The following is a 144,179-nucleotide window of genomic DNA, read 5'->3' as shown; positions in this document are numbered from 1 at the left end:
AAGGGCCTTAATTAGAGTCAGGTGTTCACATTACCTTAATGCCCTCACCTGACTCTTTGCAGGTTAGTTGGAGTCAGGTGTTCTCATTAGCCTGGAGCAGCCCCTGCTGTGGTCAGTCAGGGAACAGAAAACTGCTAATCCAGTGGACAGTATATCTGCCTTCGACTACTTTGTTGTACCCAACTGGCCTGGGTCTATCACATAACATGAAACAATGTAACATTCATAACACAAACACATATCTTTATTAACCCAAACCTACAGACAGATACTTATTGCTCCTGTTTTACACTATAGTTGATATGCTCACTCTCCGTCACTGTTCCCTCTAAGCTGTGCACGTGGACACACAGATCCTAAACCCTGCGCACAAGGCGAAACACCACACACACACACACACACACACACACACACAAATTTGCATAGAAGAATTTTTTTGGTCACACAGCCTGTCAAAAATTAGAGGGAACATTACTCTCTGTAAAGTCTTCTCTCACTTTGCTCTGTCTAAGGCTCCTTCTGTTCTGTCCCTGGTACTGCAGCTGCTGTGACTGCTGCATCTTCTTTCCGGCTGTCTTCTCTGCTGTTCTTCGCTCTTTTCGGTTTCTTTTTTCTGATAGAATCTTCTCCCAGCTCCCTATCTTGACTGACTTTTGCCTGCTGACTGCCTCTCTTTTATTCATTTTTACCAGCCACTAGACTCTTCCAGACTAGCTTGTTTTCCAATCCTGACATTAGCAAGCATGCTCTATCCTCCAGTCACCTTTAAACCCTCTCGGATTGGTCCATACCAATAATAGAACAATTACAACTGCTAAATTTCAAAAAGAAAAGGAGTACTTGTGGCACCTTAGAGACTAACCAATTTATTTGAGCATGAGCTTTCGTGAGCTACAGCTCACTTCATCAGATGCATTCCAACCCCTCAGACAGAGACAAACACCTACAAGATCTCTGTCAAGCTTTCTTACAACTACAATACCCACCTGCAGAAGTAAAGAAACAGATTGATAGAGCCAGAAGAGTTCCCAGAAGTTACCTACTACAGGACAGGCCTAACAAAGAAAATAACAGAACGCCACTAGCCGTCACCTTCAGCCCCCAACTAAAACCCCTCCAACGCATTATTAAGGATCTACAACCTATCCTAAAGGATGACCCAACACTCTCACAAATCTTGGGAGACAGGCCAGTCCTTGCCTACAGGCAGCCCTGCAACCTGAAGCAAATACTCACCAACAACCACATACCACACAACAGAACCACTAACCCAGGAACTTATCCTTGCAACAAAGCCCGTTGCCAATTGTGCCCACATATCTATTCAGGGGACACCATCACAGGGCCTAATAACATCAGCCACACTATCAGAGGCTCGTATACCTGCACATCCACCAATGTGATATATGCCATCATGTGCCAGCAATGCCCCTCTGCCATTTACATTGGTCAAACTGGACAGTCTCTACGTAAAAGAATAAATGGACACAAATCAGATGTCAAGAATTATAACATTCATAAACCAGTCGGAGAACACTTCAATCTCTCTGGTCACGCAATCACAGACATGAAGGTCGCTATCTTAAAACAAAAAAACTTCAAATCCAGACTCCAGCGAGAAACTGCTGAATTGGAATTCATTTGCAAATTGGATACTATTAATTTAGGCTTAAATAGAGACTGGGAGTGGCTAAGTCATTATGCAAGGTAGCCTATTTCCTCTTGTTTTTTCCTACCCCCCCCCAGATGTTCTAGTTTACCTTGGATTTAAACTTGGAGAGTGGTCAGTTTGGATGAGCTATTACCAGCAGGAGAGTGAGTTTGTGTGTGTATGGGGGTGGGGGGGATGTGAGAAAACCTGGATTTGTGCTGGAAATGGCCCACCTTAATTATGCACATTGTAGGGAGAATGGTCACTTTGGATGAGCTATTACCAGCAGGATAGTGAGTTTGTGTGTGTGGTTTTTGGGAGGGGGGTGAGGGGGTGAGAGAACCTGGATTTGTGCAGGAAATTGCCCAACTTTAGTATCATGCACACTGTGTAAAGAGTTGTCACTTCGGATGGGCTATCACCAGCAGGAGAGTGAATTTGTGTGGGGGGGGTGGAGGGTGAGAAAACCTGGATTTGTGCTGGAAATGGCCCACCTGATGATCACTTTAGATAAGCTATTACCAGCTGGACAATGGGGTGGGAGGAGGTATTTTTTCATATTCTCTGTGTATATATAAAGTCTGCTGCAGTTTCCATGGTATGCATCCGATGAAGTGAGCTGTAGCTCACGAAAGCTTATGCTCAAATAAATTGGTTAGTCTCTAAGGTGCCACAAGTACTCCTTTTCTTTTTGCGAATTCAGACTAACATGGCTGTTACTCTGAAAACTGCTAAATTTGGTTGTCAATCAAAGCTGTTACGTCTTCGTATTATGGTCTGTTTACTATTATGGTCTGGTGACCTTCACCTATTTTTGGACTGAGCATGCCTGAGTGGCCCCTCCCTGCTGTGTTGGAGTGACCTTTACCTGACCTGAGTCCACACTTGTCTGCCTGCCAACAGAGCTATAGGCTAACCTGAAACTGCTAACTCATTCTCCTTGACTGCGTGCCAATGTTTTACACATACCACATTACCAAAACTATTAAACTGTAAATAATTACCTCATCCCTTTTAATATGTATCTAATTGTTAATTTATGCATCTTAATGTTAAGGTCTGCTGTTTCTGCCCTATTTCTTACCAATTTAGTTCATTTTATTTTAGTTCTTCCCTTATTTTCAATTAATGGTGGCAAAGCAAAGTTTTCAGTGCTGTGCTTAGGAAACAGAATAGAGCAGCTCAGAATTTCTGGATTGCAAGGAAAATATTTGGGAACACTGAACCAGTTCTGGAGAAAACCTTTTTCTGCAATATTATTATTATTGTTATGATTTTATTTATTAAACTTTTTCCATCTTTTTCTTATAACCAAATTCTTGGTGCCAATGTATAAAAGAAGTACAAAAACACGATGCATCAGAAAAGGGAAATGAGTAAGATATTTACCCAATGCTTGGATTCCTGTGTATTGCTGCAATATTCCCTCCAGATCCCCTGATGGGATTTTTTTTTTGACCATTCCTAGGAATCTGCCCTAATAGACTCAGATTTTCTCAGGGTTTCATGTCTATTGTCCATTGTATTGTGTGTGATCCTTCTAATCCAATTTATTAAGTAGGCCTGTTGTGTATATTTAGTTAGTCCTAATGCCTCGGAGTTGCTGCAGTTAATCTTGTATCCAGACAAGTGCCCATACCCTTCGATGAATTCTAATAATGTGGGTATTGAACATTGTGGGTCAAAAGGTAGGACCAGCACATCATCTACATACAACATCATTTTTTGTTCTGTCTGACCAATCTTAATACCTGTCTCCCGCTGCCCCAGATTGCATGTGGCAGAAGTTTCAGCACTATGTTGAAGAGTAGCGGAGACAGTGGGCAGGCCCACCTCTTTATTCTCTATAATGGTTAACATGCAGACATTTAGTTTGCCATTTGCCATTACAAATCTATCGTGTGTGTGTGAGTGTGAGGGGGTCTGTTTCTTGCTCAGTGACTGGGAGAGTTAATAATTTGTGAATCAGTTTTGTAACTCCTCTAACTCTAGAGTTGTCAGAACTTAGAAATATCTGCTTCCACCCAGTACTGCTCTAGGGTTTGCACCTCTTGGTCAGTTAAATGGGTCTTGTCAAGGTTCCTCCCCCACTCTGAACTCTAGGGTACAGATGTGGGGACCTGCACGAAAACCTCCTAAGCTTACTTTTACCAGTTTAGGTTAAAACTTCCCCAAGGTACAAATTAATTTTATCCTTTGTCCTTGGAATATCCACTGCCACCACCAAACTCTAACTGGGTTTACTGGGAAACATAGTTTGGACACGTCTTTCCCCCCAAAATCCTCCCAATTCTTGCACCCCACTTCCTGGGAAAGGTTTGGTAAAAATCCTCACCAATTTGCATAGGTGACCACAGACCCAAACCCTTGGATCTTAGAACAATGAAAAAACATTCAGTTTTCTTACAAGAAGACTTTTAATAGAAATAGAAGTAAAGGAATCACCCCTGTAAAATCAGGATGGTAGATACCTTACAGGGTAATTAGATTCAAAACATAGAGAATCCCTCTAGCATTAAGCAAAATCCCTCTAGGCAAAAACTTAAGTTACAAAAAAGACACACAGACAGAAATAGTCATTCTATTCAGCACAGTTCTTTTCTCAGCCATTTAAAGAAATCATAATCTAACACATACCTAGCTAGATTACTTACTAAAAGTTCTAAGACACCATTCCTGTTTTTTCCCTGGCAAAAGCAGCATACCGACAGACACAGACCCTTTTTTTCTCTCCCTCCTCCCAGCCTTTGAAAGTATCTTGTCTCCTCATTGGTCATTTTGGTCAGGTGCCAGTGAGGTTACCTTTAGCTTCTTAACCCTTTACAGGTGAGAGGATTTTTCCTCTGGCCAGGAGGGATTTTAAAGGGGTTTACCCTTCCCTTTATATTTATGACAGGTCTCCTGTAGCATTGTTATGCCAGCTCTTTGTTTTAAAAGTAATGAATATATTTTTTCCTTTTAATGGGTTATTTAGCACATTAATGTGTCAGGAGACACAATTAATATTATTGGGCACATCGACTGTAATTGATAACTGATATTATGTGGGGATGTGGGCCCGTGCCATGTGTTGTCATGTATGTAGCTTGCAGAGGAGGGTTGTGCTATGCTTGGGTGTTGTGTGATCCTTAGGAGGCTTCCCCTCTGCTGTTGTTCAGCTGTGCTCTGAAGGTTCCAGCTGTCTGTAAAAGAAGGCATGATGTTGCCCCATTCCTACAGATCCTGAGATATAAGGTGGGGGAGGATGGATGGTGGAAGATGTATAGGGGAAAATGGGATAGTTGGAGGGGGAAGAAGGGGGAAAGTAAAGGAGAGAGGGAGGGGCAAAACAGGGTAAAGGCAGGTCAGGAAGAAAGGAGTGTGCAGTCAGTGAGGGTGTCCCTGCAATCCTTGCATTTTGTGGGTTATTTCCCGGAAGAAGCTGATGTCCTTTGCTGCTGTGCTTATTCCTTGAGCTTGTGGTTTTTAAACATTCAGGAGACCTCTAGTAACTCATCCCCAGTACCTATTGATTTCTTCAGTTCATTCCGGTCCAATGCATTGGTGAGACCGTTGGCTGACATGGATAAGAGAATGTTTGTGACCTTGATTCCTGTGATACAAGTGCAACACTGCTTTGCAGAGATCTGCTTGCACTGTAGTTCTTGTATCATATCATAGAATCATAGAACATCAGGGTTGGAAGAGACCTCAGGTCATCTCATCCAAGCCCCTGCGCAGGACCAATCCCCAACTAAATCATCCCAGCCAGGGCTTTGTCAAGCCTGACTTTAAAAATACCTAAGGAAGGTGATTCCACCACTTCCCTAGGTAACACATTCTAGTGTTTCACCACCCTCCCAGTGAAAAAGTTTTTCCTAATATCCAACCTAAACCTCCCCCACTCCAACTTGAGACCATTACTCCTTGTTCTGTCATCTGCTACCGCTGAGAAGAGTCTAGATCCATCCTCTTTGGAACCCCCTTTCAGGTAGTTGAAAGCAGCTATCAAATCCCACCTCATTCTTTTCTTCCGCACATTAAACAATCCCAATTCCCTCAGCCTCTCCTCATAAGTCATGTGTTCCAGTGCTCTAATAATTTTTGTTGCCCTCCGCTGGACTCCTTCCAATTTTTTCACATTCTTCTTGTAGTGGGGGCCCAAAACTGGACACTGTACTCCGGATGAGGCCTCACCAATGTCGAATAGAGGGGAATGATCATAGAATCATAGAATCATAGAATATCAGGGTTGGAAGGGACCCCAGAAGGTCATCTAGTCCAACCCCCTGCTCGAAGCCGGACCAATTCCCAGTTAAATCATCCCAGCCAGGGCTTTGTCAAGCCCGACCTTAAAAACCTCTAAGGAAGGAGATTCTACCACCTCCCTAGGTAACGCATTCCAGTGTTTCACCACCCTCTTAGTGAAAAAGTTTTTCCTAATATCCAATCTAAACCTCCCCCACTGCAACTTGAGACCATTACTCCTCGTTCTGTCATCTGCTACCATTGAGAACAGTCTAGAGCCATCCTCTTTGGAACCCCCTTTTAGGTAGTTGAAAGCAGCTATCAAATCCCCCCTCATTCTTCTCTTCTGCAGGCTAAACAATCCCAGCTCCCTCAGCCTCTCCTCATAACTCATGTGTTCCAGACCCCTAATCATTTTTGTTGCCCTAACGTCCCTCGATCTGCTGGCAGTGCCCCTACTTATACACCCCAAAATGCCATTGGCCTTCTTGGCAACAAGGGCACACTGTTGACTCATATCCAGCTTCTCATCCACTGTAACCCCTAAGTCCTTTTCTGCAGAACTGCTGCCTAGCCATTCGGTCCCTAGTCAGTAGCGGGGCATGGGATTCTTCCATCCCAAGTGCAGGACTCTTCACTTGTCCTTGTTGAACCTCATCAGATTTCTTTTGGCCCAATCCTCTAATTTGTCTAGGTCCCTCAGTATCCTATCCCTACCCTCCAGCATATCTACCACTCCTCCCAATTTAGTGTCATCCGCAAACTTGCTGAGGTGCAATCCACACCATCCTCCAGATCATTAATGAAGATATTGAACAAAACCGGCCTCAGGACCGACCCTTGGGGCACTCCACTTGATACCGGCTGCCAACTAGACATGGAGCCATTGATCGCTACCCGTTGAGCCCGACAATCTAGCCAGCTTTCTATCCACCATATTGTCCATTCATCCAGCCCATACTTCTTTAACTTACTGACAAGAATACTGTGGGAGACTGTGGCAAAAGCTTTGCTAAAGTCAAGGAACAACACGTCCACTGCTTTCCCCTCAAGCACAGAGCCAGTTATCTCATCATAGAAGGCAATTAGATTAGTCAGCATGACTTGCCTTTGGTGAATCCATGCTGCCTGTTGCTGATCACTTTCCTCTCCTCTAAGTGCTTCAGAATTGATTCCTTGAGGACCTGCTCCATGATTTTTCCAGGGACTGAGGTGAAGCTGGCTGGCCTGTAGTTCCCTGGATCCTCCTTCTTCCCTTTTTTAAAGATAGGCAATAGATTAGCCTTTTTCCAGTTGTCCAGGAAACTTTTTCCAGTAGTCCAGGAAATGGCCACGAGTTTTCAAAGATAATGGCCAGTGCTCTGCAATCACATCCGCCAACTCCTTTAGCACTCTCGGATGCAGCCCATCTGGCCCCATGGACTTGTGCCTGCCCAGCTTTTCTAAATAGTCCCGAACCACTTCTTTCTTCACAGAGGGCTGGTCACCTCCTCCCCATGCTGTGCTGCCCAGTGCAGTAGTCTGGGAGCTGACCTCGTTCGTGAAGACAGAGGCAAAAAAAGTATTGAGTACATTTGCTTTTTCCACATCCTCTGTCACTAGGTTACCTCCCTCATTCAGTAAGGGGCCCACACTTTCCTTGACTTTCTTCTTGATGCTAACACACCTGAAGAAACCCTTCTTGTTACTCTTAATATCTCTTGCTAACTGCATCTCCAGGTGTGATTTGACCTTCCTGATTTCACTCCTGCATGCCCAAGCAACATTTTTATACTCTTCCCTGGTCATTTGTCCACTCTTCCACTTCTTGTAAGCTTCTTGGTCGCCTGCCATATTTACTATTCTTTCTTCACATCGGGATGGTTTGTCCCTGTAACCTCAATTAGGATTCTTTAAAATACAGCCAGGTCTCCTGGACTCCTTTCCCCCTCATGTTATTCTCCCAGGGGATCCTGCTCATCAGTTCCCTGAGGTTGTCAAAATCTGCTTTTCTGAAGTCCAGGGTCCGTATTCTGCTGCTCTCCTTTCTTCCCTGTGTCAGGATCCTGAACTCGACCATCTCATGGTCACTGCCTCCCAGGTTCCCATCCACTTTTGCTTCCCCTACTAATTCTTCCCAGTTTGTGAGCAGCAGGTCAAGAAGAGCTCTTCCCCTAGTTGGTTCCTCCAGCACTTGCACAAGGAAATTGTCCCCTACACTTTCCAAACTCTTTCTGGATTGTCTGTGCACCGCTGTCTCCCAGCAGGTATCAGGGTGATTGATGTCTCCCATGAGAACCAGGGCCTGCGATCTAGTAACTTCCATTAGTTGTCTCCACTGTATATGTGCTCCCTTTGAGAAGTCTCTGGAGTGGTGGATTCTTTCCTTGATTGGTGTTGATGAAGCATGAATGCTGTCTAGTTACTCCATTGTTGAACCTGAAAGGCCAGTTGTAGGTGTTCCCAACCTCACAACATATTTCAGTAACATATATAGCAATACCTCAAATACAGTGATAGTACATACAATCCAACAGGGTATTAATGTTCATCAGATCAAGACTTTTAAAATGAAACCTCACAAGGCATCCTTTGTACAAAGCACATCATAATTATATGAGAGTGGTGAATATGGGAGTACCAAGGTGCTACTCTGAGTTACAGAGTGTCACAGTATTGAATGATGTTTTTGGCCTGGCCAGTGCCTGGATTGAGTAAAACATGCTCTTCATTCAATGATCTCCCTGGCCAGGTCCTGAAATAACATTATTCAGGCAGGTGGGTGCTCCTTTCTCACTTACTGAGCTCTCCAGCCTGCCTGAGTAGCTTCTCCTTAACCATATATTTAAGGCGTTTGATAATAAATGCTCCGGATCCATTCCCCTGTGTAGGTTTAGGGGCCAGAGTCATGTGTGCTCTCTCTATGTCCAGGTCAGCATAAGAAGGAATTTCAGGGCCTCCTTCAAGGATTGAATAAACTCCATGGATCAAAGCTTTCCTACACTATTGGGAATACCCACAACTCGAATGTTATTTCTGCTTGACCTGCTTTCAAGGTCTGATAGGGTCTGAATTTCCCTGCTGACCTCTCTATTTCACCAGCCTAATCCTTCAGGCTGGATAGTCATGCCTCTGACTCAGTAATTTGCATAGCACATCCAGTTAACACGTTGTACATGGTGCATACAGAAGTTTGCAAAGTGACTATGTTGTTTTAATGTATGCCACAGAACCAGCCATGCTTCTGATTGGCTCCACAAACTGATCCTGGTCTCAACTTGTCTCTGCCGGTGCTGTCATCTTAGATTTGGGGAAAGGGCCCACAACAAATCATAGTTCATCTAAATCCGTGCTTAGGGGGACCTCCAAAACAACTGTACAGGTATTGTTAAGCTCAGACCAACTGGCTAAGCAGCAGTTCTGCAGAAAGGGACCTGGGGATTACAGTGGATGAGAAGCTGGATATGAGTCAGCAGTGTGCCCTTGTTGCCAAGAAGGCCAATGGCATATTGGGCTGTATTAGAAGGAGCATTGCCAGCAGATCGAGGGAAGTGATTATTCCCCTCTATTCAGCACTGGTGAGGCCACACTTGGAGAGTTACATCCAGTTTCGGTCCCTCCGCTACAGAAAGGATGTGGACAAATTGGAGAGAGTCCAGCAGAGGACAATGAAAATGATTAGGGGGCTGGGGCACATGACTTATGGGCAGAGGCTGAGAGAACTGGACTTGTTTAGTCTGCAGAAGAGAAGAGTGAGGTGGGGATTTGATAGCAGCCTTCAACTGTCTGAAGGGGTGGTTCCAAAAAGGACGGAGCTCTGCTGTTCTCAGTGGTGGCAGTTTCCTTTTGGAAATGCTATACAATTCATAATGTAAGCATGAATGGTAAAGGACAGAGTTCAATGGAGTGAGACCTTGGACTTACTTTCTTTTTTCTTCGTTTTCTATTTCTATTTCTTTTTTCTTTTTTCTTTCTTTTTTCTTCTGTTGCATTATTCCATTCACAAAACAAGCTTTTCTTTAAACACCTGGGCTGATTTTTTAAAAAGGCAAATTCATTGTGTTGCTGAGACCCTGTCTTACAAATTTCAGTATGTAAGTGTATAAAACAACAAAATATCATGCATTCTATGCACATTCATTAGAAAGCAGAATGCATTGTAGGAGTGGTTCACACCTAGGGAAATACAGAGTGATTTCAAGAGATGAGAGAATTATAGGAAGAAGGCATTCAGAAATGAATTTCATATCCATAGCTATGGGACAGAGCTCTGTGGAAACAGCACATTGAGACTGCTTGTTTATTTTATTGCTACAGCTTTTGGACATACTGTCCGTTTTCCCTTCAATGTATACTGTTAGTTCCATGGAAACTGAGTCTCAGATAAGGGAGAGTTGGCTTTCTGTGGAGGTGGTGTCAGATTTTTAGGGGAATGCATTTCTTTCTTTCTTTCTTTTTTCCTTGCCGTGTAAAAATACAAAATGAATAATGTCGATGTCCCCTCAGAGGAATAGCAGAGGAATTACTGTGCATAGATGGCCATACCTCTGAGTGGATACTGTGTGTGTATGCATGCAACAGAAGTGTTTAGAAAGAAAAAGCTAGGTACTGGTTGTTGATAGATGTTTGGCTGTGTGGGTTTCCTCTGTATGCTGTCCCAGCTCTGCACAGACAGCTGGCACAGCAGACCTTGAGCGAACCGCCCAATGACCACGAGATCCATTAAGGTGTGAAGGCACTTAGGTTTATTGTCAATGAAGCATGGCCCTCTAGCTCCCCGGATCAATGTCTACAGTTATACTAGCACATGTATGCCCATGACAATGGGCGCAGTTCAGTGAATGGCAGGACTTTCCATTCCCCCTTCAGCTAGCCAAAGACATTCCCTTTGAGATACCTCTTTAAACAGTGATACAAACAAGCTATGTACTTCCCCTCTGATATATCTGAGTGCCACCTTCTGACTTAGAATCATAGAATCATAGAATATCAGGGTTGGAAGGGACCTCAGGAGGTCCCCTAGTCCAACCCCCTGCTCAAAGCAGGACCGATCCCCAATTAAATCATCCCAGCCAGGGCTTTGTCAAACTGACCTTAAAAACTTCTAAGGAAGGAGATTCCACCACCTCCTTAGGTAACGTATTCCAGTGTTTCACCACCATCTTAGTGAAAAAGTTTTTCCTGATATCCAACCTAAATCTCCCCCACTGCAACTTGAGACCATTACTCCTTGTCCTGTCTTCCGCTACCACTGAGAATAGTCTAGATCCATCCTCTTTGGAACCCCCTTTCAGGTAGTTGAAAGCAGCTATCAAATCCCCCCTCATTATTCTCTTCTGTAGACTAAGCAATCCCAGTTCCCTCAGCCTCTCCTCATAAGCACTTACCTGGGTGCTGCCCATTGCCTTGTACCTGTTGGCTCGATCAAAACATCTCTATCCATCATGCTGTTATCCTGACCTTATCTTTAGGATGGGTCAGCATGTTTCTGTTATCTTTGATGAATGTGTTTGATTTTGAGGTGTTCTGGTACCACCCTTCTGGAATGTGTTTACGTGAGTGCCTACTTTGGAATGTCAGCCCTGTTCTTGCTAGGTTCTGTGAGCCGGGACTGACTCTTGCTCACAACTTAAATTTGCTTTATATCAGCAAAGCTTTTACCACTACTTTGGCCCAGGCCTCAGGGTATATCTACACTACGAAATTAGGTCAAATTTACAGAAGTCGTTTTTTTAGAAATCAATTTTATATATTTGAGTGTGTGTGTCCCCACAGAAAATGCTCTAAGTGCATTAAGTGAATTAACTCGGCGGAGCACTTCCACAGTACCGAGGTTAGTGTCAACTTCTGGAGTGTTGCACTGTGGGTAGCTATTCCACAGTTCCCGCAGTCTCCGCTGCCCATTGGAATTCTGGGTTGAGATCCCAATGCCTGATGGGGCTAAAACATTGTCGCGGATGGTTCTGGGTACATATCGTCAGGCCCCCGTTCCCTCCCTCCCTCCATGAAAGCAAGGGCAGACAATCATTTCACGCCTTTTTTCCTGAGTTACCTGTGCAGACGCCATACCACGGCAAGCATGGAGCCCGCTCAGGTAACCGCCAGCATATGTCTCCTGGGTGCTGGCAGACGCGGTATTGCATTGCTATACAGTAGCAGCAACCCCTTGCCTTGTGGCAGCAGATGGTACAATACGACTGGTAGCTGTCATCGTCATGTCCAAGGTGCTCCTGGCCATATCGGCCAGGAGCGCCTGGGCAGACAGGGGCGCAGGGACTAAATTTGGAGTGACTTGACCAGGTCATTCTCTTTAGTCCTGCAGTCAGTCCTATTGAACCATCTTATGGTGAGCAAGCAGGCGATACGGGTTGCTAGCAGTCCTATTGCATCATCTTCTGCCGGGCAGCCATGAGATGTGGATGGCATGCAGTCCTTCTGCACCGTCTGCTGCCAGCCAAAGATGTAAAAGATAGATGGAGTGTATCAAAACAAGAAATAGACCAGATTTGTTTTGTACTCATTTGCTTCCCTCATCCCCCGTCTAGGGGACTCATTCCTCTAGGTCACACTGCAGTCACTCACAGGGAAGGTGCAGCGAGGTAAATCTAGCCATGTATCAATCAGAGGCCAGACTAACCTCCTTGTTCCAATAAGAACAATAACTTAGGTGCACCATTTCTTATTGGAACCCTCCGTGAAGTCCTGCCTGAAATACTCCTTGATGTAAAGCCACCCCCTTTGTTGATTTTAGCTCCCTGAAGCCAACCCTGTAAGCCGTGTCGTCAGTCGCCCCTCCCTCCGTCAGAGCAACAGCAGACAATCGTTCCGCGCCTTTTTTCTGAGCGAACGCCATACCAAGGCAAGCATAGAGCCCGCTCAGATCACTTTGGAAATTAGGAGCACATTAAACACCACACGCATTATCCAGCAGTATATGCAGCACCAGAACCTGGCAGAGCGATACCGGGCGAGTAGGCGACATCAGCGCGGTCGCGTGAGTGATCAGGGCATGGACACAGATTTCTCTGAAAGCATGGGCCCTGCCAATGCATGCATCATGGTGCGAATGGGGCAGGTTCATGCTGTGGAACGCCGATTCTGGGCTCGGGAAACAAGCACAGACTGGTGGGACCGCATAGTGTTGCAGGTCTGGGACGATTCCCAGTGGCTGCGAAACTTTCGCATGCATAAGGGCACTTTCATGGAACTTTGTGACTTGCTTTCCCCTGCCCTGAAGCACATGAATACCAAGATGAGAGCAGCCCTCACAGTTGAGAAGCAAGTGGCGATAGCCCTGTGGAAGCTTGCAATGCCAGACAGCTACCGGTCAGTTGGGAATCAATTTGGAGTGGGCAAATCTACTGTGGGGGGCTGCTGTGATGCAAGTAGCCCATGCAATCAAAGATCTGCTGATATCAAGGGTAGTGACCTTGGGAAATGTGCAGGTCATAGTAGATGGCTTTGCTGCAATGGGATCCCTAACTGTGGTGGGGCATAGACGGAAACCATATCCCTATCTTGGCACCGGAGCACCAAGCCGGCGAGTACATAAACCGCAAGGGGTACTTTTCAGTAGTGCTGCAAGCTCTGGTGGATCACAAGGGACGTTTCACCAACATCAACCTGGGATGGCCGGGAAAGGTAGATGACGCTCGCATCTTCAGGAACTCTGGTCTGTTTCAAAAGCTGCAGGAAGGGACTTTATTCCCTGACCAGAAAATAACTGTTGGGGATGTTGAAATGCCTGTAGTTATAGTTATCCTTGGGGACCCAGCCTACCCCTTAATGCCATGGCTCATGAAGCCGTACAGTGGCAGCCTGGACAGTAGTCAAGAGCTGTTCAACTACAGGCTGAGAATGTGCATTTGGACGTTTAAAGGCACGCTGGCGCAGTTTACTGACTCGCTTAGACCTCAGTGAAACCAATATTCCCACTGTTATTACTGCTTGCTGTGTGCTCCACAATATCTGTGAGAGTAAGGGGGAGACATTTATGGTGGGGTGGGAGGTTGAGGCAAATTGCCTGGCTGCTGGTTTTGCGCAGCCAGACACCAGGGTGGTTAGAAGAGCACAGGAGGGCGCGGTACGCATCAGAGAAGCTTTGAAAACCAGTTTCATGACTGGCCAGGCTACGGTGTGAAAGTTCTGTTTGTTTATCCTTGATGAAACCCCCCGCCCCTTAGTTCACTCTACTTCCCTGTAAGCTAACCACCCTCCCCTCCTCCCTTCGATCACCGCTTGCAGAGGCAATGAAGTCATTGTTGCTTCACATTCATGCATTCTTTATTCATTCATCACACAAATAGGGGGATGAGTACCAAGGTAGCCCAGGAGGAGTGGTGGAGGAGGGAAGGAAAATGTCACACAGCATTTTAAGCACAGCACTTTAAAAGTTTACAACTTTAAAATTTATTGAATGCCAGCCTTCTGTTTTTTGGGCACTCATAGAATCATAGAATCATAGAATATCAGGGTTGGAAGGGACCCCAGAAGGTCATCTAGTCCAACCCCCTGCTCAAAGCAGGACCAATTCCCAGTTAAATCATCCCAGCCAGGGCTTTGTCAAGCCTGACCTTAAAAACCTCTAAGGAAGGAGATTCTACCACCTCCCTAGGTAACTCATTCCAGTGTTTCACCACCCTCTTAGTGAAAAAGTTTTTCCTAATATCCAATCTAAACCTCCCCCACTGCAACTTGAGACCATTACTCCTCGTTCTGTCATCTGCTACCATTGAGAACAGTCTAGAGCCATCCTCTTTGGAACCCCCTTTCAGGTAGTTAAAAGCAGCTATCAAATCCCCCCTCATTCTTCTCTTCTGCAGGCTAAACAATCCCAGCTCCCTCAGCCTCTCCTCATAAGTCATGTGTTCCAGTCCCCTAATCATTTTTGTTGCCCTTCGCTGGACTCTCTCCAATTTATCCACATCCTTCTTGAAGTGTGGGGCCCAAAACTGGACACAGTACTCCAGATGAGGCCTCACCAATGTCGAATAGAGGGGAACGATCACGTCCCTCGATCTGCTCGCTATGCCCCTACTTATACAGCCCAAAATGCCATTGGCCTTCTTGGCAACAAGGGCACACTGCTGACTCATATCCAGCTTCTCGTCCACTGTCACCCCTAGGTCCTTTTCCGCAGTCCTCTGTGGTGGAGTGGCTCGTTGGCCGGTGGCCCCCCTACCGCGTTCTTGGGCATCTGGGTGTGGAGGCTATGGAACTTGGGGAGGAGGGCGGTTGGTTACACAGGGGCTGTAGTGGCAGTCTGTGCTCCAGTTGCCTTTGCTGCAGCTCAACCATACACTGGAGCATACTGGTTTGATCCTGCAGCAGCCTCAGCATTGAATCCTGCCTCCTCTCATCACGCTGCCGCCACATTTGAGCTTCAGCCCTGTCTTCAGCCCGCCACTTATTCTCTTCAGCCCGCCACCTCTCCTCCCGGTCATTTTGTGCTTTTCTGCACTCTGACATTATTTGCCTCCACGCATTCGTCTGTGCTCTGTCAGTGTGGGAGGACAGCATGAGCTCAGAGAACATTTCATCACGAGTGCGGTTTTTTTCCTTTCTAATCTTCACTAGCCTCTGCGAAGGAGAAGATCCTGTGATCATTGAAACACATGCAGCTGGTGGAGAAAAAAAAGGGACAGCGGTATTTAAAAAGACACATTTTATAAAACAGTGGCTACACTCTTTCAGGGTAAACCTTGCTGTTAACATTACATACATAGCACATGTGCTTTCGTTACAAGGTCGCATTTTTCTCCCCCCACCACATGGCTACCCCCTCAACCCTGCCCCCTCCCCGTGGCTAACAGCGGGGAACATTTCTGTTCAGCTGCAGGCAAACAGCCCAGGAGGAACGGGATCCTCTAAGTGTCCCCTGAAGAAAAGCACCCTATTTCAACCAGGTGACCATGAATGATATCTCACTCTCCTGAGGATAACACAGAGAGATAAAGAATGGATGTTGTTTGAACGCCAGCAAACATACACTGCAATGCTTTGTTGTACAATGATTCCCGAGTACGTGTTACTGGCCTGGAGTGGTAAAGTGTCCTACCATGAAGGACGCAATAAGGCTGCCCTCCCCAGAAACCTTTTGCAAAGGCTTTGGGAGTATATCCAGGAGAGCTGTGAATGCCAGGGCAAATTAATCCTTTCACATGCTTGCTTTTAAACCATGTATAGTATTTTAAAAGGTACACTCACCGGAGGTCCCTTCTCCGCCTGCCGGGTCCAGGAGGCAGCCTTGGATGGGTTCAGGGGGTACTGGCTCCAGGTCCAGGGTGAGAAACAGTTCCTGGCTGTCGGGAAAACCGGTTTCTCCGCTTGCTTGCTGTGAGCTATCTACAACCTCATCATTATCATCATCATCTTCTTCATCCCCAAAACCTGCTTCCATGTTGCCTTCATCTCCATTGAAGGAGTTAAACAACACGGCTGGGGTAGTGGTGGCTGAACCCCCTAAAATGGAATGCAGCTCATCATAGAAGCGGCATGTTTGGGGCTCTGACCCGGAGCGGCCGTTCGCCCCTCTGGTTTTCTGGTAGGCTTGCCTCAGCTCCTTAAGTTTCATGCGGCACTGCTTCAGGTCCCTGTTATGGCCTCTGTCCTTCATGCCCTGGGAAATTTTGACAAAGGTTTTGGCATTTCGAAAAATGGAACGGAGTTCTGATAGCACAGATTCCTCTCCCCATACAGCGATCAGATCCCGTACCTCCTGTTCAGTCCATGCTGGAGCTCTTTTGCGATTCTGGGACTCCATCATGGTCACCTCTGCTGATGAGCTCTGCATGGTCACCTGCAGCTTGCCACGCTGTCCAAACAGGAAATGAGATTCAAAAGGTCGCAGTTCTTTTCCTGTCTACCTGGCCAGTGCATCTGAGTTGAGAGTGCTGTCCAGAGCGGTCACAATGGAGCACTCTGGGATAGCTCCCGGAGGCCAATACCGTCGAATTGTGTCCACAGTACCCCAAATTTGACCCGGCAAGGCCAATTTAAGCGGTAATCCACTTGTCGGGGTGGAGTAAGGAAATCGATTTTAAGAGCCCTTTAAGTCGAAATAAAGGGCTTCATCGTGTGGATGGGTGCAGGTTTACATCGATTTAATGCTGCTAAATTCGACCTAAAGTCCTAGTGTAGACCAGGGCTTAGGTCTCATTCCAGGCCTCTGATACAAGGGCTTATGTCTCAGGCTCTCTTCCTACTACACTAGTGGTTTCTTCCAGTCTCCTGCTACACCAACTTAGGCAACATCTTCCACTGCCTGACTCTATACAAGGATATTTAAAAACAATCCAACCACACACAACTGAAATAAAAAGTAAGATTTGGGGTTTTTTTGTTGTTTTTTTCCTCACTGAATGCATCCAATGAAGTGAGCTGTAGCTCACGAAAGCTTATGCTCAAATAAATTTGTTAGTCTCTAAGGTGCCACAAGTACTCCTTTTCTTTCTGTAAATGAATGACTCTTCAGTTAGGGATCCTGCTTCATCCCCTGGGATTACTTCATCCCCTGGGAAAAGGAATCTCCGTTTGCACATTTTCATTGGTGCAACATATCACCAGAGGTATCAAGGGAACTTTCAAAATGCTGTGAAATAAATTGACTGTAATTTCTTCTTTTTTCAATTTTCCTAGGCCAGATGCCAAAGGATACGTTCTGCTTGCATCATCTGCTGCTTTTTCTAATTTGAGATGGAGAAGCTGATCTCCAAAAATTTAAAATATCCAGTTCTGCAGCCTTGGCTCTGTTCCATACGAGAAGTATGTGAACAGGGTACAACAGTCTCTGGCAACAACTACAAAGAAAGGTAAGCAAAGAAATGTAGAAAATGTATGGAACTGAATGGGAAAACACTGGCAGGATTCTCTTGCTCCTGTCCAAGAAAACAAGACATATCACACCCACTTGGCATATTGTAAAATACATTTTAACCAATTTATTTTCAGCCACTAAAGTTGCTAATCTCTTTGGCTGAAATTCATCCTTATGTAGAGGACCAGTATAAGGCATATGAGACACAGGTATCTCCTTTGAATTCTCATGGACTTGTGATGGCTCTCTACACAGGGGTGAACTTCACCCAAAGGGATTAGCTTCTCTCTTCACTGTGCTAAGTGAGGATGATCTGCTGCAATGACCTGATGATTGAATTTTAGTTTATTTTGCTGTTTCCATGAGGCTTCTCATGAAGATATCTGTGGTTGTATTCAAGAGGAACACTCTGTGTGCATGTAACACCCCAGGTAAATTTATGCAGAAGAATTGAAAGATCCCTTCTACTTTGTTGCCACTTAACACTGGCATGTTAAGTAACGGATGATTCCTTTCTTCTTGCCATGTGCCGTACTTATCCTCTAAAGGCTTCTCTGGTCCAACTGAGAATGGCCATTTGAAATTCACTTTGTATTAAATGCTACAGGAAAATCAACTGCAATTCTAGTTTTTGTTAAAACAGAATGTACGACAAATGGAGATGCTATCCTCCAAACTTTTGTATGTTTCTGAATGCCTTTTGATGAATTATGATTTATGAATTTCAACAATGAATGTGGTTGCTCTTGAAATTTAGGAAGCTAAAAGTAATTCTTTGTGCTTGGCTGTCCTTTTAATCAGAGCATTTCATTGTTGGCAGAGTAGGTTTTTAGCCAGATTAGCTAAGTATACATTTTTGGGGGGCGTATGAGTAGCAAAGGAGCATCTAAACATCAATGAGGGGAAGGGTTGGGCACTGAACTTGGAGTCACCTGACCTGGGTTCTATTCTCACTCTGCCACTTACCTGCTGGGATACTTGGTCAAGCCATTTGCCTCAGTTTCCACATCTGTAAAGGCAGACACTGATACTCGGCTTGCGTTGAAAAGGGCTTGGAGAGCTCCCTACAGCCATGCAAAGAACAGCTAGGTACTCTCATTTTCAGTAAGGAGTGCCCGAATTCTGTCCTTGTCCCTTACGTATCCCAAAAATTCAAAGTCTAGGACCAATTCAGATGGATTGTTTTTAGACTTATCCTGGTTGTTCTCTGAGAATACAAATGCATTACATTAAATTCAATCTTTACTCTCAGAAGGGTGGATACAAATCGATTAAAAAAAATTAAAAACATATTTTTTAAATTTAATTTAGATTTTTATTTACATATTTTTTTAAAAAATAAACATGTTTACAATGAAATATGAATATAATACAAATATGTTAAGGCCTAAATTTACAATTTCTTAAACATATAAATAACAAATAAATATGCTGAATCCACGATCCTCTATTAAAAAAAATGGAATTAAAGGCTGCTTTTCTATATAAAGAAAGAATCGGTGAGAACCATCTACCTTTTGAGATCAAGCTTTATAAATATGGAGGCATAGATCATATACTGTACTAAGAGCTTGATCCCATGGGGAATCTTAGGACTGTGCTACTGGGAGCAAAATCTGGAAAAGTCATCACAGGCATTAGGAGCCGGCCTCTGACTGCAGGAGACATCATCATGTATCTCATCAGCATCATCCACTGAGCCCAACAGGATGGTCTCAGACCTATTTTATAGCTTCCGCCTACTTGAGCTCTGATTGGCTAAATTCTCAAATTATATGACTTCACCCACCTTGGAAATTTACTTGCCAGCTCATAGAAAAACACTGATCTGCCCAGTAGCTACCAGCCCTTGCTTCTGGGTGATTCAGAGCATTTCAAGAAAATGGACTTGCTCTGTTCCCTTGCACAAACAGAAATCCATTTGTTCCTCAACTGCCTCCCTCTCTGTGGAGTCTTGGATTGTTGTTAGTCCTTTTGTTTTTCTGGTGGTGGGAGAAGGGATGGGGTTGGGGGAGGAATTTATGTTACAAGGGAGATGGCTCCTTTCTGGCTGCATATTCTGCTCCAACACTGGTGTAAAAGCAGGATGCTGTGGGAAGAAGAGACAACATTTGATAGAGTGCAGCCTCTAGAGTTGATTTCAACACCTGGGCGCTGGAAAAGAAAAACTGCCATGGCTGCAGGTCACAGAAAAAAACCCTGCTTGGGAATATTTTCAAGAAATTTCTGTACCTCTGAGAGGGAAAGAAATATGCCGAATGTAAACAGTGCAAGAAAGAGATGCAAAGGCTTGTTATAAGAATGACAAGGTGCAAAAAAACAACAACAAAACATTGATGGGAAATGTGTTAATCAGAGTCTTGCTGGGTAGAGATATGTACACAATGACCCAGTAATATGTTGTTCTTGCAAAGAGAATGTTGGGAATCATTAAGAAAGGGACAGATAATTAGACAGAAAATATCATATTGCCTCTATATAAATCCATGGTACGCCCACATCTTGAATCTGCGTGTAGATGTGGTTGCCCCATCTCAAAAAAGATATATTAGAACTGGAGAATAATAGAATCATGGAAGATTAGGGTTGGAAGGGACCTCAGGAGGTCATCTAGTCCAACCCCCTGCTCAAAGCAGGACCAAACCCAACTAAATCATCGCAGTCAGGGCTTTGTCAAGCCAGGCCTTAAAAACCAAGGGGAGCCAACTAGGGGGGGCGTTTTTCTTGACCTGCTGATCACAAACCGGGTAGAATTAGTGGGGGAAGCAAAAGTGGATGGGAATCTGGGAGGCAGTGACCATGAGTTGGTTGAGTTCAGGATCCTGACGCAGGGAAGAAAGGTAAGCAGCAGGATACGGACCCTGGACTTCAGGAAAGCAGACTTCGACTCCCTCAGGGAACGGATGGCCAGGATCCCCTGGGGGACTAACTTGAAGGGGAAAGGAGTCCAGGAGAGCTGGCTGTATTTCAAGGAATCCCTGTTGAGGTTACAGGGACAAACCATCCCAATGAGTCGAAAGAATAGTAAATATGGCAGGCGACCAGCTTGGCTTAATGGTGAAATCCTAGCGGATTTTAAACATAAAAAAGAAGCTTACAAGAAGTGGAAGGTTGGACATATGACCAGGGAAGAGTATAAAAATATTGCTCGGGCATGTAGGAATGATATCAGGAGGGCCAAATCGCACCTGGAGCTGCAGCTAGCCAGAGATGTCAAGAGTAACAAGAAGGGTTTCTTCAGGTATGTTGGCAACAAGAAGAAAGCCAAGGAATGTGTGGCCCCTTACTGAATGAGGGAGGCAACCTAGTGACAGAGGATGTGGAAAAAGCTAATGTACTCAATGCTTTTTTTGCCTCTGTTTTCACTAACAAGGTCAGCTCCCAGACTGCTGCGCTGGTCATCACAAAATGGGGAAGAGATGGCCAGCCCTCTGTGGAGATAGAGGTGGTTAGGGACTATTTAGAAAAGCTGGACGTGCACAAGTCCATGGGGCCGGACGAGTTGCATCCGAGAGTGCTGAAGGAATTGGCGGCTGTGATTGCAGAGCCATTGGCCATTATCTTTGAAAACTCGTTGCGAACCGGGGAAGTCCCGGATGACTGGAAAAAGGCTAATGTAGTGCCAATCTTTAAAAAAGGGAAGAAGGAGGATCCTGGGAACTGCAGGCCAGTCAGCCTCACTTCAGTCCCTGGAAAAATCATGGAGCAGGTCCTCAGAGAATCAATCCTGAAGCACTTGCATGAGAGGAAAGTGATCAGGAACAGCCAGCATGGATTCACCAAGGGAAGGTCATGCCTGACTAATCTAATCACCTTTTATGATGAGATTACTGGTTCTGTGGATGAAGGGAAAGCAGTGGATGTATTGTTTCTTGACTTTAGCAAAGCTTTTGACACGGTCTCCCACAGTATTCTTGTCAGCAAGTTAAGGAAGTATGGGCTGGATGAATGCACTACAAGGTGGGTAGAAAGCTGGCTAGATTGTCGGGCTCAACGGGTAGTGATCAATGGCTCCATGTCTAGTTGGCAGCCGGTATCAAGTGGAGTACCCCAAGGGTCGGTCCTGGGGCCAGTTTTGTTCAATATCTTCATAAATGATCTGGAGGATGGTGTGGATTGCACTCTCAGCAAATTTGCGGATGATACTAAACTGGGAGGAGTGGTAGATATGCTGGAGGGGAGGGATAGGATACAGAAGGACCTAGACAAATTGGAGGATTGGGCCAAAAGAAATCTGATGAGGTTCAATAAGGATAAGTGCAGGGTCCTGCACTTAGGACGGAAGAACCCAATGCACAGCTACAGACTAGGGACCGAATGGCTAGGCAGCAGTTCTGCGGAAAAGGACCTAGGGATGACAGTGGACGAGAAGCTGGATATGAGTCAGCAGTGTGCCCTTGTTGCCAAGAAGGCCAATGGCATTTTGGGATGTATAAGTAGGGGCATAGCGAGCAGATCGAGGGACGTGATCGTTCCCCTCTATTCAACATTGGTGAGGCCTCATCTGGAGTACTGTGTCCAGTTTTGGGCCCCACACTTCAAGAAGGATGTGGATAAATTGGAGAGAGTCCAGCGAAGGGCAACAAAAATGATTAGGGGACTGGAACACATGAGTTATGAGGAGAGGCTGAGGGAGCTGGGATTGTTTAGCCTGCAGAGGAGAAGAATGAGGGGGGATTTGATAGCTGCTTTCAACTACCTGAAAGGGGGTTCCAAAGAGGATGGCTCTAGACTGTTCTCAATGGTAGCAGATGACAGAACGAGGAGTAATGGTCTCAAGTTGCAGTGGGGGAGGTTTAGATTGGATATTAGGAAAAACTTTTTCACTAAGAGGGTGGTGAAACACTGGAATGCGTTACCTAGGGAGGTGGTAGAATCTCCTTCCTTAGAGGTTTTTAAGGTCAGGCTTGACAAAGCCCTGGCTGGGATGATTTAACTGGGAATTGGTCCTGCTTTGAGCAGGGGGTTGGACTAGATGACCTTCTGGGGTCCCTTCCAACCCTGATATTCTATGATTCTATTATTCTAACCGCTACGGATGGAGATTCCACCACATTCCTAGGTAACACATTCCAGTGCTTCACCAGCCACCTAGTGAAATAATTTTTCCTAATATCCAACCTAGACCTCCCACACTGCAACTTCAGACAATTGCTTCTTGTTCTGTCATCTGCCACCACTGAGAACAGTCTAGATCCATCCCTTTTGGACACCCCTTCCGGGAGTTGAAGACTGCTATCAAATCTCCCCCCGCTCTCCTCTTCTGTAGACTAAATAAGCCCAATATCCTCAGCCTCTCCTCATAAGTCATGTGCCTCAGCCCCCTAATAATTTTTGTAGCTCTCCACTGGACTCTCTCCAATTTGTCCACATCCTTTCTGTAATAGAGGGTCCAAAACTGGACACAATACTCTGAATCTGGCCTTACCAGTTCTAAATAGAGGGGAATAACCACGTCTCTTGATTTGCTGGCAATGCTCCTACTAATTCAGCCCAATATTTTGTTAGCCTTCTTGGCTACAAGGGCCTACTGTTGACTCATATCCAGCTTCTCGTCCACTGTAATCCCCAGCTCCCTTTCTGGAGAACTGCTGCTTAGCCAGTCGGTCCCCAGCCTGTAGCAGTGTATAGGATTCTTCCATCCTAAGGGCAGGACTCTTCACTTGATCTTGCTGAACCTCATCAGATTTCTTTTGGCCTAATCCTCCAAGTTGTCTAGTTCACTACGGACCCTATCCCTACCCTCCAGCATATCTACTTCTCCTCCCACTTAGTGTCACCCATGAACTTGCTGAGGGTGCAATCCATCCCATCATCCAGATCATTAATGAAGATGTTGAATAAAACCAGCCCCATGACAGACCCCTGGGGCACTCCGCTTGATACTGGCTGCCAACTAGACATCGAGCCACTACCTGTTGAGCCCAACGTTCTAGCTAGCATTCTATCCACCTTATAGTCCATTCATCCAATCCATACTTTTTTAACTTGCTTGCAAGAATACTGTGGGAGACCATATCAGAAGCTTTACTAAAGTCAAGATATATCACATCCACCACTTTCCCCATATCCACAGAGCCAGTTATCGCATCATAGAAGGCAATCACGTTGGTCAGGCATGACTTGCCCTTGTTTAATTCTTGTTGACTGTTCCTGGTCACCTTCCTTTCCTCCAAGTGCTTCAAAGTGGATTCCTTTCTTCCCTTTTCTAAATATGGGCACTATATTTCCCTTTTTCCAATCGCCTGGGACCTCCCCCAATCTCCACGAAGTTTCAAAGAGAATGGCCAATGGCTCTGCAATCACATCAGCCAACTCCCACAGCACTCTTGGATGCATTAGATCTGGACCCATGGACTTGTGCATGTCCAGCTTTTCTAAATAGTCCTTAACCTGTTCTTTCATCACTGAGGGCTGTTCACCTCCTCCCTATACTGTGCTGCCCAGTGCAGCAGTCTGGGAACTGACCTTGTCTGCGAAGACAGAGGCAGAAAAAAAGCATGGAGTACTTCAACTTTTTCCACATCATAAGAACATCAGAATGGCCGTACTGGGTCAGACTAAAGGTCCATCAAGCCCAATATCCTGTCCTCTGACAGTGGCCAATGGCAGGTGTCCCAAAGGCAATGAACAGAAAGGTTATCATCAAGTGATCCATGCCCTGTCACCCAATCCCAGCTTCTGGCAAACAGAGGCTAGGGACACCATTCCTGCCCATCCTGGCTAATGGCCATTGATGGACCAATCTTCCATGAAACTCTCTAGCTCCCTTTTGAACCCCGTTATAGTACTGACCTTCACAACACCCTCAGGCAAGGAGTGCCACAGGCTGACAGTGCGTTGCGTGAAAAAATACTTTATTGTGTTTGTTTTAAACCTGCTACCTATTCATTTCATTTGGTGGCCCCTTGTTTTTGTATTATGAGAAGGAGTAATAACACATCGTTATTTACTTTCTCTATACCACTCATGATTTTATAGACCTCTATCATATCCCCCCTTAGTCGCCTCTTTTCCAAGCTGAAAAGTCCCAGTCTTATTAATCTCTCCTCGTATGGAAGTCGTTCTAAACCCTTAACATTTTTTGTTGCCCTTTTCCAATTCTAATATATCTTTTTTTTGAGATGGGACAACCACATCTGCATGCAGTATTCAAGGTGCGGGCGTACCATGGATTTATATAGAGGCAATATGATATTTTCTGTCTTATTATCTATCCCTTTCTTGATGATTCCCAACATTCTGTTCACTTTTTTGACTGCCGCTGCACATTGTGTGGATGATTTAAGAGAACTATCCACAATGACTCCAAGATCTCTTTCTTGAGTGGTAACAGCTAATTTATACCCCACCATTGTATATGTATCATCTGTCACTAGGTTGCCTCCCCCATTCAGTAAGGGTCCCACACTTTACTTTACCTTCTTCTTGTTGCTAACATACCTGTAGAAACCCTTCTTGTTACCCTTCACATCCCTTGCTAGCTGCAACTTTAATTGTGCTTTGACCTTCCTGATTACACCCCTGCATGCTCGAGCAATATATTTATACTCCTCCCTAGTCATCTGTCCCAGTTTCCATTTCTTGTAAGTGGTTCACTTCTTGTAAAAGGTTCAGTAAAGGGCAACAAAAATGATTTGGGGTACGGAACAGCTTCCATATGAGGAGAGATTAATAAGACTGGGACTTTTGAACTTGGAAAAAAGATGACTGAGGGGGGATATGATAGAGATCTATAAAATCATTAATGGTGTGGAGAAAGTATATAAGAAAGTTCTATTTGCTTCTCATAACACAAGAACTAGGGGGTCACCAAATGAAATTAGTAGTCAGCAGGTTTAAAACAAACAAAAGGAAGTATTTTTTCACAGGACACACATTCAATCTGTGGAACTCCTTGCCAGAGGATGTTGTGAATGCCAAGTGTATAACAGTGTTCAAAAAAGAAGTAGATAAATTCATGGAGGATAGATCCACCAACGACTATTAGCCAGGATGGGCAGGGATGGTGTCATTAGCCTTTCTTTGCCAGAAGCTGGGAAAGGGTGATGGGGGATGGGTCATTTGATGATTACCTGTTCTGTTCATTCCTTCTGGGGCACTTGGCATTGGCCACTGTTGGAAGACAGGATACTGGGCTAGATGAATCTTTGGTCTGACCCAGCATGGCCATTCTTATGTTCTTATGTTATGTTCTTATGTGACAACATAAGATGGCATTTTCTGTCTTGCAGAAACAGTGGATACATCAGGAAATGCCCATATAGCAACATACTTACAAGAAGTAGCAGTAAAAACGGTAACAAACTGTGAACAGAAATGCAAGTGTCAATTGCATAACTATGTCACAGGCAATGCTGCAGTGTTGCATAGATGAGAAAAAATCTGGAAGAAGATAATGAAGGGAACCTGAAACTTAAAACATACGGGTGGAGTGCTCACTTGATGCATCTTTTAGCCAAAACTTAAGTACAACTCCAGGTTCTGTAACAAGTGTTTGCTTCTGCTTCACTGAAGAGAGCAAGATGATCCAAACTAATTCTCCCCAAGATGTTTGATGGAAGTCAGTGGCTGGCTGTTTTGAGCAGTATAGTAAGAACTGGCCTAGTCCAATAACAATTTCTGAAGAAAATGATGACGTAATAGATGGAAGCATCACAGCCAAAGTCATCAACATTGGACTGAAGAGAAATGTTGATGATATGCTGAATATACTGAAACCTATGTCTGTAGCCTTGGCCTAACTGCAGGAAGATTGCTGCCCTCTGGCTCATGCTATTGAAATTCCCAACAACACTGTTTGATAGCAGGCAGTGAACAAGCGGATGGATCAAACACTTACTCCACCCCATTTTCTTGCCAATATTCTGAACCCAAAATACCAGGGCAGAAGCCTTGTTGCTGAAGAAGAAAATGCTGCCATGACATGGGCATCTAATACTTACCCGTTGCTCATGCCAACCATAATACATTTCAGGGCTGGAGGTGAACAATTCAAGCAGTATATGTTTGCTGTTAACGTTTGAAAGCAAGTCACACCACTGAACCAACCGGTGGAAGTCATTGGCTAAGAACCTGGAAAGAGAGTTTGTTGATGTGTTAAATCCTCTTTTGACAGCAGTAGCCTCTTGTAGCCTCTATTGGTTTTGATATTGAATAATATTGATACCACCTTTTAAATTGTAGTATTAGATAAAAGTCTGATCTCCAATGGCTACTCCAATATTTAAAACATTAGGGCTAACACCTCCATGTGGGCTAGCATCACTGCTGGAGGTTAGAGGAGCATGCGAGAAACAATGATCACATTTAATTAGATTTACCTTTACTAAAAGTCTTATCACATAGAAAACCCCAATTAAAATAATGTCACATAAATTGTGATGGTTAGAAAAACCAAAGTGTCCAGCCCCAGTATTTCCAATTCTTTCATACTCACATCTCCATGTGGAATCCTGAACCAGGATGGAGGTGGCCAATTCCTGTGGAGTGTCAGGAAGCAATCACCTCCAGGAAACAAGTGATCTGGTATTGATACTGATAGGTAAGCTGGAGAGATGTGGGCTTGGTAGAACTACCATTTAGGGAACACATAAGTGATTAAACAACTGCAAACACAGAGTAGTCAATAATAGAATGATGTCAGATTGGAAGGAGGTCTCAAGGGGGGGTCCACAAGGATCAGTTTTGGGTCTGGTGTTTTTAACATCTTTATCAATGACCTGGATGTAGGAATAGAGAGCATACTGACCAAATTTTCAGATGACACAAACATGGGAGGAGGGAGTTTGCAAACACTTCTTAGAATAGAGTTAAAATTCAGGAGGATCTTGATAAATTGGAGAACTGGGCTATAGACAACAAATGAAATTCAACAAAGATATACGTAACGTGCTACACTTAGGGAAGAAAAACCAAATACACAAATACAGGATAGGGGATAACTGGCTTGGCAGCAGCACTGCTGAGAAGGATTTGGTTGTTGTGGTGGATCACAACCTCAATGGGGAGCATGGATCAGTGTTTGTCTTGCTTCCCGTCAGTACCTAACCCGGGCCAGGGAAGCTAATGATCCAACCAGTGGACCAAATTCAGTGGTGAATCCTGGTCATGTGCCACCTGAAGCACATTGCGCGTACTCTAAGAAGACAACCTCAACATGAGTCAAAAATGCAATGCTGTTGCAAAAACATCCACATTCAATTTTGGGTTGCATTAACAGAGGCATAGCATGCAAGTCACGGGAGGTAATCGTATCAGTCTACTCAGTGCTGGTTAGGCCTCAGCTGGAGTAGTGTATCCAATTTTGGTCACCAATGTATAGAAAGGATGTAGAGAACCTGGAAAGTATCCAGAGGGGAGCAGCAAAGATGAGCAAAGGGATGGAATGTAGCATACGCCATGTGTGCGAAGGCAGAAGGAACTGGGTTTGTTTAGTTTGGAAAGAAGGAGATGAAGCAGGGACATGATAGCTGTCTTCAAATACTTGAAAGGCTGCCATAAAAAATGGAGAAAAGTTGTTCTCCCTTGCCACAGAGGCAGGAGAAGAGGCAATGCGTTCAAACTACAGTATAGCAGATTTAGATTAAATCTCTTAACAGATAAACTTCTTACTGGTAAGAACAGTAGGACAATGAAACAGACAGCCTAGGGAGGTCGTGGAAGCTCCTTCACTGGAGGTTTTCAAAAGGAGGCAGGATAGCTACCTGTCTTGGATGGTTTAGACACTACCAATCCCCTTGGCAGGGGTTAGACGAGATGACCCTTGTGGTCCCATCTAACACTATGGTTCTATGATTTTATTCTATGATCTCCATCCATGTGTGAGGCCCTATTTATACTAAGTTATTCATATGCCCACCAAAGGTCATTAATACACAGGAGGCTTGAACCCCTGTCAAGGTTCCTTCCCCATACTGAACGCTAGGGTACAGATGTGGGGAGCTGCATGAAAACCTCCTAAGCTTACTTTTACCAGCTTAGGTTAAAACTTCCCCAAGCTACAAACTATTTTACCCTTGGACTTCCACTGCCACCACCAAACTTTATCTGGGTTCCTGAAAAAGTGTAGTTTGGAAACGTCTTTCCCCCCCAAATCCTCCCAACTCTTGCACCCCACTTCCTGGGGAAGGTTTGGTAAAAATCCTCACCAATTTGCATAGGTGACCACAGACCCAAACCCTTGGATCTTAGAACAATGAAAAAGCATTCAGTTTCCTTACAAGAAGGCTTTTAACAGTAGTAAAAAGAAAAGAATCGCCTCTGTAAAATCAGGATGGTGAATACCTTACAGTGTAATTAGATTCAAAACATAGAGAATCCCTCTAGGCAAAACCTTAAGTTACAAAAAAGACACACAGACAGGAATATTCATTCTATTCAGCACAGCTATTTTCTCAGCCATTTAAAGAAATCATAATCTAACACATACCTAGCTAGATTACTTACTAAATTCTAAGACTCCATTCCTGTTCTGTCTCCGGCAAAATCATCACACAGACCCTTTGTTTTTCTCCCTCCTCCCAGCTTTTGAAAGTATCTTGTCTCCTCATTGGTCATTTTCACTGACTGACCAGTTGCTTTCCCTCTCAGAGAGTTTTTTGCTGAGAAACACTACAGGGTGGAATTCTTGATCTGGTCCTTTCTGCATTAAAACTGCTCCCACACCACGCTCGGACGCATCTGTGGTTACTAGGAATGGTTTGTCAAAGTCTGGGGCCCTTAGTACAGGGTCAGATATGAGTGTCGCTTTAAGCTGGTTAAAGGCCTTCTGACACTCTTCGGTCCACTGAACGGCATTTGGCTGTTTCTTTTTAGTTAGGTCTGTCAGTGGGGTGGCGATTTGGCTGTATTGCGGTACAAATCGTCTGTAATAACCGGCCAAACCTAAGAAGGATTGAACCTGTTTCTTTGACTTCGGGACAGGCCACTTTTGGATAGCATCCACTTTGGCCTATAGGGGGCTGATAGTTCCTTGACCCACCTGGTGTCCAAGGTAAGTCACTCTGTTTAGGCCTATTTGACACTTCTTAGCCTTAACAGTTAGTCCTGCCTCCCTTCTGTGCTCAAGGACTTTTTTTAGATGTTCCAGGTGTTCTGCCCAGGAATCCGAAAATATGGCCACATCGTCAAGGTAGGCGACTGCATATTCTCCTAATCCCGCTAGGAGACCATCTACAAGTCTTTGGAAGGTGGCAGGTGCATTTTGCAGCCCAAAAGTGAAGACATTAAATTCAGACAGCCCGAGATGTGTGGTGAAGGCTGACCTTTCCTTGGCGGATTCATCTAGCGGTACCTGCCAGTACCCCTTGGTTAAGTCCAAGGTAGAGATGAACTGGGCCCATCCCAGTTTCTCTAATAGTTCATCTGTGTGTGGCATTGGATAGTTGTCTGGGAGAGTTACAGCATTTAGCTTATGGTAGTCTACGCAAAAACGTATCTCCCCATCTGGTTTGGGAACTAGAACCACTGGAGATGCCCATGTACTTCCAGAGGGGCGGATTACACCCATCTGTAACGTATCCTGGATCTCCCGGTCTATAGCAGTTTTAGCTCGAGGAGACACCCGGTAAGGTTGGACTTTAATTGGGTGAGCATTACCTGTATCAATGGAGTGGTATGCCCGTTCAGTCAGTCCTGGGGTGGCTGAGAACATCGGTGCATAGCTAGTGCACAGCTCCTTGATCTGTTGTCGATGCATACGCCCAAGGGTCATGGAGAGGTTCACCTCTTCCACACCACCAGCACTTTTCCCTTCGTAGTAGACACCTTCAGGCCAATCAGCGTCATCTCCTCCCTGGGCTGTAAACTGACAAACCTTTAATTCTCTGGAATAAATGGGCTTTAGAGAAGTAATATGGTACACCTTAGGCTTTCGGTTGGAGGTGGGGAATGCTATGAGATAATTAAGAGCTCCCAGACGCTCCTGGACTGTGAATGGCCCTTCCCACGACGCTTCCATTTTATGGGCCTGGAGCGCCTTTAAGACCATGACCTGGTCCCCTACTTTGAAGGAACATTCTCTGGCATGTTTATCATACCAGGCTTTTTGCTCCTTTTGAGCATCCTGTAAGTTTTCTTTATCAAGGGCTAAAGAAGTTCGGAGGGTGCTTTGTAGGTTGGTTACAAAGTCCAGAATGTTAGTTCCTGGAGAAGGTGTAAATCCCTCCCATTGCTGCTTCACCAACTGTAATGGCCCCTTAACCTCACGGCCATATACAAGTTCAAATGGGGGAAACCCTAAACTGGGATGTGGTACAGCTCTGTAGGCAATAACCATAATAACTGTATGACCCCCCAAACGGTCTTTGGTCCTGTTCATCCCAGCATGGCCACTAGGATGATCATGGACTAAGCTCAAGAGTTTGGCCCGTTATTTAGTTGGAACTACCAACTGTCTCTGAGGATGCCAGTCTTCCTGGTGTCCACCAGAAAGAGTTTCCTTGTATAAAAGTCCTTTTTCTACAACAAATCTGGATCGATTAGAAGAGCTGAGAGGCATTGGGTTGCTCTGTGCCGCTGTCCAAGCTCTCTGGAGGCTTTCATCTGCTTCCTGTTCAGTCTGGAACTGTTCCCTTGATGCTGGAGACATTAGTTCCTCATTGGATTGTGGACCTATGCTTGGTCCCTCTGGAAGCGATGTAGGGGATGGGGCTGTTTCCGTTGACTGTGAACCGCTCTCTGCTGGGACACTATGTTGGGGTTCTGGCTCCGGCTGAGCCTCTTGTGTAGGGTTATGGGCTGCTGCCGGTTCAGGTTTGGTGGGGCCCTCTGGTGTTGAGGTTGCAAGTACTGGATTCACTGCTGGCAATGGGTCTGGGGCTGGTTGTTCCGCTGGTTCCGATTCTGGGACTGGTTCCGTCTGGGTCTCTGGGACTGGATCCACTACTGCTGTTGCAGACATTGGCCTGGGTTCCAGGTCCATGACCTCTGACCGGGTCCTGATAGAAGTTTCTGGAACAGAACTAGGCGTCACGGCTTGTTTAGCCTGGCTGCGGGTAACCATTCCCACCCTCTTGGCCCGCTTCACATGTTTGGCCAAGTCTTTCCCCAATAGCATGGGGATGGGATAATCATCATAGACTGCAAAAGTCCACGTTCCTGACCAGCCCTTGTACTGGACAGGCAACTTGGCTGTAGGCAAATTGAAAGAGTTGGACTTGAAGGGTTGAATCATCACTTGGATCTCTGGGTTGATTAAATTGGGGTCCACTAAGGAAGCATGGATAGCTGACACGTGCTCTGGTGTCCCTCCACGTGGTGACCTTCTTCCCATCCACACTCACGGTTTCCCTCCGCTCCAAGGGTATCTGGGAGGTATCTGGGCCTGCAGATCTCTGGTGTGATTCCGGTGCAATGGACTGTAATCTGTTGGGGTTCTTGGGGCAGTTGGCCTTTACATGCCCCAGCTCGTTACATTTAAAACATCGTCCAGCTGACGGGTCACTGGGGCGAGGCGGGTTGCTGGAGAATGGGGTGGTGGGACGATAAGGTGTCTGGAGGATTCTTTGGGAGGCAGGTGGGGCCTTGGGCGGCCCCTGGTAATAGGGTGTGGTCTGGGGTTGTCCCTTCTGGTCTCCGCTCCAACTGCGACCAGTTTTCTTCTTCTCTGCCACCTCCACCTGTTGCGGTTCAGTATAAGACAGGACACGGCTTTAGGCGAGCAAGCAGGCTGGTTTGCTGACGGGATTGCCCCTGTCAGCTTTTCCACCTCTCTTTTATTTCTCTTCCCCCTGCACATTACATACTCTGACCGCAAAAGGCATCAACAAAGGAAATAATATGACTTCGATTAATATTCTTATTTACCAGCCTCAGTCTACTACAATCTTTGTTCTCAGGCCTTGAGCCCAGTCCAAGGAAGCTTCCCACGGTTCATGTCCTCTGAGCGACTTCCCATGGTCCATGGCTTGGACGGAGCAATGTGTGCACCGCTCCTACAGAACAGTCAGGGTGTGCCCTGAATGTTTCTTGGTGCATGAGCTCTACATGAACCCTTCATCCCCCCTTTTTTTGTTTATTTGTGCTCAGTCATCTCATGGTAGCCATCAGTTTGCTTTTGCAAGCGATTTAACTCCCGGACAGACAAGGACATAACTCGCGGAGCCTGCCAAGGCAGGTCTCTACAAAGCCGTAACAAAGAGGGAATACATTGTACACAGCAGCAGCAAAAAATAAGCCCAGCAATCACAAATACAGCATAACCAAAAAGTTGTCACAGCCACCCTAAAGAGGGCAGCCAACCTGTAAGCCAATTCCAAAAGCCCTCAAACCGCAGATCTTGGCGTATGCGTGCTGTAAGATTGGCCAATTCGGCCAGTCTACTTTCTATGGAATGACTATTATCAGTTAAATTAAAACAACACATATGCTGAAACATGGAACAGCCTAAATGATGTTTCAAGAGCAGAAAATGAATGGCTGCTCTGTTATCCAAAATTGCATCCCTTAATTTGTGTTGCTCTGTATTAAGTAGGGCAATTGCCTGGGATGTTGTATTAATTGCCTTTGCCGCAAAACACGCCAGGGCATTTAAAGTTCTTGCTGTATAAGTGGCAAGCCCGGGGACCCCAACAATAGAGGCCGCTAAGGCAGTATACTCAGAGTGGCTGAGAAGATTGACATCTGCGACACAATCTTCTGAAAGGGGTGTAGCCCTTTTACTGTGCTTTTGACCGGCAAAAGGCAAAATGAGTATCATTTTACTGAGGCAGCAAAGGGTGCCATCGCTTAAATTTGCGGGAATATAACTAAAGGTTCGTGAGCCGCAGGTAAAAAACCACCCGGATGGTAGGATATGGCCATAATTGTACGAAACCTTCACGGTGTGGGAACAATTTAAAAAGGGTTGAGAAATTTGCCGACAGCCTAAGGGCACCTTTGTACTAGTGCAGTTGACTACACGAGCACAGGTGACATTGTTGGCCCCAGCCAAATACGGTGTGTGGAGGGATATGGCCGTGTGAGGCAAAGTATAGTTGGTCGGTCCCCAATTAGCCATGCCAGAGTACTGGGAAGAGAGATTCGCGTAAGCAGCGAGCATCGTCTCATTCCCTATTTCCTCAGGGTGATGACATACTGGAATAAGGCATGTACCTAACAGTTCTCTGGCTGCTACAGAATCAGATAAACAAAAGTGGGTAAACATTTGCTATTGAAGCCAATCTTTCCCATAGGTTATATGTCATTTGGGCCTGTAACGGAGAAAGCACTCCCGAGCCAACCCCTACAGGAAATAGCAGGCACAAAAGGCATACAATCAATACAGAATTAGCAGTAATTTGGGCAAGAATTGCCACAAACAGAGTCTCAGGAGTCTCTGGCTGTTGGTTTGCTGCCAGTCTTCGTTGAGCTGCGGCGACCAATGCTTTTACTGCTCCCCATGTCACGGGCTGCCTTGGGACGCTACACCTCCTCCGTTTCCGTCCCGCCATTGTCGACCCGGGAGGCATCGCGCTCTCCTTCAGGGTCAGCTGAAACTCCGGTATGGGGTTCGATAGCCCCTGGTGCCACGCCATGCTGTTTCAGTGCCGGTCGCACACACCGGGCCGGAACCCACAACAGTCCTGCAGAGGGAGACACAGCAGCATATCCCTGACCCCAAGTGATTAGAGGTGCTGGGCCCAGCCATTGCGGATCAGGCAGCTGACAGTAATAGACACGCGGTCTTTCCAGTACGTGGTCAGGTAAATTTCACATTTCGGTTTTGTGAAAATGCCAATCCGTGGGGGTCTGCTGATCTGCATTCAGCGTTAAATTATTTAAAGTGAACAAAAGGATATGCAATTGCTGCTGAATGTCTCCTAAGGTTCGGAGACGCAGCTCCCCTTGTTTTAATTGTTTGTCGAGCAAGGTTTTTAGCGTGCAATTTGCACGTTCAACAATGGCTTGGCCTGTGGAATTATAAGGGATCCCGTGTGTGAGACGGACGTCCCATTGGGCACAAAAGGTGGAGAGGGCTGTGGAGCAATAGGCTGGGGCATTATCTGTTTTTATCTGGCTGGGGCGAACCATAACAGCAAAACAGGCTAGCAAATGGTGAATAACTTTGGGAGTGGCTTCCCCACGCTGTGGGCTCTCCCAGAGGAATCCTGAATAGGTATCAATGGAAACATGTAAAAACGAATAGGGGCGGAATTGTGGCACGTGAGTGACATCCATTTGCCACAGCTGATTCGCCGTGGTGCCTCTGGGGTTAACAGCATAAGAAAAGGTAGGGGCAGCAGCAGCACATTGGGGGCAGGAACGAACAATAGAACGTGCGTGATCAGCAGGAATGTGAAACTGTCAGGCCGAAACAGAGGCAGACTGATGAAAAAAGGAATGGCTTTCAATGGGGTCAGAAAAAAGGGAATTTACCTGACCACGTAATGCGCGATCGGCACGCGCATTGCCTTCAGTGAGTAGCCCAGGCAGAGGGGTATGACTGTGAATATGAGCAACAAAATAAGGGAAATTACGAGTGGTGATGAGATATTGTAAGGACAAAAACAGGTGAAAAAGGTCTGCATCGACCTGAGGGGTAATGAGGGCAAGGGGTAAATGATCAATTACCTGATAAACATAATGTGTGTCCACAATCAAATTAAAGGGACAATCAGCGAAAAGTTGAAAGGCCAAAATAACAACAGCCAGTTCTGAGCGCTGCGAGGAACGCTGAGGCAGCGTAAAATGAGAATGCCAACGAGGGGGGTCACCAAATTGATAGGTGACAACACCTCGACGTGGAGAGCCATCAGTAAAAAGAGTGACGGCTGAAATAATAGGTCGAGAGCGGCAAAGACGATGCACAATTAGGGGCACCTGTTGGGTAATCACCAATCGGGGATCTTTTGGGGGATTATAAGAGATCTCTCCCACATAATCACAAAGAGCAACCTGCCAGGCCAAGGAGGTGTGGTACAAGGAATCAAATTCACTATGTGATAAGGGGAACACAATGGCAACTAGATCAGTGCCCGTGAGTTGCACTGCACGGTGGCGGGCTTTACGAACAAGGTCAGACAGGGTGTCAAGGTTCCTCCCCCACTCTGAACTCTAGGGTACAGATGTGGGGACCTGCATGAAAAACCTCCTAAGCTTATCCTTACCAGCTTAGGTTAAAACTTCCCCAAGGTACAAAATATTACCCCCGTTATCCTTGGAATGGCCGCTACCACCACCAAACTAATACTGGTTACTGGGGAAGAGCTGTTTGGACGCGTCCTTCCCCCCAAAATACTTCCCAAAACCTTGCACCCCACTTCCTGGACAAGGTTTGGTAAAAAGCCTCACCAATTTGCCTAGGTGACTACAGACCCAGACCCTTGGATCTGAGAACAATGAAAAAGCATTCAGTGTTTTACAAGAAGACTTTTAATAAAAAATAGAAGTAAATAGAAATAAAGAAATCCCCCCTGTAAAATCAGGATGGTATATATCTTACAGGGTAATTAGATTCAAAAACATAGAGAACCCCTCTAGGCAAAACCTTAAGTTACAAAAAAGATACACAGACAGAAATAGTTATTCTATTCAGCACAATTCTTTTCTCAGCCATTTAAAGAAATCATAATCTAACACATACCTAGCTAGATTACTTACTAAAAGTTCTAAGACTCCATTCCTGTTCTGTCCCCGGCCAAGACGACTACAGACAGCCACACAAACCCTTTGTTTCTCTCCCTCCTCCCAGCTTTTGAAAGTATCTTGTCTCCTCATTGGTCATTTTGGTCAGGTGCCAGCGAGGTTACCTTTAGCTTCTTAACCCTTTACAGGTGAGAGGAGCTTTCCCCTGGCCAGGAGGGATTTCAAAGGGGTTTACCCTTCCCTTTATATTTATGACACGCCCCCCAAATCTCAGCTAGGGTGAAACACTGGCTGGGATTTCTTCCTGGAGCTCTAGGAAAACAGAGTTAATAAGACACATGCATCTCTAAATATACTACCAAGTACATAAAGACTAACAATATTTTCCACATCTCAAGGACGATTTTAACTAGTTGATTCTGGGAAACTTTCACGGGAGAGTGCATCAGCCACTTTGTTAGAAGCTCCTGAGATGTGTTGGATGTCGAAATCAAAATCTTGGAGAGCTAAACTCCACCGAAGAAGTTTTCTGTTAGTTTCTTTGACGGTGTGAAGCCACTTTAGTGCAGCATGGTCGGTTTGCAGGTGGAAACGCCGTCCCCAAACATATGGGCGTAGCTTTTCCAGAGCGTAGACAATGGCATAACATTCTTTTTCAGTGACTGACCAGTTGCTTTCCCTCTCAGACAGTTTTTTGCTGAGAAACACTACAGGGTGGAATTCTTGATCAGGTCCTTTCTGCATTAAAACTGCTCCCACACCACGCTCGGATGCATCTGTGGTTACTAGGAACGGTTTGTCAAAGTCTGGGGCCCTTAGTACAGGGTCAGACATGAGTGTCGCTTTAAGCTTGTTAAAGGCCTTCTGACACTTTCCGGTCCACTGAACAGCATTTGGCTGTTTCTTTTTGGTTAGGTCTGTCAGTGGGGCAGCGATTTGGCTGTAGTGCGGTACAAATCGTCTGTAATAACCGGCCAAGCCTAAGAAGGATTGAACCTGTTTCTTTGACTTTGGGACAGGCCACTTTTGGATAGCATCCACTTTGGCCTGTAGGGGGCTGATAGTTCCTTGACCCACCTGGTGTCCAAGGTAAGTCACTCTGTTTAGGCCTATTTGACACTTCTTAGCCTTAACAGTTAGTCCTGCCTCCCTTATGCGCTCAAGGACTTTTTGTAGATGTTCCAGGTGGTCTGCCCAGGAATCCGAAAATATGGCCACATCGTCAAGGTAGGCGACTGCATATTCTCCTAATCCCGCTAGGAGACCATCTACAAGTCTTTGGAAAGTGGCGGGTGCATTTCGCAGCCCGAAAGGGAGTACATTAAATTCATACAGCCCGAGATGTGTGATGAAGGCTGACCTTTCCTTGGCAGATTCATCTAGCGGTACCTGCCAGTACCCCTTGGTTAAGTCCAAGGTAGAGATGAACTGGGCCCTTCCCAGTTTCTCTAATAGTTCATCTGTGCGTGGCATGGGATAGTTGTCTGGGCGAGTTACAGCATTTAGCTTACGGTAGTCCACGCAAAAACGTATTTCCCCATCTGGTTTGGGAACTAGAACCACTGGAGATGCCCATGCACTTTCAGAGGGGCGGATTACCCCCATCTGTAACATATCCTGGATCTCCCGTTCTATAGCAGTTTTAGCTTGAGGAGACACCCGGTAAGGTTGGACCCTAATTGGGTGAGCATTACCTGTGTCAATGGAGTGGTATGCCCGTTCAGTCAGTCCTGGGGTGGCTGAGAACATTGGCGCGTAGCTAGTGCACAGCTCCTGGATCTGCTGTCGCTGCATACGCCCAAGGGTCATGGAGAGGTTCACCTCTTCCACACCACCAGCACATTTCCCTTCGTAGTAGACACCTTCAGGCCACTCAGCGTCGTCTCCTCCCTGGGCTGTAAACTGACAAACCTTTAATTCTCTGGAATAAAAGGGCTTTAGAGAATTAATATGATACACCTTAGGCTTTCGGTTGGAGGTGGGGAATGCTATGAGATAATTAACAGCTCCCAGGCGCTCCTGGACCACGAATGGCCCTTCCCACGATGCTTCCATTTTATGGGCCTGGAGCGCCTTTAAGACCATGACCTGGTCTCCTACTTTGAAGGAACGCTCTCTGGCATGTTTATCATACCAGGCTTTTTGCTCTTTTTGAGCATCCTGTAAGTTTTCTCTAGCAAGGGCTAAAGAGGTTCGGAGGGTGTTTTGTAGGTTGGTTACAAAGTCCAGAATGTTAGTTCCTGGAGAAGGTGTAAATCCCTCCCATTGCTGCTTCACCAACTGCAATGGCCTCTTAACCTCACGGCCATATACAAGTTCAAATGGGGAAAACCCTAAACTGGGATGTGGTACAGCTCTGTAGGCAAAGAGCAACTGCTGCAATACTAGGTCCCAATCATTGGAGTGCTCATTTACGAATTTACGTATCATGGCCCCCAAAGTTCCATTAAACTTCTCCACCATGCCATTTGTTTGATGATGGTAAGGAGTGGCAACCAAGTGATTTACCCCATGAGCTTCCCAAAGGTTTTTCATAGTTCCTGCCAGGAAATTAGTCCCTGCATCTGTGAGGATGTCGGAGGGCCAACCTACCCTGGCAAAAATGTCTGCTAGTGCCTGGCACACACTTTTAGCCCTGGTGTTGCTTAGAGCTACTGCTTCCGGCCATCGGGTGGCAAAATCCATGAAAGTCAGTATGTACTGCTTTCCTCTGGGTGTCTTTTTCGGAAAAGGACCCAGAATATCCACAGCTACTCGCTGAAATGGAACTTTAATGATGGGGAGTGGCTGGAGAGGAGCTTTGACCTGGTCTTGGGGTTTTCCCACTCTTTGGCACACCTCACAAGACTGGACATAGGTAGAAACATCCTTGCCCATTCCCTCCCAGTGGAATGACCCCCCCAAACGGTCTTTGGTCCTGTTCACCCCAGCATGGCCACTAGGGTGATCATGGGCTAAGCTCAAGAGCTTGGCCCGGTATTTAGTTGGAACTACCAACTGTCTCTGAGGATGCCAGTCTTCCTGGTGTCCCCCAGAAAGAGTTTCCTTGTATAAAAGTCCTCTTTCTACAACAAACCTGGATCGATTAGAAGAGCTGAGAGGCGGTGGGTTGCTCCGTGCCGCCGTCCAAGCTCTCTGGAGGCTTTCATCTGCTTCCTGTTCGGTCTGGAACTGTTCCCTTGATGCTGGAGACATCAGTTCCTCATGGGATTGTGGACCTAGGCTTGGTCCCTCTGGAAGCGATATAGGGGATGGAGCTGTTTCTGTTGACTGTGAACCGCTCTCCGCTGGTGCACTATGTTGGGATTCAGGCTCCGGCTGAGCCTCTTGTGTAGGGTTATCGGCTGCTGCCAGTTCAGGTTCGGTGGGGCCCTCTGGTGTTGAGGTTGCAAGTACTGGATTCAGTGCTGACACGGGGTCTGGTGTTGGTTGTTCGGCTGGTTCCGGTTCTGGGACTGGTTCCGTCTGGGTCTCTGGGACTGGATCCACTACTGCTGTTGCAGACATTGGCCTGGGGTCCAGGTCCATCACCTCTGACTGGGTCCTGATAGAAGTTTCCGGAACAGAGCTAGGCCTCACGGCTTGTTTAGCCTGGTTGCGGGTGACCATTCCCACCCTCTTGGCCTGCTTCACATGATTGGCCAAGTCTTCCCCCAACAGCATGGGGATGGGATAATCATCATAGACTGCAAAAGTCCACATTCCTGACCAGCCCTTGTACTGGACAGGCAACTTGGCTGTAGGCAAATTGAAAGAGTTGGACTTGAAGGGTTGAATCGTCACTTGGATCTCTGGGTTGATTAAATTGGGGTCCACTAAGGAAGCATGGATAGCTGACACTTGTGCTCCGGTGTCCCTCCACGCGGTGACCTTCTTCCCACCCACACTCACAGTTTCCCTCCGCTCCAAGGGTATCTGGGAGGTATCTGGGCCTGTGGACCTCTGGTGTGATTCCGGTGCAATGAACTGTAATCTGTTGGGGTTCTTGGGGCAGTTGGCCTTTACATGCCCCAGCTCGTTACACTTAAAACATCGTCCAGCTGACGGGTCACTGGGGCGAGGAGGGTTGCTGGAGAACGGGGTGGTGGGACGATAAGGGGTCTGGAAGGTTCTTTGGGAGGTAGGTGGGGCTTTGGGCGGCCCCCGGTAATAGGGTGTGGTCTGGGGTGGTCCCTTCTGGTCTCCGCTCCAACTGCGACCAGTTTTCTTCTTCTCTGCCACCTCCACCCATCTGGCTCCAATCTCTCCTGCCTCAATTACAGTTTTGGGTTTCCCATCTAGGATGTATCTTTCTATTTCCTCAGGAACACCCTCTAAGAATTGTTCCATTTGCATTAGGAAGGGCAAATTTACTGGAGATTCAACACTTGCTCCTGATATCCAGGCATCCCAATGTTTTACAATGTGGTAGGCATGTCGGGTAAATGACATGTCTGGTTTCCACCTTAGGGCTCTGAACCTCCGACGAGACTGCTCGGGTGTTATCCCCATTCTGACTCTCGCCTTGGATTTAAACAGTTCATACTTGTTCATGTGTTCTTTAGGCATTTCAGCTGCCACCTCAGCTAAGGGTCCACTGAGCTGCGGCCTCAGCTCTACCATGTATTGGTCAGTAGAGATGTTGTACCCAAGGCAGGCCCTTTCGAAGTTTTCTAAGAAGGCCTCAGTATCATCACCTGCCTTGTAGGTGGGGAACCTTCTGGGATGGGAAGTGGTACCTGGAGAAGGATTGCTAGGGTTTGTTGGTATATTCTGCTGGGCCTTTATCCTCTCCATCTCCTCCACATGCTTCCTCTCTTTTTCCTTCTCCTCCTCCTTCAGCCGCATGAGTTCTATCTGTCTTTCATGTTCCCTTTGTTTTTCCTCAGCCTGAAATTTGGCTAATTCCAGCTGTAGTCGAGCTGAGGATTTGGCCATTCTAACCTCTCTGTTTTTAACTAACTTTACACCCGAGGTTTAGAAATAAACAAACAAAACTTGGCTGTAAAATTTTGCTGTGCTGGAATAGAATACCTATTCTCTGATAGTGATTGTCAGCCTACAGAAAAAGACAATTCCCTTGTCTCTGCTCTGGGCCCAAATTAAAGCAAAAAACCTCCAACTACTTGGAAAACTGCTTACCCAGCCCAAAGAAAAAAAAAAATTCTTTTCAAACCTGTGCTCCTTGTAAAACAAAAAAAAATCAAAATCCTAAAAAAACCCTGCCACTTTTGTCTCCAGGCAAATGGGTAGAGCACACACCCCCTATTTACTTTTAGGAAGAAAAGAAAAAAAAACCTCTGGGTTGGAAGACTGTGAATTTCCCTGCAGGAGTTAAGTACCCAGGCAAAGAAAACCTGCAATTCACAAGATAATCCCCTTTTGTCTCTGCTTGGCCACAAAGCAGAGAGAAACCAAGCTGCTTTCAGTTTCAAAGCTGCTTCTGGACTTCCTAAAAATTCCTTTTTAAAATCTGTATTTCTAGTTCAAAAAATCTCAACTGGATCTCAAAATGATTTCAGGTTAATCCCACCACTGTGCCACCATGTCAAGGTTCCTCCCCCACTCTGAACTCTAGGGTACAGATGTGGGGACCTGCATGAAAAACCTCCTAAGCTTATCCTTACCAGCTTAGGTTAAAACTTCCCCAAGGTACAAAATATTACCCCCGTTATCCTTGGAATGGCCGCTACCACCACCAAACTAATACTGGTTACTGGGGAAGAGCTGTTTGGACGCGTCCTTCCCCCCAAAATACTTCCCAAAACCTTGCACCCCACTTCCTGGACAAGGTTTGGTAAAAAGCCTCACCAATTTGCCTAGGTGACTACAGACCCAGACCCTTGGATCTGAGAACAATGAAAAAGCATTCAGTGTTTTACAAGAAGACTTTTAATAAAAAATAGAAGTAAATAGAAATAAAGAAATCCCCCCTGTAAAATCAGGATGGTATATATCTTACAGGGTAATTAGATTCAAAAACATAGAGAACCCCTCTAGGCAAAACCTTAAGTTACAAAAAAGATACACAGACAGAAATAGTTATTCTATTCAGCACAATTCTTTTCTCAGCCATTTAAAGAAATCATAATCTAACACATACCTAGCTAGATTACTTACTAAAAGTTCTAAGACTCCATTCCTGTTCTGTCCCCGGCCAAGACGACTACAGACAGCCACACAAACCCTTTGTTTCTCTCCCTCCTCCCAGCTTTTGAAAGTATCTTGTCTCCTCATTGGTCATTTTGGTCAGGTGCCAGCGAGGTTACCTTTAGCTTCTTAACCCTTTACAGGTGAGAGGAGCTTTCCCCTGGCCAGGAGGGATTTCAAAGGGGTTTACCCTTCCCTTTATATTTATGACACAGGGCATCTAAATAAGGATAAATGTTCCGAGGAGGAGTGGAAGACAAATACATCCTCTCTATGATAGAGACGGCTGTGTCTGTACGAGGTACAAACAGAGCCGCCGTGGGCGTATGAGGGGTGGCAAGGAGAACCAACCGCAGGGGACGGACCTCCGTGAGTCTGTCCACAAACTGTTGACTCAACACTGCATTGATCTGTCGAATGCAGGCAATGTGCTCCTCAGTGATGGCAATAACTGCACCCGGTGCTCAAGCTCCACGTAGGAGCTCGAACAACGGCTGTAGCATTGATGTGGGGAGACGGAAGTAGGGTCGAATCCAATTTAAATGACCCAAAATCTGTTGTAATTTAACAAGGGTCAGAGGTTGGGGAAGGACTAGTTCTGGGCGAACAGGGGCAGCATAGGTTTGTAAAACCTTATGTCCGAGGTATTGGTAGGGATAAGAGTGTTGGATTTTTTCTGGTGCCACTAACAGGCCATTTTGGCCAAGAATCTGGGACAAATATTCAAGCTGTTGTGCCATGACCTGGGGACCACTAAGCAAAATGTCATCCATATAATGGTAGACTTTTAGTGTGGGGTATCAGGCACGAAAAGAGGTGAGGGCCCGATCCACAAAAAGTTGACACAAGGTTAGACTATTTTGCATTCCCTGGGGCAAGACCTTCCACTGATGCCTGTGAGAGGGTCGCTGATTATTATATTCTGGCACCGTAAACTCGAATTTTTCGCAATCTTGTGGGCAGAGGGGGATGGTGAAGAAACAATCTTTTAAATCTAACACACAAAGCTGATCGGTTTGAGGAATTAAATTCGGGTTTGGCAACCCAAACTGCAAGGGGCCCATGGGTTGGATGCATTTATTTATTTCCCTTAAATCATGTAACAGCCGCCATGCACCCGATTTTTTCTTAATAACGAACACCGGGGTGTTCCAGGGACTAGTGGAACGTTCCAAGCGCTGTGCATGCAAATGTTGTTGCACAAGTGAATGAAGCGCTTTCAGCTTCTCTAGAGGGAGGGGCCACTGGTCAATCCATACGGGCTCTACGGATTGCCATACCAATGGTAATGCGGAGGGCAAGGTGGGTGAGGGAGGGCTTTGGGCCATTATATATTAATATCGAGGGTGGTGTCCAGCTTTGTAAGTAAGTCACGGCCCCAAATATTGAGGTGGACAGGGAGCACAAAAGGACAGATCATAGCAAGGGCACGGCCTCCTGGTTTAGAGACCGTGACCCAAGACAAACTTTGGCGCCCGGGTTTGCTACCCCCGATCCCCCACAACTCTTTAGAGGAACTGTTGGCCAACTGACCGGCCACTCTGGATCACAAATCACCGTAACGTCAGCTCCAGTGTCCACCAGTCCTGTAAAAGGAACATTATTTAAGAGAAGTGTTAACTGAGGTTTCGAGGGGTGGACTGACATTGTTAGAGCAACAAGTGGAGAGGACATGTTGTGAGATGGCGACTGAGCCAGCGTCGATCCAAAGCCGCCTCCGCCCTGGGCTCAATCCTCTGCGGCTGGCACCTGATAGGGGACTAAAATCAATTGTGCAATTGACCGTCCACGCGGGAGCGACTGCAGAAGATGGGTCCACACCTGGACCTTAATAACGCCGGTGTAATCAGCGTCAATGACCCCTGGGATGACAAAAAAACCCTGTTTCCCAGCGTGTGAGCGAGAATAGGAGCAACAAAGGAAATAATATGACTTTGATTAATATTCTTATTTACCAGCCTCTATCTACTACAATCCTTATTCTCAGGCCTTGAGCCCAGTCCAAGGAAGCTTCCCACGGTTCATGTCCTCTGAGCGACTTCCCATGGTCCATGTCCTTGGACGGAACAGTTTGTGCACCGCTCCTACACAACAGTCAGGGTGTGCCCTGAATGTTTCCAGGTGCATGAACTCTACATGAACCCTTCATCCACCCATCTGGCTTCAATCTCTCCTGCCTCGATTACAGTTTTGGGCTTCCCATCTAGGATATATCTTTCTATTTCCTTAGGAACACCCTCTAAGGATTGTTCCATTTGTATTAGGAAGGGCAAATTTACTGGAGATTCAACACTTGCTCCTGATATCCAGGCATCCCAATGTTTCACAATGTGGTAGGCATGTTGGGTAAATGACATGTCTGGTTTCCACCTTAGGGCTCTGAACCTCTGACGAGAATGCTCGGGTGTTATTCCCATTCTGACTCTCGCCTTGGATTTAAAGAGTTCATACTTGTTCACGTGTTCTTTAGGCATTTCAGCCGCCACCTCAGCTAAGGGTCCACTGAGCTGCGACCTCAGCTCTACCATGTATTGGTCGGTAGAGATGCTGTACCCAAGGTAGGCCCTTTCAAAGTTTTCTAAGAAGGCCTCAGTATCATCGCCTGCCTTGTAGGTGGGGAACTTTCTGGGATGGGAAGTGGTACCTGGAGAAGGATTGCTAGGGTTTGTTGGTATATTCTGCTGAGCCTTTATCTTCTCCATCTCCTCCACATGCTTCTTCTCTTTTTCCTTCTCCTCCAGTTCTTTGGCCCTTGCCTCCATTTCTTTGTCCCTTGCTTCCATAGCTCTCCTGTGAGCAGCCGCTTGGTGTTGTTCTGCCTCTGTCACTGCCTCCCTTTCTTTGTCCCTTGCCTTCATTTCTCTGTCCCTTGCCTCCATCTCTTTGTCCCTTGCCTCCATCTCTTTGTCCCTTGCCTCCATCTCTTTGTCCCTTGCCTCCATCTCCCTCCTGTGGGCAGCCTCCTGTACCTCCCTTCTCCATCCGCATGAGTTCTGTCTGTCTTTCATGTTCCTTTTGTTTTTCAGCAGCCTCAAATCTGGCTAATTCCAGCCTTTGTTGAGCCGTGGAGTCTGTCATCCTAACCTCTCTGTTTTTAACTAACTTTACACCAAAGGTTTAGAAATAAAATAAACAAAACTTGGCTTGTCAAATTTTGCTGTGCTGGAATAGAATCATAGAATCATAGAATATCAGGGTTGGAAGGGACCCCAGAAGGTCATCTAGTCCAACCCCTGCTCAAAGCAGGACCAATTCCCAGTTAAATCATCCCAGCCAGGGCTTTGTCAAGCCTGACCTTAAAAACCTCTAAGGAAGGAGATTCTACCACCTCCCTAGGTAACGCATTCCAGTGTTTCACCACCCTCTTAGTGAAAAAGTTTTTCCTAATATCCAATCTAAACCTCCCCCACTGCAACTTGAGACCATTACTCCTCGTTCTGTCATCTGCTACCATTGAGAACAGTCTAGAGCCATCCTCTTTGGAACCCCCTTTCAGGTAGTTGAAAGCAGCTATCAAATCCCCCCTCATTCTTCTCTTCTGCAGGCTAAACAATCCCAGCTCCCTCAGCCTCTCCTCATAACTCATGTGTTCCAGTCCCCTAATAATTTTTGTTGCCCTTCGCTGGACTCTCTCCAATTTATCCACATCCTTCTTGAAGTGTGGGGCCCAAAACTGGACACAGTACTCCAGATGAGGCCTCACCAATGTCGAATAGAGGGGAACGATCACGTCCCTCGATCTGCTCGCTATGCCCCTACTTATACATCCCAAAATGCCATTGGCCTTCTTGGCAACAAGGGCACACTGCTGACGCATATCCAGCTTCTCGTCCACTGTCACCCCTAGGTCCTTTTCCACAGAACTGCTGCCTAGCCATTCGGTCCCTAGTCTGTAGCTGTGCATTGGGTTCTTCCGTCCTAAGTGCAGGACCCTGCACTTATCCTTATTGAACCTCATCAGATTCCTTTTGGCCCAATCTTCCAATTGGTCTAGGTCCTTCTGTATCCTATCCCTCCCCTCCAGCGTATCTACCACTCCTCCCAGTTTAGTATCATCCGCAAATTTGCTGAGAGTGCAATCCACACCATCCTCCAGATCATTTATGAAGATATTGAACAAAACCGGCCCCAGGACCGACCCTTGGGGCACTCCACTTGATACCGGCTGCCAACTAGACATGGAGCCATTGATCACTACCCGTTGAGCCCGACAATCTAGCCAGCTTTCTACCCACCTTATAGTGCATTCATCCAGCCCATACTTCCTTAACTTGCTGACAAGTGTACTATGGGAGACCGTGTCAAAAGCTTTGCTAAAGTCAAGAAACAATACATCCACTGCTTTCCCTTCATCCACAGAACCAGTAATCTCATCATGAAAGGCGATTAGATTAGTCAGGCATGACCTTCCCTTGGTGAATCCATGCTGGCTGTTCCTGATCACTTTCCTCTCATGCAAGTGCTTCAGGATTGATTCTTTGAGGACCTGCTCCATGATTTTTCCAGGGACTGAGGTGAGGCTGACTGGCCTGTAGTTCCCAGGATCCTCCTTCTTCCCTTTTTTAAAGATTGGCACTACATTAGCCTTTTTCCAGTCATCCGGGACTTCCCCGGTTTGCCACGAGTTTTCAAAGATAATGGCCAATGGCTCTGCAATCACAGCCGCCAATTCCTTCAGCACTCTCGGATGCAACTCGTCCGGCCCCATGGACTTGTGCACGTCCAGCTTTTCTAAATAGTCCCTAACCGCCTCTATCTCCACAGAGGGCTGGCCATCTCTTCCGCATTTTGTGATGCCCAGCGCAGCAGTCTGGGAGCTGACCTTGTTAGTGAAAACAGAGGCAAAAAAAGCATTGAGTACATTAGCTTTTTCCACATCCTCTGTCACTAGGATACCTAGGAATAGGATACCTATTTTCTGATAGTGATATCAGCCTACAGAAAAAGACTGTTCCCTTTGTCTCTGCTCTGGACCCAAATCAAAGCAAAAAACCTCCACTACTTGGAAACCTCCTTTCCAGCAGCCCAAAGGAAAAAAAAAGTCATTTTCAAATCTGTGGTCTTTGTAAAAAAAAAATCAAAATCCTAAAAAAAAAAACAACTCCTACCACTTTTGTCTCCAGGCAAATGGGTAGAACACCCCCCCCCATTTACTTTTAGGGGGGAAAAAAACCTCAGGTTTGTGAAGACTGTGAATTTCCCTGCAGGAGGTTAACTACTCTGCCTCCAGGCAAAGAAAACCTGGAATTCACAAAGGTAATTCCCTTTTGTCTCTGCTCTGACCCCAAAGCAGAGAAAAAACTAGCTGCTTTCAGTTGGACCTCCTTTCCAGCAGCCCCAAAGGAAAAAAAAATTCCTTTTTAACATCTGTATTTCTGGTTCAAAACATCTCAAATTGATCTCAAAAGGATTTCAGGTTAATCCCACCACCCTGCCACCACGTCAAGGTTCCTTCCCCACTCTGAACTCTAGGGTACAGATGTGGGGAGCTGCATGAAAACCTCCTAAGCTTACTTTTACCAGCTTAGGTTAAAACTTCCCCAAGATACAAACTATTTTACCCTTGGACTTCCACTGCCACCACCAAACTTTATCTGGGTTCCTGAAAAAATGAAGTTTGGACACGTCTTTCCCCCCAAAATCCTCCCAACCCTTGCACCCCACTTCCTGGGGAAGGTTTGGTAAAAATCCTCACCAATTTGCATAGGTGACCACAGACCCAAACCCTTGGATCTTAGAACAATGAAAAAACATTCAGTTTCCTTACAAGAAGACTTTTAAAGAAGTAAAAACATTTACTTCACCTTTCTACCACAGTAATATGCAGTTACCTTAAGGAAGTCTCTAACATTTCACCCCAGCTACCCATGAACATCTCATGGTGTCTACTGATCGCTGATATTATCCATTATTACCCAAACTCAGCAATTATTTTTTTAAATCATCAGCATACAAACATAGATACAAGCTCAGCAAATTTATTATTAACTTACTTATCTTTATATTACGGCCAATTCAACCTAAATTCTAAAGCCTAATTTGGCCTAAACCTGTAGGTTTCATGCATTTAAACCCTAAAGGTTTTACCCATTACCTATCAGGTATTAATCTCTTATATCTAGCTCTTTTATAATAGATTATTTTATTAGTTACAAGCTATACTCTTCTGCAGGCACAGAACATTTTCTTTATTTTGACTAATGAATTTAAAGTAGAGAAATCATTTGGGAGTTGAAAAAGCAGGAAAACGTGGCTTTCTCTTCAGTGTATGAATAAAAACAAGGAGGGAGGGGTTGAGATCTACTTGTTTTAAAAGTTTGAAGGACAGCATAAGTAATTTTGGAGACTGTTGTCTCACTTTCAAGAGATTTAGGTGAGTAGGAACTTAAGCTCCAGTCACTTTCACTCAGGCATATTTGAAAATTTTCAGAGGCCGACCTGAAATAATCAGTTTAATTAACTGACTACAGTTAATTCCTGTGTTCCTTTAAATAAATCACTTAGTTATAACTGTGAAACATGTTTTGATGAGAGAAGTTCATGTGTCCAAAACATTTAAGGATGTTTTGTTTAATAAAAATAAATTGTATATGCTGTGTTTGTGTGTTTAGTTAAATTCCAGTCACCATCCAGCTTGACACAAACCGTAAGCAGAAAATTAATTATCTAGTAAATAAGCAATATCTCATTCACCATTTTCTAACATACTAAAATGTACCATGGATGATGATCTGAAAATATTAAGCTATATAATTGCTTAAATAAATGTATACATTTATACTGTACTGTGTTTGGTAGCAAATAGATGTACCAATTAACATGTTTATTGGTTATACCAATGAACGAGAATTCACCTTTCTTTAGAAAATAATTTAAGTACAAATTCAAAGGTGATTAAAATCGAGGCTTTCCACTTGGTGATTTAAATTGCTTTTATTGGAAATCAGTCCACCCTGAAGAGAATGATATGATCAAGGTCCTACCTGCAGGAAGAGCTTTTGCTTCCATAATAGTGAAGCATATGCTTAATAAATTTATTCATGACATGTTCACAGGTGCCATTCCAGCTCATTCATTAAATACAAAGCTATTTTGCTAGTGTAATAAATTCCCAGAAATATGCGCATCCTATAAAAATTTCAGCTGTTCTGTCAAACACACTAAACTACAGTGGCCAAATGAGCAAAGCCAATTTTGATTAAAAAATCCTAGAATTTATACCAGTCTGTTAAGTGTTTGCTTAGTCGGTTGCCCATATACTTGTCTTTCCTCCTCTCATATTTTATTTCAGTTGATGGGGAAGTAGCATACATCAGGGGAACTAGCTGATTTTCTGCAGACCCCACACAAGATTATTTGAGAGGATTTCGTGTGCTGGGTGGAATTTCAGTAGTGTGCAGGCACTGATGTTCTGGATGGCATTCTCAGAGGTAGCTGATGACACAATAAGGAGTAATGGTCTCAAGTTGCAGTGGGGAAGGTTTAGGTTGGATATTAGGAAAAACTTTTTCACTAGGAGGGTGGTGAAACACTGGAATGTGTTACCGAGGGAGGTGGTGGACTCTCCTTCCTTAGAGGTTTTTAAGGCCAGGCTTGACAAAGCCCTGACTGGGATGATTTAGTAGGGGATTGGTCCTGCTTTGAGCAGGGGGTTGGACTAGATGACCTCCTGAGGTCCCTTCCAACCCTGATATTCTATGATTCTATGTACTTTTCATTCAGCTGGATTTTCATGGATAACTGGTAAAAAACAAAACAAAACAAAGAGTCTGGTGGCACCTTACAGACTAACAGATTTATTTGAGCATAAGCTTTCATGTGTAAAAACCCCACTACTTCAGATGAATGGAGTGAAGAAGTGGGGTTTTTTCCCATGAAAGCTTATGCTCAAATAAATCTGTTAGTCTTTAAGGTGCCACCGGACTCCTTCTTGTTTTTGTGGATACAGACTAACATGGCTACCCCCTGATACTTATGGATAACTGGTGGCATCTGATGTGCTTCACACAAAGTAGTAGTGTACTACGCTCTTCTGTAATCTCATGAGACACAGCGAGAGGGAATCAAGGCATTGCAACTACTGAGCATAGCATGGAGCAAAACTTCGCGTAGTAACTGCTATGTCAGCCTGGGTTTACCCTGTCATGTTTTCCCTGTAACGTTCAGGTATTCCATACAGTTGCAAAGTGTCAGCTGCTGGCAGTGTCAGTATAAAAGGCATGTGTCACAGTTGTGAACAAGTGTTCTACAGCATTTTATTGTAATCTTTATCAACCTGACACTAGCAGACATACTGAAATGGTTATAGCAATGACAACTTTCTAATTAGGTGGGCACAGTGACTTATGACTGAGTGGAATATCAGCCAAATCCATAGGGCTGAATATGAATGGCCATTGTAGGTGATAACACATACCGATGTGTGGGTGCAAATTCCTTATGATCTTAAAGGACCTATTCCCGTTCCTATTGAAGTCAATGGCAAAAGTCCCATTGACTTCACTGGGGAGATTAGGCTCCATGTACATTTGGCAGTTCCAGGAATGTCTAAATAGGCCCCCATTTTTAAGCAGATTACTTGTACCTAAAGGAATGTGCCAGTGTTTGTCCATTACTTGGATGGATTACAAAGCAAACCTGGAAACCTCTCTCTGCAGTTGTGTAAGTAGTGTAGTCTGTTTAATCGATCGCATTGGTGTTCTGGCTTTGAAGAGGCAGATCAATGGCATAATCTGTCTGACTTTTATCTTAGGAGATCCAGGTGGATCCCACTTTTCTTTAGTGGTGAGGATGGCTGAATGCAAAACCACTTCCAAAGTCTTCAACAAATGGACAGACACATAAATGCAGCATATTTTAACATGGGAATACCTGTCTTCCTGCAGGAACGCATTATAAAAAAGGAAACATCCTGTACGTTTTAACCTTAGACACTCTGTAGTCACTGCACATACTCCACTGAATAGTGTGAGACTTACATTGACATGTACACCTTTATTTACTATTAAAAATACTTTGCATTCACACGTCTTTAGGAGGTGTCTGTGCATAATTGGCAGGAAATGTAAAAAAACTGAAGAAACTCAGAGACATCTGCCTAACCACTTTACTGAACATTTGAGCATTTCTGAGGCAATGATATTCCTATCACCTGTGGCAGAACAGATGGGACCACAGTGTGCAGCATATCTTACTGATATGAAGGCGATAAAACATATTCTACAAAAATGTAGAAAAACAGGCATTTTAAACCTACAAAAGGAAATTCCTTGAATGAGCCTCCGAAGAATCAAAATATTCCATATTTATTTCATCCCCATAGGCTATTTCAGAGAAAAAGACGATGTGCGTGTAGCATAGGCAGATCCCCAGCTGAGCAAGCATTTTATATTGCAAGATTTTCAAGCACATTATTGTATTTGTCGTCTAAAGGTTTTTGTGTGCGTCATAGTGTTGAGCAGTTAGCAGACTTAAACAGAGAAATGAATTGTTCCTCTTGAGAGAGAAATGAGTGGAAAGCAAACACATGACTATTGAATCCACAAGTGGGGGCGCTACCCCACACAGATGGTAGAAGGTTTAATGTGGGCCTGAGAGGTTGTACCTGGAGCGTTGGCCAAACCTAATTAATGGTGAAAGCCAGCTGTAGAGGGGCTAGGTGGAGCTATAACAGAGGAAGGTTGGTAGTAGGGAGTGAAGAGACCTGCAGGGAAAAAGAAGGCTCTTGTAAGGGGAGGAAGAAGGCCAGAGGTAGCAGCAGCAGCAAGGAATCTGGTGGAGTGACCCTGGACTGCCTGTCCTAGGGTCCCTGCACTGGAACCCAGTGTAGAGGGCAGGCCAGTGCTCCTCTACCAGCCCCTGGGAAGGTGACATGAAGCCCCTGTGAAAGAGATATGACTGCCTGAAGCCCTGAGAAAAGGTGTATGAACCTCTGGGGCCACAATCAAGGCCAGCAGGCTGGATGGAGGGATCAGATTTTGTCTGGACATTCTTATTCTGGAAGGGGTGGGACTAAACATGACGTGGCTGGAGGGCTGATTCATGAGAAGAGGCAGGCCAGGATGGGCAGCCATCAGCAGGAAGGTAGAGGAGAAGAGCCTGCTACTGCTATGCCAGGCCCGGCTAGGAGGGGCCCTCCAGTTGTGAGTTGACTCTCCCACAATTCATAGCAGAGATGCGTTAGGAAAAGAATTGGAATAATTCTGAACAGAAGGCAGGAAAGATGCAATTGTTGATGCTAACTCGGCTACATTCACAGGGAATTGTGCCTCAGTAATCCGTCTGTTCTCTGCTGATATTGTCGCTGAATAGACAAGTGGTGATAAAGCAAACATTACAAAACAGCCTCCACTCACTGCATTAGAATTAGGCCACTGGAGGTAAATGGTACATAGGAATTGCCCACCCTAAATTAGATCAATGTTCAGTCCATCATCTAGCAGTGGCCAGTCCTCACGAGAGAGGCAAGAAAAGCTGGGGTGGAGGGGGAAAGAAAAGAGAAATACATCGGGCCAGTTATATAAAATGGATGGAAAAGATTCCTTCCCAGCCCTGAGCGAGCAAGACAGGATCAGGTTTGCCTGCACATAGAAGAATGCTTTGGCTTGCAGAGTGCAGATGCTAATTGGCAGGAAGTTATCTACCCCTATTAGGGGGTTGGACTAGATGACCTTCTGGGGTCCCTTCCAACCCTGATATTCTATTTGGAGAAGAGTCTGACCCAGCAGTACGCCAATCTCATTTGAGCTTCTCCCTGGAGTGTAATGGAAGTCTGAGTCTGGATCCAGACTCAGTGCTCAGGCTCTCCTGTGCCCAGGAAGTCTGTAGGCTGACTGTCTCTGATGCAAAGCACTAACATATGTTTTCTCTGTTGGAATTTCTGCAGTTGTCTCTTTGTTGTCCCATTACAGGGAAGGGCACTGGAGCTGTACAAAACTAACCAATTAAAAGTTCACAAAAATCACGTGAGGCTTTTCCTCTATTTCCTGTCATGTGATTTTATTTCACCCTCATAACTGTAACTGTTCATAAATGTTCCCTGTGAAACAAAGGGGTGGCCTGCCCCTTTAAGAGCCAGAGTCCTGGGGCCAGCAAGCCGTGAAAAATCATCAGACCCAGCTGGAAAGGGAGTAAGTAATTATAAAAGCCAGCAAATGGCTTAGGTGAGGGGATCAGAGAAGAGGCAAACAGAGGGAGTTCGCCCAGAGGGTTTTTGTTGTTTGTTTTGTTTTTGCCTTTTAGGCATCAGAGAAAATGAAGGCTTTCTGTACAGAAGTCAGCTTTTGGTACTGCAGGCACAGCATGCTGAAGAACCTGAGAGGGCAGTGAAGAACAGGGAAGAAAATTGGCAGCATGTGACCTCCAGAAGAAAAAAGAGGAGAACACATGAACCCACAATGCTGACAGCGGTAAGAAACTGTTTTCACGCTGTCTGTACAGACCATAGAATAATAGAATATCAGAGTTGTAAGGGACATCAGGAGGTCATATAGTCCAACCCCCTGCTCAAAGCAGGACCAATCCCCAACTAAATCATCCCAGTCAGGGCTTTGTCAAGCCTGACCTTAAAAACTTCTAAGGAAGGAGATTCGACCACCTCCCTAGATAACGCATTCCAGTGTTTCACCACCCTCTTAGTGAAAAAGTTTTCCCTCATATGCAACCTAAACCTCCCCCATTGCAACTTGAGACCATTACTCCTCGTTCTGTCATCTGCTACCACTGAGAACAGTCTAGATCCATCCTCTTTGGAACCCGCTTTCAGGTAGTTGAAAGCTGCTATCAAGTCCCCCCTCATTCTTCTGTTCCGCACACTAAACAATCCCAGTTCAATCAGCATCTCCTCATAAGTCATGTGTTCCAGTCCCCTAATCATTTTTGTTGCCCTCCGCTGGACTCTTTCCAATTTTTCTACATCCTTCTTGTAGTGTGGGGTCCAAACTGGACACAGTACTCCAGATGAGGCCTCACCAATGTCGAATAGAGGGGAACGATCACATCCCTCGATCTGCTGGCAATGCCCCTACTTATACAGCCCAAAATGCCATTGGCCTTCTTGACAGCAACGGTACACTGCTGACTCATATCCAGCTTCTCATCCACTGTAACCCCTAGGTCCTTTTTTGCAGAACTGCTGCCGAGCCATTCGGTCCCTAGTCTATAGCGGTGCATGGGATTCTTCCGTCCTAAGTGCAGGACTCTGCACTTGTCCTTATTGAACCTCATGAGTTTTATTTTGGCCCAGTCCTCCAATTTGTCTATTTCCCTCTGTATCCTATGCCTACCCTCCAACGTATCTACCTCTCCTCCCAGTTTAGTGTCATCTGCAAACTTGATGTGGATGCAATCCACACCATCCTCCAGATCATTAATGAAGATATTGAACAAAACCGGCCCGAGGACCGACCCTTGGGGCACTCCACTTGATACCGGCTGCCAACTAGACATGGACCCATTGATCCGTTGAGCCCGACAACCTAGCCAGCTTTCTGTCCACTTTATAGTCCATTCATCCAGCTCACAATTCTTTAACTTGCTGGCAAGAATACTGTGGGGGACTGTGTCAAAAGCTTTGCTAAAGTCAAGGAACAACATGTCCACTGCTTTCCCCTCATCCACAGAGCCAGTTATCTCACCATAGAAGGCAATTAGATTAGTCAGGCATGTCTAGCCCTTGGTGAATCCATGCTCACTGTTCCTGATCACTTCAGCACTCTCAGAAGGAGAGAATACTGGCTATAGAATCTCTATGGATAGAAATTCAGTTCTTAGAATCATAGATCTTGAATAATTATCTTGAATAATATGATTTATGAGGAGAGGCTGAGGGAGCTGGGATTGTTTAGCCTGCAGAAGAGAAGAATGAGGGGGGATTTGATAGCTGCTTTCAACTACCTGAAAGGGGGTTCCAAAGAGGATGGCTCTAGACTGTTCTCAATGGTAGCAGATGACAGAACGAGGAGTAATGGTCTCAAGTTGCAGTGGGGGAGGTTTAGATTGGATATTAGGAAAAATGATTTCACAAGGAGGGTGGTGAAACACTGGAATGTGTTACCTAGGGAGGTGGTAGAATCTCCTTCCTTAGAAGTTTTTAAGGTCAGGCTTGACAAAGCCCTGGCTGGGATGATTTAATTGGGGATTGGTCCTGCTTTGAGCAGGGGGTTGGACTAGATGACCTCCTAAGGTCCCTTCAAACCCTGATATTCTATGATTCTATGAAACTGGAATCATGTTTGCTGGAAGTTCACCCAATAAACATCAAATTGTTTGCACCTTTGGACTTTGGATATTAGGAAAAACTTTTTCACTAAGAGGGTGGTGAAACACTGGAATGCGTTACCTAGGGAGGTGGTAGAATCTCCTTCCTTAGAGGTTTTTAAGGTCAGGCTTGACAAAGCCCTGGCTGGGATGATTTAACTGGGAATTGGTCCTGCTTCGAGCAGGGGGTTGGACTAGATGACCTTCTGGGGTCCCTTCCAACCCTGATATTCTATGATTCTATGATTCTCTGGTCCTTCTCGCATGAACAGAGAGCAACAATACCCAAAGTCCAAAGGTGCAAACAATTTGATGTTTATTGGGTGAACTTCCAGCAAGCATGATATCCAATATCCAATCTAAACCTCCCCCACTGCAACTTGAGACCGTTACTCCTCGTCAAAAGCTTTGCTAAAGTCAAGAAACAATACATCCACTGCTTTCCCTTCATCCACAGAACCAGTAATCTCATCATAAAAGGCGATTAGATTAGTCAGGCATGACCTTCCCTTGGTGAATCCATGCTGGCTGTTCCTGATCACTTTCCTCTCATGCAAGTGCTTCAGGATTGATTCTTTGAGGACCTGCTCCATGATTTTTCCAACTCTTAGGTGAGGCTGACTGGCCTGTAGTTCCCAGGATCCTCCTTCTTCCCTTTTTTAAAGATTGGCACTACATTAGCCTTTTTCCAGTCATCCGGGACTTCCCCGGTTCGCCACGAGTTTTCAAAGATAATGGCTAATGGCTCTGCAATCACAGCCGCCAATTCCTTCAGCACTCTCGGATGCAACTCGTCCGGCCCCAGGGACTTGTGCACGTCCAGCTTTTCTAAATAGTCCCTAACCACCTCTATCTCCACAGAGGGCTGGCCATCTCTTCCCCATTTTGTGATGCCCAGCGCAGCAGTCTGGGAGCTGACCTTGTTAGTGAAAACAGAGGCAAAAAAAGCATTGAGTACATCCTCTGTCACTAGGTTGCCTCCCTCATTCAGTAAGGGGCCCACACATTCCTTGGCTTTCTTCTTGTTGCCAACATACCTGAAGAAACCCTTCTTGTTACTCTAGACATCTCTGGCTAGCTGCAGCTCCAGGTGCGATTTGGCCCTCCTGATATCATTCCTACATGCCCGAGCAATATTTTTATACTCTTCCCTGGTCATATGTCCAACCTTCCACTTCTTGTAAGCTTCTTTTTTATGTTTAAGATCCGCTAGGATTTCACCATTAAGCCAAAATGGTTGCCTGCCATATTTACTATTCTTTCGACTCATCGGGATGGTTTGTCCCTGTAACCTCAACAGGGATTCCTTGAAATACAGCCAGCAGAAGTAAGTGGGTGAAGGAATAAGCTCCCTAACACGGCCCCTTTCGGGTTGGGTGTGAGCCTGCTTTTCTTTCTTACAATGGGGTGGCACCTGCCTCTCATGAGCACCTCCCTGGCCAATAGTTGTTAGGTGGATCTTCAGTGACAGCACTCCAGCCAAGTCACACACACTGTCCACCCTCTCCAGGGTATCCAGTTTCTAGTTCTTTCTCCCCAGAGGCACTGCCTTCTTTAACAGCCCAACAGGTGCCCACCATGGTACCCTCAGCTGGTGTCCTTTTAGCAGCCCCCTTCTGGACTCAGTCTTCAACCAGCCCAGCGGGACCCAGCATGGTGCGATCACCTGGTCTGTCTAGGTTCTGGGCTCAGCCTGCCCGCACTGACCTGTCTATGGTCCTGCTGCTCTTCCAGCCAGCTAGGCACCCGGTCTTCTGCAGCCTTCCCTGGGCTCAGTGTTGCCTGCCATCAGCTGCCCACAGTGCTGCTGCTTTTCCAGCAAGCCAAGCACCCAGTCTTTAGCAGCCTTCCCTGGGCTCAGTCCTGCCTGCTGTGAGCTGCTCTTCCAGTCAGCCACCTGGCCTCCTTTTTCAAGCTCCAGGGCGCAACTGACTGCTCTGCCTCTGCTGCTTTCTTTTATGTGGCCCTTCTGGACCCTGATTGGCTGCTCCAGCATCCCCTCTAGGCTTCCTGGAAGACTTCTCCTCTGCTCTTTTCTGGGGCAGGACCACAAGGCCTCCAGCAGGGGGCCTCCAGAGCCAGTTCACCCAGTCACATAGGTCTACAACCAAGACAAAATAAGTGGGGTGAAGTTTTAGATTATAGGAAAGAGCTGCTGCTGGATGTGTTTGAAGCATCGCTTTCAAGATCTGTAGAAGTAAACTGGAAAAGCACTGGGAAAAAATGTAGGGAACTACTGGGCATTAGCATGGAGTATACGCCCTACAGTGTGTGTATTTCCTCTATACTTATATTAGAGATCTAGAATAGACTAGAATGTGCAATACAATTGTAGGTGCCCATGATGTTACTGTACTGTAAGAAATTAAAGAACCTCTAACTGTGGTATGTCATCTGTGGTATGTCACTGGCAGATTGCTAATGTAACATTTTTTTAAAAAAAGGCTTACCGGCCTGTAAGCGCCAAGATCACCTCTGGAGCTTAATTTCAATACCAGGCAAAGTGGCTGAAACTAGATGAACACAATATGTTGGAGCAGAGTCAACATGGCTTTTGTAAAGGGAAATCATGCCTATTAGAATTCTTTGAGGTGGGGTCAACAAGAATATGGACAAGGGTAATCCAGTGGATATAGTGTACATGGACTTTCAGAAAGCCTTTGAGATGGTCCCTCACCAAAGGCTCTTAAGGAAAGTAAGTAGGCAAGGGATAAGTGGGAAAGTCCTGTCATGGATCAGTAACTGGTTACAAGACAGGAAACAAAGGGTAGGAATAAATGGTGTTTTCTCACAGTGGAGAGAGGTAAATAGTGGGGTCCCCTAAGGATCTGTACTGGAACCAGCACATTTCAACATATTCAGAAATTATCTGGAAAAAGGGGTAAACAGTGAGGTGGCAAAGTCTTCAAATGATACAAAATTACTCAAGACAGTTAAGCAGACTGTGAAGAGTTACAAAGGTATCTCACAAAACTGAGTGACTGGGCAACAAAATGGCAGATGAAATTTAATGTTGATAAATGCAAAGTAACACACTTTGGAAAACATAATCCCAACTATACATACAAAATGATGGAGTCTAAATTAGCTGTTACCACTCAAGAAAGAGATCGAAGTGTCAGTGTGGATAGTTCTCTGATAACGTCCACCCAATGTGCAGCGACAGTCAAAAAAGCTAACAGAATGTTGGGAATCATTAGGAAAGGGATAGATAATAAGACCGAATATATCATAATGACACCACGTAAATCCATGATATGCCCACACCTTGAATACTGCGTGCAGTTCTGGTTGTCCCATCTCAAACAAGATGTATAGAATTGGAAAAAGAACCGAGAATGGCAACAAAAATGATGAGGGGGTAGCTTCCGTATGAGGAGAGATTAAAAAGACTGAGACTGTCCTGCTTAGAAAAGAGATGATGAGGGGAGGCAGTGCGGGGGATGTGACAGAGGTCTATAGAAGCATGACTGGTGCGGAGAAAGTAAATAAAGATGTGTTATTTACTCCTTCTCATAACACAAGAACTAGGGGTCACCAAATGAAATTAATAGGCAGATGGTTTAAAACAAAGAAAGGGAAGTACTTCTTCACACAATGCACAGTCAACCAGGGGATGTTGTGAAGTTCAGTTGTATAATTGGGTTCAAAAAGGATTAGCTAAATTCCTGGAGGATAGGTCCATCAATGAGTATTAACAAAGATGGTCAGGGATTCAACCCCATGCTCTGGGTCTCCCTAACCCATTGACTCCCAGAAGCCACTGACTGGATGACAGGGGATGGTTCACTTGATAAATTGCCCTGTTCTAACTAATTTATTTGAGCAAATTGGTTAGTCTCTAAGGTGCCACAAGTACTCCTTTTCTTTTTGCGAATACAGACTAACACGGCTGTTACTCTGAAACCTGCCCTGTTCTGGTCATTTCCTGTGAAGCATCTGACACTGGCCAATGTTGGAAGACAGGATACTGGGCTAGATGGACTATTCCTATATTCTTATTGCTCTAAAGGTATTGTCTCACCTTCTTGCAAATTTTTGAAAAGAAATAATTGAGATCACACTCAGGCAAATGCATTAAAAGCTAGATGTCTTGACGCTACCCAAACTCACTTAAGATTTTTAATTTATAGCCAGAGAGAGACTAATTAGCTGAGAAGTTGTAAAATTTAATTTCCTGCCTAATTTTTAAATGTACTTGAAGCAGATTTTACTAATGTCTTATGAGTTTATGGCCCTTTGGCTTAATATTTCACTAAGATCATACCAACAAATCTATTGCTGTTAAGAAAGATTTAATGATGATCTATTATGGAAATAGTGAACACTTGTTTAAAAAAGAATATTCAGCCTGATTTTTTAATCCTAATACCCTATTCTGTTCAACTCCTATTGCATTTAATAATGCTACTGTGCGATGCTGTACCCTAGGACATGTTCAGTTCCTATGTAGCTCACCATGCCGTGATAGCAGCCTGACCTTGATGCCTGGGAAGCAACTAGAGCAATGTAAAAACTTTCAATTTGCAAATATCTAGGGGACGGAGGGGTGATCACTAGCAGCCACCCTGGATTTACCAAGAAGAAATCATGCCAAACCAGCTTGATTTATTTCTTTGATGGTGTAATTGATTTGCTGGATAGGGGAAATGCAGTGGACATACTATACCTGGACTTCAGCAAGGCTTTGGACACAGTCTCACATGACATTTTGATAGGTAAGCTGGGGAGAAATGCGGGCTTGGCGGAACAATCATTAGTTAGATATATAATTGGTTAGTCTAAATGATTTATGCTGCCCCTGGAGTATATCACTTTCAGGAGAGAGATTAATTCATTTTTTTACAAATTGCTGTTTGTCTAAATCCCTCTATTGGTTGTGCATTTCCTTTGCTATCATCCTGTCTCTCTAGCTAAGGGCTTAGAAGCATAATTATCCCATAATACACTAGATGGCAGACACAGCTATAGAGACAGGCATTCTAATTAGATGTACTGTAGGATGGGTGCTCTATCCCTTTTTAGCTAAATTTAATTATTCCTCTAATTTAAAACCAGTAATGTGCACCCCTGACACTGACTATGTAAGCACAGTCATGAATGAAGGGATTAAGAGATTGTGGAGATATGGTATTAGGTGCTGACTTGTGTCGTGCCATCTCATTGGTCAGATGTATTCCATGAGAACAAGGAGGAACAGTCAGATCAGGACAGTGCACCTGTCCACATATGAATACAAGAGTGGCAATACAAATATTAAGGCGTGTTACTGTAAGGCCTAGGGCCCTAGTCACAGGCCAGGCTTCAGAGTGGTAAGTGCTGTACAAACACCCCAAACAAAAAGATGGGGCCTATGCCCCAAAGGGCTCACAGTCCAAGTTGTGTGTTAGCACTCGTGAGTACATAGCCAATATACTCGGGTGTGGGAAGGAATGCTGTACCGTAGCTTTTAAATTCATCTCTTGAAGCCTTAACAGTCCATGAAACTAAGCTCCGCAGGAGCTCCATTACTTGACACAAGGTGCATGAATATCAGCTCTTTGCTGATCCCCCAGGATGGAGGAGAGGATTGAGACTTGCTGCAATTAAGTTACTTAGGGTATGTCTACAGTGCACAAAAAAAAACCCCAACAAACCTGCAGCAGCAAGTTGCAGAGCCAGGGTTAGAATCATAGAATATCAGGAAGGGAAGGGACCTCAGGAGGGACCTCAAGAGATCATCTAGTCCAACCCCCTGCTCAAAGCAGGACCGATCCCCAACTAAATCATCCCAGCCAGGGCTTTGTCAAGCCTGGCCTTAAAAACCTCTAAGGAAGAAGATTCCACCACCTCCCTAGGGAACCCATTCCAGTGCTTCACCACCCTCCTAGTGAAAAAGTTTTCCCTAATATCCAACCTAAATCTCCCCCACTGCAACTTGAGACGATGACTCCTTGTTCTGTCATCTGCTACCATTGGGAACAGTCTAGATCCATCCTCTTTGGAACCCCCTTTCAGGTAGTTGAAAGCAGCTATCAAATCCCCCCTCACTCTTCTCTTCTGAAGACTAAACATCCCCACTTCCCTCAGCCTCTCCTCATAAGTCATGTGTTCCAGTCCCCTAATCATTTTTGTTGCCCTCTGCTGGACTCTTTCCAATTTTTCCACATCCTTCTTGTAGTGTGGGGCCCAAAACTGGACACCGTACTCCAGATGAGGCCTCACCAATGTCGAATAGAGGGGAACGATCACGTCCCTCGATCTGCTGGCAATGCCCCTATACACCCCAAAATGCCATTGGCCTTCTTGGCAACAACGGCACACTGTTGACTCATATCCAGCTTCTCGTCCACTGTAACCCCTAGGTCTTTTTCCGCAGAACTGCTGCCGAGCCATTCGGTCCCTAGTCTGTAGCGCATGGAATGGAAGGTGCATGGAATTCTTCCGTCCTAAGTGCAGGACTCTGCAGTTGTCCTTGTTGAACCTCATCAGATTTCTTTTGGCCCAATCCTCCAATTTGTCTAGGTCCCTCTGTATCCTATCCCTGCCCTCCAGCGTATCTACCACTCCTCCCAGTTTAGTATCATCCGCAAATTTGCTGAGTGCAATCCACACCATCCTCCAGATCATTTATGAAGATATTGAACAAAACCAGCCCCAGGACCGAGCCCTGGGGCACTCCACTTTATTCCGGCTGCCAACTAGACATGGAGCCATTGATCACTACCCGTTGAGCCCGACAATCTAGCCAACTTTCTACCCATCTTATAGTGCATTCATCCAGCCCATACTTCTTTAACTTGCTGACAAGAATACTGTCGGAGACCGTGTCAAAACTTTGCTAAAGTCAAGAAACAATACATCCACTGCTTTCCCTTCATCCACAGAACCAGTAATCTCATCATAGAAGGTGATTAGATTAGTCAGGCATGACCTTCCCTTGGTGAATCCATGCTGACTGTTCCTGATCACTTTCCTCACACGTAAGTGCTTCAGAATTGATTCTTTGAGGACCTGCTCCATGATTTTTCCAGGGACTGAGGTGAGGCTGACTGGCCTGTAGTTCCCAGGATCCTCCTTCTTCCCTTTTTTAAAGACTGGCACTACATTAGCCTTTTTCCAGTCATCTGGGACTTCCCCCGTTCGCCACGAGTTTTCAAAGATAATGGCCAATGGCTCTGCAATCACAACGCCAATTCCTTTAGTACTCTCGGATGCAACTTGTCCGGCCCCATGGACTTGTGCACGTCCAGCTTTTTTAAATAGTCCCTAACCACCTCTTTCTCCACAGAGGGCTGGCCATCTATTCCCCATGTTGTGATGCCCAGCGCAGCAGTCTGGGAGCTGACCTTGTTCGTGAAGACAGAGGCGAAAAAAGCATTGAGTACATTAGCTTTTTCGACATCCTCTGTCACTAGGTTGCCTCCCTCATTCAGTAAGGGGCCACACATTCCTTGGCTTTCTTCTTGTTGCCAACATACCTGAAGAAACCCTTCTTGTTACTCTTGACATCTCTCACTAGCTGCAGCTCCAGGTGCAATTTGGCCCTCCTGATATCATTCCTACATGCCCGAGCAATATTTTCATCCTCTTCCCTGGTCATATGTCCATCCTTCCACTTCTTGTAAGCTTCTTCTTTATGTTTAAGATCCGCTAGGATTTCACCGTTAAGCCAAGCTCGTCGTCTGCCATATTTACTATTCTTTCGACACATCGGGATGGTTTGTCCCTGTAACCTCAACAGAGATTCCTTGAAATACAGCCAGCTCTCCTGGACTCCTTTCCCCTTCAAGTTAGTCCCCCAGGGGATCCTGGCCATCCGTTCCCTGAGGGAGTCGAAATCTGCTTTCCTGAAGTCCAGGGTCCGTGTCCTGCTGCTTACCTTTCTTCCCTGTGTCAGGATCCTGAACTCAACCAACTCCTGGTCACTGCCTCCCAGATTCCCATCCACTTTTGCTTCCCCCACTAATTCTACCCGGTTTGTGAGCAGCAGGTCAAGAAAAGCTCCCCCCCTAGTTGGCTCCTCTAGCACTTGCACCAGGAAATTGTCCCCTACGCTTTCCAAAAACTTCCTGGATTGTCTATGTACCGCTGTATTGCTCTCCCAGCAGATATCAGGAAAATTAAAGTCACCCATGAGAACCAGGGCGTGTGATCTAGTAGCTTCTGCGACCTGCCGGAAGAAAGCCTTATCCACCTCATCCCCTTGGTCCGGTGGTCTATAGCAGACTCCCACCACTACATCACTCTTGTTGCTCACACTTCTAAACTGAATCCAGAGACACTCAGGTTTTTCTGCAGTTTCGTACCGGAGCTCTGAGCAGTCATACTGCTCCCTTACATACAGTGCTACTCCCCCACCTTTTCTGCCCTGCCTGTCTTTCCTGAACAGTTTATAACCATCCATGACAGTACTCCAGTCATGTGAGTTATCCCACCAAGTCTCTGTTATTCCAATCACGTCATAATTCCTTGACATCACCAGGACCTCCGGTTCTTCCTGCTTGTTTCCAAGGCTTTGTGCATTCGTATATAAGCACTTGAGATAACCTGTTGATCGCCCCTAATTCTCAGTATGAGGCAGGAGCCCTCCCCTCACAGACATTCCTGCCTGTGCTTCCTTCCGGTATCCCACTTTCCCACTTACCTTCCTTAGTATCCTCCTTCCCAGCTCTGACACCACAGAGCCTTACACCTGTGTCCCTGTTCCCATTCCTGCCCTTAGCCAAACATTATTCCAATTTCCTTACCCCCATTCCCTGTTTCCATCTCCCTCACCCACATGCCCATGCCCACCCCCACCCTCCTACTTCCTGATTGACTGCAGACTATATAGTAAAACTTGAGTTCTGCTTTGCTATACCTTAACCAATCATGTTCCTGAAATTTAACTAACCAATCCTAACATATTGTAACATGATTATGTAACCAATTATATCCCACCGCCTTAATTAGTTTACACCCAACAAAATTAATTATACAGCAGACAGGAACAATCACAGAACCAGACAGAGATTATACAGACAAAGAATAGCAAAGTGGGAACTATAATGACAAGACAATACAGAAGTGAGGATTTCACATCCCAGCTATTGATAAGTGAGTTCTTGCCAGACAGGATGCTATCAAACTAAGTTTCCTTTTACATTTTCTAGGCACTTCCCTTTCTCTGGAGGTGATAGGAATACAATCCTGTCCTGATGGAGCCTAACATCCCAATAGCACCTTCTTTCAATGTGACTAGTTTGGAATGTGAGGATGTGACCGGTCGCTTCCTAGCTTACGGCTGCTTCTGCTGCTTAGCCAAAGGCCTTAGCCTAAGAACAGGGCCTCAGACTGTCACAGTAACAGAAGGCCCTTACACCAGCAGACAGTGATTTTGATTCTTTCTTTTATACCTCTAGAACTAGCCAAGTGATAAGAATACACCTAAATTCTTAAAGTACAGGCCTTTGCAGACAGTCCTGAATATCTATATCCTAACAGGCCGTCCGCAAGAGGTGGGTGCTGCTGTGTTCAAAACTGGGGGATTGCAGGCATGTATCCGCCAGATAGGGGGTGCTTGCGAGAGGCAGGTGCTGACAGCGATACAACCCAATTGTGTCACCCTAAAAATTTATTTGTTAGTCTCTAAGGTGCCACAAGTCCTCCTTTTCTTTTTGCAGATACAGACTAACATGGCTGCTACTCTGAAACCTAAAAATTCAGTTTCCTTCCTTGGATTCCAATCAATCCATCATGGAGTATCACTGCAATAAGTTAGTACTTCTACAGATGTCATTATATGTCCAGAAACACTTTTCCCTGAATTAATTTCCTAAGTGCAAGAGCTGCCTTCTGAGCTGGCCTCACAGACGGGGTTGCCCCGTGTTTCAGTTTGGATGAGCAGCCAATGTCAGGATGCTTATTTTAACCTTATCTGTGGCCATGCTGTGGACCAGATGACTGGCATAAGCCGGCATAACTCCATTGACCTCAGTGGATTAACACCGGCTGAGCATCTGGGCCGGAAATCTCTTTAGAAACAGGCTGTCTTGTCAGAGTTCTGCTGCTTCAGCTTCTTGCTGAGAAACACAATGAGAACTGCTTCTCCCAAGGCCTGACTCCTATTTCCTGAATGCCAGATTCACACCTCTGTAAGGCCAAGGACTGAAATGGGGTGACTCTGGCATTACGCCCTGGTAAATCAGATTGCCATCAGGTCCCTGCCACTCTGGAATTTCTCTGTGTAGTTTTGGCAAAGTCTTGGAAATGCAGAAACTCATGGAAAAATAACGAGGAAAGGAGATTCAGACTCGTAACCTCAAGTTTTGTTTGAGGTTTGCTTCGAGCAAAGGTTTGGGGAATAACTATTTTATCTGAGCCAATTCATCCACCCCAAGCTTAACATTCCAGGGTGGGGCCCAGATCCTCAGTGATGCATGCTGCCAGAGTTCCTCCCGCTCCAGGGGCGCTGTGGCAATTGACCCATGTGGAAGATGTGTCCCAGGGTGATTATTTTTATTTAAAGTTTTGTATTTTAATTGTTCCATTATGCAACAAATTGCTTCCTGAGTGAGGATTTGACAGCGTGCCTTCTTAGGAGATGCTGTTTCTTTCCACTCGAGGATTGCTCACAGCAGAGAGCAATTGGCAGTGCTCAGTAAATGGTGGTATAACACACTGAGAGTATCATCATTAGGCATGAAGTGAAATATAGATGAAAAAAGAGTTCTCATTAAATAACATAATACCTCTCCAGATATCTTGAAAGACCCATTAAAATCCATTTTCTTACCTTTGGTGTTTGTTCCACCTCCATAGACATAATCGGCTCATGAAAATTACTATTCTGAGCCTTTTTTCATAATCTATTTTCATTAAACATTAATGTAATTGCAAAGGAAATGAACCAAAACAAATCTTTCACAGAAAAGTACTTGCCTTTAAAGCTTTGAGCTTGCATTTCAATGGGTTTTAAAGTCAGATGAAAATCTGTTAGCTTTTTCATGTAGTTAACAGAGCTGAGGGGTACACATTATACCTCTACCAACCATTTACAAAATAGCCACTAAAATGAGGGGAGAAATAATTCATTCTTGTTCTGGAATGGGATGCTGATGAAAAGGCTAAAAGCTTGAATTACTCAAGGATTTTTCAAAAAGTTAAGTTTTGTTGGGACACGGGAGCCATTTCAAAGTAAAGGTGATTTAAAATTTGGTGAGTGCCCAAAACACTCACCGAACATGAATGGAAACAGTAGTGAGACTGGCAAGTAACTGAGTTGACTTTAGTTCTATTATTTTTCATTCTTGCAGTTGAAGGTTCACTCTGTAGCCTGGAACAGATTTAGAGATATAGAATTTCTAAGCCATGGGCTAATCTCATGGGAGGTGCTTCCTAATTTTGCATAATTCAGAGGGTCCAAGAACACTCAGACAAACATCAGCATTTTGAGAGCTTATCTCAATCAAACTCCAGCACACTACTCAGCATACTGCCAGCATGACAGCAAGGGCTGGCTAAGCAGTGAGGAAAGCATAAATCAGATAAATTATTTGAACAAAAAAGGGAAATTTGTTAAATAATGAATTTGACAAAATATCCAGTGGTAATTGCTTGGAAATGGGGGCACAAAAATAAAATTAGTCTTGATACAGTTCTGGCCTTCTAAAAGTACTATTTGGGCTACAAGATGAATTCCATTGAATAACACTGATTTCCTCTAAAGGCACGCCACTGTAGGAGAGAGGAACTATTAAAGGCTCTTGAGCTGCTGTCTCTTGGGGAATTTCCTCCTCCTGTTAGAAATAAATAGGGATTCTTGGGGATGAGTCATGGACCTTCACTAAAAGAGAGGAAACAAAAGGCTGTCTTGCTGGAGGGGACTGAGCTTGGCACAGAGTTTGAAAAGCCACTTTCAAAGAATAATCCACATTCAAACATTTCATTTACAATCGTTTAAGCTGAACCCAAAGAGGAATGCCAAAGGTGCCTTGCTAGCATGCGCTGTTTGGCCAGGGTACAGAAGAGGCAAAGGCAGCTTCAGCCCCGCCTTACCAATGTGTCTCAGCCTTGATGGAGCAGGACTGCTCAAAGATTAAGCATGTGCTTCAGCCCCTGTTCCCAGCACTCATCACCACCTTGTCCCCCTCCATGCTGTGTTAATGGGGGTTGCAATGGGACTTCTCTAATTGGCTGACAGTTCTTTTCTAAGGTCCAGATCTAGCAAAGCACTTAAGTACATGCTTAACTTTAAGCACCTGAGCATTCCCACAGACTCTAGTGGAGCCGTTCATGAGTTTAAGTGCGTTGCTGCATGAGCGCCAATGCTCCCATTAAGCATAGTTTTCAAGTTCAAATTTACTTTTTTCTTCATGTATTATTTTGAGTAAGTGGTCTCTTTCGGCTTCTGCAGATCAGCCATACTGCTCCTCCGTGAGCACTGGGCCAGAATGCCCAAACCCCATTCCCATACCCCAGTACTAAATCCAAATGCCCTTAGGGGCTTTGCTTAGCTCCTTCATGAGTTCTGCACTAGCAGGATGTCAGCACTTAGGCAAGTTCATGTGTCCGCCCCATGGCACCACCGAAGGAATGCACATATATAGAATAGCAGACAGGGAAGTTAAACTACCCCCCCACCACCACCACACACACACAGGTTGGAAGGGAGCACTGGACAAGCAAAGCCTGGGTTGTCACCACCCCTTCCGCTCATTTGGGGGATAAAGGCCATCTGTCAGCCCAAAGGGTTGTGAAGCCAGAACCTTCCGTTAGCGCTAGATTTACTGGGACAAAAGCATCCAGCACACAGGGGTTCAGCTGAGTCATGGCATCAAGGTCCTAGTACAAGGTAAAGAATAATAAATAGCAATAGCATGGGATGGACACAGGGCATCAATAAATCCTGTAATGAGTCCATTTGCTTTCAGGAGATAGATAAGGATTTGCTACCGTTTATCACTTCTCTTCTATGCTATTCGGGTTGTTATGCTGCTCATTCCTGTCGTATGACAGATGTTACAGATGTTAGTCAAGTTGTTGGTTGTTGTCTCATCCTCTCCCCAGTGAGATGAGTGCCTGCAGTAGTGTATCTCGGTAGCTGTTTGTTTTAATACATATACTTGTGGGGTGTGTGTTAGAGAAAGCAAAGTCAAGGAAATGCACCTTGCACTTGGAGTGTAAAGTGGGGAGGTTTGTGATGGACCTACATTCCAGAGGCAGTTCATTCCACTCTCGGACTGCCCCCGGCAAAGGTTCTGTCTCCTGCACAAATGAGCTTCATCCTTATTGTTGAGAGTCAGTCCCACAGTGCCAAAGTTGTCAACTACAGTTTTCATCCCAGAGCTTTAAATGGTCTTTTAGGTAACCAGGGCCCAGGCCATGGAGTGATTTGACAATAATGACTTGATTTGAAATTCTGTGGGCTGACAGTATAGAGAGTGGAGGGCAAATCTGCTGAGCTCGCAGTAGCCTGTGTTGCTGAGAAGATACACTGTGGGGTAGTGTATTATTTGGGATTTCCTAACTGCTGAAGGCTTCCAAGCCAGGTGTACTGCATTGGTGGAGTCCAGTTGGTTTGGCACTGGATTATTTCCAATGTCTTCACAAAGTAGATAATCATGGTTGTACTCAGAACATGCTTTCCATTTGTGAGAGAGCTTCTGAAGTGTGATGAAGGATATAGTTGTGCAGTAGGTTGAATATGAAGGGGCAGCATTTTACACTGTGGGCTGAGGCCCACATGCATGCTTGTGCCACACACATGTTGAACTCATGCAGTGTCAGGATTGCACATGGAGGTTTTGTGTTGATGCACCATTGGGGGAGCAAGGAATCCTTCACAAACCTTAAATTCCCTTCCCATGCACCAGAATGCATCCCAGCTCCGAGAGCTGATAAAGGAGCTTACAGCCTTTTTTGGACACTGTCGTCTAATTAAGAAGCATTGGCTTTTACATCTGCTGACCTAAGTCAAGTTAGATCAGCCAAAAGCAGAAAGTATCTGACTGAACCAATTTGATTTTCTCCAAGGAAGGAATGATAACGAGAAGCCTTGAATTAGCATCAGCCCCAAAATTAAAGGATGTATTTTCTTTCTTCACTCATTTTATGTATCCAAAGGCAAACAATGTACAAGGAACCTCTCAGACTCCAGGCACTGGAGAAAAGTATTTCTACATAATTATTGTTGTTTGCACTAACTTTTACTTTAGTGCTGAGATAAATATAGATATAGGAGTGCATCAGCTTTATAATGAGCTAGCAAACAGATCAGAGTGAACATGTCCTTTTTACAACAAATAATCTTTCACAAAGCTAAGGAACTGTCCAGAAGTTAATTTGGATTTAGCTCCATTACCCTCACCCCTGCATGTACTGTTCTTTCCTGCAGCTGCTAGCCACAATGTTTACCAAGCAGAACAGTACAAGAAATCATTCACCCATTTCTCAGCAGTAAAAGACAATAATGTGATTCCAGTTACATACCATGAGCTCTGGGGTCCAGGAATGATGGGGCATCACTATGGGACCCACCCATGTAGATTTGGAGGAGGACAATGTGGTGGCTTTGCAGGTATTATGGGGACCTCCTTTCATGCATGAGGGGCAGCACAGGAGAAAACATAAAAGTGTTTGTTTGAAAATGTAACAAGTGGACAATGGAAGCTGGCATCATGGGCTGATTGAAGGTGGGAGCCAACATCTTGATAGCAGATGAGAGGTGTAACTAGGTTGGAGATAGGTCGTGCTGGGTCTTGAAAGTGAAGACAAGCAACTTATGCTTGATGAGGTGGAGAAGAGGGAGGCAATGGAGGGATGCAAGGAGAGGGCTGAGGTGGTCCAAGCGACAGGCTGGGAGAAGGATCTTTGCATTAGAGTTCTGAATGGTGTGAGCAGAGCGAGGTCATAGTCAGAGAGAAGATAGTATTAGTAATGAAGGTGTGATGAGTAATGAGGGATGAATAATGAAGGTGTGAGATGAGGTGATGAAATAAGCAATGCTCACACTCTATCCCAGGGCCCTACCTGCCTTGTGCTTGACCATGAGATAAACAATGTGCCAATCCAATGGCAAGGACTCCTGCTAAATCCCACCCCTCCCACCAGCCAGCTCTTAAGTACTGCCTCTCTCAGCATGCTGGGCCAGCTGTAGAGTTCTCTCGTGAGATCCTCAACACCAGGCAAGTGCTTTATCACTTCCCTAAGCCCCCCCTCCTTCCTGCCATGGTCAGCTCAAGCTGCCTTCACCACTGCTCACTGAACCCAGCCAGGGGACATCTCTGGCCATATTAAGATGGTGGTAGGAAACAGATGACTGAGGTCACATTTCACCTGTATTGCAAGTTCATCCTGGCTCTCGATAGCTAAGCTGTGTATTACCTGAAGGTGATCTATCAGGAACCACGGTGAGTGCAGGCCTTCCTCCTTGGAGGCCAGTACAGAATTGGCTGGTGCCGTGGCCAAAGCCCAGCTGGGCTCCAAACTTTCCCCCCTGTGCTGTGGCCATTGATTCTCCCATCAGCACTGGCAAACATTGCAGAGAAGCTATACCCTAGAAATGCTGTGGAGGTGCCTACTCACCCTTGCATAGGAAATACGCAGGTGATGAGAGTGGTGCTATTGTACATTACTGCTCTGAATTGCAACCTGTTCAAATTCCAGCCTCCCTAGGTTGGCATAGTGACATCCCCCTCCCTGGGGAACCAGGAATTAATTCCTCAGGGATTGAATCAAGCATGGAGCCTGATACAGTCTGTGCATTTCTGCAGAACCTGATTGCATACAAAACGAGCCCAATCAACCTTGGAAGGCTGCAGGGATATGACAGCACCCCCATTAACTCACTGCAAAACCCAAACCCAACATTTCAAGTCCATAGGAAGCCTAGACTTTGATGCTTTACTCCCGTTTCCCAAGAGCAGCTTTGTGTTAACAGTGTTGAGGTCGCTGCGGAGAAAGTGTATAGCAATTACTCATAAAGATGAGGTTTAGTGTGTTTGGGTTACTGTATATGAAACAAAGCTAAAGGAGTATTAACATGAGAAATGCCCAATAAAATTACCAACTTACTGATGCTTTCAAGACTCATAATTGTAGCTCTGGAAAATGTCAGCAGTGAGTAGATGAAATAACCCTGTTATTCACACATCAGGGTTTGTGTGCCAATGAATAAAAACAGTGCTTTCCATTGCTGTGGTTAGACTTTAATAAATATGCCAGTGATACTGAATTATTGTAGAAAAGAAACAAAAGGGCGATTTATTGTTTAATGTACTTTCATTACCATTATAGTTTGCTAAACATATCATGGCTTGTTTATCACACTGATTTCACAATGCAATACATGTAACAAAATCCCCAATGTTTAATGTTTTTTTGTAGGGATGCCATTTAAAGTTATTAACTGAATCTGAACAATTACCCTATGCAAATGTCCATGGAAGAAAAGGATATCTTGATTGCTCAGTATTTTGGTTGCATGGAAGGCAGCCGAGGGCTCAGTAATAACAATTACAGTAATGTTTCACTGCTATACTAATTTGTTTCTCTTTATTGTTCTGTACCCTCTAATACACATTTCCTCACTGAAAGGGAGATGGATGGGAAATCACAGAGCTCCTCCCCTCTGAGCCATTGTTTGTATTGTGGACTCCCATTGGTAATGTGAAATTTGAAGACTTCCAGACCAGTCGACCGGTAGGTGACATGGTTCCCCAGTGCTTCCATCTTTGCTTTGTGAAAGCCCATTGAAGTCAAAGGAGTGACCCCAGCAATTAATTTGGCCTCTTGTTACCACTTCTTCCCCCCCTGAAATTCAGCTTTGGCCCTTAGAGCCATAGATTCACAGAGTTTAAGGCTAATATGGATCATTAGTGCATCTAGTCTAACCACCTGTATAATGCAGTACAGAATTTCACCCTTTTCCCTTCAGTGTTGAGGGCTGTTACTTGGGTTTTACTAAAGCATGTCTTCTGGAAAGGTATGCCATCTTGATCTGAAGACATCAAGAGACGGAGAATCCACCACTTTCCTTGGTAGTTTGTTCTAATTATTAATCACCATCACTGTTAAACTGGAAAAAAATTTAACATAAGGACATAAGAACGGCCATACTGGGTAAGACCAATGGTCCATCTAGCCCAATGTCCTGTCTCCTGACCGTGGCCAATGCCAGGTGCGTCAGAGGGAATGAACTGAACAGGCAATCGTGCGATCCATCCCCTGTCATCTCATCCCAGCTTCTAGCAATCAAAGGCTAGGGACACTCAGAGCAGAGGTCACATCCCTGACCATCTTGGCTAATAGCCATTAATGAACCTATCCTCCATGAACTTTTCTAGTTCTTTTTTGAACTCTGGTATACTCTTGACCTTCACAAGCTCCCCTGGCAATGAGGTCCACAGGTTGACTGTGCATTGTATGAAGAAATACTACTTTTGTTTTGTTTTAAACCTCCTTCCTATTAATTTCATTGGGTAACACAAGGATCAGGGGTCACATGAAGGGGTAAATAACACTTCCTTATTCACTGTCTCTACACCATTCATGATTTTATAGACCTCTATCATATCCCCTCTCAGTAGTTGTCTCTTGTATAAGCTGAACAGGTCCCAATCAATGTTCCCTCTAATTTTTGACAGGCCATGTGTGCAAAAAATTTCTTCTGTGCAAATTGCTGTGTGTGCAGTGTTTCACCGTGTGCGTGGGGTTTAGGATCTGTGTGCACACACACACGTGCACAGGCACAACTTAGAGGGAACAGTGGTCCCAATCTCTTTAATCTTTTTTCACATGGAAGCTGTTCCATATCCTTAATTTTTGTTGTCCTTATCTATGCTTTTACAATTCTAATATTTTTTTGAGATTGAACTGCACACCATATTCACAATGTGTTCTTACCATGGATTTATATACTGGCATTATGATGTTTTCTGTCTTAATATCTATCCCTTTCCTAACGGTTCCTAACATTCTGTTAGCTTCGTTGACTGCTGTTGCACATTTTAATTTTAATTTGTCTGGCCTGTAGTGGACAAAGTTATAAGAGAGACTGTACTAAACACATGTAGATGTGCAAGTTGCAGTGGGGGAGGTTTAGGTTGGATATTAGGAAAAACTTTTTCACTAAGAGGGTGGTGAAACTCTGGAATGCGTTACCTAGGGAGGTGGTAGAATCTCCTTCCTTAGAAGTTTTTAAGGTCAGGCTTGACAAAGCCCTGGCTGGGATGATTTAATTGGGGATTGGTCCTGCTTTGAGCAGGGGGTTGGACTAGATGACCTCCTGAGGTCCCTTCCAACCCTGATATTCTATGATTCTAGATACAGAGAAATAGCAGCTTTCCCTTTGGGACAACCAGCACCCTGCATAAGCACTGAGCTCATCTAGAGAAGAGATACGCTTCAGTGTGAGGCGCTCCTAGGAACCCCCGGACAGGGGCATTTCTGGACATTGTTATAAACCAGCAGTTTGCCAAAGATAGATTCATAGGCTTCAAGGACAGACAGAACCATCATGATCATCTGGTCTGACCTTGTGAACGTTGCAGCCCCCAGAACACCACCTGCTCCTGGAACAGACCTCTAACCTCTAGCTTTGTGCCTAAAGTCCTCAAATCATGTTTTAAAGACTTCAAGTTACAGAGAAGTCACCATTTACGCTAGTTTAAACCTGCAGGTGACCTATGCCCCATGCTTCAGAGGAAGGCAAAAAAACCTGCCTCTCTGACCCGGGTGAAAATTCATTCCCAAATATGGCTGTTAGTTGGACCCTGAGCATTTTGGCAAGACCCACCAGCAAGACAGCAGGAAAGAATTCTCTGTAGGAATTCAGAGCACTCCCCATCTAGCATTCCATCATTGGCCACTGGGAATATTTTTGCTACTAGCAGTTGCAGATCAGCTATGTGCCATTTTAGGCAGTCTTATCACACCATCTCCTCCGTAAACTTATCAAGCTTAGTCTTGGGACAAATCAGGTTTTTTGCCCCCTCTGCTCCCCTTGGAAGATTGTTCCAGAACTTTTCTCCTCTGATGGTTAGAAACCTTCAGCTAATTTCAAGTCTAAACTTGTGGATGGCCATTTGTTCTTATGCCCACATTGGCGCTTAACTTAAATAACTCCTCTCCCTCTCTGCTTTTTCTCCCTTTGATCTATTTACAGTGAGCAATCGTGTCTTCCCTCAGCCTTCTGTTGATGAGGCTAAACAAGCCAAGTTATTTGAGTCTCCTTTCATAAGGTAGGTTTTCCATTTCTTGGATCATCCTAGTTGGCCTTTTCTGCAGTGTTCCAATTTGAATCTTTCTTAAACATGAGAGACCAGAATTGGACACATTATTCCAGATGAAGTCTCTGCAGTGATATAATGGTACGGGGAGTCCTTGGACTTACAACACAATTTGTTCCTCAGAATTGCATTGTAAGTCGAAATGTTGTAAGTCAAAACCGCTTTTACCAAAGGAATTAATGGTATAAAGGGGGGGATTGGTTCCTGAACCAAGGCTTGGTACACTATTTTCACCACAATAACCCAGATTTTTGTACTAAATGATTTCTAGATGACTAATGTAGTAACATCAGTGTATGTATTTGGTAAAGAGCATTCAAAGAAACATATAAAATCACATCTGCTTTCACTTTCCTGAACTTTTTGAAGGGCTCTTGGCTGGGGGCTTCTCTGGAGTCTTCTCTGAAGTCTTCTCTGCAAGCTTAAAGAACGTATCCAAGGACGTTTGGACAGATGTTTTCTTCTTCTCCTTGTAAATTTCTCTGTAGCAGCTGTGCATATTGGATATGCCCCTATTCACAGATGCACTGCGTTCAGTATTGGGGTCGTGTTCCTCAAACAGGGACATGGCAATTTCCAAATGTTGAAATGCCTCAGCCAACACTTTTGTTGTCAAGACTTTACATGCAGGAGTCTCAGCAGTGCGTGCATCTTCTTCCTCTGTCATCTTCTGCTTTTCCAATTCAATGAGGTCCTCATTAGTTAATTCCTCACAATGTGATGCCAGCAACTCATCAACATCCTCTGGTGCAATATCTAACTTGAGTTCTTTGCCAATCTCAACAACTACTTGGGTCACCTCTTCAACAGTGTCTGTGAATCCTTGGAAATCAGACACGAAGTCAGGACAAAAAATTTTCCAAACACCATTCATATTGGATTGTTGCACCTCATTCCATGCCTCACCAATGTTCTTAACTGCAAGGTAAATGTTGAAGCCCTTACAGAATTCCTTCAGAGTTGGTCCACCTTGCTTCTCAGTTGCCCTGATGACCTGGGCAAATGTGCTCCTGAGATAGTAGGCCTTGAAGGATGTGATTACCCCCTGGTCCATGGGTTACAACAATGAGGTGGTGTTGGGGGGCAGAAACAGCACTTTGATGTCAGGATGCATGTCATCAAGGATGGTTGGATGACCACGAGCATCACTGAGGATTAACAGTGCTTTAAATGCAAGATAGTTGTTGCTGTAATTGCTCCTGACACTTGGTACAAAATGATGATTAAACCAATCCTCAAAAATGTTCGGTGAGCTTAAACTCAAAAAGGGAAGTGGAAATTTAGAGAGATGACTAGGGAGGAGTCTAAAAATATTGCTTAAGCATGCAGGGGTGTAATCAGGAAGGCCAAGGCACAAATGGAGTTGCAGCTAGCAAGGGATATTAAGAGTAACAAGAAGGGTTTCTACAGGTATGTTAGCAACAAGAAGAAGGTCAGGGAAAGTGTGGGAACCTTACTGAATGGGGGAGGCATCCTAGTGACAGATGATGTGGAAAAAGCTGAAGTACTCAATGCTTTTTTTTTTTTTTTGCTTCAATCTTCACAGACAAGGTCTGCTCCCAGACTGCTGCACTGGGCAACACAGTATGGGGAGGAGGTGAGCAGCCCTGAGTGGAAAAAGAACAGGTTAAGGAATATTTAGAAAAGCTGGACATGCACAAGTCCATGGGTCCAGATCTAATGCATCCAAGGGTGCTGAGGAAGTAGCCTGATGTGATTGCAGAGCCATTGGTCATTATCTTTGAAACTTCATGGAGGTCCCAGATGATGGGGAAAAAGGTAAATATAGTGCCCATATTTAGAAAAGGGAAGAAAGAGAACCCGGGGAGCCACAGACCAGTCAGCCTCACTTCAGTCCCCAGCAAAATCATAGAGCAGGTCCTCAAGGAATCCATTTTGAAGCACTTGGAGGAGAGGAAGGTGATCAGGAACAGTCAACATGGATTTACCAAGGGCAGGTCATGTCTGACCAACCTGATTGCCTTCTATGATGAGATAACAGGCTCTATGGATACGAGGAAAGGGGTGGATGTGATATATCTTGACTTTAGCAAAGCTTTTGATACAGTCTCCCACAGTATTCTTGCCAGCATCTTAAAGAAGTATGGATTGGATGAATGAACTATAAGGTGGATAGAAAGGTGGCTAGATCGTCAGGCTTAACAGGTAGTGATCAACAGTTTGATGTCTAGTTGGCAGCCGGTATCAAGCAAAGTGCCCCAGGGGTCGGTCCTGGGGCCGGTTTTGTTCAACACCCTTATTAATGATCTGGATGATGGGATGAATTGCACCCTCAGCAAGTTCACAGCTGACACTAAGCTGTGGAGAGGGAGGGTCCAGAGTGACCTAGACAAATTGGAGGACTGGGCCAAAAGAAATCGGATGAGGTTCAACAAGGACAAGTGCAGAATCCTGCACTTAGGATGGAAGAATCCCATGCACTGCTACAGGTTGGGGACAGACTGGCTAAGCAGCAGTTCTGGAGAAAAGGACCTGGGGATTACAGTGGATGAGAAGCTGGATAGGAGTCAGCAGTGTACCCTCATTGCCAAGAAGACCAATGGAATACTGGGCTGTATTAGTAGAAGCATTGCCAGCAGATCGAGGGACGTGATTATTCCCCTCTATTCGAAACTGGTGAGGCCAAACCTGGAGTATTGTGTCCAGTTTTCATCCCCCCACTACAGAAGGTATGTGGATAAATTGGAGAGAGTCCAGCGGAGGGCAATGAAAATGATTAGGGGGTAGGGGCACATGACTTACGAGGAGAGGCTGAGGGTACTTGGGTTATTTAGTCTGCAGAAGAGAGGAGTGGGGGGGGGATTTGATAGCTGCCTTCCACTACCTGAAAGGGGGTTCCAAAGAGGATGGAGCTCAGGTGTTCTCAGTGGTGGCAGATGACAGAACAAGGAGCAATGGTCTCAAGTTGCAGTGGGGGAGGTCTAGGTTGGATATTACGAAACACTATTTCACTAGGAGGGTGGTGAAGCACTGAAATGGGTTACCTAGGGAAGTTGTGGAGTCTCCGACCGTAGAGGTTTTTAAGGTCAGACTTGACAAAGGCCTGGCTGGGAGGATTTAGCTTCCGTTTTTCCTGCTTTGAGCAGGGGATTGGACTAGATGACCTCCTGAGGTCTCTTCCAACCCTAATATTGTTCTATGATTCTAAGCCCAGGGAGGGACTGCTGTAGGTTTGGTGTTTTCAGTTGCTTTTCCTCCTAGAGGGAAGAGGCTCTGTTGCTTTATACGTCAGACAGAACCATTTTTGTTTCACACTAAACTGGCACATGTTAGCTCAAGCCCAGTGTGACTACACTGCAACATCCTTTCTCTCACCCACTCCATCTGATCAGAGGGCTTGTGAAGCTACTCTCCCCCTCTGCTGGGGAGGACGTGAAAGAAAAAAAGCTGCTATCTTTTCACACCACAACAATCTGGGGAAAGCTTTGCAAGTGAAGCTGTGTGGTGGTTTCCTCCGCTTCGCAGGGGCATCCAGCAGAATCAGGCAATGCAGCTGGAGAGCAGCAGGTTCAATATCCCTTTGTGATAGTCACGGGCAATAACTGTTCTGTCTTTGCCATGCCTGTAAAATTAACTTCTGCACAGCCCCTAACTATGCAGTGGACACTAGGAGACAGCTCCTCAGCAGCTTTAGCAATGGGGTACATTCTCATTTATCCCCCGTTGTGCCCTGGCCACAGCACATTGAGCGAGATTCGTGCTTCCAGGCTCACAATGTGAACTGGAGCTTCACTCCAGATGTCCCTGGTGATTCACTGACTTTTTTGGTAGAAAGTCACTAAATTAAAATGGATTTCTCCTAAGAACTTGAGTCTAAAGTTCATCCTGTGATGTGGCTTTGAAAAAGGCAATATGATCCTGGAATGTATCAGGCGAGGCATTTCCAGTGACAGTAGAGAAGTATTAATCCTATTGAACAGGGCACTAGTAAGACCTCATTTGGAATACTGGGTACAATTTTGGTCACCTGTGTTCAAGAAGATGAATTTAAACTGGAACAGGTGCAGAGAAGAGCTACTAGAATGATCAAGGGATCGGAGGACCGATCTTATAGAAGAGACTAGACGAGCTTGGCTTGTTTAGTCTAGCAGAAGGAAGGCTGAGGGGATATGATAGGTCTCTGTGAACACATTAGGAGGTAAATACCAGTGAGGGTGAAGAGGTGTTGTAGCTAAAGGACAGTAGTGGCACCAGATCAAATGGGAATAAACTGGCCATGAACAAATTCGGGCTAGAAATTAGATGATTTCTAACCATCAAAGAGGTGAGGTTCTGGGCTCAATAAGAGGTGTGGGGGCACATAACTTAACTTGTTTTAAGGGAGAGATGGGCAAATTATGAGTGCATTATATGACTAGGCTGTTTGTGATTGCATAGGGCAGGGCCCAGCATGTCTGGGGCTCACTTCAGGTTTGTTTTAGGTTCCCAAAATCTCATGCTTCAGGGTTTCAGTTGGGTCCCGGCAGGGCTCAGGAGGGGATTCTTCCCTCCCCATGTATTCTGGGATTTTTTGTTTTGTTTCATCTCCCTCCTCGGAGCATCAGGGATGACCGCGGCTAGAGCTGGGACATTGGACAGGGTGGGCCAGGCTCTGAGATGGCACTGAGCATCCTCTCGCTCAGGTGCTTGCTAACATGCTCAGGGTCTAACTGATCACCATGGGTGGGGATAGGAGGGAATTTTCCCCCAGGTCAGATTGACAATGACTTTGGTGGAGTTTCACCTTCCTCTGCAGTGTGGGGTGTGGGTCACTTGCCAGGATGGTCTGGGGGTATCTCGTTTCACCACAGCTGGAGCTAACTGTACATGTGTAGCCTCATGAACTGTGATAAAGGGAGTGTGAAACATTGTGTATGTCAAATTCCATATACACAACTGCTCAGCCCTGGGAAAGTCCCAACTGTAAAAGAAAATGGTCCAAAATATGCTTTAGCTAAACAGAGAGAATATAAGCATCATGGGACTGATGGAACTGGAGCTGCTGTGTCACCATTGCTGCTGAATGTGGACAAAGAAACCTTTGTAACACTCTGACCCCATGTACTCTGTGGAGGAGGGGAAAGCAGTGGACGTGTTGTACCTTGACTTTAGCAAAGCTTTTGACACGGTCTCCCACGGTATTCTTGCCAGTAAGTTAAAGAAGTATGGGCTGGATGAATGGACGATAAGGTGGAGAGAAAGCTGGCTAGATTGTCGGGCTCAGCGGGTAGTGATCAATGGCACCATGTCTAGTTGGCAGCCGGTATCAAGCGGAGTGCCCCAAGGGTCGGTCCTCGGGATGGTTTTGTTCAATATCTTCCTTAATGATCTGGAGGATGGTGTGGATTGCACCCTCAGCAAGTTTGCAGATGATGCTAAAGTGGGAGGAGAGGTAGATACGCTGGAGGGTAGGGATAGGATACAGAGGGCCCTAGACAAATGAGAGGATTGGGCCAAAAGAAATCTGATGAGGTTCAGCAAGGACAAGTGCAGAGTCCTGCACTTAGGACGGAAGAATCCCATGCACCGCTACAGACTAGGGACCGAATGGCTCGGCAGCAGTTCTGCGGAAAAGGACGTAGGGGTTACATTGGACAAGAAGCTGGATATGAGTCAACAGTGTGCCCTTGTTGCCAAGAAGGCCAATGACATTTTGGGCTGTATAAGTAGTGACATTGCTAGCAGATCGAGGGACGTGATCGTTCCCCTCTATTTGACATTGGTGAGGCCTCATCTGGAGTACTGTGTCCAGTTTTGGGCCCCACACTACAAGAAGATGTGGAAAAATTGGAACTGTGGAGGGCAACAAAAATGATAAGGGGACTAGAACACATGAGTTATGAGGAGAGGCTGAGGGAACTGGGATGGTTTAGTCTGCGGAAGAGACGAATGAGGGGTATTTGATAGCTGCTTTCAACTACCTGAAAGGGGGTTCCAAAGAGGATGGATCTAGTCTGTTCTCAATGGTAGCAGATGACAGAACGAGGAGTAATGGTCTCAAGTTGCAGTGTGGGAGGTTTAGGTTGGATTTTAGGAAAAACTTTTTCACTAGGAGGGTGGTGAAACACTGGAATGGGTTACCTAGGGAGGTGGTGGAATCTCCTTCCTTAGTAGTTTTTAAGGTCAGGCTTGACAAAGCCCTGGCTGGGATGATTTAGTTGGGGATCGGTCCTGCTTTGAGCAGGGGCTTGGACTAGATGACCTCCTGAGGTCCCTTCCCACCCTGATATTCTATGATTCTATATTCTACTAGATTCAGTTGGGAATGTGTCTTGAAACAGCTGCTTTCACCAAGAGATTTCACTGTGACTTACAGAGGAAGGTAAGTGGTGGTATCCCTTCTGACAGAAAAGAAAACTGACACACTGACAAATTAAGGGCCGTGCCCTGAACAACACAGGTCAGTAGAAAAGCCAGGAACAGAACCCCGGTGTCCTGTCCAGTGGACCTCACTGCCTCCCTTTCCCAGTGCCCTGTGCCACAGCTTGGATCCCTAGGAGTTAATTCGGAGCCATTCTCTAGCCTGTGTCATGCAGGAGGTCAGGAGATCCCTACAATGGTCCCTTTTGGCCTCTCAATCTATTTGTATGTATTCAGGTGATACCCAGACTAGTTTTCAGTGCCCCGAGCCTTTCAATTTCCATCTTTGCATTGGTAAGTTGTTGCTGGATCTCACTGCCAAGAAGTGTTGGTTCCTGAGATACAACCTACCTTTTCCATGCACCAATTTCCTCCTCTTAGTGCTAGTTATTCTGATTGAGCAAAATAATTCCTACCTCTTGCTGGGGTTTAGACACTTCAGACTTTGGGACCATCCCTAATTCTCACCAGGGAAGCTCTGCTGTAGCTCATGGGAGCTCTATTTGCCGAGAGATTGCTAGATCTGCCCTTGGAGGCCAGATGCTAGAATTACTCTAGAGCATGAATTAATCCAGTCAAACAAGACCACACTGTCTGACAATGATTCTGTTTCCAGAGCTATACTGTCTGAATGAGACACTTGGGTACATTTGGTTTTCTTCATTCTTTTTTGAAACCACTGTGATCCATAATATTTAAAGTAAAAGGTTTCTTAGAGATTTTTGTATGACTTTCACACATGGATTGCTATAGTTTAATTCAGGTTTCTTTAATGTGTCAACTCAAGGTATATCATTAGTAGGTACCCATTTGAACAGTCTCACTGCTGTCAGATTGCCTTTTCTATCAAGGACGATCACAGAAAGATGATTCAAAAAGCAATGAAGCAATGCTCTCAGAGGGCATCTTTGATGGAGCATTTCTCAATTTGTGGAGATAAGATTGCCTTTCCTGGCAGCAGAATATAAGGTGATTGACACTCATGGCCTCTGGGCTGGTAAAGGAACCGTATCTCATGGTCAATGAATGCAAATGTAAGGATAACTATTAAATGAACTCTAAAAATCCATTCCTTAGTTGCTTATCTGGCATGAGTGCTCATTCATTTAAATGAGTGAGTATTTATTTTCAGGATTCCTTTGCTTATTCCTGGCTGGCTAGAGCTGTATGGATTCAGCTGCTAATTTAAATAATGCCAGTGTTTTAAAATGTTCAAAAATTGAAAAGGAGTTTTCCATCAATGTTGCACTGTATTTGTGTCTATGGTCCCTTCTCTAAACTCCTTACTAAACTAACTTTGCAACATGGCACACAGATAACATGACCCAAGTCCTGTTCCAGTGACCCTGCCCAGCACAGAGGAACCACAATCAAAGGAGGGAAAAGTGCCAGCTGCAGATTGAGAGCTTTATGGCTGCTACTTCAGCCTAAAAACTGGAATTACCAGTGTGGTTTTTGGCCTCCCTCTGCCCTGCTACACTTGAGGGAACAGCTGTGGTAGATCCCCAATTGCCACTCAATGCAATTGCACCAAGCACCCATGCTGAGCTGTGTTTCATGGTTGACTCCTATTCAATTTGTGATCCCCTATAATCCCCCGATGGTTTTCAGCAGTACTACTGCCTTGCCAACTATGCCCCAGTTTGTAGCTGTGTATCTGATTTTTTTTCCTTCCTAAATTGTACTTTTCACTTGTCTTTACTGAATTTCATCTTGTTGATTTTGGACCAATTCTCCATCTGTAAAGGCCATTTTGAATTCTAATCCTGTCCTACACAGTGTCTGCAAACCCTCCCACTTGGTGTCATCCACAGATATTATAAGCATCCTCTCCACTCCATTATCCAAGTGATTAAATATTGAATCATACCAGACCCAGGACTGATCCCATATGACCCCACTAAATACACCCTCCCAGTCTGACAGTGATCCATTGATAACTACTCTTTGAGTACGGTCTTCCAACCAGTTTTGCTCTCACTTTATAGTATTTTCACTTAGACCCCATTTCCCTTTGACTCTGTCAGACACTTTATTAAAATCAAGACATATCACATCTGCCTCTTCGCACAGCCCCATCCACTAGGCCAGTAACCCTATCAAAGAAGGAAATTAGATTGGTTTGGCATGATTTCTTATTGAAAAATCCATGCTGGCTGTTATTTATAACCCTGTTATCCTCTAGGTGCTTCCAGACTGGTTGTTTAATAATTTGTTCCAGTATCTTTTCAGGTATTGAAATCAGGCTAACTGGTCTATACATCCCTGGATCTTCTTTGTTCTTCCTTTGTAAGATATATTTGCCCTTCTTCAGTCATCTGGTACCTCACCCATTGTCCGTGAGTTCTCAAAGAAAATTTAAAATGGTTGTGAGATTGCTTCAGCTAGTGCTAAAGAAGCACACAAGGAAGATAAGGTCACTGCAGAGAAGATGCCTGATGCAAAGAATTCATTTTTCACTGCAGAAGATGTGAGAGAGATTTCCACCCATGAGCCATTCTTTTTAGGTGACAAATTGGATGAACTGCCCCAGATTAAGGTGTCATTAAAGGAGGTTTTGAAGCAAATTGATAAATTAAACAGTAGTAAGTCAGTAGGACCAGATGGTATTCACTCAAGAGTTCTGAAGGAATTAAAATATGAAATGGAAGAGCTACGAACTGTGGTATGTAACCCATCGCTTAAATCAGCCTCTCTACTGGATGACTGGAGGATAGCTAATGTAACACCAATTTTTGAAAAAGGCTTCAGAGGTGACCATAGCAATTAGAAGCCAGTCAGCCTAATGTCAGTACCAAGCAAAATGGTTGAAACTATAGCAAAGAACAGAGTTATCAGATACATAGATGAACATGATATGTTGTGGGAAGAGCCAACTCAGCTTTTGTAAAGGGAAATCATGCCTCATCAATTTTTAGGGGTTTTTGAGGGAGTCTGCTAGCATGTGGACAAGGGGCATCCACTGGACATAGTGTATTTCCATTTTCAGAAAGCTTTTGACAAAGTCCCTCACCAAAGGCTTTTAAGGAAAGTAAGCTGTCATGGGATGAGAGGGAAGGTCTTCTCATGGATCAGTAATAGGTTAAAAGATAGGAAACAGGATAAATATAAATGATCAGTTTTAGGCAGGTAAATAGCATGGTCCCCCAAGGATCAGTACTGATATGGAAAAGGGGGTAAATGGTGAGGTGGCAAAATTTGCAGCCGAAACAAAATTATTCAAGATTGTTCAATGCAAAGCTGACAGCAAAGGGTTACACAGGGATCTCACTAAACTGGATGCCTGGACAACAACATGTATGATGAAATTCAATGCTGATGAGTGTGAAGTAATGCACATTGGAAAAAATAATCTCAACTACAAATCTATGATTATGGGTTTTAAATTAGCTGTTACCATTCAAGAAAGAGACCTGGGAGCTTTAGTGGATGATTCTCTGAAAACTTCAGTTCAGTGCACAGCAGCAGTGAAAAAAGTTAACAGAATGTTATGAACTATTAGGAAAGGGATAGATAATAAAACAGAAAATAACATAATGCCACTATATAACTCCATGTTATATCCACATCTTGAATAATGCATACAGTTCTGGTCACCCCAGGAAAAAAAAAGAGATATTAGAACTGGAAAAGGTACAGAAAAGGGCAACAAAAATGATTAGGGGTTTGGAACAGCTTCCTTACGAGGAGAGATTAGAAAGACTGGGACTGTTCATCTTAGAAAAGAGATATCTAAAGAGGATATGATAGAGGTCTATAAAATCATGACTGGTGTGGAGAAAGTGAATAAGGAAGTGGCATTTACCCCATCACATAACACCAGAACTAGGGGTCTCCCAATGAAATTAATAGGCAGCAGGTTTAAAACAATCAAAATGAAGTAGTTCTTCACACAACGCACAATCAGAGATTAGGGTTGGAAGAGACCTCAGGAGGTCATCTAATCCAACCCCCTGTTCAAAGCAGGACCAATCCCCAACTAAATCATCCCAGCCAGGGCTTTGTCAAGCTGGGCCTTAAAAACCTCTAAGCATGGAGATTCCACCACCTCTCTAGGTAACCCATTCCAGTGCTTCATCACCCTCCTCGTTAAATAGTTTTTCCTAATATCCAATCTAGACCTCCCCCTCTGCAACTTGAGGCCATTGCTCCTTGTTCTGTCATCTGCCACCACTGAGAACAGCCTAGCTCCATGCTCTTTGGAACCCTCCGTCAGGTAATTGAAGGCTGCTATCAAATCCCCCCTCACTCTTCTTTTCTGCAGACTAAATAAACCCAGTTCCCTCAGCCTCTCCCCATAAGTCATGTGCCCCAGCCCCCTAATCATTTCCATTGCCCTCCATTGGACTCTCTCCATTTATCCACATCCTTTCTGTAATGGGGGGCCCAAAAACTGGATGCAATACTCCAGATGTGGCCTCACCAGTGCCAAATAGAGGGGAATAATCACTTCCCTGGATCTGCTGGTAATGCTCCCACTAATGCAGCCCAATATGGCGTTAGCCTTCTTGGCAACAAGGGAACACTGCTGACTCATATCCAGTTTCTCATCCACTGTAATCCCCAGGTCCTTTTCTGCAGAACTTCTGCTTAGCTAGTCTGTCCCCAGCCTGTAGCAGTGCATGGGATTCTTCCATTCTAAGTGCAGGACTCTGCACTTGTCCTTGTTGAACTTCATCAGATTTCTTTTGGCTTAATCCTCCAATTTGTCTAGGTTATTCTGGACCCTTTCGTACCTTCCAGTGTATATACCTCTCCCCCCAGGTTAGTGTCATCCTTGAACTTGCTGAGGTGTCAGCCTGGGAGACTCATGAGCAGGAAATGTAGGAAGACCAAAAATAGAATTGGGTTCAAAAGAAAATTAGATAAGTTCATTGAGGATAGGTCCATCAATGGTTGTTAGCTAAAATGATCTGGGAGGAAATCCCATGATCCAAGTGTTCTTAAATCTTCAATTACCAGGAGCTGGGATTGAACAAAACAGGATAGACCACTCAAAATTATGCTGTTCTGTTCATTCCGCTGAAGTATCTAGCACTGACCACTTTCAAAGACAGGATACCAGCCTAGATGTTCCATTGGTCTGACCCAGAATGGCCATTCTTATATTCTTATGTTCCTTTTGGTCTTGGATGAATTTCATCTGGCCCTGCCAACTTGAATATTTCTAACTTATCTAAATATTCTGTAACCTGTTGTTTTCCTATTTTGGCTTGCATTCCTTCTGTCTGGTTGTTAATATTAATTGTGTTGAGTATCTGGTCACCATCAAGCTTTTTAGTGAAGACTGAAGCAAAATAGTCAATGAGCACCTCAGTCTTCTTGATGTCATCAATTATTAGCACTCCTTCCCTGCTAAGCAGAGGACCTACGCTTTCCTTCATTGTTATCTTGTTCCTAATATATTTAAATAATCTCTCTCTTTTAATTGCTTTTTATGTCCCTTGCTAGGTACAACTTATTTTGTCCCTTAGCTTTTCTGATTTTGTCTCTACATATTCATGCTATTCTTTTGTGCTTTTCCTGAGCAATTTATCCATGTTTCTACTTCTTTTAGGACTCCTTTTTGATTTTCAGATCATTAAAGAGCTCCTCATGGAGCCATATTGGCCTCTCCACAGCAGGAGAGTGGGGTGGGGGGGAGGTATTTTTTCATGCTTTGTGTGTATAAAAGATCTTCTACACTTTCCACAGTATGCATCCGATGAAGTGAGCTGTAGCTCACGAAAGCTTATGCTCAAATAAATTTGTTAGTCTCTAAGGTGCCACAAGTTCTCCTTTTCTTTTTGCGAATACAGACTAACACGGCTGTTACTCTGAAACCTGTTACAAGGTAATCAGTTTCAAAACATAGAGAATCCCTCTAGGCAAAACCTTAAGTTACAAAAAGACAGAAAAACAGGAATCTACATTCCATTCAGCACAGCTTATTTTCTCAGCCATTTAAAGAAAACAGAATCTAATGCATATCTAGCTAGATTACTAAGTTCTAAGACTCCATTCCTGTTCTGTTCCCGGCAAAAGCATCACACAGACAGAGAGAGCCTTTGTTTCTCCCCCCTCCAGCTTTTGAAAGTATCTTGTCTCCTCATTGGTCATTTTGGTCAAGTGCCAGCGAGGTTATCCTAGCTTCTTAACCCTTTACAGGTGCAGGGGTTTTTCCTCTGGCCAGGAGGGATTTTCATAGAATCATAGAATCATAGAATATCAGGGTTGGAAGGGACCCCAGAAGGTCATCTAGTCCAACCCCCTGCTCGAAGCAGGACCAATTCCCAGTTAAATCATCCCAGCCAGGGATTTGTCAAGCCTGACCTTAAAAACCTCTAAGGAAGGAGATTCTACCACCTCCCTAGGTAACGCATTCCAGTGTTTCACCACCCTCTTAGTGAAAAAGTTTTTCCTAATATCCAATCTAAACCTCCCCCACTGCAACTTGAGACCATTACTCCTCGTTCTGTCATCTGCTACCATTGAGAACAGTCTAGAGCCATCCTCTTTGGAACCCCCTTTCAGGTAGTTGAAAGCAGCTATCAAATCCCCCCTCATTCTTCTCTTCTGCAGGCTAAACAATCCCAGCTCCCTCAGCCTCTCCTCATAACTCATGTGTTCCAGTCCCCTAATCATTTTTGTTGCCCTTCGCTGGACTCTCTCCAATTTATCCACATCCTTCTTGAAGTGTGGGGCCCAAAACTGGACACAGTACTCCAGATGAGGCCTCACCAATGTCGAATAGAGGGGAACGATCACGTCCCTCGATCTGCTCGCTATGCCCCTACTTATACATCCCAAAATGCCATTGGCCTTCTTGGCAACAAGGGCACACTGCTGACTCATATCCAGCTTCTCGTCCACTGATTTTACCACCATTTTAAAGGTGTTTACCCTTCCCTTTATATTTATGACATGATATGGTTGCTTGGTTCTGAATACAGAGATGTGCAAATAATTCATCACAATCTGTGTGGTGAATTTGGCTTTTTTGCATTTATGAAATGGCCAAGACCAGCTCACAATTTTCTTGAACATATTCACTCGAACATTTTTTTTTAAACTCTGTGGTTTGCTAATTAAATTTAATCCAGTTTGCTTAGTTAAGATGGGATGAAATAAGCCAAGGCACATTTGTGTTTGCTGCTGGATGGCTATAATTCTCCTATCATATCAGATAAAAAGTTTAAATTCATTTTCCAGGAACATAGAAACATGTGAGCTTAAATGATGCTTTGTACTAGGATTCAGGCTAGCATAGCAGGTCTGGAATCATTTTTGTGAAAAGCAAAGACAGAATGAGTACGAATCCAAGGAAAATTAAATTATTCAACTATTCAAGCACATATTTGTGTACACTTTATTGGACAGTTCCTCCATGTCCAGTGGAATTAAAAAAAGAATGTGGACGTAATGAAAGACACCATCAATATTAACCATCAATGGATTAGTCAATGTAATTCATCACATCGTCAGTATTACACATTTGGTCAGAGAATGTAATGCACAACACCATCAATATTAACCCATCGGCCAGAGAGCACAATGCAAGGCACCATCAATATTAACCCATGTCTGAGAGAGCGCAATGTATGACATCAACATTAACCCATCGACCAGAGAGTGCAATGCATGACACCATCAATATTAGGGTGAAGATTGGTGTATGCACAGCATCCCTCAATGTCAATATTAGACAGCAGGTCAGCAAGTGTAACGCATCCCATCACCAAGATTACATCTGTGTCCTTCCCAATATTACACCATGGATAAGACTGGGAATGTTTACAACTACAGGAGTGTTTAATGACCTATGGATAATGTGAATATTTTGACATTTCACTAATTTATACTGCAGCCACCTGGCTTTTAAATATTTGTTTTCAAGGCACCCCTCCAATTTAAACACATTTTGCGCACAGATGATTTGACATTTCATACTCATTAAAGAGCTATGGAGTGAACCAGAAAGGAATTCTTCTGGCATCCCATTCCAAACTTGGATCACCCATAGATGTCTAACGGGGACCTTATGGGGTCACCACACAATGCTGTAGAACTGGAAGTCCCGACTGCTATGTGTCTTGACTTGACTATCCCATTTCTCTTTACAATTGAGGATTTGATAAGCCATCTGGTCCTGCCAATAACATCTCAGGACACCATTCTTTGGGCAGACAGATGCGTGTAACAGAACTCGTGCTGCACACTAAGAATTGCAGTGTGCATGCTGAGGCTCCAGGAGAGACTCAGGCCAGCCACCCATGCCCAGCCCCACGGGGTTGGGTGAGCATGAGAGCCTGTTGCCTGAGCTGCAGTGTTGTGTTGTGTGGCTATGAAGACTGCTAGTAACACCAAAGGAAAACTAAGCTTTGTGTTTAACAAATGGATGCAAACAGCTTCTTGAGTGTGATACTCGATCGGTGCTCAAAAGTGTCACTTCCAGCTGTGTAGTATTACTGACCCCATATTGAATCCCCCAACACCACCATGGAAATAATTCCAGCACTGATGCTGCAGGAAGTGCAACACCTCCTGAATCACCACCAGGTAACAGGGTCCAATGCCCTCATTGACCAGGTCCAACTGGGCACAATATGGGAGAGGCGACAAGATCAGAGACCAGGAGAGCATAGCAGTGGCCACCAGATCATATCAGTTGATTCAGGTTAGTCCAGAATGCCATCTTGAATTTATCCTGTAAAGTTTTACCCACTCCACCTATTGGCGAGCTACAGCTTCCTTCCTTTGCCAGAGTTACAAGCTTTGTTTTCTTTCTTACCATGGTCTTAACTTTTGTGCAAAAAAGAATCCAAGTTTCATGTAAAAAGCGTTTGGACCTGGAGAGCCACTGGAAACTGTGCCAAGACCCAAACAATGAGACCGCAGAAGGGGATTCTTATTTTAAATGCTTTGGATGGTGGAAAGTCACTGAGAGACCCAGGAGGAAATGGAGGGTGGGGAGCCTGCATGGTCACCTCCCTACTACACATGAGTTTAGCTGATTAGCAAGTATAATGTTTTGATACTAAAATAAGATATGTGGCAGATATGAAGCACAGGTTTAAACTGGATGATAAAGAATATATGTGGCAGCCGCTGGGCTGTGGTTCAACATGCTACAACCTACAACATAAACTGCCTTGGAGGAGCAGAGCCTTGTTAAAATTAGAGATAGGTCTGAGCATCTTGCTGGAAGAAAAGTGCTTTCAAATCCACAAACATCCCAAATGCTGTGTAAAGCAAAGTGTGAATAATTCTCATTGAATCCATGCTATTGTGTTTTGCATAAACGCTAAAGAGGACTTATTTGGTCTATTAGCTAACATTTCTGACACTAATCCCACTTACAATGTTTAAAAATAATTATGGTCATTGAGATAATATGGAAATGACACAAAAAAACAAAATTTTGTAGCTGGGCTAGTGCATTCCCTGGAGAAGCCCGGAGAGATAGAGCTAGTAAAGCGTGTTGGCATGAAAGGGGCAAAGCGACATATAATGATTTGAAATTAAATGCCTTTTTCCTACACACTAGAAATGAGATTGTCCAATAAAACAATGTGTTGATAAGGGAAACAAAAGGTCTGAAAATACATGGTGAGGCTGAATGCTAACCCCGGCGCAAGCTGAACCCCCTTAATGGGGAATACAGAGGTTATTAAGAAAGTGTCTAACCTGACCTAGTTAATGATATGCTAGGGCCCAACAGATTTCACTGGGCAAAGGACTGACATTTTGCTGTGTTTTGTTGTTAGTAGCTATTTTGTCATTCTTGTAGAACTTGTGGAAATGACTTAGTGACTGGGGATTTGAAAAATGGAGAAGATTGAAATCAGATCAGTGATCAAGTACCTCCATGCATGGAGTGCAATGTACCTCCATGAGAAAGGCTTGACCCCCAAAGGAGATCCATGAGTCCCCCTTCATATGCCATGGCCAAAACTGGGCTGCTGAATTTAAATGTGAGCAAATCAGCACCGAGGCTGAGCCAAGGTCAGGATACCTCCAAGAGGCCACCACACCAGAGGAAGTTGACACAGTCCACAAGATGGTGATGAATGACAGAAGAGCAACAGTCAGGCACATAGCTGAGCCAGTGGGCATCAGTACTGGATCCTCACACCATCCTCAGTGAAGACTTGGGCATGAGGAAGGTGTCACCAAGATGAGTGCCAATATTGGTGAGTGCTGATGAGACGAGAGTGCGACTTGCTGTTTCCAAGGACCTTTCGGGGCAGGTTCAAGCAAACACACAAAAATTAATGAGCAGGATTGTGGCTGATGCTGTGACATGGGTTCCCATCCAGTCTAGTTATCTGATTTGGCTCCCTCACACTTCCCTGATCCCCAAATTGAAGGAAGACTTTTGTGGGAAGAGTTTCAATGATGATGAAGAGGCAATTGCAGCAACTGGGGGCTTTCTGGGTGTGCAGGACAAGGGCTTCCATGAGACAGAACAAACCAGCTGCAGCTGCACATTAATGTCAAGGGTGACTAAATAAACAAACAATGGCATGCAAATTATGTGTTTTTCTTTGCCAGGCTAGAAACAATATGAAGGTCTCTGGGCTGAGGAGATGGGGCCGTTAGTTCTGTTGTTTCACCCCGATGTGAGGCTAGGGGGCTTTCATACATGCCACCCCCGCCCTATAAAGCAGTGCATAATGCAGAACAGTTCTGCTTTGCATGGACATAGAAACAGGGACATTGCCTGTCATTCAGCTAGTGCAGTCAGGCACTTCAGCATACTAATTGAGCGCCTCCCAGCTCTCTCTCTACTTATCTGCTCCCCGGGAGTGTAGTCTCTGAACATCCCAAATCCAGCTAGATGGCTCATTACTGCCCAGACTGCTGGGAAATGTGTGTGTGTGTGTGTGAGTGAGAGAGAGAGAGACTGGACTTCTCCCTCCTTCTCTCTGGTTCTGTGGATGAAGGGAAAGCAGTGCACGTATTGTTCCTTGACTTTAGCAAAGCTTTTGACACTGTCTCCCACAGTATTCTTGCCAGCAAGTTAAAGAAGTATGGGCTGGATGAATGGACTATAAGGTGGATAGAAAGCTGGCTAGATTGCCGGGCTCAATGGGTAGTGATCAATGGCTCCATGTCTAGTTGGCAGCCGGTATCAAGTGGAGTGCCCCAAGGGTCGGTCCTCAGGCTGGTTTTGTTCAATATCTTCATAAATGATCTGGAGGATGGTGTGAATTGCACCCTCGGCAAGTTTGCAGATGACACTAAACTGGGAGGAGAGGTAGATACACTGGAGGGTAGGGATAGGATACAGAGGGACCTAGACAAATTGGAGGATTGGGCCAAAAGAAATCTGATGTGGTTCAACAAGGACAAGTGCAGAGTCCTGCACTTAGGACGTGTCATAAATATAAAGGGAAGGGTAAACCCCTTTAAAATCCCTCCTGGCCAGAGGAAAAATCCTCTTACCTGTAAAGGGTTAAGAAGCTAAAGGTAACCTCGCTGGCACCTGACCAAAATGACCAATGGGGAGACAAGACACTTTCAAGAGCTGGGAGGAGGGAGAAAAACAAAGGGTCTGTGTCTGTCTGTGTGATGCTTTTGCCAGAGACAGAACAGGAATGGAGTCTTAGAATTTAGTAAGTAATCTAGCTAGGTATGTGTTAGATTATGATTTCTTTAAATGGCTGAGAAAATAGCTGTGCTGAATAGAATGAATATTCCTGTCTGTGTGTCTTTGTTGTAACTTAAGGTTTTGCATTGAGGGATTCTCTGTTTTGAATCTAATTACCCAGTAAGGTATTCACCATCCTGATTTTACAGAGGTGATTCTTTTCTTTTAACTTCTATTAAAAGTCTTCTTGTAAGGTAACTGAATGCTTTTTCATTGTTCTAAGATCCAAAGGTTTGGGTCTGTGGTCACCTATGCAAATTGGTGAGGATTTTTACCAAACCTTCCCCAGGAAGTGGGGTGCAAGGGTTGGGAGGATTTTGGGGGGAAAGACGTATCCAAACTCTGTTTTTTCAGTAATCCAGATGAAGTTTGGTGGTGGCAGTGGAAATCCAAGGGCAAAGGGTAAAATTAATTTGTACCTTGGGGAAGTTTTAACCTAAGCTGGTAAAAGTAAGCTTAGGAGGTTTTCATGTAGGTCCCCACATCTGTACCCTAGAGTTCAGAGTGGGGAAGGAACCTTGACAGGACGGAAGAATCCAATGCACTGCTACAGACTAGGGACCGAATGGCTCGGCAGCAGTTATACAGAAAAGGACCTAGGGGTTACAGTGGACGAGAAGCTGTATATGAGTCAACAGTGTGCCCTTGTTGCCAAGAAGAAAAGGAGGACTTGTGGCACCTTAGAGACTAACCAATTTATTAGAGCATAAGCTTTCGTGAGCTTATGCTCTAATAAATTGGTTAGTCTCTAAGGTGCCACAAGTCCTCCTTTTCTTTTTGTGAATACAGACTAACACGGCTGTTACTCTGAAACTTGTTGCCAAGAAGGCCAATGGCATTTTGGGATGTGTAAGTAGGGGCATTGCCAGCAGATCGAGGGACGTGATCGTTCCCCTCTATTCGACATTGGTGAGGCCTCATCTGGAGTACTGTGTCCAGTTTTGGGCCCCACACTACAAGAAGGATTTGGAAAAATTGGAAAGAGGCCAGCGGAGGGTAACAAAAATGATTAGGGTCTGGAATACATGACTTATGAGGAGAGGCTGAGTGAACTGGGGATGTTTAGTGTGCGGAAGAGAAGAATGAGGGGGGATTTGATATCTGCTTTCAGCTACCTGAAAGGGGGTTCCAAAGAGGATGGATCTAGACTGTTCTCAGTGGTAGCAGATGACAGAACAAGGAGTAATGGTTTCAAGTCCCTTCCAACCCTGATATTCTATGATTCTATGATTCTCCCTCCACTGCTCTCCTTTTCTTTCGGGGCAGTAGCGAATGGCAGGAGGAGAGTTGGCTAAAGTGAGCTCTGAAGGGTTGGAGTCTGTGAGCATTCCTGCCCCATCCCCCTAGGCCAATGACTGAAGCAGCTGTGTTCCCACTGCTACACGTGCGACCACTGTGGAATGCTCAGATAAATTTGTTAGTCTCTAAGGTGCCACAAGTACTCCATTTCTTTTTGCAAATACAGACTAGCACGGCTTCTACTCTGAAACCTGTGGAATGTAGCTGTCTCAGGAAGCTGGGATCCAGGAGTGCATGGAGGCCACTTTCAGGCAGGTTTCCATGTTTCACAGAGGCCATGAGCACCAATATGTGGAAGCACAGCCAGTGTCCTCTAGGAAGTCAGCATCAGGAGAAGAGCTCTGGAGCAACATGTGCCCAGTAGCTGCTGTCACTTGGCAGATCATCAGTCCGGGATAGGTGGCCAGTGCAATAGCAGGCAGGCTCCCTACAGGTGCTTCGTTTGTGGAGAGGGTGATAGCGACCTTGTGAGCCTCTGAGGCATTTCACATCCAGGTACGGAGGTAGATTCCATTGGGAGCTGATTGAGAAGCCTGCTGGGGAACATGAGCACTCAACAGCTTTACACTTTGATGTTGCTATGCCTCCCCAGTAAAAAAATGGAGCTGGCCAGCAGCAGGCTTTTTAAAACACTCCTAATTTCCTGTAAAGCCATTTGTAACCCGATCTTATGATCCAGCCATTAAATAACAAAACAGTCTAAAGCACTAAATGGGATGAAAGGAGATTGAGTTTGAGGCTGGAGGTCTTGTGGGGTTTTGCTGATAGGGACTTGGGGAGCCCGGTATGTGCAGAGAATTGGGTTTTCTGATGTTCTTACTGGCAGGTTCCCTTGTTTTTACTGCACAGGGCCTTTTGGGATGTTCACTTGAGCCACGGCAACTGTGTTTGGTGAAGTTTTCTTGTGTGGGCTCTCAGTAAATGAGATCGCACACCCTGGTTCTCATGGGAGACTTCAGTCACCCTGATATCTGCTGGGAGAGCAATACAGCGGTGCACAGACAATCCAGGAAGTTTTTGGAAAATGTAGGGGACAATTTCCTGGTGCAAGTGCTGGAGGAACCAACTAGGGGCAGAGCTCTTCTTGACCTGCTGCTCACAAACTGGGAAGAATTAGTAGGGGAAGCAAAAGTGGATGGGAACCTGGGAGGCAGTGACCATGAGATGGTTGAGTTCAGGGTCCTGACACAAGGAGGAAAGGAAAGCAGCAGAATACGGACCCTGGACTTCAGAAAAGCAAAGCAGACTTTGACTCCCTCAGGGAACTGATGGGCAGGATCCCCTGGGAGAATAATATGAGGGGGAAAGGAGTCCAGGAGAGCTGGCTTTATTTTAAAGAATCCTAATTGAGGTTACAGGGACAAACCATCCCAATGTCTAGAAAGAATAGTAAATATGGCAGGCGACCAGCTTGGCTTAACAGTGAAATCCTTGCTGATCTTCAACACAAAAAAGAGGCTTACAAGAAGTGGAAGATTGGACAAATGACCAGGGATGAGTATAAAAATATTGCTCGGGCATGCAGGAGTGAAATCACAAAGGCCAAATCACATCTGGAGTTGCAGCTAGCAAGAGATATTAAGAGTAACAAGAAGGGTTTCTTCAGGTGTGTTAGCAACAAGAAGAAAGTCAAGGAAAGTGTGGGCCCCTTACTGAATGAGGGAGGCAACCTAGTGACAGGGTGTGGAAAAAGCTAATGTACTCAATACTTTTTTTGCCTCTGTCTGCACGAACAAGGTCAGCTCCCAGACTACTGCACTGTGCAGCACAGCATGGGGAGAAGGTGACCAGCCCTCTGTGGAGAAAGAAGTGGTTTGGGACTATTTAGAAAAGCTGGATGAGCACAAGTCCATGGGGTCGGATGCGTTGCATCTGAGAATGCTAAAGGAGTTGGCGGAAGTGATTGTGGAGCCATTGTCCCTTATCTTTGAAAACTCATGGCGATGGGGGGAGGTCTCGGACGACTGGAAAAAGGCTAATGTAGTGCCCATCTTTAAAAAAGGGAAGAAGAAGGATCCAGGGAACTACAGGCCAGTCAACCTCACCTCAGTCCCTGGAAAAATCATGGAGCAGGTCTTCAAGGAATCAATTCTGAAGCACTTCGGGGAGAGGAAAGTGATCAGGAACAGTCAGCATGGATTCACCAAGGGCAAGTTGTGCCTAACTAATCTAATTGCCTTCTATGACGAGATAACTGGTTCTGTGGATAAAGGGAAAGCAGTGGACTTGTTGTTCCTTGACTTTAGCAAAGCTTTTGACACGGTCTCCCACAGTATTCTTGTCAGCAAGTTAAAGAATTATGGGCTGGATGAATGGAGTATAAGGTGGATAGAAAGTTGGCTAGATTGTCGGGATCAACGGGTAGTGATCAATGGCTCCATGTCTAGTTGGCAGCCGGAATAAAGTGGAGTGCCCCCAGGGTCGGTCCTGAGGCCGGTTTTGTTCAATATCTTCATTAATGATCTGGAGGATGGTGTGGATTGCACCCTCAGCAAGTTTGCAGACGACACTAAACTGGGAGGTGTGGTAGATATGCTGGAGGGTAAGGATAGGATACATAGGGACCTAGACAAATTAGAGGATTGGGCCAAAAGAAATCTGATGTGGTTCAACAAGGACAAGTGCTGAGTCCTGCACTTAGGACGGAAGAATCCCATGCACCGCTACAGACTAGGGACCGAATGGCTCGGCAGCAGTTCTGCAGAAAAGGACCTAGGGGTTACAGTGGACGAGAAGCTGGACATGAGTCAACAGTGTTCCCTTGTTGCTAAGAAGGCCAATTGCATTTTGGGATGTATAAGTAGGGGCATTGCCAGCAGATCGAGGGATGTGATCGTTCCCCTCTATTCAACATTGGTGAGGCCTCATCTGGAGTACTGTGTCCAGTTTTGGGCCCCACACTACAAGAAGGATTTGGAAAAATTGGAAAGAGGCCAGCGGAGGGCAACAAAAATGATTAGGGGACTGGAACACATGACTTATGAGGAGAGGCTGAGGGAACTGGGATGGTTTAGTCTGCGGAAGAGAAGAACGAGGGGAGATTTGATAGCTGCTTTCAACTACCTGAAAGGGGGTTCTAAAGAGGATGGATGTAGACTATTCTCAGTGGTAGCGGATGACAGGACAAGGAGTAATGGTCTCAAGTTACAGTGGGGGAGATTTAGGTTGGATATTAGGAAAACCTTTTTCACTAGGAGGGTGGTGAAACACTGGAATGCGTTATCTAAGGAGGTGGTGGAATCTCTTTCCTTAGAAGTTTTTAAGATCAGGCTTGACAAAGCCCTGGCTGAGATGATTTAATTGGGGATCGGTCCTGCTTTGAGCAAGGGGTTGGACTAGATGACCTCCTGAGGTCCCTTCCACCCCTGATGTTCTATGATTCTATGAAATGTTGAATGTGCTGCTCAGAGAAAACAGCTCACAAGGCAGTCTTGGCATTGAACTGAACCTGTCAGTTGTATCATGTTCCTGGCGCTTCCAGGGACAGGTGGGCCATTGCTGTGGATATTAACTCTTCCAGATCAGTGGCCATTACACATCTCGAAACAGGCAGGCTAGCTCCTCCATGGGGAAAGGCTCTAAGGGCCAGGACAAGGAAGAACTGTTTAGTGGTGGGGATGGGCGGGAGAAGCTATTCCTGCCTATGCACAGAGATGGGCAGGGTCTTAGCACACACATGCATGCTCAAGGCCCCCTTTGAGGAGCAGGAGAAGCCAGGTAGGAAACAGGGAGACTGCACAGGACGTTTTTCCTGGTGAGAGACAAACACAAAGGGAGGGAAATACTCATTGACAGCTCAAGTCCTTAGGGCTCAGCTGAAGCCTTGTCACAGCCCCTGGCCCAGCCCCTTCTGACTGATACCATGGTGTCAGTCCTGGCAACATGAGCCAGTGGTTTCCCTAGCTCCCCATTCCATCCCTGGCACGGCCCTCGAGCTCCACCAGGCTGAGGCTGCGGTTTGGACTCCTCAATGACACCTCATCCACTGTCTGGCACTCCCATGACCAGCCTGGAGCTGGCTTCTCCCTGCCTGTGTCACCCCGAGAAATGCACACCAACCGCAGCCCAGCCTGGGCTGTGAGGCCACACTCAGCCTCCTCTGGCTGCTCTGGGGACCAGTGACAGACAGTTTCACATTTGGCCATTATTCCAACCTCTGCCATTGTCCCAACCGAATAATAAAGCAAGTGTGAGAGTGTTATCTGGGGTTTACATAATCTCTTGATAAATGCCACAGGAAACCCAAGGAATTCACATGCAGGACCTGCAGTGGCTAATCAGCTTTTGAGGGGGAGATTTAGCTGTCACCTGAGGGATCATGGTCTTGAATGGAACTGAAAGGTTCGCAGTAATTCATTTTCCCCTGTGATTCTGAACGCCCATTGTGACTTTCATGTAGCTCATACTGAGCCAATTTGGGCAGCTGTAATTGAGGTTTTCTGCTTATTTCTTCTTCATTGTCAGAAATTCAGTATAGCTCAAAACCAAAAGTGCATTTGTAAGTACTGACACACTTCTACAATAACCTTTGTATCAACGTCTTGGTGTTAGAGAGGGGAAATTGGATTTTGCCTCATAAAAGTTTCATGGAGTTTTTATGAATTTCCTGAGCACTGATCGTAAGATCTCTGAATGGGTGCACAGTTGAAGGGGCACAGTCAAGTCTGTCAGGCCCAGCATTTAATCTACCAACCCCAAAACCAACATTTTAAAATTGCCATAGTGCTCCTTGAAAATGTACCACCTCTCTGAAATGAAAGCTGGAACAAATGTAAACCGCTAGTATCTCAGCTGGGGATCCAATCACACTGCCACTGGGGGCAGAGGACTTCTTTTTCATGAAAGGAGCATGTGCCCCTGGAGAGCTGTCCATCCCATGGCCCTGCCAGTGCGCAAGAGCAGAGGGACACTGTGGCATGGGTTGGCTCACCTGAAAAAGCAGCCCAAGGTCTGTTGCTGCTGGTCTAAATTTACCTGCATGTGATCCCTCAAGCACATGCTAAAAGGTGACCGCTCCTGACAGTAGACTCTGGGGCTTTGCAGCAAGTCAGTTGCCTGTTGGGACTGAAACTGGTGATACAATCTCAAAGTAACGCCTTCATTTAATTGGAAGGTTCAATGCTCAAGTGAGAGGGAGGGGCCATAGACAGAGAGCCGCAGACCTCTGCTGGAAGCAGCATTTATTGCATTTTTTAAAAAAATGCAGCCTGTGGGTTCCCAGTGCTGACTGCTGAGTGCATGGGGGATGCAGGACCTAGTCGTGCTCCAGCCAACCCAGATATGACCCCCTCTGGGGGAGTGGGGATGGCAGAGCTACCAGCCGTGCTCACCAGCCCCGCCCTGGCAACACTGCACTTGGGAACAGCAGCTGCCCTCGGGTGGCTGTCTCCTGTATGGGGCCCTGATCTCAGCCCAGAGATGGACTTTTAAAGAAAGTGGGTAAATTGGCTGGTACAAGTTTGTTCACATTTGGCTTTTATCTATTTCGTTTCGGTCTCATCCAGAGCTAAGGAATAAACCACAACAGCTGCCCAAGGTGGACGTGTGCGCAGGCATGGGACGCACTTGCTCACGTGGATCAGCTCCTGCCACAAGAGCAGGGAAAGGTGACTGAGTGCATCACAGATGACTTCTTGCTGAGCAAAGCCTAGATCAGGCTGATGTGCTGCAGGAGACTTGAACAAGCAGGGTCATGTGGCCAACTTTATTTTTTTTCTCACACTGCTGGGAAATTTATGATCAGTTTGTTCTATATTTTTTTTAAAATTACATCTAAATCTGTAATTTGTGAGCTAAACCCCACAATTAGTGTAACAAAGTGACAAATGTGGTGATAACACACAATCCAGTGTCGCAGTGACAGAGTGCTTCCACAAACACGTTCCACCAGCAGAAAAAAACGCAAGCAAGAACCTTGATGACAAGCTGGCCCTTCACCCTGTTTATGGCCATAACATGTGTTAATTGTTTTATATTACTCAAACAGCTGGTAATTAGAGTGATGGTCTGACTCACCCATAAAAGCCAATCATGCCCACTCCTTTGGAAGGTTTCAGAGTAGCAGCCGTGTTAGTCTGTATTTGCAAAAAGAAAAGGAGTACTTGTGGCACCTTAGAGACTAACCAATTTATTTGAGCATTATATTGAGCTTTTGGAAGGCGTCAGTGGAGTTCCTGAAATCCATGGGAGTGTGCAAAGGCAGGTCCCTGGGTTGTTTTGTTCTGATGCTGACTTATTTTACGCCAGCCATTTGGAAGCGTAATATAGTGAACATAGATTAGCAATCTCAGTGGTCCCATGAGGTCTGAGCATGGGATATTACGTAATTCAGAACTGTGTAAGGTGATAAACAGGATAATGGAGTCTAGGTGCTAGCTGCCTAATGCACCTGTGCTCTGTCCCTGCACCTCTCCCCCAGTCATGCCCCTGCCTTACCTGTCTCAAGGTTGGGAGCCCTCGCTCAGGCAGAGCGTGTAAATTCAATCCCTAGGGAAGAGACGCGGTTATTCTGGCTTTTATGCCAGTGTCACAGCGCAGCTGAGAACTCGGACTGTATCTCAGGCTCTCTCGTGGTCACTGCTGTCAGTGCACCAGGTCTCAGCTGCCGGCAGGTGTCAGAGCAGTGGTTGTGCTAAGCAGCGTTGAGCAGCTCTCCAGGCTTTCCCCATCCAGGCGGTATTAGCCATTGGCACAGATTTAATTAATGGAGGCTTTTACTTATTTTTATTGTGGTAGTACTTAGTGATGTAACCCTTCTGCCCGTCAGAGTTGGCAGCAACAAGGGCCGGGTTCAATATCTAGGGGTTCCATTCCAATAACACAATGCAAACCGGCTCGAGCCCCCACCCAGTGACCTGGGACAAATATATACCACCCCCGCTGGGCGCCTCCAAGAGGCAATACTTCCCCTCTCGCAAGCACATAGTCTGAGTGTAGCAAAAGTCTTTTAATAACAGAGAGAAACAATGTGGCATTATGTTGGGGAAACACCACCAACCGGATTCATAACACAACCCATGAGCAAAAACAACCCCACCCCAGGCAAATTGGGGCATGCCCTTTTCCCTTTGGTTCTTGAGTCCAGCAACCCCAAAAGTCCAATGCCCCAAAAGTCTCTGTCCCTGGTCAGGGCAGCCCCAGAGTTCGAAAGTTTATCGGCGGAGCTTTACCTCCCAACCTGGGTGGAAATGGGACGGGGGTAAGAGGCACCTTACGTGATCTGAAGCTGACCGCCCCATAGCTCCATAGCGGCGCTCCGCTCCGCCAGCCGCCCCACAAAACTCCTTCGCGCAGCTGCACTCCGCTCCACCAGCCGCCCCACGAACTCCTTCGCTCAGCTGCGCTCCGCTCCACCAGCCGCCCCACGAACTCCTTCGCTCAGCTGCGCTCCGCTCCGCCAGCCGCCCCACGAACTCCTTCACTCAGCTCCACGGCCCACAAGCAGCTCCTGCCATCCACACACTGCTCCGCGTCGAACTGCTTCACCAGCCGCCCCGCAAACTGCTCCACAATATATCTTCAGGCTCCCCCACTACTTAACACAACACTCAGTGATTTCAGCTCTTAGGTGAATTCAGCTTATAGTAGGGGAGCCCCAGTGCTGGTGCACTGTCAGCCCAAAGTGAGCTCAGCAGCCTATAACTAGACTTCTAATGAAATCAAAATTAGCTCTGATATTCCACAGTGGAGAGAGGAGGAAGTACAATCAGCATGTAAGGCCCTCACCAAGGGGCCCATGCCACCAAGTATTAATACTTGTCCCCAGCCTCTCTCCATTCACACAGTTTTGGAACCCATGACCCTTGCCTAGCGAGTGCTACTTAGATGATGGTGAATCCCTCCATCGTAACAAAAGGCCACGTACAGTTCCAAGCACAGTTCCCATAATCAGGGTAATAACAATTTATTCTTCCTGCCCCAATAACAGAGACACTGGGGATCCCACAGCGGCCAAAGTGACCATTTGGGCAGCTATGGTCTCATTCTAGGCGTGGTGGGTGTGCCTATGCAAATGAGATCTGCCCCTGAAGTTCTTTTCCACAACTTGCCACACCTCACCACCAGATGTCAGGGTGGAGCTCATCCTGACACTGCTTACAGTGGGATCACGGATTAGGGTCTCAATGTGCTGGGGACTGTACCCACTATGACGGAATATACCCCTGGGTGAATATACACCCCACACTATTGTAATAATCTCTGTACAAAGTGTGCCTTGTAAGGTGGTACTTGAATACTCATATTTGCAGGTCAGTATGGTCCTGGTAAAATATATGTACCAAGGTCCAGTGTGCTTCAGCAGCACCTGCCATGGGAACTGCAAGTTGTGAACTACAAATGGTGGCATGTTGGAAGAACTTCCTGGTTGCTGCCAGGATGTCCCATCTTTCCTCCTAGCAGGAAGTTCCAGCACTGGCAGAAGCTGGGAACACAGGGCAGGCAAACCGAGAGGAGGCTACTGCACTGTCATCCTGTTCTGTGTTTCTTTGCACACTGAAACCTTGTTCCTTGTGCTTTATCTGAGTGGGTCTGGTCTGAGGTGACACAGTGACATACAATGCAGAGCATACGGTGGTGCTTCAGAGTCAGTTTCCCAAAGTTGTTTAAAAAGCTCCTAGGCAGACTTACTCTATCTTGGACAACCTCCTAGTGGGCCAGTGGACAGGAGGTGTCTCTATATGTGTGGCAACTCTGTGTGTGACATTATAAGATTCTTCTGTATGATGTTACTAACATGTGTGATAAACTCTATCGAAGCAAAAGTCAGCAAACAGGTCTGTCCGAAACAAAACAATGGGTGCCTTAATTTGCATTTAAGCAGTCAACAGAGTCATCAAGCAGGGAGGAAAAACAAAGAAAGTTCAAACAGGTGAGAAAACCACCAGTGTCTCAGCTGGAGATGGTTTTCAAGATGGGGATTGAAACTATAAAATGTATGGACAAACACCGCAAGATATCCTTCCTCTCTCTTCCTGTCTCTCTATGGTTTTGTCAGTAATCTGCTGGCACATGTGGTGAGAAATTTTTCTTAAATCTAACATAGTTTGTTAAATTAGGCCCTAGTAAGCATTTTGTCTTTATTCTTCTTGTAACCATTTCTAACTTTTATTCTCATTACTTGTAGTCAATTAAAAAAATCTATCTCTTGGTAGTCAATAAACTTATTTTACTTAATCCAGTGTTTAAATTGAAGTGTATGGGTAACTATTTAAGGTAATGAGTTGGTATATTATTTCCTTAAAGGAATAACAGACACTATATTTGTCCTGTCCAGGAGAGGGCTGGGCAGTACAGGACATACATTTCTGGGGGAAGATCTGGGATGGGGGGTGTGTGTTGGGGGTCACCCTGCAGTGTAACCAAGGCTGGTGAGAGCCATGGTATAGCTGGCAGATTGCAGTTACACACAGACACTCAAGGTGTGGCTTGCATGCTGGAGGCGGTTTGTGAGTGGCCCAGGTGGAAGCTTCACAGCAAGGCATTAAGGTTTCAGGGCAGGGATGTCACAGCCCCCAACTGGTCTGGATTGTGCCCCGGTATGTCACAACCCATCTAAAACAAACAGGCAGTCTCAGCTCCTGAGCGCTCACAGCCTTTATATAGGACAAGAACCCACAGGTGCAGAGACAAATGCATGAGATTAGGGACAGTGTCTCAAGCTATTCCCCTGCCTGGTGGTTCATGTGACAGCTGCAGGCTGCTGTATGTTATATGGTGAGTCTGGAAAAACAATGACCATTATGGCTGAGGACAACAAATAATTTAAATCTAGAGCAAGTGGCAGAGCGGTGTTGTTCCCATATTGCTTACAGGCAGTGCTGCAGCCCGGGGGGTGGGGTGGGGGGGGTTTAGTGGCAGGCTTGGGTGGCAAGGAATGGCGATGTGGGATTCTGGGGTCAGCCAAGCTCCATTACATTATCGCCATGCACACCTGCAGCTAAAGCAGCACAGAGCATGCAAATAACATATGCTGCTTCTCTCGCCTGCCCCGCTGGGGGTATGTCCCTAGGGACAGTTGTGTTGCAGGAAGCCCCTGGAGGGGTGCAGGGGTGGCAGAGGCAAGGTGGAGGGGGCTGTTTGTAAAAGCACATTGCTCACAGCAGGTCGGTGAGTTACAAAGGTTGGGGTGAACTCACTGCCACTTCTCCAGGGAGGGATGCCTCACACTGACTGGGGTATGAGAAGGAATTTCCGCTGGCTGCAATCAGCACAGATTATCTGTGCCAGAGACACAGAGGGAGGAGCCGCCTGCAAGAGGGAAAGGAAGCTGCAATGGGCATATCCAGCGCAGCTCCCCAGGGCCACATCCTGTGCTGTTATTGCACCGTACAATGAGCACAGGAGGTGTAGCTGCCCAGTGCCCAGAGATGGTGCCCATGAAAACACACCGGCCATGTGGGATTTACAGTCCAAGGCAGACCCCTGACTCCATGTTTGCAGGATTCGGTTGCTCTGGTTAGGGTTAACCAGGGGGTGAGTGTGTGATGCTGGCCGAAGGGCAGGGCAGGGGGAGGAAGGATAAACTAGAATCTTGCACTTGTTCTATTTTACTGACAATGTTTAAAACCCACCATGGGACTAAGTGTCCGTTAGCTGGACCATCCCACATGCCTATTAATGCCTTGAGGATACTGAAGGGTTTTGCCTGTGCCCAGACGTTTACAAAGGTGTTTGCCAGGAGCAAGACACTGACGCCCCAGGGTAGCCAGTGTCTCTGGCTCGAACCAAAATGCTGTGACAAATGCATAAAGTGAGTCCTGAAAACACAGTCCCTCGCTGTACCCAGCGTCTCAGCTCCTCCCACCATAAGGCCAGTGGACGCCAGTCACACACACACACTCTCTCTCTCTCTCTCTCTCTCTTCCTGTTGCCCGTGTCACTATGGGGTTAGCGACTGGCCTGAGGGGCCTGACATTGCAGCTCCCAAAGTAGCTCCCAGGAGCAGCCGGGTGAGTTGCTTCTACCTGCCCTCAGGAAGCTCCAGCCTGTTCCAGGCGGGGAAGGTGTGAGTGGCTTCTGCAGGAACAAGGGCTGATCTTAAAAACCTCTAAGGAAGGAGATTCAACCGCCTCCCTAGGTAACGCATTCCAGTGTTTCACCACCCTTTTAGTGAAAAAGTTTTTCCTAATATCCAATCTAAACCTTCCCCACTGCAACTTGAGACCATTACTCCTCGTTCTGTCATCTGCTACCATTGAGAACAGTCTAGAGCCATCCTCTTTGGAACCCCCTTTCAGGTAGTTGAAAGCAGCTATCAAATCCCCCCTCATTCTTCTCTTCTGCAGGCTAAACAATCCCAGCTCCCTCAGCCTCTCCTCATAACTCATGTGTTCCAGTCCCCTAATCATTTTTGTTGCCCTTCGCTGGACTCTCTCCAATTTATCCACATCCTTCTTGAAGTGTGGGGCCCAAAACTGGACACAGTACTCCAGATGAGGCCTCACCAATGTCGAATAGAGGGGAATGATCACGTCCCTCGATCTGCTCGCTATGCCCCTACTTATACATCCCAAAATGCCATTGGCCTTCTTGGCAACAAGGGCACACTGCTGACTCATATCCAGCTTCTCGTCCACTGTCAACCCTAGGTCCTTTTCCGCAGAACTGCTGCCTAGCCATTCGGTCCCTAGTCTGTAGCTGTGCATTGGGTTCTTCCGTCCTAAGTGCAGGACCCTGCATTTATCCTTATTGAACCTCATCAGATTTCTTTTGGCCCAATCCTCCAATTTGTCTAGGTCTTTCTGTATCCTATCCCTCCCCTCCAGCGTATCTACCACTCCTCCCAGTTTAGTATCCTCCGCAAATTTGCTGAGAGTGCAATCCACACCATCCTCCAGATCATTTATGAAGATATTGAACAAAACTGGCCCCAGGACCGACCCTTGGGGTACTCCACTTGATACCGGCTGCCAACTAGATATGGAGCCATTGATCACTACCCGTTGAGCCCGACAATCTAGCCAGCTTTCTACCCACCTTATAGTGCATTCATCCAGCCCATACTTCCTTAACTTGCTGACAAGAATACTGTGGGAGACCGTGTCAAAAGCTTTGCTAAAGTCAAGAAACAATACATCCACTGCTTTCCCTTCATCCACAGAACCAGTAATCTCATCATAAAAGGCAATTAGATTAGTCAGGCATGACCTTCCCTTGGTGAATCCATGCTGGCTGTTCCTGATCACTTTCCTCTCATGCAAGTGCTTCAGGATTGATTCTTTGAGGACCTGCTCCATGATTTTTCCAGGGACTGAAGTGAGGCTGACTGGCCTGTAGTTCCCAGGATCCTCCTTTTTCCCTTTTTTAAAGATTGGCACTACATTAGCCTTTTTCCAGTCATCCGGGACTTCCCCCGTTCGCCACGAGTTTTCAAAGATAATGGCCAATGGCTCTGCAATCACAGCCGCCAATTCCTTCAGCACTCTCGGATGCAACTCGTCCGGCCCCATGGACTTGTGCACGTCCAGCTTTTCTAAATAGTCCCTAACCACCTCTATCTCCACAGAGGGCTGGCCATCTCTTCCCCATTTTGTGATGCCCAGAGCAGCAGTCTGGGAGCTGACCTTGTTAGTGAAGACAGAGGCAAAAAAAGCATTGAGTACATTAGCTTTTTCCACATCCTCTGTCACTAGGTTGCCTCCCTCATTCAGTAAGGGGCCCACACATTCCTTGGCTTTCTTCTTGTTGCCAACATACCTGAAGAAACCCTTCTTGTTACTCTTGACATCTCTGGCTAGCTGCAGCTCCAGGTGCGATTTGGCCCTCCTGATAACATTCCTACATGCCCGAGCAATATTTTTATACTCTTCCCTGGTCATATGTCCAACCTTCCACTTCTTGTAAGCTTCTTTTTTATGTTTAAGATCCGCTAGGATTTCACCATTAAGCCAAGCTGGTCGCCTGCCATATTTACTATTCTTTTTACACATCAGGATGGTTTGTCCCTGTAACCTCAATTAGGATTCTTTAAAATACAGCCAGCTCTCCTGGACTCCTTTCCCCCTCATGTTATTCTCCCAGGGGATCCTGCCCATCAGTTCCCTGATGTTGTCAAAGTCTGCTTTTCTGAAGTCCAGGGTCCGTATTCCGCTGCTCTCCTTTCTTCCCTGTGTCAGGATCCTGAACTCAACCATCTCATGGTCACTGCCTCCCTGGTTCCCATTCACTTTTGCTTCCTGTCATAAATATAAAGGGAAAGGTAAACCCCTTTAAAATCCCTCCTGGCCAGAGGAAAAATCCTCTCACCTGTAAAGGGTTAAGAAGCTAAAGGTAACCTCGCTGGCACCTGACCAAAATGACCAATGAGGAGACAAGATACTTTCAAAAGCTGTGAGGAGGGAGAAAAACAAAGGGTCTCTGTCTGTCTGTCTGGTGATGCTTTTGCCGGGGACAGAACAGGAATGGAGTCTTATAACGTAGTGAGTAATCTAGCTAGGTATGTGTTAGATTATGATTTCTTTAAATGGCTGAGAAAAGAACTGTGCTGAATAGAATGACTATCCCTGTCTGTGTGTCTTTTTTGTAACTTAAGGTTTTGCCTAGAGGGATTCTCTATGTTTTGAATCTAATTACCCTGTAAGGATTTTGGGGGGAAAGACTTGTCCAAGCTACGTTTCCCAGTAAACCCAGTTAGAGTTTGGTGGTGGCAGTGGATATTCCAAGGACAAAGGATAAAATTAATTTGTACCTTGGGGAAGTTTTAACCTAAGCTGGTAAAAGTAAGCTTAGGAGGTTTTCATGCAGGTCCCCACATCTGTACCCTAGAGTTCAGAGTGGGGGAGGAACCTTGACACTTCCCCTACTAATTCTTTCCGGTTTGTGAGCAGCAGGTCAAGAAGAGCTCTGCCCCTAGCTGGTTCCTCCAGCACTTGCACCAGGAAATTGTCCCCTACACTTTCCAAAAACTTCCTGGATTGTCTGTGCACCGCTGTATTGCTCTCCCAGCAGATATCAGGGTGATTGAAGTCTCCCATGAGAACCAGGGCCTGCGATCTAGTAACTTCCGTGAGTTGCTGGAAGAAAGCCTCGTCCACCTCATCCCCCTGGTCCTATGGTCTATAGCAGAGTCCCACCACGACATCACCCTTGTTGCTCACACTTCTAAACTTAATCCAGAGACACTGTTTTTTCTGCAGTTTCATACTTGAGCTCTGAGCAGTCATACTGCTCCCTTACATACAGTGCTACTCCCCCACCTTTTCTGCCCTGCCTGTCCTTCCTGAACAACTTATATCCATCCATGACAGTACTCCAGTCATGTGAGTTATCCCATCAAGTCTCTGTTATTCCAATCACATCATAATTCCTTGACTGTGTCAGAACTTCCAGTTCTCCCTGCTCTGCAAGGCTCCTTTGGCTTGGTGTGAGGAAGGCCAGATTGTGACCAATGGAGCATAACTACAAGACTCCACCGGCCAAAGTCTCCTGGGGAAGGAGACTTTGTTCATAGTGTAGGACCCCTAGAGGTTCAGTTCAGAGTTCCAGGAAGTGGCAAACTCCAAGTGAGGTTGCAAATCATTCCTGTAATTCTTTTCTGAGCCCTTTCTAATTTGTTAGTACCCATTACAGATTTCAGAATTGGGCCCAGCAGCCAGTAATGGTCTCGCTAATGCTAAGGTAGGACACATCTTCCATCCCAATTTCTTGGAGATGCTGCTTCAGTTTTGATGCCAAGTCAGTTCCTGTGGGGAGGGGGGTGGTCCAGCCCTGTCATGGACATGCTTACTGATGAAGAGGAGTTTATTTGGACAAGGTGGAGTATCCTTGAAGTTCCTGCTCCACCTGCCTGCTAGCCCTAAGTTTCTAACTTGCAATAGCCTGATTTAAAGGGCTGTGACCTCAAACAAATCATCCCTATGATTTTTAGTCTCCAATTGATCCTTATCTCTCCAATTCTTTCCTACACCTGCTAGAGTCTGTCTGGCACCATCCATTGCTTGTGTTACACAGATGCCCCTAACTCACTGCCTTCTGGCTAAGGTTCAGGTCTTCTTTCCAGTGCACAGCCTGAATAAATGCCTATGCTGCGCAGAAGCCTGCCTCAGTTAGAGGTAAGAGGGGAGAAATGTTCCTACTGGGCATGGAGGCATCCTCAAGCCACGACGGCAGATGGAGGGCTGCAGACTCCCAACAGCTGCTGGGCACTTCCCCAGGAGATTTTGGCCAGTGGAGTCTTGTAGTTATGCTCCATTGGTCACAATCTGGCCTTCCTCACACCAAGCCAAAGGAGCCTTGCAGAGCTGTGCTCCACAGTGCCTGGGGATCTGTGCTCCAGACTTGTGCCAAATCCCTTCTAGTGCAACACAACTGCAGTGGCTCCATGGCATTCACGACCACTAGTGTCCCTGCAGGACTTGCCTGTAGGTGATAGATTTAAAATAGAGCCTCACAGCCTACACTAACATTGCTGTTTCACTGGTGTCCTCTGTGCCGAGATTCAAGATGATGTCCATCTATAAGACAGGCCCTAGAAACCAAAAGTTGCTGGGCTTGGAGGAGGAATCCCTAGGCGAGGGTCTCTGGCCTGCACAGGGAAAACTGGTGATCAGAACGATCCCTTCTGGCCTTAAAAGCTACGAAAAGCCTGTGAGGCCAGTGCAAATAGGATTGTGCTGCTCTCCCACCAGCAACATTGCTGTATTCAGTCCACACTTGAAAAGGGACGTCTACTGCCAGGAGTTTGTCTGATTTCAGCCTTGATGCACAGACACTGCAGCGGAATATTAGCAGCCCAGTGCAATCTGTGGTACTAATTCAGGGTTGCACCCAGGACAAGCTGGGCACTTCTCAGACATCTCAGAAGGGACACAGCCAGTGGGCCCCAATGGAAGGTCTGTAGCTGCTACTCCTGTCCCTAGTAACAACAGGTTACGGCTTCCTGAGTCACCCTCAAGAGACAGATGCTTCTGATTTTCTGTGGGTAAAGTGGGTTTCGCCCATTACACACAGGTACACTGCAGGTAAAGACTAACCAGGTCAGACAGGCCAGCGCACTGTTGATGCTGGATTTTATTACTGCAAAGAGAAGTGGCTCCCAGAGGAGTAACTATTGTGCACGTAGCAGCACCATATTTGCAGGTCTGAAATTTATCTCTGTGCCATTTTCGATGTATTTGAAATGCTTTCAAGCACCAGTGTTAGCCAGGAGGACAGTTTCTCACCTTGCGTCTGGAACACTGTCAGGTCTTTTTCTTCCCGACAGCCTTCTGTGCCTAGTGGAAGGACCTTGTTTTAAAGCAGGGGGTCAGTGCGGGCTCAGACTCCAGGCTGGGATTAGCAAGGGCTCTCAGCAAGCTGTACGGTTTGCATGCCAGAGCAGCCAGCTAATGAATCACCAAATATGCAGCTACCCACCAGAAATGTGAACCTGGGGTGCATTTTGGCAGCTTTCCAGGGCTACTTGGGAATACTTTCCCCAGTTGCCGAGCACTTTCTCTATTTCAGAAAAGTTTCCCTGGACAAAGTCAGAGTCTCAAAAAAATTCACAAAATGAAAATCTGGAAAAAAAAATTGATTCAGTTCCACTGAAATGTTTTGATAATTTGAAAACACATTTCAGTACTGGCCATTTTTTAAAAAAAATTACTATACTTAGTTTAAATGTTGAAATAAAAAAAGTCATTTTGAACCAGAAAACTGGAATTTTATATTTTGAAAATGTAGAAACAAAATATTTTGATGATTCCAAAATATTTTTCTGCCAAAAAAATTGAGTCAAGAAATTAGTTGAAACCAGCCCTTTGCTGCAAAAAGTTTCAATTGCAACGAATCAACATTTTCTGGCCAAACAAACAAAAAAAGTTTGAGAAACTCCCAACCAGTTCTATAGATTTCTTTTAAGTTACCCATACGGTGACAAACTAGAAAGTCTCTTGCTGTCGCTCGTGGCGTATTACTGCTGAAGATGGGACACACAGGAATTGGTATAGTCCGTCACTCACTGAGTTACAGAACTTTTAAAGGCAGAACTTCACAGGAATAGGTTTGAATATAGCATCAGTGGATATGAGGGCATTACATCAACAGGAGAGGGAAAATTGCAACACAGTAGTCATATATGATATTCCTGTAGAATTTAATAGAAAATTAGAGTTTTCCTATAAGCTCTTAAACAATCCTGTGCTGTTGAGGAGGAGGAAAGTCTCAGGCAAGGAGAACATCCAACTGGAGCAGAGGGAAACAATCCCATACTTGGGATCCTCCTTCCAGATGATGATGTGGTATCCTTTTGCATGGAGGATAACTCTCCAGGGGAGGGAACTCCAGTTATTAGGAAGAGACAGGTATTAGTAATGGGTGATTCGATCATTAGAAACAGAGATCACTGGGTTTGCGATGACCAGGAGAACTGCATGGTGACTTGCCTGCCTGGTGTAAAGTTTTCAGATCTCTTGAGGCATCTAGATAGACTTATGTGTAGTCCTGGGGAGGAGCCGGTGATTGTAGTACATGTAGATACCAATAACATAGGAAGGGATAGGAGAGAGATCCTGGAGGCCAAATTTAGGCTGCTAATAAGAGATTGAAGTCCAGGACCTCCATGGCAGCATTCTCTGAAATGCTTCCAGTTCTATGCACAGGGCCAATTAAACAGGCAGAACTGCAAGGTCTTAATGCATGGATGAGATGATGGTGTAGGGAGGAGGGGTTTAGATTTATTAGGAACTGGAGAAACTTTTGGGAAAAGGGGAGCCTATACAGGAAGGATGGGCTCCACCAAAAACCAAAATGGAACCAGATTGCTGGTACTTAAAGTTAAAAAGGTCATAGACCTGGGGAAAAGCTGACAGGTGCAGAAGAGCATGTGATTCGGACAGAGACATCCCTTAGGGTAGGATCTCTTAATGGAGAGTCTGTATGTCCTAGTAAGGAGGAGAGGATGGAAGATGATAAAATACAGGTAGGAACAGATGAGAAAGAGTTAAATGAAAAAAAGTCCCATTCAATTATATCACGTAATGGCAGACAGCTAAAAAGTGACAAGTTTTTAAAGTGCTTTTTTACCAATGCTAAAAGTCTAAATAATAAGATGGGTGAACTAGAGTGCCTCATATTAAATGAGAATATTGATATAATAGGCATAACAGAAACTTGGTGGAATGAGGATAATCAATGGGACGCAAAAAGAAAAGGAGTACTTGTGGCACCTTAGAGACTAACAAATTTATTTGAGAATAAGCTTTCATGAGCTACAGCTCACTTCATCGGATGCATACTGAGAGAAAAGGAGTACTTGTGGCACCTTAGAATCATAGAATATCAGGGTTGGAAGGGACCTCAGGAGGTCATCTAGTCCAACCCCCTGCTCAAAGCAGGACCAATCCCCAACTAAATCATCCCAGCCAGGGCTTTGTCAAGCCTGACCTTAAAAACTTCTAAGGAAGGAGATTCTACCACCTCCCTAGGTAACGCATTCCAATGTTTCACCACCCTCCTAGTGAAAAAGTTTTTCCTAATATCCAACCTAAACCTCCCTCACTGCAACTTGAGACCATTACTCCTTGTCCTGTCCTCTTCTACCACTGAGAATAGTGTAGAACCATCCTCTCTGGAACCACCTCTCAGGTAGTTGAAAGCAGCTATCAAATAGAGACTAACCAATTTATTTGAGCATAAGCTTTCGTGAGCTACAGTTCACTTCATCGGATGCATGGTGGGGAAAACACCACAGCAGCCCAACACTGTAGCATTCAATTTCAGAAAGGGGAACTACACAAAAATAAGGAGGTTAGTGAAACAGAAATTAAAAGGGACAGCGCCAAAAGTGAAATCCCTGCAAACTGCATGGAAACTTTTTAAAGACACCATCATAGAGGCTCAACTTAAATGTATACCCCAAATTAAAAAAAAAAAAACATAGTAAGAGAAGCAAAAAAGTGCCACTGTGGCTAAAAACAAAGTAAAAAAAAAGCAGTGAGAGACAAAAAGGCATCCTTTAAAAAGTGGAAGTTAAATCCTAGTGAGGAAAATAGAAAGGAGCATAAACTAGCAAATGAAGTGTAAAAATATAATTAGGAAGGCCAAAAAAGAATTTGAAGAAGAGCTAACCAAAGACTCAAAGACTTGAAATATATCAGAAGCAGAAAGACTGCTAAACAACCAGTGGGGCCACTGGATGATCGAGATGCTAAAGGAACACTCAAGGATGTTAAGGTCATTGCGGAGAAACTAAATGAATTCTTTGCATCACTTTTCATGGCTGAGGATGTGAAGGTGTCATAAATATAAAGGAAAGGGTAAACACCTTTAAAATCCCTCCTGACCAGAGGAAAAATCCTCTCACCTGTAAAGGATTAAGAAGCTAAAGGTAACCTCGCTGGCACCTGACCAAAATGACCAATGAGGAGACAAGATACTTTCAAAAGCGGGGAGGAGGGAGAGAAACAAAGGGTCTGTGTCTGTCTGTATGCTGCTTTTGCCGGGGATAGAACAGGAATGGAGTCTTAGAACTTTTAGTAAGTAATCTAGCTAGGTATGTGTTAGATTATGATTTCTTTAAATGGCTGAGAAAAGAGTTGTGCTGAATAGAATGACTATCCCGGTCTGTGTGCCTTTTTTGTAACTTAAGGTTTTGCCTAGAGGGATTCTCTGTTTTGAATCTAATTGCCCTGTAAGGTATCTACCATCCTGATTTTACAGAGGTGATTCCTTTACTTCTATTAAAAGTCTTCTTGTAAGGAAACTGAATGCTTTTTCATTGTTCTCATATCCAAGGGTTTGGGTCTGTGGTCACCTATGCAAATTGGTGAGGATTTTTACCAAACCTTCCCCAGGAAGTGGGGTGCAAGGGTTGGGAGGATTTTGGCGGGAAAGACGTGTCCAAACTACGTTTCCCAGTAAACCCAGTTAAAGTTTGGTGGTGGCAGTGGAAATTCCAAGGGCAAAGAGTGAAATTAATTTGTACCTTAGGGAAGTTTTAACCTAAGCTGGTAAAAGTAAGGTTAGGAGGTTTTCATGCAGGTCCCCACATCTGTACCCTAGAGTTCAGAGTGGGGAAGGAACCTTGACAGAAGGTGATTCCCAAACCTGAGCCATTCTTTTTTGGTGACAAATCTGATAAACTGTCCCAGACTGAGGTGTCATTAGAGGAGGTTTTGGAACAAATTAATAAACGAAACAGTAATAATCACCAGGACTAGATGGTATTCATCATACATTGTATGATACAATACAATGTATTCATACATTGGTGAGGCCTCATCTGGAGTACTGTGTCCAGTTTTGGGCCCCACACTTCAAGAAGGATGTGGATAAATTGGAGAGAGTCCAGCGAAGGGCAACAAAAATGATTAGGGGTCTGGAACACATGAGTTATGAGGAGAGGCTGAGGGAGCTGGGATTGTTTAGCCTGCAGAAGAGAAGAATGAGGGGGGATTTGATAGCTGCTTTCAACTACCTGAAAGGGGGTTCCAAAGAGGATGGCTCTAGACTGTTCTCAATGGTAGCAGATGACAGAACGAGGAGTAATGGTCTCAAGTTGCAGTGGGGGAGGTTTAGATTGGATATTAGGAAAATCTTTTTCACTAAGAGGGTGGTGAAACACTGGAATGCGTTACCTAGGGAGGTGGTTGAATCTCCTTCCTTAGAGGTTTTTAAGGTCAGGCTTGACAAAGCCCTGGCTGGGATGATTTAACTGGGAATTGGTCCTGCTTCGAGCAGGGGGTTGGACTAGATGACCTTCTGGGGTCCCTTCCAACCCTGATATTCTATGATTCTATGATTCTATTCACCCAAGGGTTCTGAAGAAACTCAAATGTGAACTTGCAGAACTACTAACTGTAGTCTGTAACCAATCATTTAAATCAGCTTCTGGACCAAATGACTGGAGGATAGCTAATGTGATGCCAAATTTTAAAAAGGGCTCCAGAGTTGATCCCAGCAATTGCAGGCTGGTAAGCCCAACTTCAGTACCGGGCAAACTGGTTGAAACTATAGTCAACAACAAATTTGTCAGGCACATAGATGAACATAATTTGTTGGGGAAGAGTCAACATGGTTTTTTGTAAAGGGAAATCATGACTCACCAGTCTGCTGGAATTCTCTGAGGGGTCAACAAGCATGTGGACGAGGGGGATTCAGTGGACATAGTTTACTTAGATTTTCAGAAAGTCTGTGACAAGGTCCCTCACGAAAGGCTCTTAAGCAAAGTCAGCTACCATGGGATAAGAGAGAAGGTGCTCTCATGGAGTGGGAACTGGTTAAAAGATAGGAAAAAAGACTAGGAATAAATGGTCAGTTTTCAGAATGGAGACAGGTAAATGGTGGTGTCCCCCAGGGGTCTGTACTGGGACCAGTCCTATTCAACAGAGTCATAAATGATCTGGAAAAAGGGATAAACAGTGAGGTGGCAAAATTTGCAGATGATACAAAACTACTCAAGATAGTTAAGTCCCAGGCAGACTGAGAAGAGCTACAAAAGGATCTCACAAAACTGGGTGACTGGGCAATAAAATGGCAGATGAAATTCAGTGTTGATAAATGAAAAGTAATGCACATTGGAAAACATAATACCAACTATAGATATCAAATGATGGGGTCTAAATTAACTGTTTCCACTCAAGAAAGAGGTCTTGGAGTCATTGGCACCAATGATACTGCCAAGAATGACCTTGAGCAGATCACTGTGGACTATGTGGCTCTGGGAAGAAGGATAAAGGAGTTTGAGGCTCAAGTGGTATTCTCATCCATCCTCCCCGTGGAAGGAAAAGGTCTGGGTAAAGACCGATGACTCATGGAAGTCAATGAATGGCTACGCAGGTGGTGTCGGAGAGAAGGCTTTGGATTCTTTGACCATGGGATGATGTCCCAAGAAGGAGGAGTGCTAGGCAGAGACGGGCTCCATCTAATGAAGAGAGGGAAGAACATCTTTGCAAGCAGGCTGGCTAACCTAGTGAGGAGGGCTTTAAACTAGGTTCACCGGGGGAAGGAGACCAAAGCCCTGAGGTAAGTAGGGACATGGGATACCGGGAGGAAGCACAAGCAGGAGAGTGCGAAAGGGGAGGGCTCCTGCCTCATACTAAGAAAGCAGGACAAACAGCAAGTTATCTCAAGTGCCTATACACAAATGCAAGAAGCCTGGGAAACAAGCAGGGAGAACCGGAAGTCCTGGCACAGTCAAGGAATTATGATGTAATTGGCATAACAGAGACTTGGTGGGATAACTCACATGACTTGAGTACTGTCATGGATGGATATAAACTGTTCAGGAAGGACAGGCACGGCAGAAAAGGTGGGGGAGTTGCATTGTATGTAAGGGAGCAGTATGACTGCTCAGAGCTCTGGTATGAGATTGCAGAAAAACCTGAAAACTCTGGATTAAGTTTAGAAGTGTGAGCAACAAGGGTGATGTGGTGGTGGGAGTCTGCTGTAGACTACCGGACCAGGAGGATGAGGTGGATGAGGCTTTCTTCTGGCAACTAACGGAAGTAACTAGATCACAGGCCCTGGTTCTTATGGGAGACTTCAATCACCCTGATATCTGCTGGGAGAGCAATACAGCGGTGCACAGACAAGCCAGGAAGTTTTTGGAAAGTGTAGGGGACAATTTCCTGGTGCAAGTCCTGGAGGAACCAACTAGGGGCAGAGCTCTTCTTGACCTGCTGCTCACAAATCGGGAAGAATTAGTAGGGGAAGCAAAAGTGGATGGGAACCTGGGAGGCAGTGACCCTGAGATGGTCGAGTTCAGGATCCTGACACAGGGAAGAAAGGAGAGCAGCAGAATACGGACCCTGGACTTCAGAAAAGCAGACTTTGACAACCTCAGGGAACTGATGGGCAGGATCCCCTGGGAGAATAACATGAGGGGGAAAGGAGTCCAGGAGAGCTGGCTGTATTTTAAAGAATCCTAATTGAGGTTACAGGGACAAATCATCCCGATGTGTAGAAAGAATAGTAAATATGGCAAGCGACCAGCTAGGCTTAACAGTGAAATCCTTGCTGATCTTCAACACAAAAAAGAAGCTTACAAGAAGTGTAAGATTGGACAAATGACCAGGGATGAGTATAAAGATATTGATCAGGTATGCAGGAGTGAAATGAGGAAGGCCAAATCACATCTGGAGTTGCAGCTAGCAAGAGATGTTTCTTCAGATATGTTAGCAACAAGAAGAAAGTCAAGGAAAGTGTGGGCCACTTACTGAATGAGGGAGGGAACCTAGTGACAGAGGATGTGGAAAAAGCTAATGTACTCAATGCTATTTTTGCCTCTGTCTTCACCAACAAGGTCAGCTCCCAGACTGCTGCACTGGGCAGCACAGCATGGGGAGGAGGTGACCAGCCCTCTGTGAAGAAAGAAGTGGTTTGGGACTATTTAGAAAAGCTGGACAAGCACAAGTCCATGGGGCCGGATGCGCTGCATCCGAGAGTGCTAAAGCAGTTGGCGGATGTGATTGCAGAGCCATTGGCCATTATCTTTGAAAACTCATGGCAATCGGGGGAGGTCCCGGATGACTGGAAAAAAGCTAATGTAGTGCCCATCTTTAAAAAAGGGAAGAAGGAGGATCCTGGGAACTATAGGCCAGTCAGCCTCACCTCAGTCCCTGGAAAAGTCATGGAGCAGGTCCTCAAGGAATCAATTCTGAAGCACTTAGGGGAAAGGAAAGTGATCAGGAACAGTCAGCATGGATTCACCAAGGGCAAGTCATGCCTGACTAATCTAATTGCCTTCTATGATGAGATAGCTGGCTCTGTGGATGAGGGGAAAGCAGTGGACGTGGTGTTCCTTGACTTTAGCAAAGCTTTTGACATGGTCTAACACAGTATTCTTGTCAGCAAGTTAAAGAAGTATGGGCTGGATGAATGGACAATATGGTAGATAGAAAGCTGGCTAGATTGTCGGGCTCAACGGGTAGTGATCAATGGCTCCATGTCTAGTTAGCAGCCGGTATTAAATGGAGTGCCCCAATGGTCGGTCCTCGGGCTGGTTTTGTTCAATATCTTCATAAATGATCTGGAGGATGGTGTGGATTGCACCCTCATCAAGTTTGCAGATGACGCTAAACTGGGAGGAGGGGTAGATACGCTGGAGGGTAGGGATAGGATACAGAGGGACCTAGACAAATTAGAGGATTGGGCCAAAAGAAATCTGATGAGGTTCAACAAGGACAAGTGCAGAGTCCTGCACTTAGGATGGAAGAATCCCATGCACCACTACAGAGTAGGGACAGAATGGCTAGACAGCAGTTCTGCAGAAAAGGACCTAGGGGTTCCAGTGGACAATAAGCTGGATAGGAGTCACCAGTGTGGCATTGTTGCCAAGAAGGCCAATGGCATTTTGGGATGTATAAGTAGGGGCACTGCCAGCAGGTCGAGGGACATGATCATTCTCCTCTATTCGACATTGGTGAGGCCTCATCTGGAGTACTGTGTCCAGTTTTGGGCCCTACACTACAAGAAGGATGTGGAAAAATTGGAAAACGTCCAGAGGAGGGCAACAAAAATGATTAGAGGACTGGAACACATGCCTTATGAGGAGAGGCTGAGGGAGCTGGGATTGTTTAGCCTGCGGAAGAGAAGAATGAGGGGGGATTTGATAGCTGCTTTCAACTACCTGAAAGGGGGTTCCAAAGAGGATGGATCTAGACTGTTCTCAGTGGTAGCAGATGACAGAATGAGGAGTAATGGTCTCAAATTGCAGTGGGGGAGGTTTTGGTTGGATATTAGGAAAAACTTTTTCACTATGGGGGTGGTGAAACACTGGAATGCGTTACCTAGGGAGGTGGTGGAATCTCCTTCCTTTGAAGTTTTTAAGGTCAGGCTTGACAAAGACCTGGCTGGGATGATTTAGTTGGGGATTGGTCTTGCTTCGAGCAGGGGGTTTGTCTAGATGACCTCCTGAGGTCCCTTCCAACCCTAATATTCTATGATTCTATGATTGTGGATAGTTCTCAGATAACATCCACTCAATGGACAGTGGCAATCAAGAAAGCTAACAGAATCTAGTGAATCATTAAGAAAGGGATTGGTAATAAGACAGAAAATAGGATATTGCTTCTATATAAATCCATGTTATGCCCACATCTTGAATACTGCATGCAGATATGGTTGCCCCATCTGAGAAAAGATATTTTGGAATTGGAAAAGATTTAGGGCAACAAAATGATTAGGAAAAAGAAAAGGAGTACTAGTGGCACCTTAAAAACTAAACAATGGAACGGCTGCCGTATGAGAAGAGATTAATAAAACTGGGACTTTTCAGCTTGGAAAAGGGACGAGCAAGGGGGAATATGATTAAGGTCTACAAAATCATTACTGGTGTGGAGAAAGTAAATAAGGAAATATTATTTCCTCCTCATAACACAAGAACTAGGGTCACCCAATGAAATTAATACGCAGCTGGTTTAAAAACAAATAAAAGGAAGTATTTCTTCACACAATGCACATTTAACCTGTGGAACTCCTTGCCAGAGGCTGTTGTGAATGTCAAAACCATAACAGGGTTCATAAAAGAACTAGATACATTCATGGAGGATAGGTCCATTAATGGCTATTAGCCAGAATGGGCAGGGATGGTATCTCTAGCCTCTGTTTGCCAGAAGGTGGGAATGGGTGACAGGGAATGGATCACTTGATGACTACCTGTTCATTCCCTCTGGGGCACCTGGCATTGGCCACTGTCGGAAGACAGGATACTGGGCTAGATGGACCTTTGCTCTGACCCAGTATGGCCGTTCTTAGGTAATGTAACAGAGAATGGTATTCCTGCTCTACAATGTAGAACCCATTTAATTTCTAGAGAATCCTCTTAGCTTTGTTGCTAGTCAGTTTGATATAGAACATAAAGGTCAGCTCTGTTCAATATTTTTATCAATTATCTAGATGATAAATCTTTATTGGAAAGTTTACAGATGAGACAAAATTTTGTGGTAAAATGAGGAGGAGGATAGGCTAGTTACAGAGTGAGCTGAATCACCTAAGAAAGTGGCCACATACCAATACAATGTGTTTTAATACAGCCAAATGCAAAGCAGTATCTGGGAACAAAGAATGCAGGCTACACCTACACAGTGGGAAATCTGTCTTGGGAAGCAGTGACCTGGAGAAGGATTTAGGGATCATCGTAGATAATTACCTCAAAATGAGCTCTCAGTGCAGTGCCAGGCAAAACGGCTAATGTGATCCCTGAATGTATAAAAAGGAGCATAACAAGTAGAAGCAGGGAACTGGTCTTGCCCCTGTACACTGCACTGGTAAGACCACTATTAGAATACTATTGTGACAGGATCCCTGGGGACTGTGGGACTGCTGTGTTCCCTTTAACTCTCTCCAGACTTGGCTGTCTCTTACAATGCCTTGCTAGTGACCAGCAGCAACCCCTCCAGGTGCTGTTATCACTCAGCACAACCGCATGTGGAGCCCCTCACCCAGCTAATTGCATGAATGCTCCAAGAGCCACTCATGAATCACAAAGAGAGAGGCACCAGCCAAATCCCCCCAGCTCCCAACACAAATGGACATACACCAGTCTTTGCAAACATGAGCAGATTTGTCACATACTTCAGGTAAACTCACTGGTAAAGTTAAACAGTTAAACAAATGTATTGACTAAAAAAGATATATTTTGAGTAATTATAAGTGATAGGCAAAATGTCAGAGTTAGTTACCAAAAGAAAATAAAACATAAGCATGCAGTCTAAACTCTCAACCCTATTAAACTGGGCAACATCTAGATTAAGCAGTTTTTCTCACCCCACAGGTTATTGCAGTCCTTCATATACAGGTTTGTCCCTTAAACCTGGGCCAGCCTCCTCTGTTGGAGTCTCCAGTCTCCTTCTGAGTGTCTTGGCTGTTTGTAGCATAGGTGGGGGCAGGAGAAAGGCCAAGCACAGGGCCCCTGTGTTTTTGTTTTATACCCTCAGTCCCATGCGCTTGGAGAACACAAGTGCAGGCATGTCTGGTGGGCCTTTCTGAGTCCCCAGGCAAGGCTGAGTAATTCCCTTGTGTGGCCACATGCAGGTGAGTCATTTCATTGTAGCTTCTTAGCTGGACAATGGCTGTGGATGGTTTTGTTTGACACCCTGCCCGGGCGTTGGTTACTTTCCTTGCCCTTGTCTCTGGGGAGCTATCATCTGGCTGATGGTCTGGCTGGATGGTCGTGGGCCTTTCCGGCTTTGGAGTCTGTCAATCCATAAATTCCCCTGTTCATCCCCTCCTTCATGGGGAGAACAGGATTACCTGTATTGCCTCAACATGCCAGTTAAACTTGCATCTCTGCATTATCACAGTGACCAAATCAAATCTCAGGCTTCAAGACTTCAGCCTGCAGGGGACAGAAAGGATTTTTCTTCTCTGATGCACAATTGGCCAGATGTATTCTGTGGTAGATTCCCACCCACAGACCTTCCTCTAAAGCATCAGGGACTGGCCACAGCTGGAGGTGGGACACCAGATGGGGTGAACCTAACAGTGGATCTTCTTTCTTAGATGCCTGGGTGTTCTGTGTCTTGCTCACATGCTCAGGATCAAAGCGATCACAGGACTTGGGGGCAGGAAGTAATTTTTTGCCCAGGTCTGTTTAGCTGGGAATTTGGGAGGATTTCTTGCCTACTTCTGCAGCATGGGGAATGAACTCCCTGCTGGGTTTATCTGGGCAGATCTCACCAAATCCATTCCCTGCCATTGCAGGGGCATTGCTGGCCCCTCGGTCTCTCCTGTTCTGTCTGTGGCACACAACAGTTTAGTCTCCCAAGGAATGAAATGCTTCTCTCTAACTCAGTTATTTGGCATAATGTAGGGGTGTCTGGGTGCATGGCATGGGATAGACATGAAGTCAGACTGATGGTCTCTTCTGGCTTGAAACGGCATTAAATTATAGGTCTTCCCCATAAAGGTTATTGTTGAAAAAAAAAGGAGTACTTGTGGCACCTTAAAGACTAACCAATTTATTTGAGCATGAGCTTTCGTGAGCTACAGCTCACTTCATCGGATGCTGTAGCTCACGAAAGCTCATGCTCAAATAAATTGGTTAGTCTTTAAGGTGCCACAAGTCCTCCTTTTCTTTTTGCGAATACAGACTAACACGGCTGTTACTCTGAAACCTGTTGAAAAAAAGTTAGCAACGTTACAGCTACAGTGCTTTGCAGTGTGACCCTCAGCCGCCTCCGATACATTGGAGAGTGGGAAAACCCACTTTTCATCTTTTTAAGGCTAGTTTTACTTAACTTTACTTTACTTATCCAGCTGACTAGCAAAGCCCTGGGAACTTGGCATCTGCACATTAGCCAGTCAGGGTCCTGCTTGCAGTAATTCTGCGTACCCCTGCCCTGTGCCCACACAGGTGCACTTGCAGGCTCAGGGATGCAGTCGAGTCAGAATTTGCTAGGTTTGGAGAAGAACTATGCTATCCCATATCTCTCTGGGGATGGCTACTGGGACAATCGGCCTATGGGAAACTGCAGTTGTCACCATGACTCACATGCAGTACAAGTCTCCTTGAAATCTGTCCTTGATCTGCACCCACTGGAGTCAATGAAAACTTTGTCATTGGCTTAAATGACAGTGGATTTGGGCCCAACCTCTCCCTCTGTTTCTGATCCTGCTGTATCCCACTGCTGCTGTTTCAGCTGTCCTGTTGCCAGCGGTGAAAGTAACTTGAAGGATTTACCGGTACTCCAGAGTCCTGAGCAGAGGGCGGGGCCTCAATTGAAAGGGGTGTTGCCTCAACCGGAAGGGCAGGGCCTTTAGAGCCCTGGGCCCTTTAAATCACTGCCGGAGCTACCAGCTGCTGAGGAGGCTGGGAGTCCCGGGGCCATTTAAAGGTCCCAGGGATCCCGCCACCGCTACTGCAATGGAGCCCCGGGCCCTTTAAATCACCACCTGAGCCCTGCTGCCAGAGCCCTGGGGTAGCGGCGGCGGGGTTCCAGCAGTGATTTGAAGGACCAGGGGCTCCCAGCCACCGCTAGGGCAGTGAAACCCTGAGCCCTTTAAATCACTGCTGGAGACCCAGGGGTCCTGGTCACCTCTGCTACCCGGGGGGCTCCGGCAGTGGGGCTCTGGTGGCAATTTAAAGGGCCTGGGGCTTTAGCCACTGCTGGGAGCCCCGGGCCCTTTAAATTGCTGAGGGAGCCCCAGGGGTCCTGGCCACCGCCGCAACCCCAAGGCTCTGGCCGCAATTTAAAGGGCCCAAGGTGGTAGCGGTGGCTGGAGCCCCAGGCCCTTTAAATTGCTGCCTGGGGAAGCCGGTCCGGTACAGTGTACCGGCTCTTACTGGTGTACCATACCGGCGTACTTTCACCTCTGCCTGTTGCCCTTTTAACCCAGCCGGAAATAGAGAGTCTCCAGCTAAATCAAATAAGACAAATACACTTCTGTTTGCCAGAAGCTGGGAATGGAGGACAGGGGATGGATCACTTGATGATTCCCTGTTCTGTTCATTCCCTGTGGGACACCCGACATTGGCCACGGTCAGAAGACAGGACACTGGGCTGGATGGACCGTTGGTCTGACCCAGTCTGGCTGTTCTTGTGGACTCCCTCCTTCCCACCTTGCTCCTTCAGCGAGTTATAATTGTAACACAGTTTTTGCATTTAATACTGTGCTGAAAAGCTACCTTTGATCTACCTTCTTCATGAACAGTGTATATCATTGCACGTATTTCTGTATGGATTTTAGTGATGCTGTATGCCATCTATGAGCTAGTCAACTGGTTCAGACTGGTTATTGAAGAGTAACAAATATGTATGCATGAACAAAGGCATTCCTGTCCTATAATGTGCTTAGAGAGAACAATTTACTTCTATATAAATATTTGCTCCCCAGACTGTTGGGGCTGGTACCTTCTTCACAGGGCATTATGGTTCACAGCTTCTCCCAGAAGCCCTGCTTTACCTCATGCAGGTGATTTTCACAAATAAAAACTCCGTTCAGATCCAGGAGAACAACAGGTCACTACACAATATATAAAAGTTACACACATTGAAAAATAAGGCTTCGCTCATATTCCCTTTACTGCAGAGGTGCTGCATGCTTGTTGATAAATACTTCTTTACTCCCCAGTAGTAGGTTCAAAATACATGACTGCAGTGTTGAGTTGCAACTCTGACACCTGAATTGAAAGCAAATAAACCTCCAGGCATGCTCAGCATCTACCTTTAAACCTTTTAGATCTGCTGTATCACATGTTCCTGACTGTATGATTTAATGGTGTCTCCAAACTACAGAACTCAGGGGTGTAATCTCTGAAAGCCTGAGGTATCAGGTCCTTCTGTAACATGGCCCTGTGTTTCCATCTCCTGTGCAGGAAGGGGTGTCCGACGCTGATACAAAAACAGCTTCCATTGCACACTTGCCTTGTTCAGGGGAACCAATATGTAAAATCTAGCTAGGGAAAAGAACCAACAGCACCTCCCAAGCCCATGAGCTGGTTCATGACACTCATCATGCATGACTCAGGGCAGGGAATCACCAGGTGCACATGCAACCCGCCCTCCCCCGCAGCTCCATAGCTCATTCCTAGTGATCCTGCCCACCTGAGACAGACAGAGTAAGAATTTTGCAAAGGGTGTCATGCATCCGTGAGGTATCTCAGCAGATTCCCCAGACTCTGCAACAGCTTCAGAGAGTTTGTATCATCACCTCCCAAGTGTTCAAACTGTAGGCCTGATTCTCATGGGCACTCTGCCCTACTGCCCATGGCACTGATTCCCCAGACTGGGGATAGTTGCTGGCAATGCTATTAGAGCAACAGACAGGTGCTTGCCTTAGAGATCAAGTACAACAAATCAAATGGACCCGCCAGTGGACACCTCAGTCAACCTGTCAGATAGTTCACTCCAAAGCAGACTGGGAGGAGATCCAAAGGGCAACAAAACTGCAGACGGAATTCAACCTTCATCAGTGCAAAGTCATGCACATTGGAAAATTTATAATCAACTACACACATGAGTTTTAAGTTAGCTGTTACCACCGTGGATAATTCTCTGAAAATTTTCACATGATGCACATTATTGGTGAAAAAGGCTAACAGTATGTTAGTAACTATCAGGAAGGGAATAGAAAGCAAGACTGAAAATATCATAATATCACTATATAAATCCACCTTCAGTACTGCAGCCTGGTCTGGTCACCCCCTCTCAGAAAGGAGACGTTTCCTCTTGGAAACGTTTCAGAGAAGGGCAACAAAGATGATCCAGGGTAGAGAAGAACTTCCATGAAAAGAGATAAACGAGGAGGGCTGTTCATCTTAGAAATGAGATGGTTAAGTGTGGACATGGTGGAGGTCTATAAAGCCATGAATGTTTTGGAAAAAGTGAATAGAGAAGTATTATTTACACTTTCACACAACCAAAAACAACAGGGGTCACCTGATGACATTAAGAGGTAGAAGGTTTAATACAAACGAGAGGATGTGCTTTTCACACAATGCACAACTAAACTGTGGAACTCATTGTAATGGGATGTTGTGATGGCCAAAAAGTATAACTGGGTTAAAAAAAGAACTGGATAAGTTCATAGATCCCAAGGCCAGAAGAGACTATAGTGATCATCTCATCTGATCTCCTGTATAGCAGAGGCCGTAGAATGGAGAATGAATCCATCAATGGCTATTAGCCAATATGGGCAGGGATGCAACCCTGTCCTTTGGGGGACTGTAAACCTTGAGCACTGAGGCTCACTCCATAATTGCCCCATTTTGTAAGCTTTCATAGAATATCAGGGTTGGAAGAGACCTCAGGAGGTCATCTAGTCCAACCCCCTGCTCAAAGCAGGACCAATCCCCAACTAAATCATCCCAGCCAAGGATTTGTCAAGCCTGACCTTAAAAACCTCTAAGGATGGAGATTCCACCACCTCCCTAGGTAACCCATTCCAGTGTTTCACCACCCTCCTAGTGAAATAGTGTTTCCTAATATCCAACCTAGACCTCCCCCACTGCAGCTTGAGACCATTGCTTCTTGTTCTGTCATCTGCTACCATTGAGAACAGCCTAGCTCCATCCTCTTTGGAACCCCCCTTCAGGTAGTTGAAGGCTGCTATCAAATCTCCCCTCACACTTCTCTTCTGCAGACTAAATAAGCCCAGTTCCCTCAGCCTCTCCTCGTAAGTCATGTGTCCCAGCCCCCTGATCATTTTCGTTGCCCTTCGCTGGACTCTCCAATTTGTTCACATTTCTTCTGTAGTGTGGGGCCCAAAACCGGATGCAGTACTCCAGGTGTGGCCTCACCAGTGCTGAATAGAGGGGAATAATCACTTCCCTCGATCTGCTGGCAATGCTCCTACAAATACAGCCCAATATGCCATTGGCCTTCCTGGCAACAAGGGCACACTGCTGACTCATATCCAGCTTCTCGTCCACTGTAACCCCTAGGTCCTTTTCTGCAGAACTGCTGCTTAGCCAGTTGGTCCCTAGTCTGTAGCAGTGCATGAGATTCTTTTGTCCTAAGTGAAGAATTCTGCACTTGTCCTTGTTGAACCTCATCAGATTTCTTTTGGCCCAATCCTCCAATGTGTTTAGGTCACTCTGGACCCTATCCCTGCCCTCCAGCTTATCTACTTCTCCCCCTATTTTTGTGTCATCTGTGAAGGTGCTGCGGGTGCAATTAATCCCATCATCCAGATCATTAATAAAGATGTCGAACAAAACCGGCCCCAGGACCGACCCCTAGGGCATTCCACTTGGTACTGGCTGCTGACTAGACATCAAGCTGTTGATCACTACTCATTGAGCCTGACAATCTAGCCAGCTTTCTATCCACTTTATAGTCCATTCAGCCAATCCATACTTTTTTTAACTTGTTGGCAAGAATACTATGGGAGACCGTATCAAAAGTCAAGATATATCACATCCACCACTTTTGACATATCCACAGAGCCAGTTATCTCTTCACAGAAGGCAATCAGGTTGGTCAGGCATGACTTGCCCTTGGTGAATCCATGTTGACTATTCCTGATCACCTTCCTCTCCTCCAAGTGCTTCAGAACGGATTGCTTGAGGACCTGCTCAATGATTTTGCCAGGGACTGAAGTGAGGATGACCAGACTGTAGTTCCCCGGGTTCTCTTTTTACCCTTTTTAAAATATGGGCACTATATTTGCCTTTTACCAGTTGTCCGGGATCTCCCCCAATCACCATGAATTTTCAAAGATAATGGCCAATGGCTCTGCAATCACATCAGCCAACTCCCTCAGCACCCTTGGATGCATTAGATCTGGAGCCATGGACTTGTGCATGTCCAGCTTTTGTAAATAGTCCCTAACTTGTTCTTTCACCACTTAGGGCTGCTCACCTCCTCCCCCTGCTGTGTTGCCCAGTGCAGCAGTCTGGGAGCTTTCCCTGTAGCTGTGGTCTGGGCCACTGTCAGAGACAGGACATGGGGCAAGATGAACCATGGTCTGACCCAAGACAGCAACCTTCTATTCTGTCTTTTTTCTCCTCTTGGCTCAGCAATGACCAGAATCCCCACTGATAGCAAGTTCTTTGATTTGTATTCAGTTACAACATAAATCAAGCCAGCATCTTATTAAACTCACTTGTGTCTTCCAGTTACCAAGACACTTAAGGAAAGGTGGATAATACAATACAGAACTTCCCTACAAGAGTTCTAGAGAAACTTCTGGATTCAGTTTTAACCTACTTGTGTTGTTATCATCCTGACATTTTGGCAGTCAGCATGTAACTCCATGCAAGTCTGTATTAAATGTCCCTGGGCCTCATTATTCAGCAGGGCTGAAAGAAAGTTTCCCTTCTTGTTTGCTGCTTGAGCACTTTCCCAGTTCTGTCCCATCAGCAAATTTAACAGGTTTATAGATTGTTTCATAGCCTGGGTCATTTATATGGATTAGAAAGAGGAAGGGTTCCACCAGTGACCCCGAGGACCCACAATCAACATTGCCTCAAAGTTTGATATATATTCATTTCTGAGAGAGTCTTTCGTTCCTGCAGTCTATTTTAAGTATCCTAACATCTAATCTGAACTCCTACTGCAGTGACTGAAAATAAAAGCCTACAGCTCTTTTCTGAAAACCATGCAAATGCTTCTGTATAGACTCCCACTGTCCCCTGGGGATTGGTGTGTGCCTGTTCTAACGATGATGGGTTCAATGACACAACATGAACTAGGGACAGACAATGCAGTTACAAGTACCATAAACTATTGTGCAATAATCCCCACCTCAGAACACCTGTTCTCTCCCTGAATTCCTTTGGGCCAGCCTGGAGTAAGGGCCTGATTCTCAGAAGTGCTCAATTTACAGCGCTTATAGCTTGGGATCAAATCACCCCTGAACCTTCTCTTTGTTAAGATAAATACATTGAGCTCCTTGAGCCTGTCACTATAAGGCAGGGTTTCTAATCCTTTAATCATTCTCATGGCTCTTCTCTGACCCCTCCCCAATTTATCAACATCAGCATCAGAACTGGACACAGGATTCCATCAGCAGTCGCAGCGGTGCCAAATACAGAGGTATTCTCCTGTTTATGCATCCAAGGATCACATTAGCCTTTTTGGCCACAGCATCATACAGGGAGCTCCTGTTCAGCTAATTATCTATCATTCACTAGGATGGTGGTGAAGCACTGGAATGAGTTACCTAGGGAGGTGGTGGAATCTCCATCCTTAGAGATTTTTAAGGCCCCGCTTGACAAAGCCCTGGCTGAGATGATTTAGTTGGTATTGGTCCCACTTTGAGCAGGGGGTTGGACTAGACGACCTCCTGAGGTCTCTTCCAACCCTAATCTTCTATGATTCTATAATTCTGGGACAAGGCTAATGCTCTGACAGTATCCTCATTCAATCCTGAGGCAAACTGGAAAGAATTCTGAGACAATGCTAGTGTCCCAAGCAAACACCTAGTCACCAACGCCACAAAAGAACTTGCAGGTTTCAATCTACCTTGGAGCCATGTTCCATATTGAACCATTTTAGAACATTGCGTGGCCCAGACAGTCATCTCTCACTCCCTTGAAAGATAAGAGGCAACGCACAACATGACTGAACACCCCATCGCAAAGTATGGGCCACATTGGAAATCAGTTCCCGCATAGACCATTTGCCAGTGACATCTCAGACTTACATTAAGACACTCCCCGGAGCTACCCACTTGATCACAAACCCTGACTGGATTATTTGAACATTGCTAATCACCTCCCTTGCCATATAAAAGAAGAAAGAATCAGTAAAGATTTTATGTGTTCTTCCACATTGTTGATAAAAATATTCACTAGCACTCCAACATTCCAAGAACTGATCCCTGCAGAATCCAACAGAAGCACACCTACTGATGATGATTCCCCATTTACAATTACATTTTGAGACCTATCAGTTAGCCAATTTTTAATCTATTGAATGTGTGCCATGTTAATTTGATATTGTTCTATATATTTTAATCAAAATGTTGTGTGGCACCAAATCAAATGCCTTACAGACTAAACATAAACTCTATTACCTTTGTCAATGAAATTTGTAATCTCACCATGACCAGATATCAGATTATTTGACAGGATCTGTTCTCCATACACCCATGTTGGTTATGCTGTAAAATGAAACTGACCAATAGAAAAGTGTGTGTGCTCGGGCACGCAGTGCCAGACTCCTCTCTGCCCTTGTACTGTCACTCACAGCTGCTCAGAGTGAGTGTAAGAGTATAAGCAGTTTGACTTGGAACCATTTTATTCCCCCTTTGCGCAGGCAAAGGCACAAGGGCCAATCAATGCAGAATCTGGTCTCTGCTGCCTGATCTTGCTCTTGTTCAAACCAAGGGCAAAAATCTCCTATTAAATGATGTCAGTGGGGATAGGACTGAGCACAAAATTATCCACAAGAAAATCCATAACTTAGATTAACTACAAACTCTTTTCTTTACATGCCTGGCACACATGTTCTGCTATGTGCAAAGTCTGCAGGGACAGCTGCAAGCCATAGAGGAACTAAAGAAAAATACCACGGGTAGACAAATCAAAGTCTCAAAATAAGGTACTTATCTTAGTGACCTGTAACAAGAAATAGCTCAACAAATTCTCTTTCACCTTTGCCTTCCAAGTAAATCCAGCAATTTCCAAGCCAAAAGACATTTGCAAAACTAAAATGAGGGCTGGGGTGGGCTAAAATAAGACTTCATAATAGAAGCCAATTGCAAGTTTAACAATACTGGAAAATCAACTATCTTTCCAGAAAAAAGAAAAGGAGGACTTGTGGCACCTTAGAGACTAACAAATTTATTAGAACATAAGCTTCCGTGAGCTACAGCTCACTTCGTCAGATCCATACAGTGGAAAATACAGTGGGGAGATTACACAGAGAACATGAAACAATGGGTGTTACCGTACAGACTGTAAGAAGAGTGATCAGGAAAGGTGAGCTATCACCAGCTTTTGAGAGGGAGGGGGGTGGAGGGGAGGGACCTTTTGTAGTGATAATCAAGGTGCGCCATTTCCAGCACTTTACAAGAACAGTAGGAGGGAAATAAACATGGAGAAATAGTTTTACTTTGTGTAATGACCCATCCCCTCCCAGTCTCTATTCAAGCCTAAGTTAATTGTATCCAGTTTGCAAATTAATTCCAATTCAGCAGTCTCTCATTGGAGTCTGTTTTTGAAGTTTTGTGGTTGAAGAATTGCCATTTTTAGGTCTGTAATCAAGTGACCAGGGAGATTGAAGTGTTCTCCGACTGGTTTTTGAAAGTTATAATTCTTGATGTCTGATTTGTGTCCATGTATTCTTTTACGTAGAGACTGTCCAGTTTGACCAATGTACATGGCAGAGGGGCATTGCTGGCACATGATGGCATATATCACATTGGTGGATGTGCACGTGAACAAGCCTCTGATAGTGTGGCTGATGTGCTCTCCTGCTGGTAATAGCTCACCTTACCTGATCACTCTCATTACAGTGTGTATGGTAACACCCATTGTTTCATGTTCTCTGTGTATATAAAATCTCCACACTGCATTTTCCACTGCATGCATCCGATGAAGTGAGCTGTAGCTCACGAAAGCTTATGCTCTAATAAATTTGTTAGTGTCTAAGGTGCCACAAGTCCTTTTCTTTTTACGGATACAGATTAACACAGCTGCCACTCTGAAACCCATCTTTCCAGAGCAACAAAATGAAATGTATGACTCCCCATTTTATTGGGGTCAGTGTTTATAGAAGGAAAAATAAAGCAGGGTACAGCAGAAGCCCCAAATGCTATGTACAAGAGGATGGGCCATTAATTGAAGTTATTATTCAACTTCAGATGTGGCTGGTAAGCACAAGCAGGCAGCATTTTCTTTTAATCTGAGAAATTAGTTTTTCTCAGAGAATTTGCTCCAGCCAGCTGCAACTGAAGTCTGCACTTTAATCCTGCATCTGTTTTGCCTGTGAAACTGGTTCAGCTTTCTCTGTCAAGCTAAACAGGAGATATTCAGGGTTTTTTTGTCTCCTCCCCATTACACAGTTCATCCACACTGTAGCTCCTCTCTCATCTCTCCTGGGCATGCTGGAGCTGGTGTTAGACATGTGACACAAAGAAGGGTGATCGCCCCCCTCTATGTTCAGGACAGTACCACTATTGTTTGAAATAAACTATTGAAACAGTAGAACTTTCTGTTGCCAGATACCCTGCTGTTAGAATCTTTCACTTCATCATCATAGGTCAGGAGGACAGAATATTGTGTAGCAGCTTCTTACAGCAGGAAAAAGAGCAACTTCATCTACATAGCAGAATCTAATCTCTGTTTCCCATAATGCAGAAAGAAGCAGCTTGATGAACTCATATCGCATGAGGAAGCACTTTCCAGTCTACTAGAAAGTAAAGAGATTTTTTTTCCTCTAATTTCCTCCTTCCCCTAGCAGACCTTGGTAATTTGCACCCAAGAGTCCTAAAAGAGTTGCATGAGGAGACCAAGTTTTAATAAGTCTAAGATCCTGGGGAAATCACAAGAGACTGGAAGAATGCTAATGAGCCAATATTCACATGGGAAAGCTGATGACCTAGGTAACCATAGGCCAGTTAGCTTTACTTCAGTTCCAGGCAAAATAATTTAAAAACTGATATGTGATTCAATCCACAAAGAATGAAAGGATATGAATAAATTAACGCAACCTTGTTTTATAGAAAACAGGTGTTATCAACCAAACCTGATTTCATTCTTTGAGGGGATTACAAGTTTGGTTGATAAAAGTAACTACGTAGCTGTAATAGACTTTTGTTAGGTGTTTGATTCAGTACCACACAACATTCTGATTAAAAATGAGCACTACACAATATCAGTAAAATGCATTAAATGGATTGGGGGGGGGGCATGGATCAGCATTCACGTCGCACGCCTCATCCGTACACGTCCCAAGCCGAGGAAGCTAATTCAACCAGCAGACTGAATTCAGTGATGAATCCTGATCACCTGAGGCACGTTGCACATAGGCTAAGAAGAAGAATGGTTTATGGATTGGCTAACTGACAGATCTACAAAAGTAGCTGTCTCTAGACACTTCCTAGCTCCAGTGTAGGCATAGCAAGTCTGCCTTAGATACTGGCTGGTGGGACAAGGACACTGTTTTCTCGGTGCTTCTTTATTTATTTTATAAGTGACAATAAAAATATAGTTATCTTATTTATAATTGGTCTCTTGCTATACAATTATGTTTGTAGAATGGGGAGGATAGTTTATATGCCTTCATATAATAGCTGTTAAAGAAATACAACTGACTGTATACTTGGCCCTATGCCATTCTAATTATGTTATAAAACAACATGGCTGATACTATGTGTTTAACTCTTCTGCTGACAGACTCTCAAAGTTAGTGACTTTCTTATTTTCTGAAACTAGTTTTTAATTATTTTCCCCTTTTACTTGGCTTGAAGCCTTGGGATTGTCATTTCTTTCTCTTTCTAGTTGTTCTAATTCATGTGTGCATAGTGGACCTTGATACTTTTCATTTCTGTTTTTGCTTTGTTTCATTCCTCAGGATTTCTGGACCTCTTGATCTGGTGACTGCAGAGGCTGTCCAAATGGGAACAGAAGAAAGCGAAAAATCTTTCAAAAGTAATTCAAGTTGTATGGAGGAGGACAACAAGGAGGAGAATCTACCAGCAGATATGTATAGCTTCTGCAGTACAGCAAAACCTCAGCTCTGATAGTAATGCATAGGACGCCTGTGTCATTCGCTATGTATTTCTGCTGCATTTCGGTGTGTGCTATCAAACCAGTACACGGAAAGAGTGAGATGCTGTGTGTGGAAAAAAACTTGAATTGGCATTTCTTGCCTTATGGGTGCTTCACTTTGCAGTCATTGGTGTATGTGCAATGTGCCCAGCCATTTAGTGGCATCATCATCAGCCAGGTGGAGAGGTGGTAGCCCACTGCTGAAATAAGTCAGTGGGCACTCGACAATGATATGTGACATAGTCTGAAGTTGACTGCAACTGCATTGCAGGTCATCAGAAAAACCCCATTTAAAGAGACTGGCCACACAGGTGCTCGGACCGGTTCAAAACTGGCTCAGAGATGACCACTGGTGCCTTGGCAGATCAAAACCAGGTGGACAGATGGTTGAGTGAGTGATGAGAGAGTGATTAATGACTGTGATCATTGGCCACTCATTGTGCCAAGCAGATTGCACTGTCATTCCCATAAATGACCATAAAGGGTGTCTAGAATACAGGTGAGCTGGTGTGTAGTCAAAGAGGTCTGCATAAAACGGCAGGTTGCTACCATCACAGATATGGACCAGAAGCATTTGCAGTCTCAACATTATTTTAATGCAGAATTTATTGGAATTTCCTAGGTTTTCTTTTTTAAGAAGAAAAACAATGAACAGGCTAATTTATATGATGTGAAATGATTTGCAGTAAGCATGCTGTGCCCTGCATGAGACATGATGCACTCAATTAGGCAAGAACAGTGCCCTACCTTCTACAATAAAAAATCCTAATTCCATTTCTTTATCATGCATGTGCAGTGCCAAGAGAACAAACCCACACAGAGAGCCCATTTAAAACCCTTATGATTTGGCCAAATCAGAACACAGTTTGACAGGACCACAGCCCCTTGTTAGAGAGCTTATTCCTTCACTCTCCCACTTCCCTGGTCCTTCTCACATGAACAGAGAGCAACAATACCCGAAGTCCGAAGGTGCAAACAATTCAATGTTTATTGGGGTGAACTTCCAGCAAGCTTAAATACAAGTTCCTTTTCCTTATTTCCGAATCCCAACTTACTTCCTGTTTGCCCCTAATTTATATCGTAATATTCTTAGCTATACCTTAACCAATCATTCTACTAAAATTTAACTAACCAATCCTAACATATTGTAACATGATTATGTAACCAATTATATCCCACCACCTTAATTAGTTTACACCAAGCAAAATTAATTATACAGAAGACAGGAACAATCACAGAACCAGACAGAGATTATACAGACAAACAATAGCAAAGTGGGAACTATAATGGCAAGACAATACAGAAGTGAGGATTTCACATCCCAGTATTGATAAGTGAGTTCTTGCCAGACAGGATGCTATCAAACTAAGTTTTCTTTTACATTTTCTAGGCACTTCCCTTTCTCTGGAGCTGATAGGCATATAATCCTGTCCTGATAGTGCCTAACAGCCCAATAGCACCTTATTTCAATGTGACTAGTTTGGAATGTGAGGATGTGACCATTGGCTTCCTAGCTTACGGCTGCTTCTGCTGCTTAGCCAAAGGCCTTAGCCTAAGAACAGGGCCCCAGACTGTCACAGTAAGAGAAGGACCTTACATTGGCAGACAGTGATTTTGATTCTTTCTTTTATACCTCTAACTAGCCAAGTGATAAGAATACACCTAAATTCTTAAAGTACAGGCCTTTACAGGCAGGCCTGAATATCTAACACCCCTGTCTAAGGAGAGGGCCAAATCACTGAAATGCTAGAGCTATTAAGACAAATCATAAAACAGACATTGTGATGTAAAGAATGCATTATTTCCCTAATCTTTGCACCCAAAAAATGGCAGAAGAGTTTGTTCTCAAATTTATGAACACCCTCCCTCAGGCAAAGCCCAAGTGGTGAAAATTTGAAAAAGTTATAAGAAAATGAAAAAGACTCACGAGAATGGAAACTATTAAGCATGTTAATGATAGGTGTCTATATAACAAAAATTCTCTGGATTCATTGCATGAGTCAGTTACTGGCTGCTAATTTCCTCCAAAGGAGAGAGAAAGGCAGAGACTCTCCGGTCCAGGAGCTAGGATTCTGTGCACATATCAAAGTTCCATGGAGAATCCAGGGTGAGTGAATGAGTGTTTAAGCAACTAGTTTGAATCAGAGCAAGGATCTTGGAAAGGCTGAATTCTTAGCCTTTGTCACTAGAGTACCAGATGTGGTGGTGATGTAGGGCCTGCTAGAGCAAGTTGAATTGAAAAGTTGAATTGACTCTAGCCCTGACAGAGCCCTGTTGCACAGTGGCTGTGAATGTGAGAGGTGTAAGCGATCATCCATATCACAAGTTGTAACCTGAGCTCTGAGCACCATGGTTTTGGGCAAAGTTCTAAGGCTTAACATCTATTTCACAAAACAGTACAAGCATCTGTGAAATGAAAGATCTCTGGATGTGCAGTGAAACCAAAGCACTCCCATCTTTAAACTGGTATGCATTGTTACACAGACCTGCAATTATAAATGAATATCGAATGCATATTTGCGTTACATAACTAGTAAATGTCAGAGAGCTTTTGATAGCCCCAAAGGACTCAAGTCACTTAAATCACACCTAGTCTCAGCCTATAAAACCAATTATCCATAAACAGCAGGTTCCGCGCCTTCTCCTACTGCACACTAGTCTGGCGCTAATCCAGGGGTTCCCACACTCCTTTTCCTGAGGCCCAACGGTGCAGCTGCACGAGGCACGGTGGGCCATTATTTACACTTCTGGAGGTAAATGATTAATTTTAATGATTACTTACTTAGAAACTATAATACTGTAAATAAACCGTGTCCATGTTTCCTTTTCATTTTAATGTAAACAATTGTAATAAGAGAAATCCCAAGCAATATGCACTCAAAGAAATTCTTCAAGATCTTTGAAACCAAATAGTTTTAGTAAAACTACACTGTGGTGTTCCAAAAGGGAAAACACCATGTGTAAATGTACAGTACAATGTATAAAAGTGAACAATAAGCAACACAACCACGTTAACAAATTATTAAAAAAACTAGTTGTGTTATTTGTTGATTTTAAAACAAAATAGTTGTCCAACATTGAACATTATTTTCTGTTTTCAAATTTTAGGGTAAAATCTGAATTACTGTGCTGGGTAAGTAAAGACCCAACTCTACTCTCTACTAATTACAAAATAATCAAATAGGGTAAATAAAAGTATAAAATAATGATTACATTGTAACACACTGAGGCAACGAGTACTCATCTGACCCAGTAAAGGAGAAGCCACACTTCAAGAATATGTCAAATTTTCTTACCACTTTCTTTATTTTTTTGGCTGGCTCATTTTGTGCAGCTATAGATGGCCTGGGACTTTCATTATCTTTTCCACTACTGCACTCTTCTCGTTTTCAAAAAATAAATCGATCCACGTCAGATTGAAATACTGCTTGCCTTTTTTTACAGTTGTAAAAGTTGGACTGTCTGAATGTTGCTAGGTTACCCTGAAGTGAAACACACCATTGTGCTCCTGAGCATTAAACTTGACATATTGCAGCTTATGTTTTTAAATAAACTTTTTTTTTATCATCTGTCCAACATATACGGCTCAATACATTACATTTACAGAGCTATTACTTAGCTTACACGAGTCACATGGAGTTAAAGGTTCACTAAGACCTGGTCTGGAGAATGCCCAGACCATTCAGGACTGTGTTGCAGCCCACCTTTGGATCGCAGCCCACACTTTGAGTTAATCTATATAGTGTGCTAAATTCATCCTTGGTGACACTTCACGGAAGTGAGTGGATTTATACCAGTTTAGCCCAGAAAATCAAAACCAACTGCAATCCTTTTTGCCACAGTGTCACAATGGCAGTTCTTATTCAAGTGCTTCTCCACTATGGCCCCTACATCCTTTCCAGAATCCCTGCTTCCCAGGATACCAGCCCCCATTCTGTACGCATGGCCAGCATTCCTTGGCCTTAGATTTATAGAAATTTATACTTGGGTGTTTGAATGGGCCTAAGTTCCTCAATGATTCAGACTGCTCTGTGTGACTGGTAGATGGAATAATGGTGAAGACAGGGCTGCCTCTGTCATCCATACATTTTTATCAGCAGTGATTTTCTATTGCCTAGGGAAGCAGGTCAGAGTGGTACAGGAGGAGAGCGCTTGTCTGCATAGCATCTGAAAACACGAGGCCCTCAGCGAAAGCATGTATGTGGAAACACCTGGGATGGAGGATGCTAGCTGACGAGAGATGACTACAGGGCGTCAGTGGAGGAAGGAGAAGCTGCTGCTCTATGGAGAGAAGACTGGCTGCTGGCTACCTTGGGCAGTAGCTAGAGCTCCACCTCTGCACCCAGGTCCCTGTCTAATGTGATCAGAACTAGTATGCAGAGCAGGAGCCACCTGTCCCAAAGGGTAGGAGGCTCATGACCACTACACTCCAGAGGAGACAGTGTAGGGTGCTGGTGATTAGGGGCTCCCTTCTGAGGGAGACAGAGGCATCATCTGCTAACCTGACCTGATGGCCTGTGAGATGTGCTACCGGCCTGAAGCTTGCATCCGAGAATCTATGGCAAGGTTGCTGGGGCCCATCTCACCTTTGGACCAATACTCCATGCTACTCATCCCCAAGGGCATTAATGATACTGCCAGGGATTACCCTGAGCAGCTTAGCAGTGACTGCAGGGCTCTGGAGTGAGGGCACAAGTGATGTTCTCATCCATCCTCTAAGATGAAGGGAAGGGTCCAGGCAGGGACATGGATATCCTGCAGATGAGTGCACAGCTGCAGAGATGGTGTCAACAGGAGGGCTTTGGCTCCCTTGACTATGGGAGGCTGTTCGTGGAAGGAGGACTGCTGGGAAGAGATGGGGTCCACCTCACCAAGAAGGGAGAAAACAACATCTTTGCATACCAGCTCACCAACCTAGTGAGGAGGACTTTATACTAGGCTTAAAGGGGGAAGGTGAAAAAAGCCCACATGTAGCATAAAAAAGGTGATGTTAACAGAGGACTAGTTGTTGGGGGGAACAAGAAAAAATATAATATGGTCACAGAAGCAACAAGAGGGAAATCCATGGGGCAATCTACTCAACACCTTAGATGTGTAAAGACAAATGAAAGGAGTGTGGGGAATAAACAGGAAGAACTGGAAGTATTAGTATATAATTTTAAAGAATTATTTTACAGACTCTTTATTGAGCTTACAGGAACAAACCATAGAATCATAGAATATCAGGGTTGGAAGGGACCCCAGAAGGTCATCTAGTCCAACCCCCTGCTCGAAGCAGGACCAATTCCCAGTTAAATCATCCCAGCGAGGGCTTTGTCAAGCCTGACCTTAAAAACCTCGAAGGAAGAAGATTCTACCACCTCCCTAGGTAACGCATTCCAGTGTTTCACCACCCTCTTAATGAAAAAGTTTTTCCTAATATCCAATCTAAACCTCCCCCACTGCAACTTGAGACCATTACTCCTCGTTCTGTCATCTGCTACCATTGAGAACAGTCTAGAGCCATCCTCTCTGGAGCTACCTCTCAGGTAGTTGAAAGCAGCTATCAAATCCCCCCTCATTCTTCTCTTCTACAGGCTAAACAATCCCAGCTCCCTCAGCCTCTCCTCATAACTCATGTGTTCCAGTCCCCTAATCATTTTTGTTGCCCTTCGCTGGACTCTCTCCAATTTATCCACATCCTTCTTGAAGTGTGGGGCCCAAAACTGGACACAGTACTCCAGATGAGGCCTCACCAATGTCGAATAGAGGGGAACGATCACGTCCCTCGATCTGCTCGCTATGCCCTTACTTATACATCCCAAAATGCCATTGGCCTTCTTGGCAACAAGGGCACACTGCTGACTCATATCCAGCTTCTCGTCCACTGTCACCCCTAGGTCCTTTTCCGCAGAACTGCTGCTTAGCCATTCGGTCCCTAGTCTGTAGCTGTGCATTGGGTTCTTCCGTCCTAAGTGCAGGACCCTGCACTTATCCTTGTTGAACCTCATCAGATTTCTTTTGGTCCAATCCTCCAATTGGTCTAGGTCCTTCTGTATCCTATCCCTCCCCTCCAGTGTATCTACCACTCCTCCCAGTTTAGTATCATCCGCAAATTTGCTGAGAGTGCAATCCACACCATCCTCCAGATCATTTATGAAGATATTGAACAAAACCGGCCCCAGGACCGACCCTTGGGGTACTCCACTTGATACCGGCTGCCAACTAGACATGGAGCCATTGATCACTACCCGTTGAACCCGACAATCTAGCCAGCTTTCTACCCACCTTATAGTGCATTCATCCAGCCCATACTTCCTTAACTTGCTGACAAGAATACTGTGGGAGACCGTGTCAAAAGCTTTGCTAAAGTCAAGAAACAATACATCCACTGCTTTCCCTTCATCCACAGAACCAGTAATCTCATCATAAAAGGCGATTAGATTAGTCAGGCATGACCTTCCCTTGGTGAATCCATGCTGGCTGTTCCTGATCACTTTCCTCTCATGCAAGTGCTTCAGGATTGATTCTTTGAGGACCTGCTCCATGATTTTTCCAGGGACTGAGGTGAGGCTGACTGGCCTGTAGTTCCCAGGATCCTCCTTCTTCCCTTTTTTAAAGATTGGCACTACATTAGCCTTTTTCCAGTCATCCGGGACTTCCCCGGTTCGCCACGAGTTTTCAAAGATAATGGCCAATGGCTCTGCAATCACAGCCGCCAATTCCTTCAGCACTCTCAGATGCAACTCGTCCGGCCCCATGGACTTGTGCACGTCCAGCTTTTCTAAATAGTCCCTAACCACCTCTATCTCCACAGAGGGCTGGCCATCTCTTCCCCATTTTGTGATGCCCAGCGTAGCAGTCTGGGAGCTGACCTTGTTAGTGAAAACAGAGGCAAAAAAAGCGTTGAGTAGAATAGCTTTTTCCACATCCTCTGTCACTAGGTTGCCTCCCTCATTCAGTAAGGGGCCCACACATTCCTTGGCTTTCTTCTTGTTGCCAACATACCTGAAGAAACCCTTCTTGTTACTCTTGACATCTCTGGCTAGCTGCAGCTCCAGGTGCTATTTGGCCCTCCTGATATCATTCCTACATGCCCAAGCAATATTTTTATACTCTTCCCTGGTCATATGTACAACCTTCCACTTCTTGTAAGCTTCTTTTTTATGTTTAAGATCCGCTAGGATTTCACCATTAAGCCAAGCTGGTCGCCTGCCATATTTACTATTCTTTCGACTCATTGGGATGGTTTGTCCCTGTAACCTCAACAGGGATTCCTTGAAATACAGCCAGCTCTCCTGGACTCCTTTCCCCTTCAAGTTAGTCCCCCAGGGGGTCCTGGTCATCCGTTCCCTGAGGGAGTCGAAGTCTGCTTTCCTGAAGTCCAGGGACCGTATCCTGCTGCTTACCTTTCTTTCCTGCGTCAGGATCCTGAACTCAACCAACTCATGGTCACTGCCTCCCAGATTCCCATCCACTTTTGCTTTCCCCACTAATTCTACCCGGTTTGTGAGCAGCAGGTCAAGAAAAGCGCCCCCCCTAGTTGGCTCCTCTAGCACTTGCGCCAGGAAATTGTCCCCTACGCTTTCCAAAAACTTCCTGGATTGTCTATGCACTGCTGTATTGCTCTCCCAGCAGATATCAGGAAAATTAAAGTCACCCATGAGAATCAGGGCATGCGATCTAGTAGCTTCCGTGAGCTGCTGGAAGAAAGCCTCATCCACCTTATTCCCCTTGTCCGGTGGTCTATAGCAGACTCCCACCACTACATCACTCTTGTTGCACACACTTCTAAACTTAATCCAGAGACACTCAGGTTTTTCTGCAGTTTCGTACCGGAGCTCTGAGCAGTCATACTGCTCCATTACATACAGTGCTACTCCCCCACCTTTTCTGCCCTGCCTGTCCTTCCTGAACAGTTTATAACCATCCATGACAGTACTCCAGTCATGCGAGTTATCCCACCAAGTCTCTGTTATTCCAATCACATCATAGTTCCTTGACATCACCAGGACCTCCAGTTCTCCCTGCTTGTTTCCAAGGCTTTGTGCATTTGTATATAAGCACTTGAGATAACCTGTTGATCGCCCCTCATTCCCAGTATGAGGGCAGGAGCCCTCCCCTCCCCTCCCATCCCATCCCACTCTGTAGAAAGAATAGTAAATATGGCAGGCGACCAGCTAGGCTTAACAGTGAAATCCTTGCTCATCTTGAACAAAAAGAAGAAGCCTACAAGTGGAAGACTGGACAAATGACCAGGGAGGAGTATAAAAATATTGCTCAGGCATGCAGCAGTGAAATCATAGAATCATAGGATATCAGGGTTGGAAGGGACCTCAGGAGGTCATCTAGTCCAACCCCCTGCTCAAAGCAGGACCAACCCCAACTAAATCATCCCAGCCAGGGCTGTGTCAAGATTGATCTTGAAAACTTCTAAGGAAGGAGATTCCACCACCTCCCTAGGCAACCCATTCCAGCATTTCACCACCCTCCTAGTGAAAAAGTTTTTCCTATCATGCTGACTGTTCCTGATCACTTTCCTCTCCTCTAAGTTATTCAGAATTGATGCCTTGATGACCTGCTCCATGATTTTTCCAGGGACTGAGGTGAGGCTGACTGGCCTGTAGTTCCCAGGATCCTCCTTTTTCCCTTTTTTAAAGATGGGCACTACATTAGCCTTTTTTCAGTCGTCTGGGACTTCCCCTGATCATCATGAGTTTTCAAAGATAATGGCCAATGGCTCTGCAATCACATCAGCCAACTCCTTTAGCACTCTCGGATGCAGCGCATCCGGCCCCATGGACTTGTGCTCGTCCAGCTTTTCTAAATAGTCCCGAACTACTTCTTTCTCCACAAAGGGCTGGTCACCTCCTCCCCATGCTGTGCTGCCCAGTGCAGCAATCTGGGAGTTGACTTTGTTCGTGAAGACAGAGGCAAAAAAAGCATTGAGTACATTAGCTTTTTCCACATCTTCTGTCACTAGGTTGCTTCCCTCATTCAGTAAGTGGCCCACACTTTCCTTGACTTTCTTCTTGTTGCTAACATACCTGAAGAAATGTTCTTGTTACTCTTAACATCTCTTGCTAGCTGCAACTCCAGGTGTGATTTGGCCTTCCTGATTTCACTCCTGCATGCCCGAGCAATATTTTTATACTCTTCCCTGGTCATTTGTCCAATCTTCCATTTCTTGTAAGCTTCTTTTTTGTGTTTAAGATCAGCAAGGATTTCACTGTTAAGCCAAGCTGGTCGCTTGCCATATTTGGCCCCCTCCTCTGGCCTCTACAACAGACAAGGTAATTCTTCCTCTTCTGCTCCATTGCCAAGGCCAGCGCACTGTCAGGGATGCTGCAGGGGTGGGTTCTTTGCCCTGTCCCCTCAGTGGCAGGGTGAGATGGGGCCATGGAGGGGCTGTGGCTGCTGTTCAGATGATATTCCTACTTGGGACTCTGAATATCATCTGTATATAATGAATACCAGTCCCATCCAAGCCCAACTATCAGTCTCTCCATCCTTGCTCATTTGCATCCCTCTCTGCCTACAAGCTCCCAGAGCAGAATAGCGCTCTGTAATATTTATGAATAGTGCTTTTACCATATACTGGAAAAGGTTTTCATCATTTTCTTACATTTTGAACTGGGAGACTACCAGAAACAACAAAAGGGAAATTGCAACCCCAGCCCTGGAGTGTTACTTGCCTGAACTACCTACTTTTGCTATCATCGGGAGACAAATGTATTTGCTTCTTAGGGATTTGCAAGTTTTTAAATCAGCCTTAAACAAAAAACTGCACTTCATCTGCAGAGCCAGTGATTGCAGCTTTATGACTTATGAAGTCTCTAAATTGTTTGCTTTTAAGCTGCTTATTGAAGATGGATTTTTCTCTATCTTGCAATGTGTGACAGCTATCATTGGGCTTTGGAAACTATATAGTAAGCTCCAATGGCGTTTAAAAAATAAAGCTTACTGAAAAACTTCCAGCTTTCATTGGAGTTCATGTAAATTCTGTGGCTTTCACCATGACAATAAAAAGAGTTTGAGCACTAAGAACAGAGAGAGAAACTGTTTATCTGTCTTAGGTAAGTCTGAAAAAAAGTCACCTGTGTATGTGTGTAGTGCAACACGGCAGCATCATTTTTAAAGTTCTCTGTTTTCTTGTGAGCCTGTGAGTATCCTGCAGATGGCGGTGAGCTATCCAGCAAGGCTTTTAAATAGGTGGACATCTGGCCATTCTCTTATGCTGAAATTCACCTCCTGTGCCTATCAGGAGTGCTGAGTGGAAACAAACAGCCCTATGTAATGAACTGTTAAATGATAGTAATTGAATCACCTTGCTCCCTGAGCAGGAAGGCAAAGTAGACACAAAGAACTATCAGCCAGGCATGTTCTAGTCAGTAGTGAGTCGGGTTATTCAGTGGGGTTTCTGTTTGAGTTCATAAGACCAGAATGTCACAGTGGCCTCAACCTGGCCTGTGATTTTATATGTGCCATCTGTAGGTGTTTCAGATGTTCATGGGCAAATGCACAGCAGCTGGCATTGGGGATCAGGCCATGGTGCCTGGACTCCCTATGTACCCTCTGCCTCATCAGGCTCTCCATGGAGCGGTGTGTGATGAACACTCTAGAGCACTGTGATTTTGCATAGGGCTTTCCAGAGATGAAAGTTCACATGGCCTTTGTCCTAAGGGGTTTTCAGTTTGGAGTATGAAGCCAGACAAAGGGGGGGGGGGAGAAGAATGAGAGGGGAGGGCTCAAAAAATTAAAACTACTAATAGCCTTTTTTCCTAATAAACTGATCATATAAACAGTGAGGGTGAGGACAGGAAAGAAAGTAAGAGCAGGCAGAGTGGGCGAGAAGTCGGCAGTGGAAAGCAAAACAAGGATGTTTGTTGTGTAGGAGGGATTAGAAAGGAAGCAAAATAAAGGATTCTGTGTGCAGGAAAAGAGCTGTAGTTCCA

The sequence above is a fragment of the Lepidochelys olivacea genome (genome assembly GCF_965140295.1).
Source record: "Lepidochelys olivacea isolate rLepOli2 genome assembly, chromosome: 6".
Taxonomy (NCBI): domain Eukaryota; kingdom Metazoa; phylum Chordata; order Testudines; family Cheloniidae; genus Lepidochelys; species Lepidochelys olivacea.
Note: the sequence above shows the minus strand (reverse complement) of the source record.